At 43.5% G+C, this 121,896-nt stretch overlaps 1 protein-coding gene across 18 annotated transcripts; it reads right to left on the bottom strand.

Moving 5' to 3' along the window:
• Nucleotides 1-523: 523 nt before the first annotated feature.
• On the bottom strand, nt 524-115,049 carry JAKMIP3 (Janus kinase and microtubule interacting protein 3). 18 transcript variants are annotated; one of them, XM_040435485.1, is made up of 21 exons: nt 114,915-115,049; nt 103,508-104,005; nt 92,163-92,378; nt 71,165-71,284; nt 68,225-68,371; nt 67,577-67,708; nt 55,981-56,016; nt 51,180-51,239; nt 46,621-46,737; nt 43,189-43,317; nt 40,911-40,994; nt 38,364-38,426; nt 29,503-29,601; nt 27,182-27,280; nt 27,038-27,097; nt 22,820-22,885; nt 21,555-21,623; nt 21,388-21,465; nt 8,888-9,091; nt 1,843-1,908; nt 524-574 (listed from the first exon to the last, which is right to left on the bottom strand). In XM_040435485.1, exons 1-21 carry the CDS (start codon nt 115,047-115,049, stop codon nt 524-526), a joined length of 2,529 nt encoding a protein of 842 aa, XP_040291419.1. The 18 variants fall into 18 exon arrangements, with proteins under 18 accessions (XP_040291419.1, XP_040291420.1, XP_040291422.1 ...); XM_040435486.1 differs by having other exon boundaries at nt 27,044-27,097; XM_040435488.1 differs by having other exon boundaries at nt 43,195-43,317.
• Nucleotides 115,050-121,896: the final 6,847 nt, after the last annotated feature.

Below are 121,896 nucleotides of genomic sequence, written 5' to 3'. Positions count from 1 at the left end.
ATGCTTCATAAAAAAATTGAACATGTCCTATTCATGTCCGTTTTACAGACAAGTATAGGACAGTTCTATAGGGAGCAGGACATTCTGTTCCGCAAAAAAAAAAGCAGAACACTCACCGTCGGTATCTGTGTTTTGCAGATCTGCAAGTTAAGGACCGCAAAACGGCAACGCCCGTGTGCATGAGCCCTTATATGTAGGAATGAATACAAGTTATAAATGTGTAGATGAAGCAACTTATATGAAAGTGATAAAGTAGATGGAGCTGAGGATAGACACCTCTACTCCACTGAGAACAGCTGACAATCGCACCATGGTTTAAGGCGTCTATGTCAGCATACTAGTAGGGTTGATCATGCTGACATAGGCTCTTTAAACCATGGTGCGCTTGTCATCTGAAATACTTAATCTGTCATACATGGTAATATTTGCACTTCACTTTTATTTTCATACTTTTATGTGTATTCTACTCACTCCAATATTCTAAGTCTTTTAGGACTCTTACCTTGTACAAAGTGCGTAAGATCTAAGACCATAATATAAAAGCTAAAGAAAAAAATAGAAACAAAAATAAAAACTGGAACAAAGGGGAAGAAAGAAAAGAGACACGTTAGTAATATATCTCAAGTAGATAATGAAGTTAGTTATGAGAGAATCAATCTCAATCTAAATGAATCAAATTAGCTATGAGATTCCCCAAAAATTTAGATTCTTGCGAATCTGAAAAATTTGTGATTTATTTCGGAGGAATCTTCAAAAATGGTGGCCACCAATTTACAAGTCAAAAGAAGAAAGCATTTACCACCAAAAAGAGATAATTTTTGGTAAATTCTAAAAACAAAAAAAATTCAACAGTGCAGTGTGTTATTAAAAATTATGTTTGTTACCACCAGCTCTTCTTTTTAGTAATGGGTGGGGGGGGGGGTCTCAACACCTGGAATTCTCTCCGATAATGGACATAAATAAAGCAAAGATGAACGTCAGTGTTCCTGGCAAATCTAGATCTTACTGTGCTTTCATTCAAAACACCAATCTGCCTCAAAGAAGATGAAAAATTGGCTTGAGAAAAGGGGTTGTGCATGAATGGGGGTGTTTTTGGCAAACCCTTCCCCACTTGGCCAGACTTGTTAAGAGAAGATTACTTACGTGCTTCCCGGTGCTGGCTTCCGCTCGTTCTCCTTCAGGCCTGCGATGCTCTGCTGGGCTCCCTCGATGTAACATCTGGCTTGACATCACCGCAGCCAATCACTGGCCACAGTGAAGACCGAATGCCCTTGCATCATGTGACCATTTGTCATGACGTAAAGGGGGCGGTCACCACCGCGGCCAGTGATTGACTGCGGCACTGTCAAACCGGATGTTTACAGCAAGGGAGCTCAGCGGAGGATCGCAGGCTGGGAGGAGTAGGAGCCAGCGCAGGGAAACGGGTACGTAATCTTCCCTTAACAGGTCCAGCCAAGTGGGGGAAGGTTTGCCAAGCCCTCTCCATTCGTGCACAACCCCTTTAAGACTGAAATGTCACATGGTGTTTTGGATGAAGGCACTAAAAATCCAGATTTAAGAAGAATTCTGACGTCCGTCTTTGATTTATTTGTGATGCCCTGGATTGAGCTAATCATATGGGATGGACTGTTGTACGTGATCCTGCTTTTTTTTATTACCTGCTTTTGTTTTATTGTTACAGAACGTCTGACATGTCTAAACTGTTTTTAAAGCAAATATTCTCTCGAACAAATTGGAAATTGTGAATTTTACCAAAAATATTTTATTTAGAATAATATGTGGCCCAATCACTAATTGCTCCATGGGAAATAATGATAGAGAAAGTTTATCTCGCAGCTTTACCTTTTCTTCTAATTCCTTTATTTGTCTCTTCTGAAATTCTAGTCGCTCCTCGAGCTCCTTTATTCTCTGAAAAACACACAGTGCAATAAAGTGAGGATCCTCTTCCGGTGGAAGATCTATTGAACCACACAGGTTGTATGTTAGATCTTCCATTGATTGCTATTATTTTTATAGCCTGAACATCATGCAGACATTTGGTTTGAAGGGCATCTGTCATCAGATTTGTACCTATGACACTGGCTGACCTGTTACTTGTGCGCTTGGCAGCTAAAGGCATCTGTATTGGTCCCATGTTCATATGTGCCCACATTGCTGAGAAAAATGATGTTTTAATTTATGCAAATGAGCCTCCAGGAGCAACGGGGCCGTTGTCATTACTCCTAGAGGCTCTGCTCTCTCTGCAACTGCCGCACCCTCTGCACTTTAATTGACAGGGCCAGGCAGTGTAGCCATCATCACACCTGGTCCATACTGCCTGGCCCTGTCAATCAAAGGGCAGAGGAAGCAGCGAAAGCAGAGCCTCTAGGTGCAATCGTAACACCCCTGTTGCACTTAGAGGCTCATCTGCATATATTAAAACATCATTTTTAATCAGCAATGTGAACACAGGTCAGCCAGTTTAATAGGTACAAATCTGTTGACAGATGCCTTTTTTTTAAAACTGTATCTCCCCGGAGATTCCTTTAAACAGATGTTACAAGATTGATAATAGTGAGATCATTACAATTTAAGGTCATATAATAGAGCAGTTTATTTTATAATTTACACACAAAAAAAGGATCTGCATTCAAATTATTTTTTTAACCTCTTCCACTGTTTTCTAAATTTGAATCTCTCTACTTCTAAGGCAGATAGTGATGCCTCAGAAAAAATATTCATTAATTAACATTACCCATATGTCTACTTTATGTTGGCCTAATTTTGGTAATGTAATTAAATTTTTTTAGGACGTTAGAAGGTTTATAATTTTAGAAGCAATTTTTTAAATTTGTAAGAAAAAATTCCAAAGTCAGCTTTTTAAGGACCAGTTCAGTTCTGAAGTAACTTTGTGGGGCTTACATAATATAACCAACCCATAAATTACCCCATTTTAGAAACGACACCCCTCAAACTATTCAAAACTGGTTTTAGAAATGTTGTTAACCCTTTAGGTATTCCATAGGAATTAAAGCAAAATAGAGGTGAAATTTCACTTTTTTTGCAGATTTTCCATTTTAATAATTTTTTTCCTGGAACACATCAAGGGTTAACAACAAAACAAAACTCAACATTTATTACCCTGATTTTGCAGAAACATCCCATATGTGGTCGTATACCGCTGTATGGGCACACGGCAGGGCACAGAAGGCAAGGAGCGCCATATGGTTTTTGGAGGGCAGATTTTGCCGGAATGGACTTTGGGCACCATGTTGCATTTGAAGAGGCCCTGAGGTATCCCCACAGTGAAAACCCCCAAAAAGTTACACCATTTTGTAAACTACACCACCCAAGGAATTTTTAAGGGGTGTAGTGAGCACTTCACTCAACAGGTATTTCATAGACTTACACTTGGGTGTGAAAATGAAAAATGTGAATTTTTTATTTTTACAAGAAAATGGTGCTTTAGGCCCAAACTTTCTTTTTCACAAAAGATAACAGGAGAATATCCCCCCCCCAATTTGCTACCCGCTTTCTCCTAAATACAGTAACACCCCAATTGTGGTCGTAAACTGTTATTTGGGGATACGCCAGGGCTCAGAAAGTAAGGAGTGGCATCTGGATTTTCTAACATGGAATTTTATGTCATGATTTTTAAGAGTGATAACTTTTTTTTATTTTTTGTTGAATGAGCTGCATGAGGGCTTATTTTGTGCGGGACAAGCTGTAGTTTTTATTGGCACCATTTTGGGGTGCATTTGGCTTTCTTGTTGTTTTTTATCTCATTGAGGTGAAGTCACAAAAAAAGCTGTTTGGTGTCTTTTTTTAAAAAAAATTTACACCGTTCACTTGATGGGGTGAATCATGTGATATTTTTATAGATCCAGTCATTACGGATGCAACGATACCAAATATGTCTCTTTTTTTATACTTTTACACAATAAAAACATTCTTAGAAAAAAAAATCATGTTTTTGTGTTGCCATTTTCTTAGAGCCATTTTTATGTCTATAGTCTTGTGTGGGGGCTTGTTTTTTGCAGGATGAGGTGACGTTTTTATTGCTACCATTTTGGGGTACATACGACTTTTTGATTAATTGATATTATGTTTTTTGTGAGGTGAGGTGACTAAAAAAAGCTGTTTTGGCATAATTTTTATTAGTTTTTTTACAACTTTCACTTTATGGGGTAGATCGTGTGATATTTTTGTAGAGCCAATTGTTACGGATGCAGCAATAGCAAATATGTCTATTTTTTTTTTTTTTTTTTTACATTTTACACAATAAGAGCATTTTTAGAAAAAAATTAATCACGTTTCTGTGTTGCAATTTTCATAGAGCCATATTTTTTTTTATTTTTCTGGCTATGGTCTTTGGGGGCTCATTATTTTCGGGATGAGGTGACGTTTTTATTGCTACCATTTTAGGGTACGTACAACTTTTTGATTGATTTATGTTTTTTGGGAGGTGAGCTCGCTAAAAAAATCTGTTTTTAGTTACATAGTTACATAGTTAATACGGTTGAAAAAGACAAACGTCCATCAAGTTCAACCAAGGGATAGGTAGGGATGTGAATCCCAGAAGGATGTGAGACTCAGATTTCTACACGTTTTCATAAGCATTTATGTTTTTTACTTTTAAGAATCCATCTGTTTTGGTGCAATGTTTATTTTTATTTTTACGGCGTTTACCCGATGGGGTAGATCATATGATATTATTTTAGAGCAGTTATACCAAATATGTCTCTTTTTTTCATATTTTTCTTCTATTTTTAACATTTTTTAAATAACGGATCTGGGGGGGGGGGGTGTAAGAAGGTACAAGCAATCATCGTGGATGATAGGTACGTGTGACCGAGGTTCCTGGCCTCGGTGGAGTAAGAGCCGGTTTTTATGTGTCAGCAGCAGTTGCTGTTTGACACCTTAATACTTAGGCCTCTTTCATACGGGCATAGCGTGTGAGGGCCGGATAGCATTTGGGTGCGTCGCGGGAAAATCATGTGATTTTGCCTGCGACTGGGGAGAGTTTTGTATCCGATTGCGTTGCGTTCTTCAGTTTTTTCAGCGCGAGTGTAATGTATTTTGCACGCGCGTGAGAAAAAACCGGCTTGTCTTCTTTCTTCTTCTTTAAGGACCTGGGAGAAAAGGACCTTTGGTGATGTCACTGAGCTCATCACATGGTCCATCCCCATGGTAATGGACCATGTGACGGACCGTGTGATGAGCACAGTGACGTCACCAAAGGTACTTTTCTCCTAGGTCCTCTAAGAAGAAGAAAGAAGACGAGCCGGGCTGCGCAAGTGGATGAGGTGAGTTTAATATATATATTTTTTATAACCCCTCCATCCCTAATTTACTTAGCATTCTGTATTAAGAATGCTATTATTTTCTCTTATAACCATGTTGTAAGGGAAAATAATAAAGATCGGGTCCCCATCCCGATCGTCACCTAGCAACCATGCATGAAAATCGCACCGCATCCACACTTGCTTTCGGATGCTTGCGATTTTCCCGCAGCCCTATTCACTTCTATGTGACCTGCGTTGTGTGAAAAAGGCACAATATAGAGCTTGCTGCGATTTTCACACAACGCACAAGTGATGCGTGAAAATCACCACTCATGTGCACAGCCCCATTGAAGTAAATGGGTCCAGATTTAGTGCGGGTGCAATGCGCTTACCTCACGCGTGGAGTTCTCGCCCGTGTGAAAGGGGCCTTAGTATAGCTATATAGCTGATCCGGGATGGCTCTTACTGGGAGTAGTCAAAGTGCTGGGTGGGTGACTACTCCCCATGTTCCAGGCCGGGTTTTGCCAGGCCTAAAAACCAGCCAGCACTGCCAGTTGAGGAGGATTACCTCAGTCTGACAGTGGAGCTGAGGAGGTGTGTGTACTGAGATCTGAGGCTTGTGCCGTACTGGAGGGCTGAGACCCATCTGTAAGGGAAACGAGCCCCCTAAAAGCCTGCTATGGACTGCTGAAGGCAGAACTGCCAACAAGGTGATTTTTGCTATGACGTTTTGTTTTTGCTTTTAGTGTGAATAAACACAGAAGTTTGATTTAAGAATTGGTAATTTGCCTCTGTACTGCGTCCGCACACCCTGTCTACCAGAGCAAATACCCACAGATTTGGGGGGAAAAAAATGAATGTGAAACTTTTTTATTTTTATTTTTCAAAACGCTTTATTTTTTATTTTTTATTTTACACTTCTTGTCCCCCCATAAGGTCATACAAGACCTCTAGGGGACATTTAACTTTTTTATTTTAACTATTGATTTCTCCTGTGACTGGGGCTGACATAGTAGCTCCAGTTACAGGGGAAATACACCCGCCCCAGAGAGGCTGTACAGCAAAATACAGCACTGTACATCCTCAGTGCAGGGCTGATTGTGGTCTATGGAAGATCCGACAGCTCCTGGCCACGACGGTCACATGATCACCGGGCCGGGACAGGAAGCGGCAGATCGCTTCCTCAGCTGCATACACAGTGCTGTGTATTCAGCGATCTAGAAGGCAGGGAGACACAGGAATGGTGTCTGCCTTCTCTCTGGGGTGTGCAAAAGGGGCTCTATTTCTGGAAAATTTACAAACAGACTTTTCTATCAGTCATTGGATTTTCTTTGAAACGTTTTAACTTTTGATGGAGCCAGAATTTTTTTTTTCTATCACTGCATTTTGAGAGCCAAAACATTTTACATTTTTTTGTCATCACAGCCATATGTGGTTTTGTTTGCTGTATATTTAAGTAGGGAACATATATTGTATTGTATATGTAATATACTGTATGTTTTACAGTATACAATGGTTTCTTCTGCTACAGTGATATCATCTATGTGTCTTTTTATAATATCTTTATGTTATTTTATTTGAACACTTTGGGGGTTATTTATTAAGACCGGCAATTTGTACTCTGGTTTTAATTCCCCAGTGCTGGCGGCAGATGCGCGTTTAAACTACACCAGCTCACTTGCTGGTGAGCATACAATATGGTAAATGAGATGTGACATCTGGCCCCCCCATGCCACGCCTCTTTTTTCTGCCACCTCGGAAAAGTGGCATGAGCGGGGAAAACGTGCAGATTTTGCCGCCCAAAAAGTAGCGTATTTTTCTTCATAAATAACCCTCTTTGTTGTTTTTTACAAATTTTTTTTTAATTCCCTCTAGAGGACATATAATCATTGATTGCTTTTATAGTACACTGCAATATTTTTTTAGATTTTTTATTTTACTCACTTAGGCCTCTTTCACACTTGCGTTGTCCGGATCCGGCGTGTACTCCACTTGCCGGAATTACACGCCGGATCCGGAAAAACGCAAGTGTACTGAAAGCATTTGAAGACGGAGCCGTCTTCAAAATGCGTTCAGTGTTACTATGGCACCCAGGACGCTATTAAAGTCCTGGTTGCCATAGTAGGAGCGGGGAGCGGGGGAGCGCTGTACTTACAGTCCGTGCGGCTCCCGGGGCGCTCCAGAATGACGTCAGGGCGCCCCATGCGCATGGATGACGTGTCCATGCGATCACGTCATCCATGAGCGTGGGGCGCCCTGACGTCACTCTGGAGCGCCCGGGGAGCCGCACGGACGGTAAGTATGCTGCTCCCCCGCTCCCCGCTACACTTTACCATGGCTGCCAGGACTTTAGCGTCCCGGCAGCCATGGTAACCACTCTGAAAAAGCTAAACGTCTGGTCCGGCAATGCGCCGAAACGACGTTTAGCTTAAGGCCGGATCCGGATCAATGCCTTTCAATGGGCATTAATTCCGGATCCGGCCTTGCGGCAAGTGTTCAGGATTTTTGGCCGGAGCAAAAAGCGCAGCATGCTGCGGTATTTTCTCCGGCCAAAAAACGTTCCGTTCCGGAACTGAAGGCATCCTGATGCATCCTGAACGGATTTCTCTCCATTCAGAATGCATTAGGATAAAACTGATCAGGATTCTTCCGGCATAGAGCCCCGACGACGGAACTCTATGCCGGAAGACAAGAACGCAGGTGTGAAAGAGCCCTTATATAGCACTGACATATTCCGCAGCACTGTACAGACATTATCTCTCGCTGTCCCCAGTGGGGTGCACAATCTAAGTTCCCTATCAATATGTCTTTGGAGTGTGGGAGGAAACCAGAGAACCCGTAGGAAACCCACACAAGCACAGGGAAAACATAGAAACTCTATGCAGATATTGTCCTTGGTCGGATTCGAACCCAAGACCCCAGTGCTGCACGGCACCAGTGCTACCCACTACCCGTTTCCATCTGCAGTATGTAAGAAGTGACACAGCTGGGATAAGTGTTATCTCCAATCCTGGTTGTTGCAGAAGGGTGTCAGCTGTAATGATATGCCCTTACATTTATGGCACTAGAGAATAAAGGGGTATTCCAGAATTTTACTATTGATGTCCTATCCTCAGCATAGGCCATCAATATCTGATCAGTGGTGGTCCGACACCTGTGCAGTATCTCCAGTGACATTAGTCAGCACAGGGCCGTCCGTTGGGTAGTGGTCGGAGCTAGTTACTGCAGCGCTGCTTCCATTGAAGTGAATGGGAGCTGCAGTAACCAGCTCTGACCACTACAATATGGACACAGCTGAGGATAAGCCATCAATAATAAATTCCTGGAATACCCCTTTAAGGACATAGCACTAGCTCTGGAAATGTATGGCACATGGAGATTTAAAGTCTAGGAGCTTTGTTATTGCCTAGCCTTGACTGACTGTACTGATTGCAAATGCACAGCCCTGATAGAAGTTGCTGGCGACTCTCTATTGTTAATTTTTTTGTTTTAGAACATTGGACAGTTTACCAGACTGTAGGGCTTCCATTGAGTAAAATCCCTTGGGTGCCTGCACCTGCTCTTCCTATTGTATGTTAATTCTGCAGCTACTTATCATATGATTATTATGGACAGTGTTGTACCTGCTGTGCATGTTGAATTATCTCCATTCGTTCCCGCAGGATTTGTGCGTCTCTTTCTCGGAGCTCGCTCATGACCTGTCGTTTCCACTGTTCCACTGCAAACTTCAGCTTATCCTGTTCTTCCTCTGAAAGAAGCTGAGACATCTTGGCTCCAGACTCTTGCTGCAAGGCGTCAAATAACATGGCTTCTAGCTCCAAGATGTGCTAAGTAAAGACCAAAACCTTCCTTTAGTTTCCTTGACGGCATACATGAATGATATAATTCACTATTTTAACCCTTAGAGGACCCTGCGATTTTCCATTTTTGCGGTTTGGTTTTTCACTCCCCGCCTTCCCATAGTCCTAACTTTTTTATTTTTCCGTTCACATAGCCTCATGAGGACTTACTTTTTCTGCTGGGCAAGTTGTACTTTCTAATGCTTCCATCTACGATTGCATACCATGTAGTGGGAAGCGTAAAAAAAAATCCAAATGGGGTAGATTTGCGGAAAAAAACACAATTCTGACAAAGTTGTTTTTTTTTTACACTGTACACTATGTGGTGAAATTGACCTCTTATCTTCATTCTCCAGGTCAGTACGGTTACAACGATACCATACTTGTATAATTTTTCTTGCGTTTTACCGTATTTTTCACCCCATAAGACGCCCCTGCGTCTTATGGGGCGAATACTAATGAGCGCTTCCATTATGGAAGCGCTCATTAGTACCGGAGGACCAGGAAACGGAGAAGGCTTTGTACTCACCGCTTCCTGGTCCTGGGCTGTCGGCTGTGAAGGCTGTGCACAGCTTGAGGGCACTCTGTGACCTCACGCTGTGCACGTCAGATCACAGCACAACCGACAGCAGGAGGAAGATGATCGCGGGCGGTGAGGAGCAGCGGCGTCCAGATGGCACTATGATACTGGCACATGGGGGGGTGGGTGGGAAGGAGAGAGGCACTTGATACTGGCACATTTGGAGGGGGGGATATGGCACTATGATACTGGCACATGTGGGGGGGGGAGTTGGCACTATGATACTGGCACATGGGGGGGTGGGTGGGAAGGAGAGAGGCACTTGGTACTGGTACATTGGGGGGGGGGAGATGGCACTATGATACTGGCACATGGTGGGTGGGTGGGAAGGAGAGAGGCACTTGATACTGACACATTTAGAGGGGGGAGATGGCACTATGATACTGGCACATGTGGGGGGGGGGAAGGAGAGAGGCACTTAATACTGGCACATTGGGGGGGAGATGGCACTATGATACTGGCACATTGGGGGGGGGGGAGATGGCACTATGATACTGGGACATGGGGGGGAGGACTGAGGCAGTTGATACTGGCACATGGGGGAATTTGGCACTATGATACTGGCACATGGTGGGTGGGTGGGCGGGAAGGAGAGAGGCACTTGATAATGGCACATTTGGAGGGGGGAGATGGCACTATGATATTGACACATGTGGGGGGGGGGGAAAGGAGAGAGGCACTTAATACTGGCACATGGGGGGGGGGAGATGGCACTATGATACTGGCACATGGAGTGGGTGGGTGGGAAGGAGAGAGGCACTTGATACTGGCACATTGGGGGCGGGGAGATGGCACTATGATACTGGCACATTGGGGGGAGATGGCACTATGATATTGGCACATGTGGGGGGAGGAGAGAGGCACTTAATACTGACACATGGGGGGGAGATGGCACTATGATACTGGCACATGGATCGGGTGGGTGGTAAGGAGAGAGGCACTTGATACTGGCACATTGGGGGGGGAGATGGCACTATGATACTGGCACATTGGGGGGGAGATGGCACTATGATACTGGCACAGGGGGGAGGAAAGAGGCACTTGATACTGGCACTTTTTTTAGGGGGGGGGACGAGATGGCACTATGATACTGGGACATGGGGGGAGGAGAGAGGCACTTGATACTGGCACATGGGGGGGTTTGGTACTTGATACTGGCACATGGGGGGGTTTGGTACTTGATACTGGCACATTGGGGGGAGATGGCACTATGATACTGGGACATGTGGGGGGGCATCTATGGGGACACTTACTGGCACATTATTGGGGGGCATTATGGGGGTCCCTTTTTACTGGCACATTATTGGGGGGCACTATGGGGGCATCTACTAAGGCCACAAATAAGGGATATTTTATATGGGGGGCTCTGTGTGGTACTAGTATTATCAGGGGGTTTATCTGTTTCTGCAGTATTATATTGGGGAGCACAGCGGCACAGTATTGGGGGTAGTAGGATGATTTGTCCAAAAGATGCGAGAATGATGGAAAAGTAGTAAACTAAGATTTTTTTTGTCAAACTGCAGAGACGAAAAATGGCTGAAAATTGATGGTCTGATCTGAAGGTCTGAAAGGAGAAGATGAGGAAAGAGAACATCTACGTCAAAGAGACTTCACTGGATGTAAGAGGTATGTGCGCTGTATTACCCTGTATTTCCAAAATTTGTAAAAAAAAGGACTCTTTATTTTTTCATATTAAAAGAATATTGAGTTTGGATCACTTTGTTTCTTACACCGTTCACACAATTCTTAAGTACAGGATTCGTAGGATTCGAGATTCGAAAGATTCGAGAGATTCGAGAACCTTTTCGGATTCGGATTCTAAAAAAAATTTGATTCATCCCACCTCTACTTTAAAGTACAGTTCTTTGATTATTCTTAGTTCTGACCCAATTTGATGGGATAATGGTCTACTGTAGTGTTTCCCTACCAGGATGCCTCTAGCTGTTGCAAAACTACATTTCCCAGCATACCCTGACAGCCAAACGCTGTCTGGGCATGCTGAGAGTTGTAGTTTTGCAACAGCTGGAGGCATCCTGGTTGGGAAAAGCTGGTCTACTGTGATAATATGAACAATGGGGGTTCTACAAAAGAGCTATCGTGGGGCAAAGTTCATATTCGTGTTTACACACGTGTTTTAAAATGAATGCTTTCCCCTTTTATAAACAAGTAAATAATGACGCAAAGCTGTGGGGCTGGTGTGCAACTTTTTCCAGGGCTGGTTTTTATCCCTAGTCCGGCCCTGGCGTCCAGGAGCAGGAGAGGTAAGTGTTTTTTTATTTTATTAAACATGGGGCTGCTGGAGGCATAATGGGGGCTGCTGGAGGCATAATGGGGGCATAAGGCATAAGGGCTGATTATGGGGGCTGATGAGAGGCATAAGGGCTGAATATGGGGGGTGATGAGAGGCATGGGGCTGTTATCAGAGGTCTGATTGGGAGTCATTTACATTGGGGTTTGAGCTGAGGTCTTATTGGGGGTCTGATTTGAGGTCTTATTGGGGTCTTAACATTGGGGGTCTGATTGGGGCTGTCAGCTGAGGTCTGATTAACATTGGTGGTCTGACCTAAGGTGTAATGAAAAATATTTTTTCCTTATTGTCCTCCTCTAAAACCTAGGTGCGTCTTATAGGGCGAAAAATACGGTAATATTGAAGAGAAAATTAAAACCTTTGAGAAAAAAACATTTTATCACAATATTCTGACTCCTATAAATTTTTTGTATTTATGTGTATGGGGTTGTGTGAGAGCTCATTTTTTGCAGGGCGATCTGTACTTTTCAGTGATACCAATAAGAAGTGTGTGACTTTTTTGATCACTTTTTATAAAAAACAAATATTGGGTAGTTGAAGTGACAAAAAATGGCAAATTGGCTGTTTTTATTTTTTTCTTGTTACGCCATTTGCCGCATGCCATTAACCACCTCCGGACCGCTGTACGCACAGACGCGTCCTGGAGGTGGTTGTTTCATTCCTCCTGGACGCGCATGCGCATCGCGGGCCGGCAAAAGTTAAAGGACTATTGCATCAGCAACCTGCCAGCCAATGATCGTCGCTGGCACGTTGCTGATTTTTAAAAAATCGAATCACAAGCCAGATAACAGATCATATTAGTAAATATGATCTGTTATATGGCTTCTCTGCTTCTCTGCTGGTCCTTTTCGTCGGTTGGATCCAGCAGAGGAGCAGACATCACTGTGAGTACACACAAAACACTACTCTTAGCCCCTGATCACCATCCATCACCCCCATCATCCAAATTAACCCCTTGATCGCCCCCTGTCAATCACTTAGTGAAAGACAAAAAGTGATCAGTGTAAACTGACACTTTTTTTTTTCACTAGTATTGGCTGTTAGGTTTTAGGATAGTTTAGGCCCCTTGGTTAGGTAGTTTAGGGATCAGTTAGCGCCCAGCCCACCGCACCGCAGTCACTTTTATTCGCTGTTTAGCGTATCGCTAATCAGCATTTGTACTTTTATAGTATCTGTAAGTGATCAAAACTGATCACGGTCAGATCTATAATAGTATTAGTGTCACCTTAGCTCGCCCTCCACCCAAAACGCAGTGTTTGCCCGATCAGGCCTGATCGGTCGCCCACACGTGCGTTCACCCACGCCCGCCCCACCGCAGTGACAAAAAAATTTTTTTTTTTGATCACTGCACATTCACTTTACACGCTCTGCGGCGATAAAAAAATCAGTTTTGATATTTTTTATCAACCGCAGCAGCCTCCGGTACTTCGCTAGCCTCCCCTTTGTAAGACAGGCTTGCTTTTTTTCTTGGGTAGTCTCAGGGAATACCCCTAAATTTAGTAGTCCAAAATGTCAAACAGGGGGTATTCTTCTGAAGAGGCCTACAGGATTCTGACCCAGTCGGATGAGGAATGGGAACCCTCATCTGACGAATCTAGCGGGTCAGAATATGAACCTGTAGAAAGCAGTGGCTCTCTGACCCAAAGTTCGGACGAGGAGGTGGAGGTCCCTGGCAGCACCAGGCGTACCCGGCCCCGTGTCGCTAGACCACAGGTTGTGCAGGATCCGTTTCAAGAGCAGCAGAGTGGGGCTGTCGCTGCCGGATCACGTGGTGAGGCATACACCAGCAGCGCAGTCCTCCCTGGACCTAGTACCAGCACTGCCGTACAACATGGTGAAGTAGCGAGCACCAGAAGGGCAGTTGAAGCTGGTACGGTGGCACGTGCACTAGTTACCCCGTCGCAGCCACCGCACAGACAGGCCCGTAGACCCCCTAGAGTCCCTGAGGTGCTGGCAAACCCTGATTGGCAGTCACCAACTTCAGCCGCACCATTAGTTCCCCCCTTTCACCGCCCAGTCTGGAGTTCGGGTTGAGACGGCTCAGATCAGTACGGCCCTGGGATTTTTTGAGCTGTTCTTGACTGCGGAGCTCTTGGACTTAGTCGTGGCAGAGACAAACCGGTATGCCACACAATTTATAACCGCAAACCCGGGAAGCTTTTATGCCCAGCCTTTCCGGTGGAAACCAGTCCAAGTTTCCGAACTTAAAATTTTTCTGGGCCTTCTCCTCAACATGGGTCTAACCAAAAAGCATGAATTGCGGTCATATTGGTCCACGAACCCGATTCATCACATGCCCATGTTCTCTGCTGCTATGTCCAGGGCACGATTTGAGGCCATCCTCCGTTTCCTGCACTTTAGCGACAACACCACCTCCCGTCCCAGAGGCCACCCAGCTTTTGACCGGCTCCACAAAATTCGGCCCCTCATAGACCATTTCAACCAGAAATTTGCAGATTTGTATACCCCTGAGCAAAACATCTGCGTAGACGAGTCCCTAATACATTTTACCGGGCGCCTTGGCTTCAAACAATACATCCCAAGCAAGCGTGCCCGGTATGGGGTCAAATTGTATAAGCTCTGTGAAAGGGCCACAGGCTATACCCACAAATTTCGGATCTATGAGGGAAAAGATCAGACCCTGGAGCCGGTCGGTTGCCCTGACTACCTGGGGAGCAGTGGGAAGACAGTCTGGGACTTGGTGTCACCCTTATTCGGCAAGGGGTACCATCTTTATGTGGACAATTTTTACACAAGTGTGGCCCTCTTTAGGCATTTGTTTATAGAACGGATTTGCGCCTGTGGCACCGCGCGAACTAGTCGCGTGGGCTTCCCCCAACGGCTTGTAACCACCCGTCTTGCAAGGGGGGAGAGGGCTGCCTTGTGTAACGAAGAACTGCTCGCGGTGAAATGGAGAGACAAGCGTGACGTTTACATGCTCTCCTCCATTCACGCAGACACGACAATCCAAATTGAAAGGGCAACCCGTGTCATTGAAAAGCCCCTCTGTGTCCACGACTATAATGCGCTCATGGGAGGGGTGGACTTCAATGACCAGATGCTGGCTCCCTATTTAGTTTCCTGCAGAACCAGACGCTGGTATAAGAAGGTGTCTGTATATTTAATTCAATTGGCGCTGTATAATAGTTTTGTTCTCTACAGTAAGGCTGGGAGAACACGATCCTTCCTCAAATTCCAGGAAGAGATCATCGAGAACCTCCTTTATCCAGGAGGTTCCGTGGCCCCATCCACCAGTGTAGTTAGCCGTCTACACGAGCGACATTTCCCCAGTGTCGTTGCTGGTACCTCAACCCAACCGCCACCCCGAAAAAAATGTCGCGTCTGTAGCAGGAGTGGAATAAGGCGTGACACCCGCTATTTCTGTCCTGACTGTCCGGACCACCCTGCCCTATGCTTAGGAGAGTGTTTCCGGAAGTACCACACACAGGTACACCTAGCATAGGGATCACATCTCACCAGGACAGGCACACAGGGCTATTAGGGCCCTTTCTCTCACAGCTGCTGCAAACCTCTCCTTTCACCCGGGATAAAGTGCAAAACGTACTTCGCCACATCTTTGGGCGATTTGCGCTTTGCACATTGTCCCATGGGGAAGGAGAGGTTTGTTCTATAAAGGTAAAAACAAACAAAAAAAAAAAAAACACCAGTAAGCAAAAAGGTTAATGTTTAGTTCAAAAAGTTAAAGTTAATATGTTCTCTTCCAAAGTTAATAAAATTATTGTGTTGCGGCCTGGTTTTTTCTTTTTTTTTTTTTTACCTTCCAGGTGGACCAACCGATCGACTAGCTGCAGCACTGATGTGCATTCGGACAGAAGCATTGCGCTGCTGTCAGATTACACACAAGTCGGTGTATGCGGCGCTGCAAGACGAGATTTCTCCTCTGCAGTAAAAGATACGTTTGCCGAGGCATATGAGCTGAGGAGGTGGCGGTGTTCCTATGCTTTGGCAAACACTTTGTATATATAAAAAAAAAAAAATCCCGGCAAGGATTTATTCATCCACATCGATTGATGTGAATGGAGAAATCTGGTTTGCCAGGGCATACGAGCTAAGTGGGTATGGATGTTGGGCGGAGCTCCTATGTCCTGGCAGACGCCTTTCCCCTCCTTTTTCTTTTTCTGGCAGAGATTTTTTCATCCACATTGATCGATGCGAATGAAGAAATCTGTGCCGTTCATTTTTTTCTTTCAGCCCAGAGGCTGAACGGAAAAAAAAAATCTCATTACCCGTATGCTCAATATAAGGAGAATAGCAGAAACTCCTAATGCTGACCATACATGTAATGATTGCGGAGACCCTCAAATGCCAGGGCAGTACAAACACCCCACAAATAACACCATTTTGGAAAGAAGACACCCCAAGGTATTCGCTGAGGGGCTTATTGAGTCCATGAAAGATTGAAATTTTTGTCCCAAGTTAGCGGAAAGGGAGACTTTGTGAGAAAAAAAATCAAAAAAATCAATTTCCGCTAACTTGTGCCCAAATTTTATTTTTTCTATGAACTCGCCATGCCCCTCATTGAATACCTTGGGGTGTCTTCTTTCCAAAATAGGGTCACATGTGGGGTATATATACTGCCCTGGCATTTTAGGGGCCCCAAAGCGTGAGAAGAAGTCTGGTATCCAAATGTCTAAAAATGCCTTCCTAAAAGGAATTTGGGCCCCTTTGCCCACCTAGGCTGCAAAAAAGTGTCACACATGTGGTATCTCCGTATTCAGGAGAAGTTGTAGAATGTGTTTTGGGGTGTCATTTTGCATATACCCATGCTGGGTGAGATAAATATCTTGGTCAAATGCCAACTTTGTATAAAAAAATGGGAAAAGTTGTCTTTTGCCAAGATATTTCTCTCACCCAGCATGGGTATATGTAAAATGACACCCCAAAACACATTCCCCAACTTCTCCTGAATACGGCGATACCACATGTGTGACACTTTTTTGCAGCCTAGGTGGGCAAAGGGGCCCATATTCCAAAGAGCACCTTTCGGATTTCACTGGTCAGTTTTTACAGAATTTGATTTCAAACTCCTTACCACACATTTGGGCCCCTAGAATGCCAGGGCAGTATAACTACCCCACAAGTGACCCCATTTTGGAAAGAAGAGACTCCAAGGTATTTCGTGATGGGCATAGTGAGTTCATAAAACTTTTTATTTTTTGTCACAAGTTAGTGGAATATGAGACTTTGTAAGAAAAAAAAAATAAAAAATCATCATTTTCCGCTAACTTGTGACAAAAAATAAAAAGTTCTATGAACTCACTATGCCCATCAGCGAATACCTTAGGGTGTGTACTTTCCGAAATGGGGTCATTTGTGGGGTGTTTGTACTGTCTGGGCATTGTAGAACCTCAGGAAACATGACAGGTGCTCAGAAAGTCAGAGCTGCTTCAAAAAGCGGAAATTCACATTTTTGTACCATAGTTTCTAAACGCTATAACTTTTACCCAAACCATTTTTTTTTTACTCAAACATTTTTTTTTATCAAAGACATGTAGAACAATAAATTTAGAGCAAAATTTATATATGGATCTCGTTTTTTTTTGCAAAATTTTACAACTGAAAGTGAAAAATGTCATTTTTTTGCAAAAAAATCGTTAAATTTCGATTAATAACAAAAAAAGTAAAAATGTCAGCAGCAATGAAATACCACCAAACGAAAGCTCTATTAGTGAGAAGAAAAGGAGGTAAAATTCATTTGGGTGGTAAGTTGCATGACCGAGCAATAAACGGTGAAAGTAGTGTAGGTCAGAAGTGTAAAAAGTGGCCTGGTCTTTCAGGGTGTTTAAGCACTGGGGGCTGAGGTGGTTAATATTGTTATATTTTATTGTATGGGCATTTTTGCACTCAGCGATGCCCATGATGTTTATTATTTTATTGGTTAAGTATTTTTATTTTAAGCAAAGGGGGGTGATTTTAACTTTTATATTTATTTTTTTTATTTGTAAAAACTATTTTTTTTTACTTTTTTAGTCACCGTGGGTGACTATAGCTGACAATGATTAGATTGCCCATTTTGTTCATTGATGGCTATATAGCCATCATTGAACACTTAAATTTCGATATAACAATACAGTGCTGCCACCTAGTGGCCTGTATTGGTATATTCATCTAATAGACTTTGAAGCCTGCTTGAGGCTTCGGTCTATTAGAGCAATGGTAACAGGTTCCCCGAACATAGCTGGGGAACGTTATTACCGGAGAGGAAGTGTGAGGCTTCCGCTTCCGGACTGCTCTGATGCCGTGGTCAAATTTGACTACGGCATCTGTAGGCTGATCGCATACATGTGCACCAGGTGTCTACTATTTTAAATAGCAGAAACCTGGCGGCTATGTCGCCCACTGCACATGCGAGCGGGCACCATGTTTAAAGACCGGACTTCTGCCGTACATGTACGGTGGAGGTCCTGAAGGAGTTAAAGTGTTGGTTGGCTGACCACTTGCCAGTGTTTGAGGCATTTAAATCCTATGTAAAATGTTGTTGTTTTCCACTATGACTGAAAGTTACCTCTCCTCAAAAAGGAAGAAAACTATCCCTATAATGCTACCTATGGGTAATACCTTTAGAGGAGTCTATGGTTTGGCCAAAATGTTCCTAGGCTCAGATCTCACTTACTACCTCCTTACTATCCAGAGTTCCACAATGTCTATCTGCTATATCCTTCTTCTTCTCCTCTTGTTTTCTAAAACTTAACATGGAGGAAATGGAATTTATTATTTTTCCACCATATCTCTCAGCCTCCAACAGACATATCTATCACAGTCAAAGGCTGCATGCTCTTCCTGGTCCCACAAGTTCACTGCTTTGAAGTAACCTTTGTTTGATTCTGCTTGGTCCTTCAAATCACACATCCAAGCCCTTCCACCTTGAACTCAATAATATCCCTCGGATCTGCACATTTCTCAACTGGGAGTCTGCAAAAATGCTTGTACATGCCCTCATCATCTCCCGCCTATATTACTGTAACATCCTTCTCTGCAGCCTTCCCAATAGCAGTCTCTCACCCCTCCAATCTACCTTTAACTCTGCTGCCCACTAATCCACCGCTCCCCCGTTACTCATCTGTCTCTTCTCTCTGCCAGTACCTTCACTGGCTTCCCGTTACCCGGAGAATCCAGCACAAAACACTAACTATGACATACAAGACTGTCCACAACCTGTGCCCTGCATACATCTGTGACCTGATATTCCAGTTCTGTCCCACACATAATCTCTGACGCTTACAAGACCTACTCCTTTATTCTCCTCTTATCTCCTCTTCCCACAATCGCCTCCAAAAATTTTTTCGTGCATCCCCCATGCTCTTGAACTCTCCCCCCAAAAATATTAGACTGTCAACTACTGTGGAAATCTCCAAAAGAAATCTGAAAACCTACCTCTTCAAACAAGTCTACAACCAGTGGCCCTGCTGCTATACCACCTTGACCAGCTTTACCCTCATCTACTGTGTCCTTCCTCTATACCTTGTAGATTGTAAGCCCACGCAGGCAGAGTCCTCTCTCCTTCTGTACTAGTTTGTAACTTGTCTTGTTCATTTTTATTGTATTTGTTTTGCTTTATGTATGCACACCCCTTATCATATGTACAGCACCATGGAATAAATGTTGCTTTAATAATAAATTATAGTAATGGGTTGGTCACTAACTTTAATGGGTCATGCACTGATTTACAGTACCTATAGGTGGCATTTCCTTCTGGAGAAGAGAGAGAGAGGAGAAACGCTTGTGTGAAGGACCATAGGGTTACGTGAAAAGCTGGTAGAGTAGAGGCTTACCTCAACTGGTTGTGCAAAGGCACAACACTGTAATTGGTGGTATGTCACTTCCAGCAGGCTTACTGAATCTTCTGGTTGGGTGCCAGAGGGGCTGACTCGCAGCCAGATACACAGAAGGAAAGAAGAAGAAGGTCCGCGTGCTGCTTCAACAGCGAGCAGTGTGCTGACCATCTTCTTTCCTTCTGTGTGTTTCCTTCTGGAGGGGAGCTAATCTGGAGGGTAGAATTGCCTGTAAGACATCCTTTGCCAGGTGGGATCTCCGCCAGCATGTGACCAGTCATAGAATTACTATGACCAATCACACAATAAACAACCAATTTTTTAGAGGGTCAGTTGTTCAGCGGCACTTTTGAAATTCAAACTAGTCAATACTGGAATAGAAATGACAATATTAGCCAATGTATTGTGGCGAGGTGTACAGTAAAAGTCCTGGAAGGGGTGTATATCTAAGGCTTGGAGCCTGTGACCCCGTGTGTAAACCTGTGCTTAGAGGTGAGTCAGGGAAAACTACTGTGTTAGTTAGAGCCCAGACGGGCAGGTGTTTATTTTCGATATTTATGTGTGTGATGGTGCTGAAGTGCCAAAATAAAGCATCTTTTGGACCTGAACCCCATTGTCAGAGGAGAAGTCTGTGATTACGACCCCCTGAGAGAAAGTGATCCCTTACAGTACATTGATATTTAAAGGTGTTTTCTGGGATTTTATTACTGATGGCCTATTCTCAGGATAGGTCATCAATATCAGATAGGGAGTTGGGGTGTCCAACTGTGAGTGCTGTGGTCTCCGCGTGTGTAGCTTGCCAAGCACAGTGTGGTCCATTAGATAGCGGTGTGCTTGGTACTGAAGCTCAGGCCATTCACCTGAATGAGACTGAGCTGTGCCTAAGCCATGTAACTGATGAACGGTGACATCACTGGCCTAGAAAAAAAGCCTCAGAGGGCACAGAGCAACTGATTGGCGGGGGTGCCGGGATAACCTATCCTGATGATAGGCAATAAATATCAAAATCCGGGATAACCCCTTTAAGGAACAGCTGCCTGCCCCTATGGACTTATGTATTTCAGTAGATACTTGTATTCCCTGTGAATAACAATTCGGAGGCATCTTTTCTTAGAACTCTAGATTGTGTCATTCCTCTGGTATTCCCCAATGAAATGTATCAATACATTTTTACAATTGGGTGTTACCAGTTAGGGGTGTGTCCCTGTACAGGCTCATGCTGTCCAATCAGTGCTGACAGTAGCAGATTGTTTATAGATATGCCGTTTTGATAAGTGGGAATGATAACACCCAGTGTTCAGAACATGCTCACACAATGGAGAGGACTCCAAGAGCGGTCTTCTCTATATATTACATGGCTGGTGTGTGGGTGCACAATGAGGCAACGAGAGTGAGTACGGAGATAAAAATGACTGATCTGAACTCAGCGTCAAGTGTACTATTCATGCAGTACTGTGGTTAATACAGCTGCTTCACGGGTCCCTTTAAATCAAAAAGCCACTAGTTGTGATAGTAATATAAAGTGTTACATGTGTTTAAGCTGTTAACACTAACACAAGCAACATTTCCAGACAAAATTATGATTTAAACATTTAGCAGGTACCTTGTGAGCCTGATCCAATGATTGTTTCCTGAAGTCAAGTTCTTCATCCAAATATCCCTTCTGTCTGGTAAACAGTTCCTATATCATAAAGCAATAATGAAGGACAATTGTAGAAGAAGAACCAGTCTGCACCTTAACATCCGTAATTTCAAAACCACATCTCTTACTTTCTCATGTTCAATGTCCACCATCTTCTGCTGTAAAGCAGACTCTGTCACCTCTATTTGCTGGAGCCACTAAAAGAAGAGAATAAACATTACAGCCAACTCAGAAGATGGGCATGTAATAGAGATGAGAAAATGTCTTGAAATTAATTTCATTTGTAGTTTGCCAAATAATAATAATAAAAAAATTGGATACAAATTGATCCTACCCAAATTAAAAGTACTATTAAAGATCAAGAGAGACAGAGATGCACACAATACTCCATTGGAAAGAGATGTGCAAGTCAGTTCTCCTTCTAAAAGGACAAGAAAATTAAGTTTCTCATGAGAAAATTGCTTTAGTTAACTGAGTGGCCTTTTTTGGGGTCTTGGGGGTGCTCTTTCTTATTAGGGAGACCACCTAGTATGCATGAGTAGCACTGTAGTCTAGCCAATACTGCTCTGCATTTCTGGGAAAAAGATATGCAAATTAGCATAGGTTACCTCTACTGGCATCAGATAGGTTTAGTGTTAAAAGCTAATTTGAACATCTTTCCCAGAAATCGAAAGGTATGCAAAGCCTTTCCTTGAAAAAGCATTAATTGAAAAGTCTGAGGCAACCATCAGGGGAAAATCATATGAAAAAACACAGACTGAACAGATTTAAATGCATCACAAGAAATTGGGGACAAATTCCAAATCAGTAGAATTCATCCGCTCCTCTCTAACATGCAGTATATAGATCTCTTGAAAGAACTGGTGTTATGCTACTTTCACACTAGCGTTTTTGTTTTCTGGTATTGAGTTCCGTCCTCGGGGCTCAATACCGGAAAAAAAATTATCAGTTTTATCCTAATGCATTCTGAATGGAGAGCAATCCATTCAGGATGCATCAGTTCAGTCCCTCTTACGTTTTTTGGCCAGAGAAAATACTGTAGCATGCTGCACTTTTCTCTGTGGCCAAAAATCCTGAACACTTGCCAGAATGCCGGATCCGGCATTAATTTCCATTGAAATGCATTGATGCCGGATCCGGCCCTAAGTGTACCGGCAAAAGATATCCGTTCTTTCCATCTGCGCATGCGCAGACCATTAAATCTGTGAAAAAAATTAATACCGGATCCGTTTTTCCAGATGACAACCGGATCCGGTATTGCGATGCATTTGTGAGACGGATCCACATCCGGATCCGTCTCACAAATGCATCCGATTGCGTCCAGATTGCCTGCCGGAACTGCCTGCAGGAATTCTCTGCCGCAAGTGTGACAGTACCCTAAAAAGTTATTTACCTTTTCAGCCAAGTTTAGGACCGTTCTAGCTTGAATTATAACCACCTGCTCTTCATTGGTCAAGTTCTGCACACAAAGTACATTATAGTGGTTAGAAACATGTTATTTTTTACTGAAGAATCATCCCACCTACAGTATGATTATGAGAAACAATAGTATTCAAGGCTATGGACACCTGTACGTTGATTTGTTGTTCATTTGATTCCTAAATGCAAAATTAAGCAACTTGTTAAATAGTTGTTTTTTTTAAAATTAAAAATCTACAATTTTGCTTCTACATTGAGCGTGTCCTTCACCTAGCTGCTGGTGCTGCTGACATAAATCTGTGACATAAATCTGTCAGAGCACGTCTCCTGTTTCTGATGGCTATCTCTGTTCTCCTACCATTTATCAGTGTTAGAGATAGCAGCAGGTAGGAGGAGGAGGTTGTACAAGGCAGATCAGAGTGTGGAATGGGGTTAAGTGTCCATGGAGGGCAGCACACACTGGCTGTAAATAGTGAGAAAAGCAAACACAAGGCAGTTTGCAAGGGGAAGACAGAAGCATCCTGGACACACAGATCCAATATGCATTACTGTGAATAATGAAGAAGGAAGAGCGCACATAGGGAGTACTTCTGGATGAAGAAAGGTGCTCACCTGTCTAAGTTGTGCTAGAGGAGCAACGCTATGCAAGCATGTAATATGCTCCACTTCAGATGCTGGTCCCTGGCCAGGCAGGATATCCAGATGCCAGGAGAAAAAAGAAGGATAGAGGACACAGGTAAAGTATATTGGAAATTCCAATATAGATACCTGTGTTCTCCATCCACTGAATTAGAAGCGCTCCCTTTTTTTCTCCTTGCATCTCAATATGTATTACTGGGAGGGACATGTCCACATTAGAAAAGTCTGTAACTAGGAGCAGGCTACAAATTACAAATCAGGGGGTCCAAAAATTAATGAAAAGAATAAAGATTATGCACAACAACAGTAGGCCTGGATTGGCCTACAGGGGAACAGGTAAATACCCTGGTGGGCCCTGAGCAAAGATGGGCCAAAAGTCTCCCACCTTCTGCACAAGTGCTACATGATACAGTAAACTGACTTTACTACATATGGATGGGCAGTTTACAGAATCTCAACCAGCTTATGTTCATATAAAAATGGGGTAGATAATTTAACAAACTACCCAGTTTATTATAGATGCACCAGATGGCTGAGATGATGTCTACGTACAGAGGCAGGCCGGCCTGTATCCTCTTTCCCCAAGGACCTGCCTTATTGAAGTAACTGCATGGACCCCATAATCAATCATCTTGAGTGTCTTGCTGATGTCTGCCGCTGTGTGAGCAGGTGATATTTGCATGTAGCTGTACAGTGGGCCCCCACAATGAATTTTACTGGTGGGCCCTAGGCACCCCAGTCCGACCCTGTACAACAGTGCAATTTTCTTTATTACTCAAATTTACATGTAAAAATAATTTTCTCCATGTTAAAGGGGTAGTTTTTAAGTCATCCCCTTTCCACAGTATAGAGGATAACCAGCTGACCACAGGACCCCCACCGATCACAAGAATGGGGGTCCAGTTCCCCTGTTCTGATGGAGCGGCATGCACACTGCAGCTCTATTCATTCTCTATAGGAACGCCGGAGATAGGTGAGGTGCTTGCCACAACCCCTTTAAGGTGTCCATGGCCTCTAAAGCAGCTGTATGGCGCTAGAAAGTTTCATCCATGGTCGGTGTTTGGTATTGCAGCTTCGCCCCATTCAAGTATTTGCCGTACCAGACACAGTCTACAGACAAAAGTTTTTTTCTTTAATCCCGGACAAACCCTTTTGAGTGGAGTTCAATGAAAACTACTTTTTCTGGGTGGAGCATTCTCCAAATATAGCATCAATGATTTCAGGACAGGTTCATACATTGGCCTATGTTAATCATAATAAATATGTTTTCATAAAAAAAATATGTGTTCATATATCTTAAGTATTAAGATGGATCCTAATTTTAAATCACTGAACTCCACTTATAATTAGATTTTTGTTTTATTTTCGGTAAAATGATCCTTTAAGCATAAAACTAAACAACATAAAAGCTATAGAACAAAGCAAAGCATGCTGCATTGCCATACACTGCAAAAACAATGACACCAACTAATTCAATGTAATGCAAGGCCACGGTTTTAGAGAACTTCTGACCAGGATGACATATGGACATTATATAGAACTCGCTCCTGCCTGGACCTCTTTTTATTTTTTTATTTTTTTTGTTAAAGTTAAGGACCACTAAAAGCTGCTAACAAAGAGTATGTACTTATTATACATGGCCGACCATTTAAATAACCAGCGGCTAATACTACTCTGCATGACCAACGTCAGCTTCCCGCTTCCCACATAATCTGTTAGTGCATATGGACATCATACAGGACGTTTTCCTGCTCAGGACCCCTTTTATTAGTGGAAGGACACTAACAAATATAGATATACAGTAGCTCTGGGGTACATGGCCCATCCTTGGATTACATGACTAGCCATTTAGTTAATAGTTCAGCACATAATACTACATACAGTAACAATAATTTCCCCGTGAAGATAACCCCTTTAAAGAGGACCTGTCCCCTCTCCTGACATGTCTGTTCAAGTAACTCCCGATATGATAGGAATGAGCCATTCCTTTGTTATTCAACAAAGGTCCATTGAAATAAAGGTCCATTCGGGTGTTATTATTTGGGGAGTGTCTGACCATGACAGTACTGATTGGATACGGTTAGGATACTTTCACACTAGCGTTTTTTGAGGATCCGTCATGGATCTGCAAAAACGCTTCAGTTACAATAATACAACCGCATGCATCCGTCATGAACGGATCCGGTTGTATTATGTCTTCTATATAGCCATGACGGATCCGTCTTGAACACCATTGAAAGTCAATGGGGGACGGATCCGTTTTCTATTGTGTCAAATTGTGTCAGAGAAAATGGATCTATCCCCATTGAGTTACATTGTTTCCCAGGACTGATCCGTTTGGCTCCGCTTCGTCAGGCAGACAGCATTTTGGTGTCCGCCTCCAGAGCGGAATGGAGACTGATCGGAGGCAAACTGATGCGTTCTGAGTGGATCCTTTTCCATTCAGAATGCATTAGGGCAAAACTGATCCGTTTTGGACCGCTGGTGAGAGCCCTGAACGGATCTCGCTAACGGAAAGCCAAAACGCCAGTGTGAAAGTAGACTTAGGCTGTGAAGGACACACCTCTAACTGGTGACACCCAGACTGTTGGCAATTCATTCACAAACATCTAAAAGTAATAATAGAGGAATGGCATAATATAGAGTCATAAGAATAGATGCTCCAGAATTAATATAACATATGCAATGCAAATAATTACTAAAACAGACATTTCAGGGTAGGTGACAGGGCCTCTTTCAAGGTAATGTACCCCTTTGGGGGCAATTTTTTATTATTGCATTGTACTCATTTTGAGCTAGAAATAGTTTTTAAATGGTCTTTATTACAAATATGGCATCCTTTTTTCTGTACAGAGCTGAGATGCCCTAGTAGCACCCTTTGTATTTTCTGTCTATTCCGTCAGACCAGGAGCAGACGGACTCCTTATCTCTGATCTCTGACCTTATAAACAATCATTACAGCTCGGTTCTTACCTTACTGATAATAATGTGTCTTAAATAAGTGTTTATGACCTCTTAGTAGTAAAGTTTATTAGCGGCACAAAGTGAAAGTATGATTCCCACAGCTAGAAAAACAGTTAACCCTTTGGGACAGAACAGCTCAATATTTTTAATGAAGGTCAATTGAAAAAATGATTTTTAGCCAAAAATAAGTAAAATGCAATCATAAATATAAAATTACCTCCGAAGGTGTCCATAGCCTTTAACATGCAGATTGCTCATTCGGCCAACAGATTTTCCTCCCATCAAATTGTCCCCAAATCAACAAATTACCGAAAACCAAAGTACCGAAGCCATAATAAGTAGTGCAGATTTCGGTGCCGTTTTTATGTGGTTTTGGTGCGGATTTCATGGGGATATTGTGCAGACAAGTCTGCACTGTGCGCGGGTAGCCTTAGGCTGCACACACCAGCACCTTACCTATAGCGATTGTTCTCCTTTTACAATAAATAGCGACATTTATTAGAAGCGCAGCCCGATACTTTGTGGTATGCACATCTGCCATGGAGACAATAGACACAGCTAGGACATGCAGTTTAGAAAGTAGACATACACTTACGGCGTTATCCCCTAGAATGTCCAGCTTCTTCATCAGCTCGCAAACAATGATGTCCTAAGAGGAAGTGGACACAACCTTCATTTTAATGGATACATTTTATGTCCTTCATCCTATAATAACAGAAGAGACTTCATTTACCGTCACCCCTTCAGCTTCACAATAAACCTGGAGGGGGCTCTTCCCTTCCGGAAAGGGGATGAGGTGGAAATTAATGTTGGGGGACCTCCTTTCTCTTTCCTGAAAGTAAAAGATATTTAGTTTACTGTCTAAACAAATTCATGTATATATATCCATTTTAAAGAAGAAGTATTCCGGTGTTAGCAAATGAAACTCGTTTATTCTATAAAGAAATGTTCTGCAAATGTCTAATATATTTTGTGTATCACGGTTATCAAGATCCCTGCTGACAGTGATTGAATAGTTGCCTTCATTGCTCTTTTCCAGAGGATGCAAAATCCATCATGGTTACAGGATGATCTCACAGGAAATCGTGAAATAAGCAGCGCGCGTGCATGATCGGCACAAGACAGGGCCAGGTTTTCAAGCTCAGAATATAAGCAGTGAAGGTTCCTGTTGAGTTACAGCAAGCAGAGATCTTGAAAAATTGTTGAGGAATTGGTACGGAAAGCATATTAGAAAACTGCACAAATTCTTATTATAATACGGATAGGCTTTTTTTTGCTAAAAGGGGAGCACTCCTTTAGTGCTAGGTATGGTTTATACTACATTGGAATGGTAATAATCATCAGGCTCACATTAAAGGGGTATTCCAGTTGTAACTATTAGATCAGTGAGAGTCCTACCACCGGGATCACAAGAACAGGGCTCCCTGGAATAAACGGAGCAGGAGGTTGGGCATGCCCACTGCCACTCCTGCTACTTCATTTATCTCTACGTGAGTCCCACTGATCTAACAGTTATCCCCTATTCTGTGGCTAGGAGATAACTTGTCACAGCCGGAATACCCCTTTAAAGGGAAACTATCAGAGCTATTTGCACCATAGAACTAATTACAATGCCGGGTAAGGGACAGAGATGAGCGAATCCATTTGAAGATTTGGAGATTCGTTCCAAATCTCGGATTTTTTAGGCACCGAATCAAACCCGAATCATTTTAGGTTCGATTTTGACGAATCTTGTAAAACGGCGTCCAGCGCATAAGCAATCATTAGTTTTCTGTCATCACCAGGCAGGAGTTAATTGCAGTCAGTTTGCGATGGAAACCGTAAAAGTAGATACAGCTACACCTGATGCTGTATCATACCGAGGGGGCGGGCGAGGGAAAATGAATTAATTTTTTTTAAGATTTAGAGCTTTTCATTAAAAAAATCTGTGTTTTAGAGGATTAGAGGATGTTATATACCAGTTTCCAGGGCAATTGTAGAAAATTTTGTTCGGAACGAATAGATTCGCTCATCTCTAGTAAGGGACAAACATACCTTTATTAATATGTATCATGGTTTAACTACACATAATTCAAAGTTTTAATCAATATGCAATTAAGACCAATTGGATGGTCCCCATTGCAGCAAATGCTCCAGCTTTCGGACATAATCCCTGTGCCTCCCCCTCAGTCTTAATTAATGGCCCCTTTGCTATCCGACGTTGATGATTCCAGCAGTGAAATCAATGCAAACAGCCAGGAGAGTAATCCTGTTATTGCACGTTGTATGCAGGGGATTTCAGAGATGGAATCAGTGACGTCAGACAGCAAAGGAGCCATCACTCAAGACAGAAAGGGAGGTGCGGGCAGTGGTTATGAGCAAGAGCGTGAGCACTAGCCATAATGGGCACCACTTACTTTGAAGTGGTTGTCTAAAAAAAAAATTGATTTATACCCCATATGCCCGATTAGACCGTAATGACATAACCCAGGAGGGTTCCCCAATCAAGAAGCCCTGTAAGATTCCAGGTTGAAAGCCACTCTGTAAGAACGACTCCCGCAATAGCCTGCCACAGGAGCTGGTCACAGCAAATACAGGAGATGGCTTCAAAAAAGGTTTAGATGACTTTTTAATTCAAAATGACATTGAGGCTTATGACAATGTATAGAAATCTTGTTCTACACACCCTTTCTCTTTGGCCCAACCCCTTTTTAAAAGGAAAATGGACATTGATCCAGGGATTTGCTCCATGGATCGATATAGCAGGATTACAGGTTGGACCTGATGGACTTTAGTTTTTTTTCCAACCTAACAACTATGTAACAAGTGGTTGTTTTCATGAGATGACCCCTTGAAGAAATCTCATTATAAAGCATGGTCACATGATTCTCATTCCTAGACAGATATTTAACGCATCCATGAAAAGTCATTGGGTTAGATATACAGTAAGTCACGAATACAAGTATTGACAATGTCACAATGATTTCTCCAAATATTTCAAACGATCCAAGGTTCAGCATAAATGTAGGAGATTTGGAAACCTCAGTTATAAAGATTACAATGTCTGACACATACTTCCAGCTCTAGGATCCTGAACTCCAGCAGTTCATTTTGGTCTTTCGCATCTTGGACATCGTGTCTGAGCTTGGCTTCGTCGGTCTCCATTTGTTTGATCTGTGATGGAAAATAAAGGGTTGATTGTATTATCTATATAAATTTATAGAATAGAAACATATATGATTGCAGTGTAATACATAAAATCTACTCCCTACTCTGTTTATAAGTCATGTACAAATCATTTTTTCAATTGGTCTTTTTCAGCAATCTTTCCTTTACAGATTTCTGTGTTATCAGCGGCCCATGTGCCGTGTCTCACTATGTGCTATATGTGGGCACTTTAAACTTTTGCTGCTAACTGTCTTATTTAATGTATTTAAATGTATTGTAGTTCTTAATATTAGGCTGGAATTGTCATTACATCTATTCGCCCCTAGGTGGTGCTGGTGCCACATATTATATATAGCCAGGGGTTTGCTAATAAAGTTAGGGGAAGTTGAAGTTAGTTGTGAGAGGAGAAGGAAGTGTATGGAGGAGGAGAGCAGGCTCAGTCCAAGATGTAGCTGCCTTTCTTTCCTCTGGGCACTGATCAAGCCTGGAGAGGACAGACCAAGTAGTCACAGCAGCCGAGCACAGACAAGTGAGTCTATGTCTGAATATAAAGCAAGTCTAGTGAAGATTAGAGCTGAGTCTAGCCAAGGGACTTAACAAGCACCAGTGACCGGGAGGAACTTAAAGGTACCTGGACACAACTGGATGATTAGTGCGCAGAATTATCCTTTTTCACTAAACGCCTTCTGGGACATAGTGAACCTAAATACTTCAGGAGAGCATCCTACATCAAATAATGTAGCAGAGAGTTTGCCGGCCACAAGGAAGAATGCCCTTATTGGATTGCTAAACATAACTAGGAAATCATTATATTCAGTACCTGAGTGCTAGAGATTGGACTTAGTGCAAAACTATTTAACCACCTCAGCCCCCCTAGCTTAAACACCCTGAAAGACCAGGCCACTTTTTACACTTCTGACCTACACTACTTTCACCGTTTATTGCTCGGTCATGCAACTTACCACCTAAATGAACCTCCTTTTCTTCTCACTAATAGAGCTTTCATTTGGTGGTATTTCATTGCTGCTGACATTTTTACTTTTTTTGTTATTAATCGAAATTTAACTATTTTTTTTGCAAAAAAATGACATTTTTTCACTTTCAGTTGTAAAATTTTGCAAAAATAACGAGATCCATATATAAATTTTGCTCTAAATTTATTGTTCTACATGTCTTTGATAAAAAAAAAATGTTTGGGTAAAAAAAAAATGGTTTGGGTAAAAGTTATAGCGTTTACAAACTATGGTACAAAAATGTGAATTTCCGCTTTTTGAAGCAGCTCTGACTTTCTGAGCACCTGTCATGTTTCCTGAGGTTCTACAATGGCCAGACAGTACAAACACCCCACAAATGACCCCATTTCAGAAAGTAGACACCCTAAGGTATTCGCTGATGGGTATAGTGAGTTCATAGAACTTTTTATTTGGGTGAGAGAAATATCTTGGCAAAAGACAACTTTTCCCATTTTTTTATACAAAGTTGGCATTTGACCAAGATATTTATCTCACCCAGCATGGGTATATGTAAAATGACACCCCAAAACACATTCCCCAACTTCTCCTGAATACGGAGATACCACATGTGTGACACTTTTTTGCAGCCTAGGTGGGCAAAGGGGCCCACATTCCAACGAGCACCTTTCGGATTTCACTGGCCATTTTTTACAGAATTTGATTTCAAACTCCTTACCACACATTTGGGCCCCTAGAATGTCAGGGCAGTATAACTACCCCACAAGTGACCCCATTTTGGAAAGAAGACACCCCAAGGTATTCGCTGATGGGCATAGTGAGTTCATGGAAGTTTTTATTTTTTGTCACAAGTTAGTGGAATATGAGACTTTGTAAGAAAAAAAATAAATAAAAAAAATCATCATTTTCCACTAACTTGTGACAAAAAATAAAAAATTCTAGGAACTCGCCATGCCCCTCACGGAATACCTTGGGGTGTCTTCTTTCCAAAATGGGGTCACTTGTGGGGTAGTTATACTGCCCTGGCATTCTAGGGGCCCAAATGTGTGGTAAGGAGTTTGAAATCAAATTCTGTAAAAAATGGCCAGTCAAATCCGAAAGGTGCTCGTTGGAATGTGGGCCCCTTTGCCCACCTAGGCTGCAAAAAAGTGTCACACATGTGGTATCTCCGTATTCAGGAGAAGTTGGGGAATGTGTTTTGGGGTGTCATTTTACATATACCCATGCTGGGTGAGATAAATATCTTGGTCAAATGCCAACTTTGTATAAAAAAATGGGAAAAGTTGTCTTTTGCCAAGATATTTCTCTCACCAGCATGGGTATATGTAAAATGACACCCCAAAACACATTCCCCAACTTCTCCTGAATACGGAGATACCACATGTGTGACACTTTTTTTGCAGCCTAGGTGGGCAAAGGGGCCCATATTCCAAAGAGCACCTTTCGGATTTCACTGATCATTTTTTACAGAATTTGATTTCAAACTCCTTACCACACATTTGGGCCCCTAGAATGCCAGGGCAGTATAACTACCCCACAAGTGACCCCATTTTGGAAAGAAGACACCCCAAGGTATTCGCTGATGGGCATAGTGAGTTCATGGAAGTTTTTATTTTTTGGCACAAGTTAGTGGAATATGAGACTTTGTAAGAAAAAAAAAAAAATCATCATTTTCCACTAACTTGTGACAAAAAATAAAAAATTCTAGGAACTCGCCATGCCCCTCACGGAATACCTTGGGGTGTCTTCTTTCCAAAATGGGGTCACTTGTGGGGTAGTTATACTGCCCTGGCATTTTCCAGGGGCCCTAAAGTGTGGTAAGTAGGTAAATGACCTGTGAAATCCTAAAGGTGCTCTTTGGAATGTGGGCCCCTTTGCCCACCTAGGCTGCAAAAAAGTGTCACACATGTGGTATCGCCGTATTCAGGAGAAGTTGGGCAATGTGTTTTGGGGTGTCTTTTTACATATACTCATGCTGGGTGAGAGAAATATCTTGGCAAAAGACAACTTTTCCCATTTTTTTATACAAAGTTGGCATTTGACCAAGATATTTGTCTCACCCAGCATGGGTATATGTAAAATGACACCCCAAAACACATTCCCCAACTTCTCCTGAATACGGCGATACCACATGTGTGGCACTTTTTTGCAGCCTAGGTGGGCAAAGGGGCCCACATTCCTTTTATGAGGGCATTTTTAGACATTTGGATCCCAGACTTCTTCTCACGCTTTAGGGCCCCTAAAATGCCAGGGCAGTATAAATACCCCACATGTGACCCCATTTTGGAAAGAAGACACCCCAAGGTATTCAATGAGGGGCATGGCGAGTTCATAGAAATTTTTTTTTTTTTGGCACAAGTTAGCGGAAATTGATTTTATTTATTTTTTTCTCACAAAGTCTCCCTTTCCGCTAACTTGGGACAAAAATTTCAATCTTTCATGGACTCAATATGCCCCTCACGGAATACCTGGGGGTGTCTTCTTTCCGAAATGGGGTCACATGTGGGGTATTTATACTGCCCTGGCATTCTAGGGGCCCTAAAGCGTGAGAAGAAGTCTGGAATATAAATGTCAAAAAAATTTTACGCATTTGGATTCCGTGAGGGGTATGGTGAGTTCATGTGAGATTTAATTTTTTGACACAAGTTAGTGGAATATGCGACTTTGTAAGAAAAATAATAATAATTTCCGCTAACTTGGGCCAAAAAAAATGTCTGAATGGAGCCTTACAGGGGGGTGATCAATGACAGGGGGGTGATCAATGACAGGGGGGTGATCAATGACAGGGGGGTGATCAGGGAGTCTATATGGGGTGATCACCCCCCTGTCATTGATCACCCCCCTATAAGGCTCCATTCAGATGTCCATATGTGTTTTGCGGATCCGATCCATGTATCCGTGGATCCGTAAAAATCATACGGACATCTGAATGCAGCCTGACAGGGGGGGGTGATCAATGACAGGGGGGGTTATCAATGACAGGGGGGTGATCAGGGAGTCTATATGGGGTGATCACCCCCCCGGAAGGCTCCAGGGAGACGCCTGTATGTGTTTTGCGGATCCGATCCATCTATCAGTGGATCCGTAAAAATCATGCGGACATCTGAATGGAGCTTTACAGGGGGGTGATCAATGACAGGGGGGTAAACAATGAAGACAGGGGGTGATCAGGGAGTCTATATGGGGTGATCACCACAGTCATTGATCACGCCCCTGTAAGGCTCCATTCAGACATCCGTATGCGTTTTGCGGATCCGATCCATCTATCAGTGGATACGTAAAAATCATGCGGACATCTGAATGGAGCTTTACAGGGGGGTGATCAATGACAGGGGGGTGATCAGGGAGTCTATATGGGGTGATCACCACAGTCATTGATCACGCCCCTGTAAGGCTCCATTCAGACGTCCGTATGCGTTTTGCGGATCCGATCCATCTATCAGTGGATCCGTAAAATCATGCGGACGTCTGAATGGAGCTTTACAGGGGGGTAATCAATGACAGGGGGGTAATCAGTGACAGGGGGGTGATCAGGGAGTCTATATGGGGTGATCACCACAGTCATTGATCACGCCCCTGTAAGGCTCCATTCAGACGTCCGTATGCGTTTTGCGGATCCGATCCATCTATCAGTGGATCCGTAAAAATCATGCAGACATCTGAATGTAGCTTTACAGGGGGGTAATCAATGACAGGGGGGTGATCAGGGAGTCTATATGGGGTGATCACCACAGTCATTGATCACGCCCCTGTAAGGCTCCATTCAGACGTCCGTATGCGTTTTGCGGATCCGATCCATCCATTAGTGGATCCGTAAAAATCATGCGGACATCTGAATGGAGCTTTACAGGGGGGTGAGCAATGACAGGGGGGTGATCAGGGAGTCTATATGGGGTGATCACCACAGTCATTGATCACGCCCCTGTAAGGCTCCATTCAGACGTCCGTATGCGTTTTGCGGATCCGATCCATCTATCAGTGGATCCGTAAAAATCATGCGGACGTCTGAATGGAGCTTTACAGGGGGGTAATCAATGACAGGGGGGTGATCAGGGATTCTATATGGGGTGATCACCACAGTCATTGATCACGCCCCTGTAAGGCTCCATTCAGACGTCCGTATGCGTTTTGCGGATCCGATCCATCTATCAGTGGATCCGTAAAAATCATGCGGACATCTGAATGGAGCTTTACAGGGGGGTGATCAATGACAGGGGGGTAATTAATGACAGGGGGTGATCAGGGAGTCTATATGGGGTGATCAGGGGTGATCAAGGGTGATCAAGGGTGAATAAGGGGTTAATACGTGACAGGGGGGGGGAGTGTAGTGTAGTGGTGCTTGGTGCAACATATTACTGAGCTACCTGTGTCCTCTGGTGGTCGATCCAAACAAAGGGGACCACCAGAGGACCAGGTAGCAGGTATATTAGACGCTGTTATCAAAACAGCGTCTAATATACCTGTTAGGGGTTAAAAAAATCACATCTCCAGCCTGCCAGCGAACGATCGCCGCTGGCAGGCTGGAGATCCACTCTCTTACCTTCCGTTCCTGTGAGCGCGCGCGCCTGTGTGCGCGCGTTCACAGGAAATCTCGGCCAACGCGAGATGACGCTTAAGCAAGAATTGTCATCCTGCCTGTTAAAGCTAAAGTCTTGAGAGAACTCCTCAACTGACAATTGCCAGACCTGTTATAGGAATTCCAGTTAAACCAACATCTGGATTATTGCTTTTGCTATATAAATAAACTGTACCAACTGTCCTGAGACCATTGATTCAGTAAAAGTTCAACTGTGTTTTACTATAACTGACTCCTCATCCTTCCTACCAACTTCATTTCCACCTAACGGTGCTGGCATCACGAACATAGGGGCCCAACCACCAAATACCATCTGGCTGGTGTTGATTGCAATAGAGAGTGCCCCGGAGGATTTAGTGCGGTCCTTCCCTCCACTGCACTGCCGGCCCAGGGAGTCTCTGCTAACCGTGAGTAAATGAACTACTACCCCCATCGGCCCACTGTCACCTCACGTGTTGCCCCTGCGATCTGCTTCGCTGCACATGTCCACCATTGTTCCTCTCTCCCTGATGGGCACGGGCGCCACTTTGCTCACTTGCCTCCTTTGCTCCTGTGCTGCTACAGCCTTCTTCTCCTTCTTCCTGATGGGTCCAGCCACTGGAGCAACCTGGTTGTTCCTTCTAGCAGGCTGCTTCTTACCAGCAGTGCCCATGCTCCCACCTGCTCCTAAAGGAACAGTGTGCACCCAAATCTTCCCCAGCCTACGGCCAGCTTAATGGGGTTGTCTCACCTCCCGATTTCTGCTCTTCTAAGCAGCTACCTAGGCTCACTTTCTGAGCTACAGGGGGCGGTGCTTATTTCTTTGACTGATGACACAGGCAAGCCGCACTGAGATAATGTAATCCCGCTCCTTGCCTGTGTGTGCGCGCTCCTGAGGCTTCACATGCCTTCAGCTAGGTGCCTTTTCTTCCCTTATAGCTGGCTTTTCATTTCGAACTGCTCCCCAGGCTACTGTCATTGCTGATAGCAGCTCTAGACAGCATATACAAGGTGGCTGGAATAGGAGGAAGCTAGTGCGGAAATGTGTGCGCTTGCTCGCGCCATCCCGGCCACCAAACAGGCTGGCATTTTACTACCTAGTGAGCAGATGCTTCCACTGCTGCTGGTTTGCAGTGGTGGCTGTAACCCCTAACAAGGAGCATTATCTAAGGGACTATAAATGACAATTATCCAGGAGAGGAGGCAGTATTGTAACATGAACTAAATTAGCAAGTTCTTCATTATAGTATTATATTCAACATAAGTATCATTGTGCCAAGTACCCTCCCCTGTGGGAGAGTGCCTGAGTAATAGGTTCTAGTACACCAGTCCTGTGAAGATGAGCTGTTCTAGGTTTGTCTGCCTATGTACTGACTTCTGTCTGTTTTCCAGATTTGACCATTCACTGCCTGACCTCTGCTTGATCTTTGATCTTTGTTCTGACCCTGAACTGCCTGCCCAGACCTTGGACTGTTTATCGGATTGCACAACATCTGCCGGCCCTGAACTTGGCTTCTCCCTGACAACTGTTTTCCTGATCCCTTGGTGCTCTGTACTGGTGTCTCTTGACCGCCAAGGGTCAGTCATCACTTGAACAGAGACTATTCCAAGAGGTAGTGACCTGGTGGTTTCCCTGTAGTGAAGTACAGATCCCTGTATATGGGTTAAATGGTGAATACTGGGGGGACGGACACTTAGATAACGCTCTTTGGAGTAGTAGCCCCAAGGCAAGTCTGTTCAAATGGCACAGAAGATCCACATACACTTTCAACTTCAGTGCATCTGCAGACCACTGCTTCCCCATTCTCAGTGAATCCCTCAGAGAGTTGCTTTGACAGCTCAATCCTTTAGACCTTATCTATGAACTCCTTACAGCTTATAAACATTCCTTTCAACTAAATTTGTTATTAAACTGAAAGTAATTTAGCCATAATGAGTGTTTTATGAGCAGTAAAGAAAGTAAGTATAAAGGGCTACAGATTACATATTTACTGAGAAGAAGAAGCAACTGTATTGTAAGGATATTTTTAAGTACTGATTGGTTTTGTCCCTTTAATTCTGTTCCCTTTTATTATTACCATTCTGTGTAATGATGTGCCTTGTAATGTAGTACCCATCCCACATTGTGCTGATAAGACCACATCCCTGAGAGATCTCAGAGACATGTGTGCTGCACACTGGAAAGGGGACTAAAAAGTTTAAAATCTGTGACACACATACACTTGGGGACTGTGTAGGATGTAAGTATTGATTTGCCCTATCTCTTGTACACCCTGGGGGGTCTGTCATGTGTTATAACTTGGTAGACAGCCATGTGTTATAGCATAATCAACAGAGTCTCACTCTATTAAGACTAGTGATGTATTTACTTCTTATTCAGTATGTGATTTGTCTGTGTTATGTTATGTTTAATTACTTGGTAAATATATTTATTCACTTAGCCCACGTAAGCTTATTCATTCTCAAATCTTTTGAATTCACTTAATGTTACAGCAACAGTCTGCAAATGTACTGAAAGTGAAAGCTGTAGAGGAAAAGCTGATGAAAAGTTTTAATAAAAACCAAATGAAAAAATTATTTTAGCCCAAAAATTTGTAGAATGCAATGATTGCATTTGCCCATTTTCCTGCTTCCAACACATCAAGTTCAAGAACTGATTATTCACTTGGTGTTTAATATATATCCCAATACTTGACAGGCACCATTTTCACAAGATAATCAATGTTATTCACTTCACCAGTTTAATGTTTTGAGTGATTGAGTGATAGTGAATGACATGGTGCTAAAAGTTGGAAATTTACTGTAAAGGGGTTTTCCAGGTCTTCTATATTGATGGCCTATCCTCAGGATAGGTCATCAATATCTGATCGGTGTGGGTCTTACTCCTGGCACCCCTGCCGATCAGCTGTGTGATGAGGCTTTGCACTCCACTGAGAGCTGTTGCCTCTTCCTAGTCCTGTGATGTCACGTTCATCGGTCACATGGCATTCAGGTAAATGGGGATGAGCTGCGATACCTAGCTCATTCATCATACAATGGATAGAGCTGTTCTTGGTTGGTTGTGAGAAGGTCGCGAAGCTCACCGGAGCGCCACAGCTTCTTCAAACTGCCGATTGTTGGGGGTTCTGAACCATGCAGAGTGTTGGACCCCCCCTGATCTGATATTGATTACCTATTCTGAGAATAGGCCAACAACACTGAACTTCCATTAAACCCCTCAAGGATAAAATGAGGCATCTTACTTTATCAACGAGTTCCTGGTTTCGTCTGTAAAGTGCCTGCTTCTCCTCTATCCATTTCATGTCCTTGGTAAAAGAAGAAATGCATTAATCGACTTTATTAAAAAAAAAAAAAAAAAAATTGCCGGGGCCACGGAGCACACACAACAAAAGGATTCCTAAGTACTTGCCTAATCCTAGGAGTCCTTTTAAGTCCTTTGTTAGCATTGTTTTATGTCTTTTATGACAAGCATGCAGAAAAACACAAAAGTCGTCTTGGCTGCTAAGGCTGAAAAACCACTATTATTCCTCAATTCTGCCTACTGTGAAGGAAGTGATGCACGTCCTATTTTGTGTCGCTGTTGTTTTTATCCTTTCTTTGTCTATTTATAAAACCTGTTTTCAGAGATTATAGTATGAGCAAGCAATCATCTGTCAGAATTATATTGTGGGTATACTTATGTGTTAAAGTATAGAGAAGAAGACTCTGTTAAAGAGGAGCTGTCACCCCTCCTGATATGTCTGTTTTAGCAACTACTTGCATTCCCCATATAATAACAATTTTGGAGCATCTATTTTTATGACTCTAAGAGGTGCCATTCTTTTATTATTCCTGCTAGAAGTTATGCAATGAAGATCCAGATGGGGGTTACCCGTTGGGTAACCAATAGTACTGTGCTTAACATAAGTCACTAATATCACTAGGATTGTAGTGTGCCAAAAGAGATTCCAGAAAAGAGCTTATTCTGGTGCCCTTCAGAGGTGTAGCCGTAGGGGTGCAGAGATGGCAGGTGCACCTGGGTGTTGGTGTCTCAGAGGGTCCAAAGGTTAGTATTATAAATTGCACAAGGCAGGTTGGAGACACTGTTTGAAATTTTGTATTGCGGCCCGATGTTACACCGCTGAGGCCTCTCTTTATATACACCCGGCCAACCATATGGGACACTGATGATAAAACTGAAACTAATTTTCTATGGGGTGCATTTGCCCGTCCGGTGGCATCAGTTGTGATGCTGACATCTCTGCAGGCTGGCTAGACAAACTTTGCATGCAACATTTTCCTTTCTGGCTATGGACGCCCGAACAGTGTATAAAGTGCACACATTTTTAATCATTTGTGTCCAGCTCAAGCATAAAAGAACAGATGTGAATATTCCTATAAGGCCTCATGCACACGGACATTACTCGGCCGTTCCGTGCATTGGGGACTGCAATTTGCGGTCCCCAATGCATGGGCACTATCCGTTCGGCTGCCGCATTGGATCCAGACCATTCAACCTGGAACAAGTTCTATTCAATTTTTTTGCAGTGCGGAGGCACGGAAGCACTCAGTAGTGTTTCTGTGGTATTCCGTGCCTCTGTTCCGCAAGTGAAAGCTGTTTGCGGGCCACAATATGGGCCACGGCTGGCAACGGCTGTATGCATTGTGCTGATTTAAGCACGCAAGCGTCAGATCGCCTTTGTAGATTTGCAGTTTGATCAACAAAAGCAGAGAATCAGAGTAATGATGTCTGCATAAAAGGAATGGGAAGAACAATGTAATAGCAATTAGGGTATACATTTATTGTAATTTATTATTCTAACATAAAATTACTACATGAAAAAATTGAATGTCTCAAATGTATCTAAGCTTTTCAGGGACCTAATGTAAAAAAAGAGAGACAGACTATATAAAAATTGAATAAATAAATATATGAAAAAATACATAAATAAATATATAAAAAAATACATAACTAAATACAAATAAAAAATAAACATTGATAAATGAACACATTTTGGAGGGATATGGCACAATTACACCCCAATCATACATATGCCAAGCTCCAACTATAATACATATAGACCTCACCTCCCCTGAAGCACATTTCTTCCCTCCCCCTGGGGTTCAATGGGCTCTACAGTATGTACCACTTTAAGCATAGTCTCCTGTAATGAACTTTGCCTATGACCTATACTCAGCACAACTATTTATGTCTATTTCAAATTTTCAATCCACATATTCAGTCCTCTCAGAGACCACCAAACTCTCTCAATGCTTGCTGTTGCTTTTCAGCTTGTGCTGTGTACACTGGGGGCAGGATCAGCAGTCACACCATTATCATCAGAGGGCAAGATTGCAATGAAAGTTACTACCTCTGCTGCAAAGCTAATAGATAGTTACACAGGATTACATCCAGGGCACAAGCAAGGAGGGAAGGGGTGGCTAGCAGGGATTGTGATGCTGATGCCAGGGTGGTGCCAACAAGCCATTCTGCCTTGGCCAGGGTCTTTAGATATAAGGCTAGAGTGGTGGGTGAGGGAGGGCCTAGCTATGACTATGCTCACACAATGGAGATAACCGCTCCTTCTTCCTCCTCCCTCTCACACATGACCCAGAGCATGCCCACAGCACTCTCCCATAAAAGTCACTGAGTGATTTTCTTGATTTAAATCTTTGCAGTCAGGAAAGATGGATGCCCCATAATATAAACAACATTGAATACATCTTGATGACAAAATCTTTAAGGTTTTTGATTGGTTACAAATTCTGGTCTCCATATAGTCTACAGATATATGAAGCATGTGTCTTACCTGACCCTGCTCAGACATTGCTTTCTCCAGATCTTCTATCCTTGTTTGATAGCTGAAGATTTCTGCTTGTAGCTGCTCTCGAGTCTGTGGGATATATGCAAATACACATGTGAAAATAAAAAGTTAAAAGTAAATTACAACCTACTTTAAAGGGGTTTTCCAGGACTTCAATTCTTGGGATAGGCCCATGGGTGCACCACCAATGAGGCCAGGTGAGGCGATTGCCTCAGGCAGCACCAGGTAGGAGCAAGAGGTGGGCAACCGGAGGACCATGGGCAATGAACGATTTCATTGTGGCAAAGAGGTTAGGTTAAGAAATTGGCATGGGTGTGGGGGGGTGCTGTTTTAGTTTTCGCCTCAGGTAGCAGAAAGGCTAGGTGCCCCCCTGGATAGGTCCTCAATATCAGATTGGCGGTCATCCGACTCCCAGCACTCTGCTGATCTGCAGGAGCCACGGTGCGCCTGAACCAGGCACATACACTACCATAAACTGACCATGGCTGGTTCCTGCAGCTCAGTCCCATTCTAGTGAATGGCGGCAAGTGAAGTACAGTAACCAGGCATGACCACTACACAGTGTTCAACGGGACAGCCATGTTTTATAATGACTTCTACCTTCATGAGTGGAAACCTTCTGCCCTGCTCCCTCCAGACCCCTGTCTGAAGTATAGTCGATGACCACACTTTAATTTGCTAACCAACCCACAGTCATCCAAATGCCATCTTTGTAATTTACTCACGTTACATCCACAGCCCCTGTGCCGAGCCCTCACCGGCAATCACACGACTTGAGCAGAACTGCTGTGATAATGTCACATCTATGGGTCACGTGGTGAAGAACCCTGTCAATCCCGGCCCCATTTTCGGAGCAATGTATTGTGGTGTGGGAAACGTGCATGTAAGGATCCGGCAAACAGATACTGGATCCACGCATACATATAGAATGGTATCTGCGAGCAGGGAACAAGGGGTTGAGGAGAGGGAGGAGAATAATACCAATCATATGACAGTGTGAGGCATGCTGGGAAATGTAGTTCAATCATAAAACTGAAACTACTGATGCCCCACAACTGCAGCCTGTCAACAAACGTCAGGGATGCATATAGTGGCAGAAATGTAATTTTTTTCAGGAATAAAATCCATGGTTATGGTATTATCACGTACATCGGTATTTGGCCTCATGCACATGACCCTTCCGTTTTTTTGCGGTCCGCAAATTGCGGATCTGCAAAACACAGAAGCCGCCCGTGTGCCTTCTGCAATCTGCGGAATGGAAGAGGCGGCCCATTGTAGAAATGCCTATTCTTGTCCGCAAAACGGACAAGAACAGGACATGTTATATTTTTTGTTGCGGGGCCACGGAACAGAGCAACGGATGCGGACAGCACAATGCGTTTTGCACTTGCGTGATAAAAAACTGACTGTGGTACCCAGACCCGAACTTCTTCACTGAAGTTCAGGTTTGGGTTAGGTGTTGTGTAGATGTTATTATTTTCCCTTATAACATGGTTATAAGGGAAAATAATAGCATTCTTTAATACAGAATGCTTAGTAGGTGGTCAATTGAGGGTTAAAAAATAAATGATGGACCATGTGATTGGACCATGTGATCTGACGTCACCACAGGTCCTTTAGCCGGCAGCTCATGATTAAAGTAGTAAGAAGAGACCGGCAGCTACGTGATCAAGAGAAGAAGGCGAGTTAATTATTTTTTATTTTTTAACCCTCAATTGACCACCTACTAAGCATTCTGTATTAAAGAATGCTATTATTTCCCTTATAACCATGTTATAAGGTAAAATAATACAGTGAATAGACTGTCATCTTAGCAACCATGCGCGAAAATCGCACCGCATCCGCACTTGATTGCGGATGCTTGCGATTTTCACTCAGCCCCATTCACTTTTATGGGGCCTGCGTTGCGTGATAAACGCACAATATAGAGCATGCTGCGATTTTCACGCATCGCATAAGTGATGCGTGAAAATCACCGCTCATGTGCACAGCCCCGTAGAAGTGAATGGGTACGGATTCAGCACGGGTGCAATGCGCTCACCTCACGCATTGCACCCGCGCGGAAATCTCCCCCGTGTGAACTCAGCCTTAGGATACTCGACTGTGTGTTTACTGAGACAGGTTATGATGTCATTGGATTGACAGTCTGACATCACTTGGAGCAGAAGATGGTGTGACACTGCAAAATGTCTGCAATTGTGTACGTTTTTTTTGTCCTTGCACTTAGGCTTTCATTTAGAAGGGACAGAACAGAAAACAATACCTTAACTTCTCGTTCTGCATCAAGAGTCCCACCAACTTGTTCCTGTAGAAGAGCATACGCTCGCTGCAGAGCCTGGTATTCCATGGTCAGCTGACGGAATCTCAACTCTGTCTCTTCCTTAGCCATGCCCTATAATGTGCAAGCACTGCTTTAGTAAATGGCAGCAATAGGTTTGTTTTCTGCTCTGTTTATAAATTATTATTTTGTATCTATTTTCAGTTCCTTATACCATAAGAAAATGTAATGGTGGCTCATGAGCTTTGTTTGCATCATCACCCACTGGATGTTGGCTCGTGGTAATGGTCAGGATAGGAGTATTCCAATGTGTTGCAGGGGTTGTCCGAGTGCTTAATACCGAGGATGACCTATCATCACTATTTGATTGGTGGGGGTCAGATGCCTGGCACCCCTGCCAATAAACTTTTTAAAAATGGTGTGGCACTTCAGTGAGCGCTGTGGTCTCCTTGCAGATTGCCAAGCACAGCGCCCTCCATTGGAAAGCAGCTGTGCAGCTCAACGTTTCTGTCCAACCTGGACCTTGTTCACGTCCGTGGCGTCCTGATACAGATTTGATGGAGGATGGCGTGCTGCTAAGGTTACTGCGCAGGCCCAACTCTTGTGTGGTAACCTCGGCAGCACGCCATCCTCCATCAAATCTGTATCAGGACGCCACGGCCGTGAACAAGGTCCGGGTTGGACTGAAACGTTGGTCATCGTCTGTATATTTATTTGGATGGATATAATAAATCACTAATAAGCAATAGTGTTGGGCACGAATATTCCAATTGCGAATTTTAATTGTGAATATTGACACTTCAAGAATTCACGAAGATTTAGAATATAGTGCCATATATTCGTATTCGGGAATATTCTAGATTTTTTTTTCATCTGAACCCATGATCCCTCGCTGCTTCTTGCTTGTGGGCCAATGAGAAGGCTGCAATGTCTTTGTCAGAGCTTAGCAACATCCCTAGCAGCCAATAGGAAAGTTGCCTACCCCTTACTATATAAGAACCTCCGCAGCAGACACTTTCTTCTGTTTTTTGCAGTTCTGAGAGAGACAGCAGTGTCATTGCTGTGCTCTGTGAGGCGCCCACCACCACAGATTAGATACTGAGGACCCGCTCATCAGTATTTAACACTTGGGCAACCTTTAATATCTAAAAAGTCATCAGTTAATTTGAGCCAAGTTTATCAAATGCTGCACAATGTTTGAAAAATGTGGCCGTTAAACATAACACTGCAGTGTAGAATCACAAAATGTGTTGCATAAATGGTGCGCTCCAAAATTTGTGACTTTTTACTTCCAGAATTGTGGCTGTGTAATTCCCCCAACACAAATTTTGTACTACTAATCCATAATGTGGTACCACAGAATAATTTTTAAAAGGATCTGTCTGCTTTTCTACAATGTCATCATTTTACTATACCTAATTAGGGATGAGCGAATCGACTTCGGATGAAAACTTTGTTAGAATACTGTACGGAGCGAGCGCTCTCCGTACAGTATTAAAATGTATTTGCTCTGATGAGCCGAAGCTATTACTTCGCGAAGTCTTGCGAGACTTCGGGTAATAACTTTAGAAATTAATTTCTGCTATTAAAAACCTTTTACCGAACTTGGTTTTGACTAGTGGGTGTTATTGTTATCAGGGGGGGGGTAGGTCTCTGTACAGTCTGATACTGTTCAGTCAGTGCTGGCTGTGAAGTGCCACGCCCATTTCACACAGGAAATGTTGACACCCAGTTTTCAATTTAGGCCTCTAGGCGGTCCACAAAAAACTGATCCGCAAAAAATACAGACGACGTCCGTGTGCATTCTGTTTTTTGAAAAACGTTCGTGTGAAAGAGCCTTATTTATACATTTCTAGGAAGAGTAACAGGGGAGCATCACAAAGTAGTAATGTTATAGTATGGGGAATAAAATGATTTACTGAAACAGATTCAAACTACAATTTTCCATTTAACATGATATTTATACAACGTGGTGAATGGTGCAAGATGAAAAAACAATGGAGCAAGTGCTTTAAAAAAAAAAAAATCTCTTAAATAATTCATTATAGTTAAATGCTTCTTAAAACGGGGATTAAAGACTATGTATACCTTCTGTGGGCATTTTTTTAAATAATGATATTTTAGTCATTTTGGGCTAAAAATGATTCTTTCAATTTGTCTGTTGAGCTGTTTCTGAGTTATAAGGGTTAAAAATCAGTCTATTTGCAAGCTGTCACTTTCTGTTTCCTTTGACTCCTGTCATCTGACTGCTCATATTTAGCTCTTATCTCCTTATCCTCTGTTCTTCTGATCTTATTTAAGCCATATTCAGATGACAGGATTCAAAGAAAACAAAAAGTGATAATTTGCAAATAGACTGGTCTTTAAAGGGCTTCTGTCACCCCACTAAACAGTTTTTTTTTTTGTGTACTTATAATCCCTATCCTGCAATATTGCTATACCTTATGTTATTAATAATTTTCGTTCAGTAGATTTTGAAAAAAACGTACTTTTATGATATGCTAATTACCTTTCTACCAGCAAGTAGGGCGTCTACTTGCTGGTAGCAGCCGCAGAAAACCGCCCCCTCCTCTTGTTGATTGACAGGGCCAGCCGCGATCTCCTCCTCCGGCCAGCCCTTTCAGCATTTAAAAAATCGCGCGCCTGTGTTGATTCGGCGCAGGCGCTCTGAGATAAGGAGGCTCGGCTCCTCAGCACTCCCTCAGTGCGCCTGCGCCGATGACGTCACCGAAAGAGGGGACGTCATCGGCGCTGGCGCACTGAGGGAGTGCTGAGGAGGCGAGCCTCCTTATCTCAGAGCGCCTGCGCCGAATCAACACAGGCGCGCGATTTTTGAAATGCTGAAAGGGCTGGCCGGAGGAGGAGATCGTGGCTGGCCCTGTCAATCAACAGAAGGAGGGGGCGGTTTTCTGCGGCTGCTACCAGCAAGTAGACGCCCTACTTGCTGGTAGAAAGGTAATTAGCATATTATAAAAGTAAGTTTTTTGCAAAATCTACTGAACGAAAATTATTAATAACATAAGGTATAGCAATATCGCATGATAGGGATTATAAGTACACAAAAAAAAAAAACAGTTTAGTGGGGTGACAGAAGCCCTTTAATCCTTGTATCTGAACATTTTTAATAAAGTCCAAGTGAAAAAATGATTTTTTAACCCAAGATGTGTAAAATGTAATCATAAAAAATACCCCTGAAGGTGTCCACATAGCCTTTAAAAAAGACACAACTTGTCCTAAATAAAAACAAGCCCTCATGCAGCTACATGAATAAAGTACAATAAAGTTATGTCGGGTGGACTGCAATAAGAAAAAAATGAAAAACAAATCCCTAAAAAATGAAAAGTCCTAAATGATAAAATTGGCTATGCACGTAATGGATTAATTCTATGAATTATATAATAAACAAAATCGGATCACCTCTTCCACATCCTCATCCGGGGTACAAGGAGTGCGGTCTGTTTGGTAGGAGATTGAGGAACCATCAGAATCCAGAGATGCTTCTTCATCATAACCAAAAAATGTTTCCACCACCGGCTGGAAGTTAGAAATGGAAAGTCCATTATATGATGGGTTTGACTGGCCAAGAGCACCTGCCTGGGAATACTGCCCCCTATGGAGTATGTGACTTTAAGGAGTTCTTGCTGTCCAGGGTAGTAAAAACTAATAGGAAAGGCCTAGGAGTGGGATAAAAAAAAAAGTGAAAAAAGTTATACTCACCAGTGCTCCCGTTACGATGCTTAGGAGGTTCCTGGTGGTCTCTGGTGGTCAGGAAATGGCTTTAGTTGCCTGATCAACCAATCACTGGCTGAGGCGGGTCACCAATGTGGACAGTAATTGGTTGAGTCACCATCTCCAGGCATTTCCTCTGTCTTGAGACGGAATCAGGAAGAAGTAGAGACCAGCAAGGACCTGGTAAGTGTCAGAACGGGATTTTCCATATTTCATATTTAACTGATTCATGTCTTCGAGACCAGAACCTATTTGGCTGTTTTTAGTACACATTACTTTAATACTTTTTTTGGGCTATTGAGGCTATTTTAGAAGTTTTATCTATGACCGTATAAGGGTACTTTCACACTTGCGGCAGGACGGATCAGACAGGCTGTTCAGCCTGTCGTATCCGTCCTTCCGCTATTTCGCCGTGCCGCCGGACCGGCGCTCCATCCCCATTGACTATAATGGGGACGGGGCGGAGCTCCGGCGCAGTACGGCAGTTCACGGTGAAAGGCCGCCGGACTAAAAAGTCGGACTAAAAAGTCATATAGTCAATGGGGACGGAGCGGCGGTCCGGCGGCACGGCAAAATAGCGAAAGGACGGATCCGACAGGGTGAACAGCCTGTCGGATCCATCCTGCCGCAAGTGTGAAAGTAGCCTTATACGGTCATAGATAAAACTTCTAACTTATAGGGGAGTTAGTCAGCCTTGCAATAGTTGTAACGGCTCTGCTGGGGTACACCTGACTGCTCCTGTCCATCATCCTGGTGATCACTGGAACCAATAGATGTAGCAGGGCACTGAGCATTCAGTAGGCACTGGGGCACATTTATCAATCTTGTGTATTTTTAGGCTTTCAATTAGACAGGCATATGTTCTTCACCTATCTGTATTTTGCAGACTATTTATCAATCACTTTATGAATTAGACTAGGCATAATGACATTAGTCTGACCTCTAGTGGTTCTTTATTTGTACGACAGATTTATATTCACTAAGACTGGTTTAATTAGTATGCACATGAAAATGTGGCGCAAGTGAGCTGAAAATAGGCGCCTGTCTCCAAAATACTTCTGAATTAGTCCAAAAAAATCTAAATAGGCAAACAGGGAGCAAATGCCTCCAAAACAGGCACATTTTTTAAGTTTCAGAGAGAAGTGATGTAAAACATTCCTGCAGTGGTCACTCCTGAATGTAGATGCCCACTGGCATAGAAACAGGTAATAAATAGAATAGGTTCCTGCCTGACTGAAATCACCTTGAGGCTGGTAGGTAGGCACAGATGTGTTTTGTTCAAAATATATTGGCTAAGAATCTCAGACTTTAGCATGTCAGAACAAGGTTTTAGTCTACATATAATTTTTGCATCTATTATGTGAGTGCAATTATTTAAATATAGCTATGTACATCTGCATATTTATCATATCATGCAGGATGTTTTTATCTTTTTCGGTGATTTTTTTCGTTTGTAGTATATACTTGAAGGTGTAGCTACCTCCAAGTCTGAATGTACTCCTGTTATCCCATCTAAGAAGCGGGTGTCTTCAGTGCACTTTTACCTTGCCTATTCCAGAGGCTGCTTTGATTAGGTGGTACATATAGCGGTGCGTGCTCTTCCTCTCATTGGATGCTTGGTACACACAGAGGTAACAAGTAGCAGCACATTGTGTGCAAGGTCTGCTCTCCTGAATGTAGATAACCACTGGCATAGAGACAGGTATTAAATAGAGTAGGTTCCAGCCTGACTGAGACCACCTTGGCGCTGGTAGGCAGGGCACAGATGCGTTTTGATCAAAATATATTGGCTAAGAATCTCAGATTTTATTATATCAGTCTAGTCTACATATAATTTTTGCATCTGTTAAATGAGTGCTATTATTTTCAGTAATTTCTCTTCTTTAAAAATATCCTTGCCTTTTAAATCAGCGTCCAGCGTTGAGTAGCTAGACAAATGGCTCAAGAACCACCGATTTAATAAAGTCCATCCTCCTGTTCAAGGAAATAGTCAAGGAAATAAAATCACATTTAGTGGGGAACCCTTAACTGATGACCTCCTTTTCTTTTTAACTGCAGATCTACCGATTCCCCGTCTCTTCTTCTTCCATCCAACATGGCCGCATAGCTTCTCAGACTACTTGATGCATACTGACACTTCATGTTAGCAGTGCTGTCAATCCAAGAGCAGGGCTGGACAAGTAGGAAGTGTCTAGGACTACCAAATGCATGGTATGCATCTGAGAATCAGTGCGACTATCTTAGATGACAGAAGAGGAGTCCTGGAATCTCCGAATCTGCTGCTGAAAAGATGAAAAGTCAATGGGGGGCTGATCCATTTTCTATTGTGTAAGATAGTGTCAGAAAAAACGGATCCGTCCCAATTGACTTGCATTGTGGATCATGACAGATCCATCTTGCTCTGCATCCCAGGACGGAAAGCAAACCGCAGCATGCTGCGGTTTGCTCTCCAGTATGAGAACGGAACGGAATGCATTTTGGAGCGCTCCGTTCTATTCAGTTACGTTTTGTCCCCATTGACAATGAATGGGAACAAAACAGAAGCGTTTATTTTTCCGGTATTGAGACCCTATGACAAATCTCAATACCAGAAAATATTAACACTACTATGAAAGTAGCCCAAGAATCTTGTTTATTTTTTTCCTTGGTTGCTACATTTCGATTTCATTTTCACAGAATAAAAGCTGAATCTTTTAACGTCAGGAGCAAAACAGTAAGGAAAGTTACCAGCAGGCGCCTTATTTTATCGGGATTCCTGCTGCCGTTACTTAGTAACTGTGTAAATGTTTGATGATTCTGGAGCTGAGTAAATGATGATTTTATACAAACTGTGGAACATCTTATTATAGCTGTACCCCGTAACCTGAGACTGATCCAAAATCTGGTTAAAAAAAAGAACTATTCTAATAAGTGCTCAGAACCTACAACAATGTCTCATACTCTGCAATATACCACCTCGCTTGCATATACCATCACTTCCTCATCAATGGGATCCTGGTAGCTGAGACTCTCAAAATGAAGGATCTGTTTTTTTTATCAAAACACATCTGTGTCTGCCTACCACAGCAAGGTCATCTCAGTAAGGCAGAAACCTCCTCTTCATTCTCAACAACAAGGACATTCCTAGCAGTAAGACCCCCATACTCAGGCTATTATGGCATAGTCTAGCAATACTTTGCAGGTCCCTGTTGTTCAGGAGTAATGATCGGCAAAGTATTTGAAAATTCAATTCGGCTTCTTCGCCAAATTTAGCAAAAAAAATTAGCTTTGTGACGAATTACTTCGTCACGTGCACTTCTTTGTAAGTAGTGGGTGCAATGACGGAGCGGCGATTGTGCCTCCCCCTATTATTGAACCCTTTAGATGCTTCAATCATGTATCATCTGATATACATAGCACAGTGGTGATTTCATACAGTGCTGAGAAAGATTGTTAAGGTGCAGCACTAAACCAGAACTTAGGTCCCTTTATTCTCAGGAACAAGGGGGGTTCCCAGCAGTCAAACCCCACCTGCTCAGAAATGATGGCTTATTCTAGCAATTTGCCATCACCTTCCGGGAATAGAAAGCCCCTTTAATAGGCAATTTGACCATCAGAGAACCAAAACAATGTGTCATATTCCACAATATTCCATAATGCTTGGATATGCCATCACTTCCTCAATGGGATCTTGAAAGTGGAGACCCCAATAGATTTTGAGAATGAAGGAGCTGCAATTTTGGCTGCTACCTGTTCAAAGTTTTGGCCACTGGCTGTGCGGGGAAACGCATCATAACCACCTTCACTTGAACTGAGATACTTTGCAGGTCCCTGGGGGTCAGGGGCTCTACAGTGCTATGAAAGACCGTTAAGGTGCTACAGCACTAAATCAGAACTTAGGTCCCTTTATTCTCAAGAACAAGGGGGTTCTCAGCACTCAGATCCCCATACTCAGGAAGTGATAGCATATTCTAGCTATATGCAATCACCTTCCGAGAATAGAAAGGCCCTTTAATAGGCAATTTGACCTTGAGCGAGCCACCGGCCAAGCAAATTCACACCATTTCCCACAAAGCCCGTTCTAATATTTACAGAGGCCAAAGGGTTTACTCTTCAAAGATCTAAAAGAAATTGAGAGACATGGAGTGTGACACTTAGAAAGAACGCACTCTGCAGGCACTGCTGCCTTTCTCCTCTTAGAGACGGAACGGTTTGTCCTAAATCATTTGTTCTGCACAGAAATCTTTATAAATGGAGAAGTATTTTACCTTAGGGAGTTTAGTCATTTTTTTCCGTTGCTTCCTAAATCTTAAAAGCTTTTCTCGGTCCTGTAGATAAAAATTAATTGCACAGTTATAAGTAGTTTTTCAGTCTGTGACTGGCATGAGAAACTGAAGAGGTAAATCTCGCTTGGTTGGTTTGGGGGCTGCTGATTACTACCTGGCATGGAGAGACCCCTGGGAATTAAAGCTCCCCACAGCTTCTCTATCAGGTGGTATAGGATGTTTTAGGTCTGACAGCGTAAATTGTACCATTGGCCAAATGCTAATGGACAGATCGAGATAATTTTTAGTTTAAAGGGGGACTCTGGTAACTACATGTTATCCCCTATTTGCTAAATAGGGGATAACTATATGATCAGTGGGGGTCCAACTGATGGGACCCCCACCGATCCCAAGAATAGGGTTCCTAAACCTCCCATCCTAATGGGGCAGCAGGTAGAACATGCACCTCACAGCTCCATTCATTCTCTATGGGACTGCTGGAGAAAGCAGGGTACGGCGCTCAGCTATCACATAGAGAACGAATGGAGTGGTAGGGTACATTCTTGACCTCCCGCTCTACTGGGGGCGAGGCTATGAGACCCTTTCTTGGTATCGGTGGAGATTCCAGTGGTCATACCCCCACCCAGCAGTTAGTTATCCTGTATCCAGTAGATGGGACATAAGCTGAATTTACGGTAATACCCCTATAACTCCCCAACTTACCTGTACAACAAGAAGAACCTACTCTTTAAAGGACATGTCCACCACTGACCATTTTTATATTGCATTATACAGCTGTTCAGAGAATGTTACAGTTTTTCTGTTTTTTTTTAGAACCAGACAAAAAGCTTGATGTCAGACACATCTTGTTCTACTACTAAGGTCTAAAGCACATGGCCAGAATTTCATCCATTTTTGCTCATAGCATGCTGACCCATTCATTTCTATGGGGCTATGCACACATACAGATTTTCCGGATCCATCTGGCTGTTCAACAAATGATAGAACATGTCCTATTCTGGTCCGCATTGCAAAAACAGTCATTTCTATTGATGGGAGTGAGAAAACCGCGCACAAGGAAGGTATCTTTATTTTGTGGAACTGTGGTTTACAGACCAAAATATGGACACGGCCATGTGCATGAAGCTGGAGTTATAGTCTGTCTTACAGCCCAGAGCTGCATTCACAATTCTGCTTGCTGTTACTGGAAACAGTCAAAAAGCTTGCTGTCACTTTTAAGAGCTTAGACTTGGTTTACATCTATGCCAGAGGTTTGTCTTCCATGATGGAAACTCAACCGACTCCTTTACAAGTCAATGGGGTCCATTGGGTAGGATTGGTATCCATTATTTGACAGATCCATCACAGCTTGAATTCTGTTTCTCGGCTCCTATGATGGATCAGAAAAAACTAATTCCTTCCTGCAGATGTGAACCTTGCCTTAGCTGTGCTCCTCTAAACCAGAAGGACAGTAAAAGGGGTATTCCAGTTAAATGAAGTTATCCCCTAACCATGAGACAGGAAATAACTATTAGATCAGTGCGGGTCAGACTACTGAGGACCCCAGCAATCACAAAAATGAGGGCCCCATACTCCTAAAATGAATAAAGCAGCCGGTCACTGCATTGCTGCTTCATTCATTCTTTATCGGGAGGTAGCTGTGTACAAGCGCTCGCCTAGTTCTGGCAGTCCAATAGAGATGAATAGAGTGGCAATGTTGCCTGTATAACCTGCCACTCTATTCTTTTCGGGGGTCTAGGGTCCTCATTCTCATGATTGGTGGGAGTCCCAGTGATCAGACTTACTCCAGGCTAAGGCTACTTTCACCATCCGCGTTTGAACAGATGCAGACGGTTGTATTATCCTAACAGAAGCATTTTTGATGATCCCTGCAGGAATCCAGTAAAAATGCTGATGTGAAAGTAGCCTAATAGTTAGCCTCTACCATGTGGATACAGGAGAACTTCATCTAACCAGAACACCACTTTACATTGGCCATACACATTCAGTTCAGAAACATGTGCATGTGTTTTCAATTAAGCGTATCGGGCATGTTGACCAAGTATTTCATACTTGGTTGGCTGGTTCCACCAATCTCAACGCGTTCAGCTGACATATGTCTAATGTGTAGTCAGTTTTATTGGTTTCCTCCATCAGTTTGCTGGAAAATGCCTGGTGTAAAGAATAACACCCACTATGATGCACTTCAGGCCATCATTCAATATTTCATCTGTATTTTTTATGCATTTTTTAGGCTACTTTCACACTAGCGTTCGGGGTTCCGCTTGTGAGCTCCATTTGAAGGGTCTCACAAGCGGCCCCGAACGCATCCGTCCAGCCCCAATGCATTCTGAGTGGATGCGGATCCGCTCAGAATGCATCAGTCTGGCAGTGTTCAGCCTCCGCTCCGCTCAGCAAGCGGACACCCGAACGCTGCTTGCAGCGTTCGGGTGTCCGCCTGGCCGTGCGGAGGCAAACGGATCCGTCCAGACTTACAATGTAAGTCAATGGGGACGGATCCGTTTGAAGATGACACTATATGGCTCAATTTTCAAACGGATCCGTCCCCCATTGACTTTCAATGTAAAGTCTGGACGGATCCGTCTGAACAACTTTCAGACTTAGAATTTTTTCTAAACTATAATGCAGACGGATCAGTTCTGAACGGATCCAAACGTCTGCATTATAGGAGAGGATCCGTCTGGGCAGACACCAGACGGATCCTCTGTGAACGCTAGTGTGAAAGTAGCCTTAAAGCCAAGATCAGAAGTGGAGTCAAGAAAGAGAAAATAATTTGCCATTTCTTGTAAATGCTTCTTTTAGGTTAAAAACAAACTAAATAAATAAATTAATAAAAATATTGATTAAATGCTAAATTGGGGAAAGGCCTTGCTAGAACAAGCCCTGTGCAGATACTGAGTGATATGGTAGGATTATTTTAAACAAAATTAAATCTTGAATATACCAGGGTTAGGCTACTTTCACACTAGCGTTTCTATTTTCCGGTATTGAGATCCGTCATAGGATCTCAATACCGGAAAAAAATACTTCTGTTTTGTCCCCATTCATTTTCAATGGGGACAAATCGTAACTGAACAGAATGGAGTGCACCAGAATGCATTCCGTTCCGTTCTCATACCGGAAAGTAAACCGCAGCATGCTGCGGTTTGCTTTCCGTCCTGGGATGCGGAGCAAGAAGGATCCGTCATGACCCACAATGCAAGTCAATGGGAACGGATCCCATGACACAATCTAACACAATAGAAAACAGATCCGTCCCCCGTTGACTTTCAATGGAGTTCATGACGGATCCGTCTTGGCTATGTTAAAGATAATACAACCAGATCCGTTCATGACGGTTGCAGATGGTTGTATTATCAGTAACGGAAGCGTTTTGCTGAACCGTGCCGGATCCAGAAAAAACACTGGTGTGAAAGTAGCCTTAAAATATTTGGTATAAAAGCTAGATGGCTACAGAGGGGAGGTCATTTATCCAGACAAGGAGTTCCTCTGCTGGTTTTCCTGCCTGCAGTATCCTAATTGCGTCCAGATGCATGCTGTGAGGATGTATACGTCACTATGAGGAGACATATGTCACTCTTTGCTAAACCACATGTCACATTCCTATTGGCTCATTTGTATTTTTAGGTTGTACGGTGACACCCAGGGCTGGGCTAACGAAGTGAAGGGCCTTCTGCCATTTGGAGTTGGAAGAGGTAGAAGAAGACTCAAATACCACCATGAGCCTTGTCTCATCATTCTTTTACCCCTAGAGCAAATTTTAATATTTGGAGCATTGCAGACAACATGGCTAGATCCCTTGTTTAGGGATCATACAAAAATTCTACCATGACATGAGCCAGCAGGGATAGCTGGGAGATTTTAGCTCTAGTATATGAAGAATTGTGAATGCAGCTCTGGAGTATAATACAAGCTTTAACTCAGAACTCATACAAGATAAATGATGTGATGTGTTTACAAAGTTATTCATTCTTCTGTACAATAGTATCAAAAAAGTATTACAGAATAAAGGGCCTGTCCAGGATAAGAACATCGGGGGACATTTACTAAGACCGGTGATTTAGACGCCAGTCTTAGTGCATGTCCGCTGCCGCTTGATGCGCCTATGTAGAGGGGCCGGCCTCTACATAACTTAGGCGCTTTACCGGCAGCCGTGCAAATTGCTTAAACCTATGCCAGCTCACCAAAAACAGACGTAGAAAATGATGAATCAGACGGGTCTGCCAGCCCACCCCCTTCCATCCACTTTTTCCACCAAATTCCCTTTGTGTCCAAATCTGTGACAAAAGTACGCTAAAAAGTGTCGTACTTCCCATAATAAATGACCCCCATCATGTCTACTTTCTTCCAGAAACAGCACTACACCTTTCTATAGGTTGTATTTTGTATGGCAGCTGTATTAAAGTGAATGTGCATAAGCTGCAATACCACCTATAACCTGTGAACAGGTGTGGCGCTAAAAGAAAGCAGCCATGCTTTGCATAATGAATTGTTATGCAACTTTACGATATACTTGTGCACGGCTCCTTACAATGACAGTACGGTTTTCTCTTTGCAGTGAGCCGTGCACTTATGGGTCCATCACATGGACAGCACAGAGTTTTATCCCCTGGAAGTAAGCAATGAAAGTCCCAGCTGAATGACAGCAAGCAGAGATCTTGCAGTAACCTTTATTTGCTGGAACTTCAATACCCATTTAAAGGTGGGCATGATATAATGGATAATTCTTGCATTTCTGTATGCACTAGCATAAAGTGAGTACACACTCATCTCTAATACTTACAATGACACTCTTCACGTAGCCTGCAGTTTCCAGCGTCTAGGAAAAAAAATGGAAATATCATTATAAAATTAGGTTTGCAATAGCCATATGGTCGCTGCTACATTGTCTATTATACATTTATAGTGTGGGTTCGGCATGCATGAGGAGCCTGCATCCCCTGAATGTAATGGAGGCCATTTTGGCACCATAAGAGGCATAATATAATATGGGCTCGGCATGCATGTGGAACCTGCATTCCCTGAATGTAATGGAGGCTAGTATGGCACCAGTTAATGTGGTATTTAGTGTTAGGTTCCCGTCTTACTGAGATTACCTTGACGTTTGGCAGACGGGCCCAAATAATTTTGTACAAAATTATTTGCCAAGCATCTCAAATTTATTAGCGTAGCATTTGCACCAGAATACTTTCTATTATTTTGGCATTATTGTACTTTATTTGGTTTGCAGAGTGCTGTTGCATTGCATATTTTTTTGCCTTTGTGCTTTCAGCCATGGCAACGCGCACCTGCGCACTGGATGTGCTGACTGACCCCCAATTTTTCTCTGCTACATTGTCTAATCCAATATGATAGGATGAGGTAAAATGGATTAATGGAATATTTGCATGTGAAGTATTAGCTACTGATGGAACAGGGTTGTGTGCGTCAAACTATACTATAGTATATTTTTTTCTTTTGCCCCTGAAAGTACAAAAATACACAAATAGGGAATCTATTTTTTATTTGAAGCCCTTGTCAGACTGCATATTCACTTCAAAGACAGTATTATGTCAGATTATCTTTATTTCTCTATGGCAATATGTTTTAGCCTGCAGGGGGCCCAGAATATGGACAGTCTGGGCAGCCATTTTCATTTTTAATATCTGACATTGAATAAGCCTATAGTTTAAAGTCTATGGACACCTCTGGAGCCATTTTTTATTGAGTCACATGTACTGTAGGCTACAAAGATTCCACATTTTTGTAATAGGTTTTTATTAAAAATGTTGCTTTCTTTGGCTTATGCAGCTTCTATGTTTCACTGTGCATAGTAAACTGCAGAATGCTAGTCACAGTGAACTTCTGATCCTGAGTTAAACCTTGACATAAATCAGTTTAGATTTTTCTGGAGAGGAGAGAGAGTGTCTGAAGACAGAACTTTTAGGCACCCAGTCTGCATAAAAATGCTTTTGTCCAAAATCCATGTAAGGCTTCTTTCGCATTAGCCTTAGGACGCTGCGGTTTTTGTCCGGTCTCCTGATGGCATGTTTGCCGTGCTGCGGCCGCATCTCCGACCCGTCCCCATTATAGTGAATGGGGCCGGAGCGGGCTTCCGGCAGCACACATGTGCAAGCGTTAGTACAGAGTTCAGTAGGCACAGCGCAGCCATATCCACTTCCATAACAGGCAATGGACACCTTTTGAGCATTTTTTATTACCGATTTAGGCTTTTTTCACATTAGCGTTAGGATTGTCCTGCAGGCTGTTCCGACATGGCTAATGTGAAAAAAGCCTAAATCGGTAATAAAAAATGCTCAAAAGGTAGCCATTGCCTGTTATGGAAGTGGATATGGCTCCGCTGTGCCTACTGAACTCATTTGGATTGGGGCTCCACAGATGTTATCTTGGCAGCCCCTGGCCTTCACTTTTCAATTCCTATACAAGGGTTTGGACTCTGTTGCAGTGAACCACTCGGCCACTACCCCCTGGAGAAGTCCCTTTTCAGAGGCTGCAGACCCACAGAAGTCAAGAGACACTGGCGTGAAGCACGGAGTCAAGTAAAACTGTTGTTAGGGACAGGCTGAGGTCAGGGCATTTAGAGTTCATGCAATCCATAATCAGTCCAAGGGTCAGGGCAGGCAGCTCAGGGTCAGTACAAGGAACAGGCAGAGGTCAGGTCAGGAAAAGAAGGGTCAGGCAGAGAAGGGGCAAATCCAGAGAGAGAAAGAGGTCAGTACACAGATAGGCAAAGACAATGGCACAGCTTAGCAGGACACTAGAATCTATTGCTCAGGCAAAATACCCTAAGGTGGCTAGCCATTGGCCAGGGAAGACTAAGGTGTGCCTTCAAAAGCTGGAGGAGGCAGTCATGCCCTACACACATCAGAGGAGAGACAGGAAACTAATCAGCACTACTCCAGCAGTCATGCCAGCCTGGAGACAGCCCTCTGTGATGCTGGTAGCATGTCCGTCATTTTGTGCTTGTACTGGGGGTCTAAGTACGTTGCCACCCAGTACAGGTCCTTGACCTTTAAGCTTTTTTATACCGGGGTCCCTCTTCAAGCACTGGAGCATGAAGGCCCCCATTTGCACTAAATTGGAAGCGGTGGAGCGCCCTGGCTCCTGCTCATTGCCTAGGAGAATGTCATCCTCTGTCTCCTCCCCCCAGCCACAGACAACACCAGGGATCCCCGAAAAGTTTATTTAAAGCCTGCTCTTCTTGCTCCTCCTCCTCCTCCTCCCCCCAGCCACCATCCTCCTCTGACTCCTCTTCAGACTCCTGCTGACTTGTCTCAGATAGAGTAGCCCCCCTGAGAATTCATTCAGCATTGCGACTTCCTCATCTTCCAGCTCTTGCTCCTCAACGACTTGATCAATGACAAGATTCAATGCACGCTCCAGAAAGAAGGCGTAAGGTACGATGTCACTGATGGCACCCTGGCTGCGACTAACCAGTTTGGTGATCTCATCAAATGGTCGCAGAAGTCTGCATGCATCATGCATGAGCAGTTACTGGCGCGGCGAAAAAAAAAACAACTCCCCAGAACCTGTCCTGCCGCAGAGTTCATACAGGTAGTCGTTAACGGCACATTTCTGCTGGAGCAGCCTATCAAGCATATACAAGGTGGAGTTCCAGCGCGTCGGGCAGTCACAAATCAGACTTCTGACGGGCAAGTGGTGTCACCGCTGAACATCAGCATGGCCATTTAAGATCTTCTAAACTGGCCAGAAATTTTCCTGGCCTGCCGCAAGACGTTCTGGACCCCTGGGTATTTGGCAACGAATCGCTGCATGACTAAGTTCAGGACGTGTGCCATGCACGGCACGTGTGTCATTTTGCCCTGTTTCAGCACGCTCAGCAGTTTGGCACCATTGTCACACACCCCTTTACCAACTGTCAAATTGAGTGGGGTTAGCCACTGATTGGCCTGTGACCGCAGAGCTGAAAGGAGTGCAGGACCGGTGTGGCTCTTGGCTTCCAGGCACAACAGCCGCAGCACAGCGTCTCACATGGCACGTCGAATAGGTTCTGGGGAGCTTGGGGGGTGCAGCGGAAGATGCGGTAGCAGTGGAAAATGAGGAGTCAGCCGAGGAGGAGACGGAGGATGGAGTATGAGGAGAAGAGGCAGGCCTGCATGCAATCCGTGGCGGTAACACCAAATCCACACGGGTGCAACGGGTTACATGCTTCACTGCCATCAGAAGGTTCACCTAGTGGGCAGTAAAAGTTATGTATCTTCCCTGCCCGTGTTTGCTAGACCACGTGTCTGTGGTCAGATATATTTTGGCACCGACACTGTGCCAGATATATATTAGCTTGCCGCTGAACGAGGCCATATAGTTGTCACGGTCCCTCAGGTGACTGGTGTCAGGAGATCAGAGAGACTGGCTGAGCGTGGAGGAATCTAACTGCCTCCTTGATTTCCCTTTTCTCAGCTGTTGCTCAGTGGTCTTCACTTCTACCCTTTATAGTCTGACCCCACCTTTCTGACTATGCGGTAGATAGCTTCATTTGGGTTTGGCTGAGCTGCTGTGTGGTCGTCTCTGGTTTTCCTGATCTTCCATCTCTACAGAAGTTAAGTGTCACATTTGTATTTGTTATATTCTTTGTTGTTGTATCTGGGCCTGAGACAGAGACTTCCATTCGTCCATCTGGGGAGGAATGGGTTGTCTCTGGTCCTAAACTTATTCCAGGGCATTATAGGGAAATCAGAGCCTAGGTATCCTGCATATGAATATTCCTACCTTCAAGGTCTATTCATATTGACAGGTAGTCAGGTCCTGGATTAGGGTTGTCTAGGAGGTGACCTGTTTCTTCCCCAGTTTCCAGGCCCAGTTACTGTTCCCCTTTCCTCCTGTGTTCAGTGTGGGAGTTTCCCCCCCACACTGATCGTGACATTACCTACCGCCATAAAAACCGCCATTTCGTTCAGGTCAGTGCAGCTATGGATCCTATGTCTGCACTGGTCGAACAGCTGCAGGGATGGACTGTCATTGGAGGCAGCTGACTTCCGTGCGACAGTCTTATGGATTCAGAGACCACAGACGGCTGGTTCCGATGGTGGGTAACAGGCCTGCCCTGAACCTAAGTTTTCCCTCCCGGACAGATTTTCTGGGAGTAGTGACAATTTTTTTCAGTTCAGGGATTCGTGTAAGTTGTACTTTAAGCTGCGTCCATGCTCTTCTGGGGATGAGTGTAAACGTGTGGGTATGATCATTTCTTTGCTCAAGGATGATGCAGTCTTGGGATTTTTCTCTGCCGACCGGATCTCTGTCCCTCCAGTCGGTAGATTAATTTTTTAGAGCCTTGGGTCTTATTTATGATGACCTGGATCGGATCTCTTAGGCTGAGACCAAATTACTTGGTTTACGGCAGGGGGAACGCTCTGCGGAAATTTACTGCCCTGAATTTAGGAGATGGGCTAAGGATACGGAGTGGAATGATCCTGCTCTCCGTAGCCAGTTCTGTCAGGGTCTATTTGCAGGACGTGTTGGCCTTTCATGAAAAACCTGAGTCATTGGAAGCAGCTATGTCCCATGCTGTACGTCTGGATAGACGCCTGAGGGGAAGATCTAAGGGTCCTCACCCTCAGGACGCACTGTCAAATAAGGTGGCGGCTTCCTTTGACACTTATGGTAAAGAGACACCTGTGGTTACGCCTTGTGAGGAGCCTATGCAGATGGGGGGAGCTCCTGGGACTGCTGGTAAGAGCTCTGGTCATATGAAGAGAGTCTGTTTTTGTTGTGGAAAAAAGGGACATTTCGTGAATATTTGTCCGTACATTCAGCTTCAAGGTGCAAACAAAAGAAAAACCCCCAAATTAGTATTGGTGGTGTGGGTGGGGAGCAATAAAACTTACTTTTGTCATTTACTGGTAGTACCCGATTTCTCCTGTCTGCCGAGGTGGCGCTAGAGTCCAAAACTGTGGAAATCAAGGTATTTGTCGACAGTGGGGCTGGGGTTAACCTGATTGATGGACAGTTTGTTCGTATTCATGGGTTGACTACTAGTGCACTAGAGAAAAGCATTTCTGTCTTTGCTAGTGATTCTGCACCTCTTACCCAAAAATGCCTGTCGCAGGTGGCAAATGACATCCATTTAAGAGTGGGTGATTTCCATCAGGAATCTCTCTCATGTTATTTGTTGGAGGGTCTGCCTGCTCCGATGGTTTTGGGTTTGCCATGGTTAAGCAAACATAACCCTATCATCGACTGGCAAGCGAGACAGATACTCGATTGGAATGATTTTTGGATGGACAACTGTCTCAATGCAATGTCTTTCTCTGTGGTCACCACTAAAACTGTACCCTCGTTCATTTCCGAATGTTTTCTGAGAGTGGTAACCAGGAGTTACCCCCGCATCGGGAGTATGATTTGTCCCTTCAATCTTATTTCTGGAGCTAAACTGCCCAAATCTGAGTTGTATAGTCTTTTGGAGCCCGAAAGAAAGGCTATACGAGAGTATATCACCGAGAGCTTGGTGAAGGGTCATATCAGACCATCCAAATCCCCAGCGGTGGCTGGATTTTTCTTTGTAGAAAAAATAAATTGTAACTTTAGGCTGGGTTCACATGGGCATTGCGGGAAAATGTGCGGGTGCGTTGCGGGAACACCCGCGTTTTTTCCGTGCGAGTGCAAAACATTGTAATGCGTTTTGCACTCGCGTGAGAAAAATTGCGCATGTTTGGTACCCAAACCCGAACTTCTTCACAGAAGTTCAGGCTTGGGATTGGTGTTCTGTAGATTGTATTATTTGGGTCTCCATCGCGATCGTCTCCTAGCAATCGTGCGTGAAAATCGCACCGCATCCGCACTTGCTTGCGGATGCTTGCGATTTTCACGCAACCCCATTCACTTCTATGGGGCCTGCGTTGCGTGAAAAATGCAGAATATAGAGCATGCTGCGATTTTCACGGAACGCACAAGTGATGCGTAAAAATCACCGCTCATCTGAACAGCCCCATTGAAATGAATGGGTCGGGATTCAGTGCGGGTGCAATACGTTCACCTACCGCATTGCACCCACGCGGAAATCTCGCCCGTGTGAATGCAGCCTTAGACCATATCTAGACTTTCATGAGCTCAACTGTATTTCCGTCCGTGATCCGTACCCCCTTCCTTTGATTCCGGATTTGTTTGATCAAATTGTCGGTGCCAAGGTGTTCTCTAAATTGGATCTGAGGGGGGCATATAATCTGGTAAGGATCAGGGAGGGGGATGAGTGGAAGACCGCATTTAATACCCCTGAGGGTCATTTTGAGAATCTGGTCATGCCTTTTGGGTTAACCAATGCTCCAGCGGTTTTTCAACACTTTATCAAAACATCTTTCATCATCTGGTGGGGAGATTTGTTGTTGTATATCTGGATGACATACTAATTTATTCTCCAGACATGGAGACTCATCAGGATCATGTGAGACAGGTGTTACAGATCCTAAGAGAGACAAAATTGTATGCGAAGATGGAAAAATATGTTTTTGCTGTTCAGGAATTGCAATTCCTGGGTTAGCTGCTCTCATCCTCAGGTTTTCGTATGGATCCCGAGAAAGTCTTTGCGGCGTTGGACGGGGTGCACCCGAAAATCTGAAAGCACTTATGTGGTTTTTGGGATTCACCAACTACTACCGTAAATTCATCTTTAACTATTCAACTGTGGTTAAACCTTTAACAGACATGACTAGGAAGGGGGTCAATTTCTCTGTTTGGTCTGAGACGGCATTGCAAGCCTTTTCTTCTGTGAAGGAATGTTTTGCTTCAGCCCCTATTCTGGTGCAACCGGACATGTGTCAACCATTCATTGTAGAGGTTGACGCATCTGAGGTAGGGGTGGGTGCAGTTTTGTCACCTAGTAAATGGCGCTCATGTGCTTTTTTCTCTAAAAAACTCTCAACTGCTGAAAGAAATTATGACGTGAGTAATAGGGAATTGCTGCCCATTAAGTTGGCTTTTGAAGAATGGCGCCATTGGTTGGAAGGAGCAATTCATCCTTTTACAGTAATTACTGATCACAAAAATCGGGCTTACCTTGAATCGGCTAAACGACTGAATCCAAGGCAGGCCCGATGGTCGCTGTTTTTCACCAGATTTAAATTCATTGTCACCTACCGCCCTGGAGTTAAGAACGTCATGGCAGATGTCGTGAAGCTTTGTTGTGAAGCTTTCCTGGGGGGGGGGGGGGGGGGGGTGATTCTAAAGATCCTAGTCCTATTTTGTGAAGGGGTAGTCATATCTGCCCTATATCCTCCTGATCTTTAGGCTAAGGTGTTGGAGGCCCAAGAGGATGCACCGGACTCTTGTTCTCCAGGGAAATTGTTTGTTCCTTCAGACTTACATCACAAGTTTTTTGAGGAACATCACTGTACTGTCTTGGCTGGACACCCTGGGAGTAGATCCACTGTTGATCTCATCTCGCACAGATTTTGGTGGCCGGGGCTGCGTAAGTGTGTTGAGGACTATGTGTCAGCCTGTTGTACCTGTGCTCGTATTAAGGTGACACATACTCGGCCTTATGGATCTCTTCTTCCGTTAGCCATCCCGTCCAGACCTTGGACGCATTTGTCCATGGACTTTATCATGGATTTACCGAATTCTTCAGGAAAAAACGTGATCCTGGTGGTAGTTGATCTGTTTAGTAAAATGGCGCATTTTATAGCATTGCCTGCTCTACCTAATGCTAAAACTCTTCCACAGGTGTTTGTCGATGACATCGTGAAACTACATGGCATTCCCTCTGATGTAGTGTCTGATTGGGGGACTCAGTTTGTTTCCAGATTCTGGAAAGCGTTCTGTACTCGACTGGGGGTACAATTGTCCTTTTCTTCAGCTTTTCATCCTCAGTCAAACAGACAGACTGAGTGCACCAATCAGAATCTAGAGACTTACTTGAGATGCTTTGTTTCGGAGAATCAGGAGGAGTGGTCTTCATTCTTGTCGTTAGCTGAGTTTGCTATTAATAACCGTAGACAGGAGTCCACTGATAAGTTGCCGTTTTTTGGGGAATATGTATTCCATCCACATTTTGGCACATTTTCTGGTTCTCAAACTTCCAGTATTCCTGAGGAGGAACGATTTTCCTCTTCTTTGTCTTCGATTTGGCGGAAAATTCAAAATAACCTGAAAAAGATGGGCAACAGGTATAAGTGTGTGGCTGACAGGAAACGTATGAATGGTCCGGACCTGAGAGTGGGTGATTTTGTGTGGCTGTCCACAATAAACATTAAGCTTAAGGTACCTTCTTGGAAGTTGGGCCCAAGATTTTGTGGTCCATATAAGATCACTGCCATTGTTAACCCTGTAGCCTTCCGTCTTAAACTTCCTCAGGATTTGAAAATTCATAACGTATTTCATAAGTCGTTGTTGAAGAAATATGTCAAACCTGTTGAGCCGTCCTCCTTGCCTCCCTCTCCTGTCATGGTGGATGTTAATTGAGAATTTCAAATCAGCAGGATTGTGGACTTCCGAGTTCTCCGTAGATCACTCCAGTATCTCGTCCACTGGAAGGGTTACGGACCAGAGGAGAGGATGTGGGTTCCAGCGGCCGTTGTTAATGTGAATCGTCTGGTGAAGGCCTTTCACAGAGCCCATCCTGACAAGGTAGGTCCTGGGTGCCCGGAGGTCACCTGTAGAACGGGGGGTACTGTCACGGTCCCTCAGGTGACTGGTGTCAGGAGATCGGAGAGACTGGCTGAGCGTGGAGGAATCTAACAGCCTCCTTGTCCATGACAATAGTTTATGATGCACTTCTGGGAGAAATATTTCCTTCCGGGGACCTTCCATTGCGGTGTGCCAATGGCCACAAATTTTCTAAAGGCCTCCAAGTCCACTAATTTATATGGCAGTAGTTGGCAGGCTAGCAGTTCCGACAAGCCAGCGGTGAGCCATTGGACAAGAGGATTATCCAGCATCATATTTTTTACGCTCGAACATTTGGGCACGGAATCCTGCCTTGTGCCAGATGAAAGCGATGACGGCACGGTGAAAGGTGGAGTGAAGAACAAATGGGAGGAGAGAGGAGAAGGAGAAGAGGCAGGACGTGGAGCGCCGGGATAGTGGCTTTGTGGGTTCTGACAGCGTTGCTCCCACTGGGCTCGGTGATGGGAGGCCAGGTGCCTTCTTAAGGCGGTCGTCCCTAGGTGAGTATTGGGCTTAACGCAACTTATGCGTTGACAGCACAGGCTGCAGATGGCAACACTATTATCGGCAGCTGACACGTTAAAAAAAGCAGACACTGCGGAGCCATGTGCCGGCGTCCTGGGAGCGCAAGATGTGACTGTGCATGGTGGATGGCTCGCTCAAGATACATTTGCAGTCTGCTTTTTGCCTCCTGTGCACTGCGAGTTCTGCCTGCTTCTCCTGCTTCTCCTCCTTCTCCTCCCTATCTGCTGCTCTGTCTCTCCCTCTGAACTCCCCTCCTCTTTCTCTCTTGTGGGCACCCATGTGACGTCCACTGACACGTCAATATCGTCACCTTCACCACCACTGAGATTAGAGATGTCGGAGTAGGCAGCAACAGTGGGGACCACCTGAAGGTATATAGCACCCCTCAATCAGTATTTGGCGGAAACAGGTATATGGCACCCCTCAATCAGTATTTTGTGGAAGCAGGTGTATCACAGCCCTCAATCAGTATTTGGTGGAAGAAGGTATATAGCAAGAGCACCCCTCAATCAGTATTTTGTGGAAGCAGGTGTATTTCAGCCCTCAATCAGTATTTGGTGGAAGAAGGTATATGGCACCCCTCAATCAGTATTTGGCGGAAACAGCTATATAGCACTCCTCAATCAGCATTTGGCGGAAACAGGTATATAGCACCCCTCAATCAGGATTTTGTGGAAGAAGGTATATTGCAGCCCTCAAGCAGTTTTTTGGGGGCAACAGGTATATCACACCTGTTGCAAATAGTAACTCCAATAGCGTTTGTCCCTCTATCTAGCTGCGGTATCGCAGCAGAACCGCACACAACTGCTGCACAATACAAATACGCTATAATATAATTTCTATGTTAGAAAGTATATTATAAGTACAGTACAGACCAAAAGTTTGGACACACCTTCTCATTCAAAGAGTTTTCTTTATTTTCATGACTATGAAGGCATCAAAACTATGAATTAACACATGTGGAATTATATACATAACAAACAAGTGTGAAACAACTGAAAATATGTCATATTCTAGGTTCTTCAAAGTATCCACCTTTTGCTTTGATTACTGCTTTGCACACTCTTGGCATTCTCTTGATGAGCTTCAAGAGGTAGTCCCCTGAAATGGTCTTCCAACAGTCTTGAAGGAGTTCCCAGAGATGCTTAGCACTTGTTGGCCCTTTTGCCTTCACTCTGCGGTCCAGCTCACCCCAAACCATCTCGATTGGGTTCAGGTCCGGTGACTGTGGAGGCCAGGTCATCTGGCGCAGCACCCCATCACTCTCCTTCATGGTCAAATAGCCCTTACTTTCAAAGTTTTCCCAATTTTTCGGCTGACTGACTGACCTTCATTTCTTAAAGTAATGATGGCCACTCGTTTTTCTTTACTTAGCTGCTTTTTTCTTGCCATAATACAAATTCTAACAGTCTATTCAGTAGGACTATCAGCTGTGTATCCACCTGACTTCTCCTCAACGCAATTGATGGTCCCAACCCCATTTATAAGGCAAGAAATCCCACTTATTAAACCTGACAGGGCACACCTGTGAAGTGAAAACCATTTCAGGGGACTACCTCTTGAAGCTCATCAAGAGAATGCCAAGAGTGTGCAAAGCAGTAATCAAAGCAAAAGGTGGCTACTTTGAAGAACCTAGAATATGACATATTTTCAGTTGTTTCACACTTGTTTGTTATGTATATAATTCCACATGTGTTAATTCATAGTTTTGATGCCTTCAGTGTGAATCTACAATTTTCATAGTCATGAAAATAAAGAAAACTCTTTGAATGAGAAGGTGTGTCCAAACTTTTGGTCTGTACTGTATATCACACCCCTCTATATCACACCCATTGATAGCACACCTATACCAGTCCTTAAAAGGACTTTTGTGGCCGTATTAGCTAGCGTTTGGTGTCCCTAACTGTCCCTGCTCCAAAATGCAACCTCTCCCTACACTGGCAAAACACATAATGTAAAATGGCTGCCAGATCGGTTTCTGTTATAGGGTTGGGGGTGTGTCAATATGCTGAAACGTCTCAATTGGCTGTCCTGTCCCACCTGATGGATGTGTCATGGGTCAAAGTTCAGCGCTATGCAAAAAAATATGGCGCATGCAAATATTGCCATATGTTCGCATGTTCGTCGAATCGCGAACGAGCAAAGTCCGCCGCAAAACGACCGCCGGGCGAACCGCAAGGCCATCTCCAATGAAGATCTTTTGTGATAACAAATGCAGCATGGTCACCGCCATATTTTACCTTAGAAAGTTCATCAATAATAATTTGCTGTTCATTAAGGTGTAGCCTTAGAAAGTCGATTTCCCTCTCTTCTCGGCTTTGGTCAAGATCATTCAAAGAGCTTGGTCTTCTTATAGTACGAACCTTTTGTCTCTAGACAATAAGATACATATTAAAATACATAAAATATAAAAAAAATGGACATTAAGGAAAGAATACTGTAGCCTAACCTGACATTAAAGGGCATGCACCTAATTGCAACCAAATTATTTCTATTGAAAATAGTCTTGATTAAAAATGCCCTTCCATATGCTGACTGATCTCCATTGGTAGACTTCAAGTAATATGCTTTCCTAGACTTCACGCCTCTTTTCTGTAAGCTGCGCCCCTTTTCTCATCACAATTAATAGCATAGAACACATAATAAATTTGGAGCACAGCATATATGCCAGTGTTTGGATACAAATTCAGCCAGAATTCTGGCAGATTTAACTATTAAAGTTCTCCCAAAATATACCTTACTGTCCTGGACCCCTTCAGTACAGCATGTGGGTGACGAGATATTAGGGATATCTTGATTCCATACCTGAATTTCCAGGTTCTGAGCAGGGTTAAGCAAGGCTACTAGATAGTTTTAGACATGAATGTTTGGGTATGAACATTACTCACCATTTCTATGTTTTCTTGTGTTAAAAACTTTAATTTGTTTTCCATACGTCGCAGTGAATTAGACATTTCCTCATTTTTCCGGCTAAGGCGTTTATTTTTGTCTAGGATAGGTTTATATTGACTTTCTGCTTCTCTGAGGCGTTTAAGCTGGAATATAAAAGTATGGATGAAGTAAATGCTGCAACCAACCACACACAAAATTTCATACTAATGTGGTTCCTACACAATACATTAATATTTAATAAATATTTCTATTGCCTGAGATTAGAACCCTTTTTTCTGATAACTTAGACTTAGGCTACTTTCACACTAGTGGCACGGACCTCCGGCAGGCTGTTCCGTCGGGTGAACAGCCTGTCGGATCCGTCCTGCCGCTAGTGAACGTGTGCCCTCGGACTGCCGCTCCGTCCCCATTGACTAAAATGAGAACGGGGCAGAGTTCCGGCGGAGGCACAGCAGTGCACAGCGAGAGGCTGCCGGAATAAATGTCGGACATGTCGTAGTTTTATTCCGGCAGCCTCTCGCCGCGCGCTGCCGTGCCTCTGCCAGAACTCCGCCCCGCCCCCATTATAGTCAATGAAGAAGGAGGGGCACATGGTCACTAGCGGCAGGACGGATCCAACAGGCTGTTCACCCGACTGAACAGCCTGCCGGAGGTCCGTGCCTCTAGTGTGAAAGTAACCTTAGGTGGCTAAATCATATTTTTACTGGGCTTTAAAGAGACACTGTACTTTCACACAATTCCATTTCATTTAATATAGAATGGTGTAATTAGCACATTTCTAAATCACTTCATTTAAAAAATCTGCCTGCATCCACCTGAAAAAAGCTGTAAAGTCATGGCCACTAGGGGTCTTACTTCCACCTAAGTTGCAATCTATTGCCTGTTGTCAGGTAAGATCTGGTAACAAAGACTCAGAAGACAGATGAGAGGAAGTGGGGGTATGTCAGAGCTAGCTGAGATCCTGAACCTGATAAAACAACAGCTTTGACTCTCTGCTTCTGAGCATTACAGGAGCCTCCTACTTTTCTGTAAGTCTGATTTATTCATCGTTATCAGCTTTCTGAGCTTCTTAGAAGAAAAAATATATAGTTGGAAGTAAGGGATGTGAGATCACTGCATACAATACTGGCACCGCCTGCTTCTGAGAGAAATGCATCTAGCTGTGCATCCGAAACAGGGAATATTATTATTTGTTTTGTTTTTTTAAAGAGAGTTTAGGGAAGGCCAAACATAACTGTTCCTTCACCATTATGATTGAACAAAGAAGCACAGCCATTTCTTTATGAAATACGAGACATATGGACACAGGATTCCCATAGACCTCTACGGGTGTTTGTACAGGGTCATAATATAGCTATGTGCATGAAGCTATAGATTAATATTAATGGTCAGAAATCTGTGTATGTGTGTATAAAGGAAGCTTAACAAGGACCTGACACCTCACCTGACATATCTGTTTAGTAACTACTTGCATTCCCCATGTAATACCAATTCCGGATAATCTATCGTTATGACTCTTATGTTGTGCCATTCCTTTAATATTCCTGCTAGAAGTTATGAATGAATTACTAGCAGTCTGCAGTGATGGTCCATCTGGGTGCTACCAGTTGGGAGTGTGTCCTTGCACAATCTTACACTGGCAGCACTGATTGGATAGTGTCAGACTGTGCAGGGACACATCCTCAGCTGGTAACACCCATCTGGACCTTTATTGCAAACTGCTAGTGCTAGCAATTGGTTCACAATTTCTAAATAGAATAATAAAGGAATGGCACAATATAGTCATAAGAATAGATGCTCCAGAATTGGTATTACATGGGGAATGCAAGTAGTTAGTAAAAAAGACATGTCAGGAGAGGGGACAGCTCCTTTTTAATTTGTTCTTGAAAAAAATGTTTTAGGATTTTCCCTAACCCATTATGTTACGATTGACAATTTTTTTACTATGTAATTCAGGTCATAAAAAAAGATCTACTACAAGTGTTAAAAGAGCCTATATTATACCTATCATGCCCAGCCTTTACTGGATTATGGGTTTTATTTTTAGGTGTTTTGACACTAGATTGTTACATTGTTTACAGGCTGTAGATAGACCAGAGAGGACCCCATAATAAAATAGCACCCATGCCTGTTATTGGTTCATGGCTATGCATCCCACTGCTTTATGGTTCTTATTTGCACCCCTGCTTAAAGAGGACCTTTCACCGATTATTACACTATGAACTAACTATACAGACATGTAGAGCGGCGCCAGGGGATCTCCCTGCACTTACTATTATCCCCGGGCGCCGCTCCGTTCTCCCGCTATGTCCTCCGGTATCTCCGTTCACTAAGTTATGGTAGGCGGAGTCTGCCCTTGTTCTTCTGTAGTGCTGGCCAATCGCATTGCAGAGCTCACAGCCTGGGAGAAAATAACCTCCCAGGCTGTGAGCTCTGCGCTGCGATTGGCCAGCGCTAGAGCAGAACAAGGGCAGACTCCGCCTACCATAACTTAGTGACTGGAATCTCCGCCTACTATAACTTAGTGAGCGGAGATACCGGAGGGCATAACGGGAGAACGGAGCGGCGCCCGGGGATAATAGTAAGTGCAGTGAGATCCCCGGGCGCCGCTCCACATGTCTGTATAGTTAGTTCATAGTGTAATAATCGGTGAAAGGTCCTCTTTAAGTATTCAGGGGGCTACCACACGTTCCCATTTTCTTTATGCAGTTTCTGAAGCCAAAATCAGAATTATAAAAGAAGAGAAACTATAAAGAACAGATACAACTTCTTCTTCTTCTTCTTCTTCTCTTACTTTAATCCACTTCTACTTTTGGCTTCAAAAACTGCATAAAAAAAACCAACTATGTGGTAGCACCCTTACTTCTAAACTTCAGTATCATCTATTCACGACATGAATCATGTGTAGTGTATATATAAAAACCTGATACACATACCAGTTCATTCCTCTCCTCTGAGAGCAAAGCATTGCGGTCTTCTAATTTACGGATAATCGCACTTAATTCTGCAATTTTCAGTTGAAAGCGGCGAGCATCCTTTTCATCCAACTGCTGTTCCTGAAACAAAGATCCACTGCAAATAACTGGAAATTGATTGGAAAGTGAGGACAACGACCACCAAAAGTCACTGAGATCCCACAAAGATCAGACCGTTATACAAAAAAGATGGCACATACGAAGCATGTCTGAGTGAAAGAGAAATGTAAGTCTATGGAGGCACAAAAAAGCCACAGACGCCACATAAAATAAAGTAGCATTCCTGACAGTGTAGCGTATAGTCCAGGCCTCTGTACACATACAGTATGTGTTACGTTTCTGCACGTTACTCACCCAAAGGCTTCTCTGTTCTGCAACAGCAAAATGATTATCCCCCGACCCACCCTCTCCAATTCACTATAAGAATGTGAAACCAGACACGGACTCTGGTTCTACAGTCACCTGTATATCCCATAAGAAGTTCAAAACTGGCAGTTCGGCTTTAAGACTGGAACCATTCCATCATACAACTGGTGCAGGAGAGAGCTTGGGTCAACAACCCTAAAAGTCAGGTTGTTTAGCTACGAAAAGCAAAAATTAAGATGAGAATTGATGACTCTAAAGTTTTATGGGCAACTTAAAAGTAACGTCATCAGAAAATTAACAATTGTTTAAATCATGTTTTTATGTTAAGCATATTTTTTAGAATTTTAGTGAGTTTTTAAAAAAAAAATCCTATTATCACTATCTATATATTTTTTTTTATGCATATAATCCTGCAATTTTCACACTGGCCACTAGTCTTTTCAGAGCAGCTACATGGGCCATAGACACAATGGACAGGAGCTGACCCATTGACTTCTATGGGAGAGTTTTCTAGGCATGCTCTGGGACCTGTGCAGAGATCAGGAGGGAACAGATAAGCTGTGATATCACCTTTTGTGAATGGTAGATCCTGTGTTATCTATATAGAGGTGTTACTGGTCATTGCAATTCTGCCTCTGGTGCTAATAAGATAGCTACTGAAAAGTTACCTGCACAGAACAGGAAATCATGACCTGTTATAAGGCCTAGTGGACAATGTGAAAATTGCAGGATAGTATACACAGTGTCATCCTGAAGTCCCTTGGCCCACCAGAGGAATTTATTCTGAGGGCCCACCCTCTGTGTATATAGGCCCTTAAGGGTCCTGTTTTATTAGGGGTCCATTATTGTCAGAGCTTGGGCCCAACGGAGAAACCACTGGTACTCTGGTGGGCCAGTCCAACCCTGAGTATACATTGTTTTAATACAGTGGCATTGAAAAATGATTTTAAAAAACTCACCCAAAATTATAAAGAAAAATGTTTTGTTTAGCATAAAAATGTGATTTGAACAATATGTCATTTTCTGATGACACATTTCCTTTAAAGAAGAAAAAAATAATCCAAGAGATACTGATTGATATTATAAGCATATAAAGGAATAAAGCGCACAATACTGAAGCATAGAGATTGAGGATTGGCAGGATCGGGAAGATATGGTAATATGATAATGACAGATTCTACTTCAAGGATGTGCTTTAAGAAAGAGGAGGAAAAAAAGAATACCATAGCCATGCAAAACGACAAAAAATCTGCCATAAATAGCCTACTAAACTAGCCATGTTGGGAAAAGCCTCATTTTGGGTGACTTAGCTGATCAGGGATGTTAACAGAAGGGAAAGAAAAAGCCATATTTTGGCTTCTGTTAATATAGGATGTGTTTGTATTGGGACAACCCCTTTAAGGTCATTTACATATATTTATATGTAACAAATTAGTTCATGGAAATAGGTGAAAATGCTTGCTGCACACCCATTTTTCTCCATAAACATATAACAGTTGGCCCCATGTACAATATATAATGTTTGCAATCAGAGATAAGTGAATTGATTCTAAAAGAATCGGATTCAATACAAATTTCACATAAAATCATGTGCCAAAACAAATCCAAAGTTTTTTAGTTTGATTCATGGCGCCCTGTGCCATTTTACTGTGAAAATTGGCAGGAAAAACAGGAGTAAAAAAAGAAGATGAGGGATCACATGACACAGGAAGGAAGTGGGGGGAAGAGCTTTCCCTGATTGGCTCAGAGGCTGACAAGATACTGTTCAGTGTTACAGCAAAGGCATTTTATTGCAATAACGCAATTATTCCACCTATGTTAGTGAAAATGTTGTATACTACTGCAAGATAACTTGTAGTTACCGCAAATAAATTTTACTGCAAAAACTGCATTTTTACTATTGTAAATTGTCAATACCAGTGTACATTGTATTTGTAGAAGGGGACAGACATTTAGTTGCACCTGTATTTAAATTACAGAATAAACACATGCAATTTTGCTAGCGCCGTTTAATAATCTGTGTACAAAACTTGCGATCTTTCATGTATAGGCCTCATAATAAAATGTATGGTAAATGGAAGAGTGCAAAACAAAATCCTCATCATCCAAGATTCAGTCACAGCAGGATTTTGTGGATGTCACCTTTGATACTGTGCTTTGGAGTCAGATACTGTGGTTTGGCCCCAGAGGAGCCTTTCAGTTTCAGTTGCATCCTCTGTGTATTCACCACCCCCTCCCAGTGGGATGCTTTCATTTTTCCTAAGAAGAGGTGACAAAACCCCATGTGCTATGAAAGGTTCTCAAGGTTCTGTTGATGATTTGTGCGAGAACAATCAGCGATTGGACTGCCATGAGGAGCAGGTTCAGACAGAGGTTGGGGACCCTATGCATAGCAGTAGTGTTTGTGGTAGTAGTAGTAGCAGTAGTGGCACTTGTAGCCATTGTGGTGGAGGTAGGGGCAGTGGTAATAACAGTGGTACTCAGGGCAAATACCGAGAAGGGAATTAGGAGAGGGACCAGGAAGCCCACAATGACCTATCACAGTCTGATAAAAGTTGCGGGGAGGATGAGGACTATGATGATGCTTCTGTGTTAGACAGGACCTGGAGGCTGGATCTGGGTGCTGAGGTGAAGGAAAAGACATCAGAGGAGAAGGGTGGTGGCCGCAGCTGTAATAAAGGGTGGATGCAACGTACAGCCAAATCCTCCAAAAGAACTGCCAGGGCCAGATCTGCTTCTATGGTGGTCAGCTGGAGAAATGGTGATGCCAATGATACTGTGGGCGCAGGCTCAAAACATGCCAGATCTAAGCCAACCTTTGCTGCCGCTAGCTCTGTTCGAGTATCTCCGGTATGGCAGTTTTTCTCCATAAGGCTGGCTCACAAAACCACAGATGTGTGCAACATCTGCAGGGTTAAAATAAGCTATGGAAGTTCAAGCACAAACATAGGTACCAGGGCTCTATTGTAGCACATGAGGCGGCATCACCAGATCATATGGGAAAATAGAACTGGCCAGCGTTCCAAATCAGAACAGGTCTGTCCTTCTCCTGGTATCCTTTGTGGCAGCAGGCCTGCATCCACAACCAGTAGAGTGTCCTTGTCATCATCATCCTCAATTACTTGTTCTCCTTCTCCGCTCTGTCATCAGTCATCGATAATAGAATGTGTAGGCAGAAAACAACTTTACGTGCTCAGCAATCAGGTTTTGAGAAACTCACACCTGGCCAAGTTGTTGGCAGTTCAGTTGCTGCTGTAACACCTAATTGTGGTAATTAACCCCGTAAGGACTCAGCCCTATTTCACCTTAAGAACTTGGCCATTTTTTGCAAATCTGGCTAGTGTCACTTTAAGTGCTGATAACTTTAAAACGCTTTGACTTATCCAGGCCATTCTGAGATTGTTTTTTCGTCACATATTGTACTTCATGACACTGGTAAAATGAAGTCCAAAAAATTCATTTTTATTTATAAAAAAATACCAAATTGACCAAATTTTTTTAAAGAATTTCAAATTTCCAAGTTTCAATTTCTCTACTTCTATAATACATAGTAATACCTCCAAAAATAGTTATTACTTTACATTCCCCATATGTCTACTTCATGTTTGGATCATTTTGGGAATTATATTTTATTTTTTGGGGATGTTACAAGGCTTAGAAGTTTAGAAGCAAATCTTGAAATTTTTCAGAAATTTTCAAAAACCCAATTTTTAGGGACCAGTTCAGGTCTGAAGTCACTTTGCGAGGCTTACATAATGACCCCATTCTATAAACTACACCCCTCAAGGTATTCAAAACAGATTTTACAAACGTCGTTAACCCTTTAGGTGTTCCACAAGAGTTATTGGCAAATGGAGATGAAATTTCAGAATTTCAATTTTTTGGCAAATTTTCCATTTTAAGCAATTTTTCCCAGTAACAAAACAAGGATTAACAGCCAAACAAAACTCAATATTTATGGCCCTGATCCTGTAGTTTACAGAAACACCCCATAGGTGGTCGTAAACAGCTGTACGGGCACACGGCAGGGCGCAGAAGGAAAGGAATGCCATACGGTTTTTGGAAGGCAGATTTTGCTGGACTGGATTTTTTGACACCATGTCCCATTTGAAGCCCCCCTGATGCACCCCTAGAGTAGAAACTCCAAAAAAGTGGCCCCATTTTAGAAACTACGGGATAGGGTGGCAGTATTGTTGGTACTAGTTTAGGGTGATTTTTGGTTGCTCTATATTACACTTATTGTGAGGCAAGATAAAAAGAAATTGCTGTTTTGGCACCATTTTTATTTTTTGTTATTTACAACATTCATCTGACAGGTTAGATCATGTGATATTTTTATAGACCAGGTTGTCACGGATGCGGCGATACCTAATATGTACACTTTTTTTTATTTATGTAAGTTTTACACAATTATTTCTTTTTTGAAGCAAAAAAAATCATGTTTTAGTGTTTCCATAGTCTGAGAGCCAAAATTTTTTCAGTTTTTGGGCGATTACCTTGGGTAGGGTATGATTTTTGCGGGATGAGATGACGGTTTTATTGGCACTATTTTGGGGTGCGTGTGACTTTTTGATCGCTTGCTATTACACTTTTTGTGATGTAAGGTGACAAAAAATGGTTTATTTAGCACAATTTTTATTTGAAATTATTTACGGTGTTCATCTGAGGGGTTAAATCATGTGAAATTTTTATAGAGGCGGTCGATCGGGACGCGGCGATACCTAATATGTATACTTTTTTTAATTTATGTAAGTTTTACACAATGATTTCTTTTTTGAAGCAAAAAAAATCATGTTTTAGTGTTTCCATAGTCTGAGAGCCATAATTTTTTCAGTTTTTGGGCGATTACCTTGGCTAGGGTATGATTTTTGCGGGATGAGATGACGGTTTGATTGGCACTATTTTGGGGTGCGTGTGACTTTTTGATCGCTTGCTATTACACTTTTTGTGATGTAAGGTGACAAAAAATTGTTTATTTAGCACAGTTTTTATTTAATTTTTTTTACGATGTTCATCTGAGGGGTTAGGTCATGTGATATTTTTATAGAGCCGATCGATACGGACGCGGCAATACCTAATATGTATACTTTTTTTTATTTATGTAAGTTTTACACAATAACAGCTTTTTTAAAACAAAAAAAATGATGTTTTAGTGTCTCCATATTCTGAGCCATAGTTTTTTTATTTTTTGGGCGATTGTCTCAGGTAGGGGCTCATTTTTTGCGGGATGAGGTGACGGTTAGATTGGTACTATTTTGGTGGGCAAACGCCTTTTTGATCGTTGCTGTTGTACTTTTTGTGATGTAAGGTGACAAAATAATTGTTTATTTAGCGCAGTTTTTATTTTTTATTTTTTACGGTGTTCATCTGAGGGGTTAGGTCATGGGATAGGTTTATAGAGCTGGTCGATACGGATGCGGCGATACCTAATATGTATACTTTTTTTTCCCCTATTTTTTACCAATTTTTTTTTACTTTATTTGGGGAAAATGACGTTTTTGTTTATTTTTACTTGAAACTTTTAATTTCTTTTGGGGAAAACTTTATTTTTTAAACTTTTTTTTTCAGTTTATTTTTTGTCCCACTTTGGGACTTGAACTTTTGGGGGTCTAATCCTTTACAATGCATTCCAATACTTCTGTATTGGAATGCATTGGCTGTATGAGTAATACTGTGTGTATTACTCATACAGCTTCCGGCCTGTGAGATCCATGCCATCGGGTCCCCCCCACAGCCCCATGGGGACCCGATGGCACCGCCGACCACTGCCGCCGCACCAGGTAAAAGCCGCAAACCGCAGGTCACAGGACCCCCCCGCGCATTTAGCCCAGGTGCCTGCTCAATGATTTGAGCAGGCACCTTGTTACGATCACCACCCACCGGGCGGCGGTGATCGGAACAACACATGACGTACCGGTATGTCATGGGTCCTTAAGGACTCGGGAACCATGCCGTACCGATACGTCATGGGTCCCTAAGGGGTTAAGGAACAGTTCTGCCCGTTCACCAAAATGTAATTTTTCTTTAAAATTTAATTATTCTTAATGCCATCAGCCGCAGTTTTTGCCACACTCCATCTGTCGGACTTTTGGCCAGGTGTCTACAGTGGCTTCTTCCGTAAAATGTAATTCTTTTCAAAAACTGAATTCTTCTGTATGCCATCAGTTGGAATTTTTTCCAGGCAGGCGACCATAAATATTGTTTCATCATTATGAAAATATGACGCAGTTCTGCACTTTCACCAAAATGTAATTCTGCTGTATGATATTAGTACATTGGCCTAGCTGTCCATATTTTTTTTATTGTTTAAAAATGTCTAATTTTCTAAATGAATGTGGCCTTTCCCTGGCACATACTGTGTTCCCTGACTTTATGTACTGCTGGGTAGATTGGAACAGTGGATTGAACTGGCCCAGTTTGCTCTCACTGTACTGTCTTGTCCAGCCCTGAGTGTCATCTTAGAGAGTTTTTGGCGTGGCAGGCAGTGTTGTCATCCCCAAACGGACAAACTTGTCCTTCTCCAGTGTACAAAACATCACTTCTGTCAAAATGAGTCAAGCATGGATCTGTGAAGATTTTCCTCTGGCTAAGGCCTATGAATAGATCTGCCATTGCTAATGGTGGATGTTGCTCACCGGCCCCATCATGCCACTGCTGCTGTTTGCCTGCCTACCATCATGTTCTGTACCTTATGGTTGCTGCAGCCACTGACACAGCTGTTACTCTCTGCTGCTAATCCCCCTACTCCTACTACATTACCCCTATACAGCTGCCACTAGGTATAAAAAAATCAACAAGATGAATAAAAGGTGATCAAAAAGTCATGCACACTTCACCATACTATCAATAAAAACTACAGATTGCCCTGCAAAAAAATGAACCCCCACTCAGCTCTGTAGACTTATTGTCGTGGTAGGTGAGGGAAGGGAAGCAAACCAAATATAACAAAAGCAACTAAACACCAGGCTAGGCCCCAAAGCTAGAAAACAGGGAAAGTTCACCACCTGACAATCCCTGAGCCTTTCCCTGACTGCTGACAACATGAGCAAATCCTTAGGGTGGAAGTGCTCATGCGCTGGAACCTAAGCCTAGCTGAAACTGAAACAAACCCTCAGCTAGGGAGCTGGATATAAGACAACCGGTTCTTAGCGCAAGGTGCAGGAACCAGCGTCTTTCTGAGGCCTAGCCAGAACACATAACAAAAGGGAAGGAGTAGGACTTAGTTTAAGACGGACGGGGAGCACAAGATCCACCAAACACAAGCTGAGAACTCCAGAAGCAAATATAAACCGCAAGGCCTATCGTGAGAGGCGGGTATAAATAGCACCACTAAGTAGCTAATGAGCAGAACCTGTGGGGAGGTGGGATCCTGCCCAAAACCACAACAAAGAGAAACAAAGCAATCTGTCAGATAGACTCACGTGTAGCAAGTCTGTCAGATCTTCTCAGCCCTCTCTAGGGGCAGGGCGTGACACTTATCTTTAAAAAATGTAGGGGGGTCACAATATAGCGATGCAAATAAAATTATTTTGCCAAAGTTTTTATTTTTTAAGTATTAAAACGCATGCAAAAGTATATTAATGTGATATTGATGTAAGTGTATTGACCCGGAGAATGAAGGTTACAGGTCAGTTTTACCACATAGAAAATGGCATAAAAATAAAACCCATAAAACTATAATGTAATTGTGTTTTTTTTCTAACTACACCTCATTTAGAATTTTTTTTACAACTTCCCACTACAGTGTATGAAATATTAAATGGCTTGTCCAGCAATAAACAAGCCCTCATACGGCTATGTGAATGTAACAATAAAAAGGTTATGGCTCCAGAAAGGCAGAGAATAAAAAAACAAAAACAGGAAAATTGAATATTGCCCGGGGATGAAAAGGTTAATGACAAAAACCTGGTGACTCTTATTGATTTACCTAAATATTCAGGCCAGTTGAAGCAGAATAGATTTGGACACAAATCCCAAAAATTTTTAAAAGACAAATTAAACATGAAATTACCGGTAATTTGAAATAGTTTGCTCATCTCTGTTTGCAATGTATTGCTGCATTTTACAACCATGTGCTATACTGTCTTTGATGATACTGATAAAAAATCCCAAGCAACATTCACAATATCATTGTATACTCTGGCCAATAAAAGGATAAAATCTACAATGCATTTGGAAAGTCTTCAGACCCTTTCATTTTCTTCATATTTTATATTTTAGCCAAAGAAAAATAAAAACTTTTCTAATCAATAAATCTGTAATGAGAATGTTAAAACAGGATTTTATAAATCTTTGCAAACGTATTAAAAAGGAAAAAGGAAAAAGTAAACTTTTGCAAGGACATAAGTATTCAGGCCATTTGCGATAACACTTAAAATTTTGCTCTGGAGGCCTCCGATTTCTTGATCATCTATGAGATGTTTTCATACCTTGATTGGAGTCCATCTGTGTAAATTCAGTTGATTGGACAGATGATATGGACAGACACATTCCTGTCTATATAAGGTGACATAACTGACTGCATATCAGAGCCAAAACCAAGCCATGAGGAGCAAAGAACTGCCTGTAGAGCTCAGAGAACGGATCGTGTGGAGGCACAGATCTGGAGAAGGGTAAAAAATGTCTGCTGGACTGAAAGTTCCCGAGAGCAGGGTGGCCTCCATAATTATATGGAAAAAGATTGGAACAACCAGTACTCTTCCTAGAGCTGGCCACCCCACCAAACTAAACTTCAAAAAGGTCAACCATCACTGCAGCATTCCACCAATCTGGACTTTATGGTAGAGTGGCCAGAAATAATCTTCTTATCAGTAAACAACACATGAAACCTGTCTGGAGTCTGCAAAAAAAGCACCTGAAGGACTCTCGGACTGTGAGAAACAACATTCTCTGGTCTGATGAAAGCAAAATTGAAGTTTTTGGCCTCAATTCTAAAAGGGAAGTTTTTCAAACCAGATACAGCATGTCAGATTTTTTGGGTAAAAATGTCGCACAACATGGCAATTGCGACATTTCTATGACATTTAGGAGACAAGCCACTTTTCACACAATGCTCCGTTTTGTGTAGGATGCCTTCGTGGTGCATGTGGACCGCGCCGGCATCCTCCATTGTACGCATTTTTTGCTGGGGATGGTCGTTTGCTGCGGTCCACATGCGGTGGGACTGCTCCCCCAATGAGAAACACGCTACAGTGTTTGGGGTTTGAGCAGTTCCCCCATATTAGCCACTATATTTCTGTGATTTTGTTTCCACTTTTCAAAGTGGTCTATGTTTAAGGCAGAAAAGTGAGATTACACCTACATTATGGCGTGGAGTCTTTACTATCTGCGACACTTGAAATGCTGCAGAAAAGTTGCATCCCATGCAACCCCCTTGTGTAGTCATACAACACAATGCAGATACACCAAATACATGAAAACTGTGCACCATTTCATAAATTTGGTGCAACCACACAATGCAAGACCAGACCAAAAAATTTACATGAAAGCAATCTCAAATGAGTGTCTTGTATGGAGTAAACTGCTCATCACCTGCCCAATACCATCACTACAGAGAAGCATGGTGGTGGCAGCATCATGCTGTGGGGTGTTTTAGCGGCTGGATGTCAAACTGGGCTGAAGGTTCATCTTCCAACAAGAAAATACCTGTAAACACACTGCTAAGACAACACAGGAGAGGCTTAGGGACAACTCTGTGAATGTCCTTGAGTGGCCCAGCCAGAGCCCTGACTTGAACACAATAGAGAATCTCTGAAGGGACCTGAAGATGGCTGTCCACCGACGGTCCCCATCCAACCTGGCAGAGGTTCTGCGGAGATGAATGGCAGAAAATCCCCAAATCCAGGTGTGCAAACCTAGTGGCATCATACCCAAGAAGACTGGAGGCTCTGATAACTTATGTAAATAGAAGATTTTAGTTTTTCCTTTCCAACAAATTAGCAAAGATTTCTAACATTCTGTTATCACTTTCTCATTATAGGGTATTGAGTGCAGAATGACGGGGGAAAACATAATTTTTTTAATTTTAGCACAAGGTCGAAACATAACAAAATGTAAAAAAGTGGAAGGGTCTGAAGACATTCCAAATGAATAAACTGAATTAAAAATAAATTGAAAATGTACTATTTGAAGGGGTTCTCTACTATTGACAATCTCTAGTTGGTAAAAGGATCCTGTGACAATAAAATTATCACACAGTGCCCCACTTGGAGCCCATGGATCAGCTGTAATCTGTAAGTGTTCAATGTCTCTGTAGCGCCACCACAGGGGAAATCAGGCATTGCACTTTTCCTATTTGTATCAGTAGGCTGTCTGTGTAATGCAGGACAAATTCAACAGAGCAAGTGACTCTAGGAGATGAGCAAGTGGCCAGGAGATGAAGATCCTGAACCCCATCTATGGGTACAAAATGGGTTTTCGAAACCAAACAACCCCTTTAATTTTGGTAAAAACTGTTGTAGAGTACAAGAGACTTTCCTTGGAAACTGCTTAGAGCAAGCAAAATGTAGTTTATTGTCTTGGGCAGGCATAGTAGAAAAAGAAAAGTCAGGAAACACTTATCCCCTACATGCCTGAACAGAGTATACGGATGTGAATTATTTATCACGCCTGCATAGACAATGTACAGGAAGTGTACTTTTCCATTTTAAAGATTTTTCCTGTAGAACAAATCTAGGCTTGTGCTAAATGCGCTGAGATATATCATTTATATAATATTAGTCATCTCTATGGGTTGCTCTCGTGGAAGGTGCTTTGTTGGTTACTTAGCTTCGCCTGTACATTTATCAAGTTTACTGGTGCCATAAAAAATTATCAGAGGCTTGTTAAACTAACGCTACGCTCACATTGCGTTGGGCCAGGGGTATATAAACTATAGGGGCTGAACATGTGGCTTCTACAGTTTGGTGCCCTTGCGAGTAGGGGCGAGCCCTGTTGGGTTCCATACTCTTTGTTACTGAATGAGAAGAATTTGTGCAGGGCTCCCCTCTCAATGGTCTGGAGTACTGGTTTAAGAGTCATAGAAGGGCATGGGTGGCGAGACATGGTACCGTAATGAGAGGCCCATTATTGATTTTTGCTATGGTACATAGTTATATATTCTATAGTTTTACATTAAAGGGGTGTTCCACCTTTTATATATTGATGACCTATCAGTTGGATAGGTCATCCATATTAGATCAGTGGGAGTCCGACACCCGAAACCCCCACCAATCGACTGCTTGCAGTAGCCAAGTGGAAGATGCCAGAAGCAGAAGGCTTAGTCCACTGGGTAATGGTTGTGCGAAGCAACTGAGGCTCAGTTCCTATTCATTCACTTAAAAAGGTGGAACATCCCTATAAATGTTATGGAAACCTTTAACTTAAAATGATTTTACATATGTTAGTTGTTTCCTTGAATTTAACCCTTTAGTGACCACCCATATGAATTTTTGTGGCGGTCACTAAGAGGCCTTAGGCTGGTCCGCCACCGATTCACGGCAGCCCAGTCTCAGCGCTGCTTGGGTCTCCCATGCAGCGGAGAGCAGGGGCTCGGCTCTCACATGAGAGCTGTGCTCCTGCTTTAACAGCCTGGACTGGCAGGAGCGCCGATCCGGGCTGTTTAACCCCTTACTATGAGCAATGGCGCCCACTGCATGTAAGTGGTTACAGAAGGAGCGGACTAACTCTGTATCCCATCAGCACCACGCAAATGAGATTGCGAGGGTGCCGATGTTTGAATAGCAGGCCGAGACATAGTATAGGCCCCAATCATGCCTTGAGTGTTCCCCAGCAGGCTGCGCCTCTCTATAGCCTGTTATAGTCCCTTTGTGAGACTATTAAATGGTTAAAAAAAAGTTTTTAAAAAATTATTAAATTAAAACATTCCAACTAAAAAAAAATGCTTTTCAATGGAAAAAATGGCAAAAAAAAAAAATCTCCACATGTTTGGTATCGTCGCATCCTTAACCCTCACTACACAAATATTATGTAAATGATTCCGTACAATGAACGTTGTAAAAAAAATAACTAAAAAAATACCAGGATTGCTGCTTAATTGCCACCAAAATAAGGTAATAAAAAGTGATCAAAAAGTGTTATGTACAGAACTCCAAAGTGACACCAATGAAAACTAAAAGTTGGGACAGACAAACATCATTCCCTTACATACCGTATTTTTCGCCCCATAAGACGCACTTTCCCCCCCCCAAAAAATGGGGGAAAATGCCCCTGCGTCTTATGGGGCGAATGCTGACATTTTTACATCGCAGGCTGCGATGTATGAGCGAGCGGGGAGGGACTGGAAGGGGGAGCTGGGGACCGGCAATTGCGGCGGGGCCGGTGCAGTCACTGTATTCCGGCCCCGCCGCTCCAGTGCTGCACTATACAAATATAAAATGTCTCATTCAATTAAAAGTGATTAAACATGCCCCCCCCCACTTTTAATATTACCGTACACCCTAGCAGCTTCTGTAGAATGCAGGCAGGCAGGCTGGGCGGGCGGCAGCGTAACTCCCTGATGTCACGTGCCTGCGCCGCCTACTTTATGAATGAAGCAGGCGGCGCAGGCACGTGACGTCAGTGGGTGATGCGCCGCCCGGCCTGCCTGCGTTGTACAGAAGCTGTTAGGGTGTACGGTAATATTAGGAGTGAGGGGGCATGTTTAATCACTTTTAATTGAATGAGACATTTTATATTTGTATACTGCAGCACTGGAGCGGTGGGGGGGGGGGAATCTGTGGATGACAGTTTTATGGGGGACATCTGTGGATGGCACTGTTAAAGGGTGGGGGGTCTGTGGATGGCACTGTTATGGGCCTGGGGGGTCTGTGGATGGCACTGTTAAGGGGTGGGGGGGTCTGTGAATCCACATATAACAGTGCCATCCACAGATCCCCCACAACAGTGCCATCCACAGATCCCCCACAACAGTGCCATCCACAGATCCCCCACAACAGTGCCATCCACAGATCCCCTATAACAGTGCCATCCAAAGATCCCCCTTAACAGTGCCATCCACATATCCCCCATAACAGTGCCATCCACAGATCCCCCATAACAGTGTCAGCCACAGATCCCCCCTGTAAGAGTATCCTTCACAGATCCCGCCCCCATAACAGTGTCCGTCACAGATCCCCCATAACAGTGCGTCATCCACAGATCCCCCCATAACAGTGCGTCAGCCACAGATCCCCCCATAACAGTGCGTCAGCCACAGATCCCCCCATAACAGTGCGTCAGCCACAGATCCCCCATAACAGTGCCATCCCCAGATCCCCCCATAACAGTGTCCTTCACAGATCCCCCCATAACAGTGTCCTTCACAGATCCCCCATAATAGTGCCATCCACAGATCCCCAGTATTAGTGCCATCCACAGACCACTATTAGTTCCAAACCCACCAAAAGCACACCTTTTGGTTAAAAATATTTTTTTTCTTATTTTCCTCCCTAAAAACCTAGGTGCGTCTTATGGGCCGGTGCGTCTTATAGGGCGAAAAATACGGTAGCTCTGTAGAAATAAAAATTTAAAAAAGCTATCTGTCTTGGAATGTGGTAATGCAAAAAGATTTTCTTCTTTTTAAAAGCAGGGTTTTTATTGCGCAAAAGTTAATAAAAGTTAATCAGTAAGGCCTCTTGCACACAAACTTTGTGCATTCGTTCTGTGCATTGGGGACCGCAATTTGCATTCCTCAATGCACAGGCAACATCCATGCGGATGGGTCCGTGATCCGTCCACACCGCAAATATTACCATCCGTCCGCACCGCTCATATATTGCACCAGTTTAGCTCCCAGGTGCAATATACTGTATGAGCCACATTACGGACACTAATTTAGCTCAAATAAACTAACAGCCAACCGAGCTATTTTACAAACTAACAGCTCACTTATCTGTTTACAACAAATCTATGCAATATTGTTTGCAGTCTATAAAAGAGGGGATCGGCCTATGGCGGCTATTGTGCACTAAGCTACTACGCAGATCTTGCCACTACCTGGTCTCTCTCTATACTGTATATAGACGTCAGTGTCAGTACCATCTATGCCAACGCAATGGTCTTTATATTACAATTGATACAATAGTCTACATTATATATATGGTTTTTAGATACGTATTTTAAAGGGAACTATCAGTGTTTTTAAACAATTTTTGTGGTGCACTATAGTTTTAATAAATTAGATTTACTATAGTTTCAATAAATTGCTATTACAGCCTGTCTCCGTGTGTAGCCGAATGTAGGTGTGCCCTACTACTATTTATCAATATTACTTCTCATACGAAGATTGTGTGAATCTTTCCAGTAGGTGCACCCTTTCCATATACTGGTGAATAGGTGAGCCATCTCTGATCTACAAACGCTATGAAAAATAAAAATGTTATAGTTCTGTTATAAAAAACAAAACAAAAAAAAAACTCTTGGTCACTAAGGCCTCTTGCACACGAACGTTGTACACTCCGCATCATGGATGCGTACCCATTCACTTCTGCGGAGATGCAGAACGGAAGCACAGATCGAAACCCCACGGAAGCACGACGGAGTGCTTCCGTGGTGTTTCTGTCTGTGCCTCCGCACCGTAACAAAATAGAACTTGTTCAATTTTTTTGCGGTGCGGACGGATCACGGACCCATTCAAGTTGCAAAGCGGACAGGAGTACTCCTCTGTGTAACTTCGATGTCAGCCAGTGGCAGCTCACGTGTGACACCTGCCGTTTGCTAAGGCCCTTTGAGGAGGCCACGTTATTTGTCAGTCGCCAGGACTACGGGATGAACAACGTCATTCCACTGCTTCATGTCCTGGAACAGATGCTGGTAAATCTGGCTGATCAGGGGCAGTGGCGTTGCAAGGGGGGTGCGGGGGGTGCGGGCCGCACCGGGTGACACCAGTCTGATGGGGTGTCACCCGGCCGCCTGAGGCCCGGACTGACTTACTGCCGAAGTGCAATTTCAATGTGTTACATCATTTCATTAATCACCTTGGTAGGTCTGGCTGCCATGGGTGTCAAACATGCGGCCCGCAATGAATATCTTTGCGGCCCGGCAGTCTAGTATCTCTGAACATGAGCGCGCTACTATCGGCGCGCTCATGTTCTCTCAGCAGCACGTGGAGAAGGAAGCTGTCCTCCCTCCCCCTGTGCTGCTGCCGCTGCCGCTGCCACCAATGAGAAGAGAGGGGGGGGGGAGGGGCGGGCGCACTGAGCCACCAATGATAGGACTATTCCCATTTCCCACACAGAGCGGCGCCCAGCGATGTCTCAGCACTCACCATTAGTCCTGGGCGCCGCTCCGTTAGCCTGCAGTGCTCCATTACTGTCTCCTCTCCTGCTCCACATGCTGCTGATTACTATCGGAGCGATGGGAGGAGACATCAGCTTCACTAGTGGGCGTTCCTTCTCCCTGCGCTGCGATTGGACAGCGCTACAGCCAGGAAGAAGGAACGCCCACTAGTGAAGCTGATGTCTCCTCCCATCGCTCCGATAGTAATCAGCAGCATGTGGAGCAGGAGAGGAGACAGTAATGGAGCACTGAAGGCGAACGGAGCGGCGCCCAGGACTAATGGTGAGTGCTGAGACATCGCTGGGCACCGCTCTGTGTGGCCTGATAGTGAAAGTCAGTCTTTAACACAATACAGGAGGCGGGTGCCGGCAGCAGAATCGCATTGCCGGCACCCTTCCGCTGACAGGGAGCTGCGATCAGAGGCAGTTAACCCCTTAGGTGCCGCACCTGAGGGGTTAACTGCTGATCTGCCAGTACCAGCCTCCTGTATAAAGGGGTAATTTATCATTGGTGGTGCAGTGTGCCCCCCCCCTCAACCCCCCATCCCATTAAAATCATTGGTGGCACAGTGCGCCAGCCCCTCTCAACCCCCCCCCCCAGTATTAAAATCATTGGTGGCAGTGGCCACAGGGACCTCTCCCCTCCCCCTCATTGGTGGTGCAGTGGCAGCTTCTGATCGGAGCCCCAGCTGTGTAAGCCTGGGGCTCCGATCAGTTACCATGGCAGCCAGGACGCTACAGAAGCCCTGGTTGCCATGGTAACATCCCTGATGCTGTGTGCACAAGGCACAGAGCAGCAGGGACAGTGTGAAGTCCTATTCACCCTGATAGAGCTGAATAGGACAAGGGATGAAAGATCCCAGGTTCTCGCCCCTAAGGCTACTTTCACACTTGCGTTCAAAGCGGATCCGTCTGAGACGGATCCGCTCATATAATGCAGACGGTGGATCCGTTCAGAACGGATCCGTCTGCATTATATTGTAAAAAAAAATTTTTTTTTTTTTTATGCGGCCCACATAAACTAAAATTTTGTTTTTTTGGCCCATGTTAGCCTTTGAGTTTGACATGCTTGTGTAAACACATTGAAATTGCACTTCGGCAGTAAGTCCGGGGGCCTTACATACTATTTAAATTTTACTTACAGTGCGGGCAGCGGCAGCGGGCCTGCGGCTATCCTGCCTACATGTGTGCCGGCTCAGGCCAAAGGAGGCGTCACTGACTGTCAGTGGGGCCGCGGCGGAGGGAGGAGAGGAGGCGGAGCTGCTCTGCCTCTGTCTGCTGTGGCCTGTAAAAGCTGCCCCTCCAGGCTGGCAGCAGAAGAACACAGTGGCACGACTGTTGGAGAAGACACCTTAAGGCAGAGCCAGCTGAGATTGGAGCCAGGACCAGACTGACCCCACTCCAGCCAGACCCCAGTGATATATCAGGTACTGACACTGTAAATGTATTGTAATTGTAACAGAGAGGGGGAGATGGGGGACAAAATGTACAAACATGTCTGTGCCATGGAGCCTGGAGGGGAAGAGAAGAAATGTCTGTGCCACCGACTCCAACATTGTCCCTCATCATGTCACCCCCCCTGATGGTGCAGACTCCAACATTGTCCCCCATTAGGGAGCATAATGGATGGGGGCTGACGGCTGTCATGGGGGGCATGATGGCTGACATGGGGGGCTGATGGCTGACATGGGAGTAATGATGGATGGGTGCTGACGGCTGACATGGGCATGATGGATGGGGTGCTGACATGGGGGGCTGATGGCTGACTGCTGACATGGGGTGCTGACGGCTGACATAAGGTCATGATGGCTGACATGGGGGGCATGATGGATGGTGGCTGACGGCTGACATGGGCATGATGGATGGGGGGCATGATGGCTGACATGGGGGGCATGATGGCTGACATGGGGGGCATGATGGCTGACATGGGGGGCTGATGGCTGACATGGGGGGTAATGATGGATGGGGGCTGACATGGGCATGATGGGGTGCTGACGGCTGACATGGGCATGATGGATGGGGTGCTGACGGCTGATATGGGGGTCTGACCTGAGGTATAATGGAAAATATTGTTTCTTATTATACTCCTCTAAAACCTATGTGCATCTTATAGGGCGAAAAGTACAGTCCTCAAACCAGATTGAAGCAGAGAGAAGATATCAGGACCACACAGAGGAGAAGACAGCTGCTGCAGACAGAACCAGGACCAGGTGAGCTGCGGTTGGCAGGTTGGGGTGACACCAGGTGAGCTGCGGGGCAGGTTGGGGTGACACCATTTTCTACCGCACCGGGTGACACCAGCCCTAGCAACGCCACTGATCAGGGGACTGGAGACGTGGCGCCTAGATCTCACGGCCACATGAGCCCTGTGGGGGCTGAACTGGAGGAGGAGGAGGAGGAAAAGGACATTGGAGCACAAGCAGTGTGTAGCGAAATGGGTGGTTTTTACACACAGGTGACAGGAGAGGAGGAGCAGCCAGAGGAGCTACAGGGCGATGAGGAAGACGAAGCAGAGGACCCAGACACACTGTGGCAGTATGCAGTGGAGATGGAGGCAGGGAGTCCCTCCGAGTCACTTGCACAAATGGCCCGATGCATGCTCACTTGCTTGCGTAGTGACAGCCGAATTGTAACCATACCAGTCCAAAATGGGGGCCTTTTTTACACCCGCTGAGAGGGAGGACAAACTTAACTACTATAGAGACATCCTACGTAGTGAGTTGGCCGCTGCCTATCTGCGCCATCGTCCATCCTCTCGCAGGTATGGTCCGGGGGGGCCCTCTGCACTCACGTTCCTCTGCCACGGCTGCTGTGGCAGGGTGGGGGGTAGGAGCAGTTCCAGCTCCATCAGCAGCAACTTGAGTCTAGAGTCGCTGATAAGCAGCTTTCTTCACACGCCTAGTGAAGAAACTACTCACTAGCAGCAGCAGCTAGACCTGGAGCAGGACCTGAACCAGCAGGTGGGGGCATACTTGGACAGTACCCTGCAACCTGTACTGCCCGGGCAGTAGTGTGGCATCAGAGCGGGTGTTTAGTGCGGCGGGGGCCATAGTTGCCCCAAGAAGAACTCGCCTGTCCACCCAAAATGTGGAGAGACTGACCTTTGTCAAGATGAATCACTCTGTCACCAGGTCACTCTGTGGTCTCCTGATGCTGCTGCTACCTCCTCACTATGTCACCTTGCCACTCTGTGGTCTCCTGATGCTGCTGCCGCCTCCCTACTGTGTCACCGGGTCACTCTGTGGTCTCCTGATGCTGCTGTCACCTCCACACTATGTCACCTTGCCACTCTGTGGTCTCCTGATGCTGCTGCCACTTCCCCACTCTGTTACCAGGTCACTCTGTGGTCTCCTGATGCTGCTGCCACCTCCACACTATGTCACCTTGCCACTCTGTGGTCTTCTCATGCTGTTGTCACCTCCACACTATGTCACCTTGCCACTATGTTGTCTCCTAATGCTGCTGCTGCCACCTCCACACTGTCATTGTGCAACTTTGTGGCCTCCTGATGCTGCCGCCACCTGTACACTCTGTCATTGTGCCACTGTGTGGCCTCCCGATGCTGCTGCCACCTCATCACTGTGTCATAGGGCTACTCTGTGGACTTCTCATGCTGTTCCCACCCTCCCCACTTCATGACTGGGCCACTATTTTGCCTTTTGGCCTGGCTGACATCATCATTTATTTGACCCTTCTTCTGATCTGTCAGAAAGAAGGAAAAATAAGACGCACAACGGATCCTGTCTGTGTAGCAGCTGTAAGGCCTGTATGGTCCCATCAGAATTGGCTTGTGATTTGGTAGCCAAAAGCAAGACTGGGTACAAAACACAGAAGACATGCAAATATTCCATTCACGTGTCATCTCTGTTTTTCATCCACTGCAGTTTTTTTGGGCATTAGCAATACTGATGGATTACTGACCAAATGCTGACCGAGTGAAGGCGGATGCTCAACAGACAGGATCTATTGTTTTGGGGGTTATTGTTCTGACGGATCAGAGGAAGGGCAAAATAATCAGCGACGTCAACACAAACTTACTGCTAACACTCTCTCCACTCTGTCGGGTGGGCTTTAGTTGTATAAGCGTTAAATAGAACAGGTTCTGTAGACATCTATGTGGAATCAGCTGACGACGGTGTAATAGAAGTGTGCTTCTTCTTGGCACCAACATCGACCTGTAAGGCTGAGTTCATACTTGTTATTTGGTCAGTTTTGGCCCCGTGACTGCCCTAATAAGTGAAGTGTGCAGTGATTCTAAGAGTGATGCCTGTTATCTGCATGTAATACTGACTCACAGTATTATTTAACCACACAGCAGACTCCCTATGTGCAAGGCACAGTGTTCTACACCATTATAAAGGCTCTCTGCAGCCAGGAAATAGCCCTTTTTTTTAACTCGATTCACCGCAAATAAATTCATATTGAACCAAATTTTTTCAAAAAATTCAGCAAACTGTCCGAATCAATTTTTTTAAATAAATTTGCTCATCTCTATTTGTGTGCAAGAGGCCTAAGGCCCGAAACAGGCTGTTCATTAAGAGGTTAAAAAAATTTGCACTGTCTTAGTCTACAAATCCTCATTTACTTTCAGACATCCTGATATTCAGTTTGCAGTTGATTTCTGGATTTAGACTTTCCTCACGTGGACTCTCCTAGCATTACATACTGTATCTGTGTGTCCAGGATGCTGCTGTCTTTACTGGCTCTCATATACAGCTTCATTCTTGGACTGATATCCCCCTCTATGGCTCATGAGGGATCTGAATAGGGCGGAGAGCTGTAATTGCACTGCTCACCGCAGCTGATTGGCTAGGGTGTCGGGAGTTGGTCCCCTGCAGATCTGTTATTGATTACCTATCCTGAAGATAGGTCATCAATATAGGGAACCAGACAACCCCTTTAAAGGGACTAATTGCAAGATCAGACTACATTCAAGTTTTGTTTGTAGTCTGTAACCATAGAAAACATAGATCTGCATATAGCCTGTGGAAACAAAACAATGGGAAATTTTAAATTAAGACATATTGCAAAGTTGCTACATTTTTCCTTTTAAATAAACTAGGACATTAAATGATTGTGAAAGGGAACCTAAACATTAAAACTTTCTCAATGAGAAAGACACACTGGCCCTATAAGCAACTGCTAGATTTTCTGGCAATTCTTTCAAATTTCTAATTTCTTCTGTTCACTAAAAAAATAGCACAAAAAATAAATAGAGCAATCACAAAATGGGAAATTTGAAGACAAAATGGAATTAAAAATAAAGAGCAAGCTAGCAAGAAGTCTATGAGACGGAAGCAGGATGGATTCTTAGCCAGCAACACATAAACTGTTCTTACAGGGCTTCCGGAATGATCAGAAGCTTCTCCTGCACCACTTGCACAAGGAAGTTCTCTCTTTGGGCTACTTAGATGACGGTCAGACTCTTTGAACTGGACAAGTTGTTCATCTAAAGCCTCCTTTTGGAGCTGCAGTCTTTGAGCATGCCCGGATTGAACACCTAACTCTTTTTCCAACAAGCAGACTGATCTGTCTTTCAATTTAATTGCATCCATCTATAATGAGAACAGAAGAAATATCACTTGTATGCAGCTGTACTGGGTGATACGTTCACCAGACACCGCCCTAAAGGGGTCTTCCAGAATTTTACCATTACACGGCCTATCCTCAGAATAGGCCATCAATATCTGATTGGCAGGGAGGGGTCCAAAACCCGTTGATCTACTGTTCTTGAGTCGCTACGGAATTGGAGGTCTGAGGCAGGACTACATAGCTCTATCCGTGGTGTAGTGGATGGAAATGGCTACTGCAGGGCTGCTCCCATTCACTTCAGTGCTGCAGTAACCAGTCCCTGCACTACACCATGGATGGAGCTGTTTAGTTTTGGCGCTGATTGGCATAAGGTGCAGGGTTTCAGACCCTCACCAATCAGATAGTGATGGTCTATCATGAGATCAGGATAGGCCATCATTAGTAAATTGCTGGAGTACCCTCAAAGAGAAGCTTTCAGCTCTCCTGACCTGTCTGTTGAAAGGGGTTTTCCAGGATTTTAAAACTGGCGACCTATCAGATTGGTCCGACACCCTGCACCACCACCGATCAGCTGGTTGAAGCAGTGGTGAGCAGGTATAATTACAAGCCATCCCATTCACTTCTATAGGACGGCTCTGTAATATACACTTGAATAGGAAGGAGCCGTCCCATAGAAGTGATTACACCTGCTCACCGCTCCAATGTCAATGGCAAGCTGGTAAACAATGAAGGGGAGGTGCGCTGGCATGGATTTTTACTGATCGGTGGAGGTGGTGGGTGTCATCATCGATATAAAAATTCTGGAAAACCCCTTTAGGCAAATATTTGTATTCCTCATGGTAAAACAATTTTCGTTCATCTGTTATTACAACTTTACATAGTGTTGTGTTGTTCCTTCAGGAAATGTATCAAGAAATTGACAACCGGTGTTATCACTAACCTTGTCAATGAGACTTGTCGCTTAAAGGTTTGACACTGTCCAGTCAGTGCTAAAAGTGTTAAACTGTGCATAGACACACAGTATAGACAAGGAGGACGTAATACTCAGTTATCAACTTATTTCTACATTTCTAGGAGGAAACAAAGCAATAGCATGACAAGGATGGGGAAAGCAAGTATTTACTAAAACACACGACATACTGTATGTGTCTTCTACCGTTAAGATGACCAATAGATATTGATTAAGAAGATACATTTGTAACAAAGAAGGGTTTCTATCAAATGGAATGGCTGTAGTATTTTGTTTGAAATTTCCTTTGAGTTATATATCTTAACCTTATCCTACCTGATTCTGCAATTAATGATTTCTGTTGTGGTATTCTGATTATACTGCAATAAAAACTATTTTTTGTTCATTTTACTTTCAAATATTCAGTGTAGATTTAATTTTCCATCTTTAAAAAGGGCACAGCATTTTTGTAACTTGGCCTATGTTCACTAAAACCTAGAACAGTCCACAAAGTAACGATAGAAATCTTAAAGTCCCACCCTCACGTCAAAGAGTGTCTGACACTGGCAAAAGAAAAAATACTAATTATCTTAGGCATATTTCACACAAGTGATACTAATTGTGTCAGGAGGATCTGTTTAGGCAAAAAAAAAAAAAATTGATTTGCAGGCAATTTGAATCAGTTTTGCTTTCAGTGTGTGGATTTTTTCCGTCCAGATTGTATCTGGATTGCATGCGTTTTTCACGCAAACTGAAGAACAACAATCTACATCTCCCTGCAACCATAAGTGAAAAATGCATTGCATGGGGTTGCCTTATGATATTCAAGCAAGCCCTATTCACTTCTAAGGACCTAGGGCTGCGTGAAAAAAGCACAATATAGAACAGGCTGTGATTTTTCCTGAACGCAAAGAGGATGCATGAAAAACATCACTCATGTACACAAACCCATTGAAATGAATAGGTCAGGATTCAGTCCAGATACTATGCATTCACAACACATATCTTATCTGAATGGAAAACTATCTTGTTTGAAAGAGCCCTTATAAATAAATGGATTCCTGCATAACAGAAACCGGACGGATCCATTATGCTGACCATAGACTTCTATCATGACGGAATGCTTAATGGAATGCCTCTAATGGTCTGTGGTAACGGAATCCAGAACGCAAGTCAGCATCCCTACTGCACAGGTCACATAGCATACCTAGAAAACTCTCCCTTAGAAGTCAATGTGTTCAGCTCCAGACCATTGTGTCTATGGCTATGGTTTTAACTGGCAGAAAAAAAAAATTGCGACACATTTCCTTCAAGCTTAAAGGGGTTGCCCACCTTTTACCTACTGATGACCTATCCTTCGGATATGTCAATATCAGATTGATGGGGGCCCATCACAATGGAACTGAATGACAGTACACTCGCATGGCCATTAAACAGAGGGCCAAGGCTTCCGCTTCCCGATCCTGGATGTTATGTTATGCTTCCGCCCCCTGGTGGCTTTATTAAACAGCTGATTGGTGTTAGTGCCGGGTGGAACCCTGTATTGATGTCCTACTTTATCCTTTATCAATATCAAAGTCCCGGAAAACCCCTTTAAGGCTAGACTACTACAGTATATAGCTGAAGTGTGGGAGGAATCCTATACAAAACTGGAGAGAACATTTAGGGGGTGATTTATGAAGCTGAAATATGCCTATATTAGGGGTATTTCAGGCGCAGATTCAGTTCCCTGCTCACGCCAGGTCTGAAGAAGTGGGCATGGCGTGGGTGGGGAAGGGGATATGCCAGTAGGTTCCATCTCATTTACCATTTTCTACGCCTGTTTCAGGCATAGAAAAAGGTCTAAATGTAACACAGCTCGGAAACTGTCTGTCTAACAGCCTGTGCCTCTTCATAACTCCAGCGGATCCACCTCCAGCTGGCGGCTAAAAGCATCACCATTTCCATACATTTTAGGAACACCAACACATTTCTCAATTTTTTTTTTTTTTTTCACATATCCTTGGGGAACATGAAATCTGGGTAAAATGTCTTTATCTAGACATGAAGACCCATTGCATGTGAGGGACACATACTGACTACATTGATAAGAAATGCGCTGTTAATACAGTAAAAATCAATGTAATCACAGAGACACCAAGTTAAGCAAGGCTTAACAGAATACACACAATGCATCTTAGCTCTGCTTAGCACAATCCGGTTTCGGGCATGTTAAATACGTCTGGGGTCGTACAGAGATCATTGTTAAGTTACAGCACTAAGCAGCTTAACTCTGCAAAATGGAATAAAAATACGTTGGATTGGTACAGCGTGCTTGTGTAATATAAAATCATCGACTGTAGTATAGTATGCAGACTTCAGGAACATGGAGAAGCCAAGAGCACAGAATGTGTAGAAGACATAGCCAAAAGCATCCAACAAAGTAGGTGAAGAAATTAGACAATGTCCATCTAGGAAATGAAGGGTGGGATATCAAATATCAAGAGATCAATATGATTGCTTATGCAGTGTGCAACAGTGACCAATGATAGACAATGAAGTAAAGGAACGTTCCACTTTTCAACAAAATTTCCTAACCCATTTTTTCCTATATGATCCATTTAGTGCAAATTTCTATTTGCATACCATAAGCTCCTACAAGTTTTTTTATTTAGCAGTGACGGAGAAACTCATATAAAGTCCACTATAATCAGAATGTTCAAGAATGAGACAGTCAGTAAGGTATATCTTAGGCTTGTAATTGTAAGCACTTGCCAGCAGGATCAACCTTATAAAACCAGAAATACTGCCAGACAGGGCTGTCCCTGCTGATTAAAATGATACCTGTCTGGTAAAAATCGGTTGCATCGTTCCCAAGAAAAACAGACTTCTATTCTTCACCCAGCAGAGACCCTCAGCTCCTCAGGTCTCCAGTGCTGGCCACACCTCTCAGTGCACTGAAGCCCTCATCGACATAGAGAATAAAAATTGTTTTTTCTCAGGAGCACGACAACCAATTTTCACAAGTCAGGTATCATTTTAATCAACAGGATCAACCCTGTCAGGCGGTATATCTGGTTAAATAGAATTAAACATGCACACTTTAAGTATCACAGTTAGTATATGTAAATTTCCCAGGACACAAAGCCATCTTGAAGAAGACCCAATCTTTCAATATTTGCAAAATGAGTCATAGGATTGTAACGTCCATATAGAAATAATTTCATTCATTGGTCACCACCAGTGTGTGGTTTCAGCATTTTTGGACAGCCTTAGTAATGGGATACCATGTGGTAATGTCTCCATCATTACTTCTAATACTCCTCCCATCCTCCCATTCCAGTAATACATTAGTTTGGAAAACTCTTTTGCTGTAGCTTGACTGCCATTTATTGTAGAATTTAGATGGTAGATGTCAATGTCATAAATAGAATGACTCAATGAGAATGGAGATTGCTGCTGAACTCAACGTCAGGTTAAAATCTCAGGAAATATGGAAAGTCCTTTCACAGGGTTCAGCTCAAGACAAAGTCAGAACAACTCACTTTAGCATTTCTGGGCATTTTGAAAAAGTAATAACAATGCTTGTCTGAGATGGTGCTTGTGTAGAGACAATGGTGGTTGGCTTATCATAGATGTTTTTCTAGTAGAGGCACTGTAGATTGGCTAGTCTGAGATGGTGGTCTTGTAGATTCACTGCATATTGGCTTATCTGAAATGGTACTCTTCACCATGAGTCAACTCATCGAAGTTTGGCTTTTCTAAGAAAATGCTTTGCTTCATCTGTAATAGTACTCTTGCGGAGATATTACAAGTTGCCTTATCTGAGATGGTGCCCTTTTACAGACTTCTAAGATAGAACTCATTTAAAGACACTGTGGGTTGCCTGATCAAAGGTAGTGCTCTTGTACATAAACTGTGGGTTGCTTCATCTGAGGTATTCTTGTAGAGACACAGAGGTGTTTCTAGTCTGAGATGGTGTTCTTCCTAGAGACACTCCAGATTGACTTATCTGAGATGGTTCTCTTGTAGAGACAATGGGGGTTAGCTAATCTGTTTTCTTGTAGAAACACTGCAGATTAGCTTATCTGTGATGGTGCTTTTATAGACACACGTCAAGTTGTCTTAAATGAGATGATAATCATCTAGTTACAGCACAAGTTTTCTTGTCTGAGATGGTGCTCTTGTAGAGGCACTGCAGGTTGGCTCATCTGAAATGGTGCTCTTGTAGAGACACAGATGTCTGATTTGAGATGGTGCTAGTGTCAATAACACAAGGAGAACAATACTGAACTTGACATTTTATTTTTGCATGATTTGTTACACAACACATTACTACATTTTCATGTCATTCATAGTAAGTTATACTCTTTAGGGGCAAGTGCTGTACGCTAGACCCAAATATTCCTCCATCTATCCCACTGTAAACCTATTTATTTATTTTAATTTTACTCGACCCCACTGGAACTCACAAGCTGAGTTCCTTATCAGTATGTCTTTGGAGTGTGGGAAGAAACCGGAGTACACGGAGGAACCGTGTGCAAACATGGGGAGAACATACAAGCTCCATGCAGATGTTGTCCTTTGTCGGATTGAAACCTAGGCACCAGTGCTAACCACTGAGCCACCATGCAATTTTCTATTTCTCATAAACTATGGTGTACCTACACAGGCAAACTTTACTGCACTGACATAATAAGACTTTGCAGGAGATAAACGACTTTTGAAGAATTCAGAATGATCTAAAAACACTGTTTAAAAGTTGACACGGTGTGGTGTCATGTCGAATTACTAGGACAAAAAAGCTTTGACTTCCATTCTTTATGGCTCTCCAAGATGTTTCCTGGTTTCCATGTTGGGCAGTGGCTTAAAGTGTATGTGTAATGTGCTATATGGGATTAGAAAAACATGATGGCTTTTCTCCAGTAACAGCATCACTCTTGTCAAATGAGTGGGTCTGATGTGCAATACCATACTTAAGTCCATGGGCAAGAAAGCTGAAAGTCTCCATGCTCTTCTAATTTCATACAGTCCTTTTACATACTCATTTTGAGCTCCAGTTGACTTCAAGGGGTCTGTGATCCCTATTTTGCAGCCAAATATAGGACATGTTCTATCTTTTTGCAGAACAGATATACATGCAAAATGCAGACCATGGAACCATTGAAGTCAATGGGTCCACAACAAAAAAATGCGGACAGCACACGGATCGCATCTGTAATTTGTGGATCCGTGATTTGCGAACTACAAAATGGATATGGTCGTGTGCATGAGGCCTCTCATTCACTTGATTAGGACTAAGTTGCAAAAATGTCATGTGAACAAAGAGCTTGATGTCACAGACCAGAAGAAGAGGCCGCAACTGTCGAATGAGTGAGTTACCCCTTCAAACAACTAATAGGCGGTGGTGCTGTGAGTTCGATCTCCACCATTATGACATTGATGCCCTTTTCTAAGGATGTCGTTAATATTTCAGTTCTTGAAAACCCGTTTAATCACAGGTTTTCCAACAGGTAAGAAAACACCCTATAACTTACCCTCCACCATTAATAACATTGCTGATTGTGTTTGTACTCTTTTATATGGGTAGACCTTTAGGGGGACATTTACTAAGACCGGCGATTTAGACACCGGTCTTAGTCCATGTCTGCTGCTGCGTGCCTAAGTTATGTAGAGGTGCTTTACAGCTGGCCGTGCGACTTGCTTAAATCTACGCCAGCTCCCTTGCTACAGGCGTAGAAAATGACGAATCGGACGGGCCTGCCTGTCCGCTCCTTTCTCCCTTTTCCTGCCACCTTGGAAAAAGTGGCATGAGCGGAGAAAAATCTCAGACTCGGCCACAAATCCCATTTGCGACCAAACTGTAGCAAAAGTACGCCAAAAAGTGGTGTACTTCCCATAATAAGTGACCCCCTTAATGTTCACGCTGCATGGTCTATGTGATTCCACATTTATCTTTTTACAAATTTTGTGTTGATGCTTCTTGGAGGTTTATTAAGATCAAAGATAAAAATAATATAAAAGAAACAACGCAAAATTTATAGAAAACCAACCGCAGTACAGTGAATGTTTGTAGCTCTGTGATCTATTGATTGGTTAGCTATTCCTAACAAGAACTAAATGAAATTCTCAAGGGTTTGAAAGAAGCAGATAATGAGGTAAGATGTGATTCTGTACCTCTTGATGGCAGAATCAACGTTACTGATTTATTTCACAAGCCTAGAGCTACCATTTGTTCGCTGCCTGGGGGGCTGTCCCTGCTGTGTGATTGGAAGGCTTATAGGGAATGTTAGCTGGCTAAATTTGTTATCTCAGCACCTTGAAGTCTTGAGATGAAGCATAAAATATAGCTTTGTGGCTACAGAATCAACCTGGAGGATTTCTAGGAAAAGCAATAAACATAAATTCTACCGCCACCCCATGAACCGGCTTCAATATAGCACAATTATCCGGTACTGCAGTACGAAATGGTTTTCTTTTGCTTGCACTTTATTTTAGTTGGAATTTACGTTGTTATTTTCAAGCATCGTACTTCAGTCTTCAGTCCTCCACCTATCCTGATATAGTGCAGGTCGCTGTCCAATTTCTGTCGTGGAGGTGAACGCATATCTGTTTTGTTTGTAAAACTGGAAAAGAGTTACAGAAACAAACGGGGGTGTCCAGATCACGTCTCAGAAGCTATAGTTCAGAAGATCTTAGATGCTGGAGAGTCCAAGTTTTAAGGCGCAGGAGAGGCGGATTACTGTGCCCTATGCAGCAGCATGCATGTCACAGAGATAAGAGCTAGAGAAGAAAGCCTGCTGAAAATTCATTGTCAACAGAAGAATACATACGTTTAGGAAAATTCGCGATGGTCAACCAGCACTCTGTGTCGGCCCGGCCCTGGTTGTAACTAGAAAAGGCAGAGCCCCATAGCAATCTTTTAAATGTGCTCCCCCTCACCATCGTGTGCTATAAATAATGTGTTATTTTCTGTATCGGAATAATTACAGCAATACCAAAAATTCATTTTTTCCATTTTACTACTTTTGTACAACAATAGTATGTCTCGTGGAAACAAAAGAAAAGCATAGGAGTGGTGTAAAATGTAAACTTTATTAATGTCTGTGTGAGGTGCACATGTTTAGTGCAACCTATTTTATGCCGTGATATGAACGCTAATAAATGTCTGGGTCATGGTGTCAATAAAATACCTAATACAGTAGTCACAGGGAGGCGATTAGATGGGCATACACACATCTTTGCATTCCTTCAGAGAGCCACTATGCTCTGTGATGTAAAGGGATAGGAAGGGGATAACATGCACAGAAGTCCATGTTACACATTCCCTTTGGGCTCTCTACAGTACTTATAGAGAGATAAGATGAGCTATGTCTCTCTCCTCTCCCTGCAGCCTGTCAGAACATCCCCCACTGGCACCCCTCTCCTTCTCCACACAGACTGAAAGCATAGTTTGCTGAAGATAAGAAAGGTGGCCCTATTAACCTGCTCTATATTTATCTTCCTCTCTCTCAGGCTGTTAATCTCAGCTTTAAAACAAGACAGGGATTTTGGTGTTAACCAGTAGATCCTCAAGAAAGCAGGTCATAAATTAGATCTGATTGTTAGCTTTAAAACAAGACCTGGCTCTTATCTCTAGCTGCTATAGATCCTGAGATAGAGCAGGTTACAACAGACCCTTACTTTAGCTGGCTATGGTGTCAGCTACTGACTGGGCCTCCTTGATATTGCGGACCCTTTAGCAGCCGCTATGGCTGCTACAGCAGTAGTTCCGTCCTGAACAGTATATCCTTGCAACTGCCTCAAATTTTATAATTTATAAAACAGCAAAAGACAGCAGGGGCAATGAACATTATGATTAAAGGTATCTGTCAGGATATTGCAATTAGTAGTTACATTTCTAGACCTGAGATTATATAGAACAGTATGTATAGCATATGACATCAATTTGCAAACTTTTGTTATTTTCAATAAATTATCTTCATTTCTTTTTGATCCACTGAAATGTTCTGTAATGAGGAAAATCAGTCTCACCCTTCGGCCTTGATTTGTCTTTTTTTGCAATTTCTTATTTTCTGATATCTGGAAAACAATAAAACAAAAACTTTAAATATTTTACCAATCTTCCAGTTGTCTTTATATCAATGTCCATACACAAGGACGCTTACGAGTACTTAACTGGGTCAAGGTCGCAGGGCACATTCTTATCCACGCTATCCATTCCGCTTCTGGGTTTGTATACAAAAAGGGAGGATTTTACCAAGATGTACAAAGCAGTACAAGAGGGACAAATTCCAACACCTCTAATTACATTGAATTCATCAAAGGAGCTTATGGAGAGGTCATGGATGAGAATGAAAGATGGAGTTGCATTCAACTGATGTTCTCAGCTCAAGGGTTGGCATAATGCAGCTAATAATGATGAATGGATGTGACATATAAGGAAGCTTGCCCCTTATATAATGGTGTCCTATATAAAATATGAACTTGGATAGAGGAGGCACCATTTTTGGTGCAATTTTACTTACCTCATTAAATATCCAGCGCTGTGATCTTGCTAAAAATGTTAACCAAGTTCTGCCATTTTTCCTGCACAGGTACAATAAATTAATTATTTTGTTGACTTATTTTATATGAATCCATGAATATACACAGTTGAGTCCAATTATTCTGACCAACAGCTAATATTCAGAGTAACCACTGTGTGCAACACTGACAGTAGCTAGAAGGGCTGGGAGTGACTTAATAAGGTACTGGTAGGTTGTCACAGGTATCTAGAGCTATGCTGACTGAAGAACATCCCACAGCTGCTGGAGGGGGCCTGGGGGGGAATCTATAGAACACGACCATTGAGGTTGTCCCACAGATGTTCCATCGGGTTCAAGTCGGGGGAATTAGGGGACCAGGGTAGTACTTGAAAGTCTTGGTCATGGTCCTCCAACCAATGTCAGACATTTCTAGCAATATGACATGTCTCATTGTCTTGCTGGAACATCCCATCCACCCCAGGGAAGACAATCAGCCTGTATAGGTGTACGTGTTCTGCAAGGATGGATTCATAACCAATTTGGTTGAGAGTGCCTTCGACATGGATGAGTGGCCCCAGAGAATGCCACAAAAACATTCCCCAGAGTATAATGCTGCCACCACCAGCTTGTGCTCTTCCAGCAATGGTTGCAGGGGGTTTGTTCTTTGATGTTTCTCGCCTGACACGCCAACATCCATCCGTTCTATGAAGCAGAAAAGAGATGTGTTAGACACACATCTGGTAGCCCCTGGTTCATTTTGGTGGTGAGATTCTCTACTGTGGCGTGTCAGTCCACCCTTGTGCACCTTCATAGCCAATGTTAAACTCTCATGTCAATGGCAGGTAGTGCTCCACAGTTTCCACGTTGCTTATTCACAATGGTGCCATTTGTCCACTCACAATACACTTTCACCACAGCAGCACTATAACAGTTCACCAACTGCGCAGTTTCAGAAATACCGCCACTTTTGGCCTGAAAGCCAATAATCATTCCTTTTGCAACTCTGAAAATACCCCTTTTACCCATGATAGCAACAAGGGGTATGTGTGCAGACAGCCTATCACATACCTTATATACCCACCGAGCCAGCTCACCACACGTGACTTGCTTCATGAGCTACACGCTGCCGACGTCGAAAGTAGGAAGTGGTCATAATAATGTGACTCAACCATGTATATAATTTGCACAGTGTGTACTGTAAAATGAGGAAATAATTTTTCATGTCTGCATATTATATAATCGTGGCCTTCAGAGGCTTGTTTGCTGTAGGACATCCCATTTTGGTACTTGAGGACCACTAATGGGTTGTAAGGTACCAAAACGGTCTATCTAATGGCAGCTATGAAAGATATTGCTTGCAATACCATGACTATCCACATGGTGTGCTGTTAAGGTGATCACTGTACAGAAACACATTAAGGATACAGCCCTTTCATTCAAGAGGTTGTAGTGCAGTTTTCCATAGCACCACCTAGTGGTTAGGATGCCTATTGCAGAAACTTATATTTTTATTACATATTGGTGCATCTTCTAGAATAATATCTGGATTTCTATTTTACCAAATGACACATTTATACATTAACCTTAAATAGTGCAAAATTGAGTCAACAGTGCAGCAAGAGACATTTCTATAAATGTGAGATCATGTGAGATCATCGCATAGTTTGTACTTTATAAACTTTATTTCGCTACATACCAATCTCCGGATTTCTTTCTCGCATTCCTTTTTGATTTTGGAGATCTCCTCTTGATGTAAATGATACACACTCCTAATTTCCGCAGCCTTCATTTTATCAGCTTGAATAACCACAGTCAATGCCTCCTCCACTTGTTTTTTGGCTCCTTTGAGCTCAAAAATCTCTTGTTGCATTTTGATTTTCTCAAACTCAAAAGTTTTTTTGACTTCTTCCTTTGCCTCGTTATAAAGAACGGTCTTCACTTTGTCCGGGGCCGCATCTCTCAGAGCATTCACCACAGCTTGCAGCCTCTGATTTTCATTATCTTTAATTTTAATAACCCGGATCAGTTCCGACTCATGTTGCCTCAATAGGGCTTCCCGGACGGCTTGGAGCTCCTTCATTTTCTCCTCATGAAGTTTGGCCTTTAGCTCTGTCACAAGAACAATGTTTTTATGTTGTTCGTGTTCTCGAATTTGGCGGATTTCCTGATTTTTCTCTCGTTCAAGCTTGCTTACCTAAAAATGACCCAAAAATATATATTTCATGAATATCTATATCTATAGAAATACAACATATATAAATCAATCTATGACATAGAGATTATATGGAAGCTTCCAAGACCGAGCAATTATTGGGGTACTCTAAAATACAACGTGAAGAGTATCAGCAGCTACTTCAAATAAAATATTAGGAGACAGTATAAATAACAGCTCCCAATTATATTTCAGTTTACTTTTGCACTCTGCATTTCATCTGAATACAGTGGAGAAGAAAATGTAATAAATTTGCTTTCTCCTCTTCACCCTCTACATCTCTTCCCTCATCACTCTTTGTTGGAACTTGCATCAACTCTATGCTTTCTGTCCAATTTACAGATATAAATAGATCCCTGGCATGTTGCATCTTGCTTGTGGGATCCCAGGGAAATTGTAGGGAAAAAAATGAAAATAAAATATATAACACCACCAGACACTAGATGGAGCTATTCATACGCCAAGATAGAGGCCTTCCCTAAAAAAATTGAGGTAGCATATAGAAAGATAGGGATTATATAGTGCCGCAACTACTGGGGTATAACAATATTGTACATGATTTCTCTTACTGACCAACTACTTCTATTGCAGAAGGTAGGTGGTTGCCTAGGATAGCACATATTATAAATGGCTTTTGAACAGAAATAATCTCCTGTGCAGTAGTCAATCACAAATTGCATTCATTTATTATATTTATTTATGATCATAGGTAACCGCTGCTTCCATTCACAAAGCCATAAATGCTACAAATTCTTCCTGCCTTCCACTAGATGGTGCTTATAGACAAAGGGGCACATTTATTAAAGTATAACTGCCATTTCACTATCAAAAATTGAAATTCCTAACATGTGTGATGAAGGATAGATATTCATGAAGCTTTATTTTTCTGTTAATATTACCTTTCTGATGTCTGTATTCAGCCCTTAGCAACCCTATTTCTCTGTGCCTCTATTTCAGCATCTTCCTAAGATGGCCTCTGCTGTCCTTGAGGCAATCTCTGTATTTCCCTCACTTCCCATAACCCTTTGCTCCCCTTACATGAACTAGCAGGACCAATCAGAATGCAGATAACCTCCCCCACCACCCCAGAGCAGTGTGTATCCTCTCACATACAGCTAACCAGAGCCAGACAAGACCAATCAGAATGCAGATAACCTCCCCCACCACCCCAGAGCAGTGTGTATCCTCTCACATACAGCTAACCAGACAGACAAGACCAATCAGAATGCAGATAACTCCTCCCCACTACCCCAGAGCGGTGTGTATCCTCTCACATACAACTAACCAGAGCCAGACAAGACCAATCAGAATGCAGATAACTTCCCCACTACCCCCGAGCAATGTGTATCTTCTCACATACAGCTAACCAGAGACAGACAAGACCAAGCAGAATGCAGATAACCTCCCCCACTACCCCAGAGCAGTGTGTATCCTCTCACATACAGCTAACTTGAGACAGACAAGACCAATCAGAAAGCAGATAACCTTCCCCACTACCCCAGAGCAGTGTGTATCCTCTCACATACAGCTAACCAGAGACAGACAAGCCCTGCATTACATGAAATCAGTAAGAACATTTCTATATATTTTTCCTATTTTTTTCTCTCCTCCTGTCAGCTCTGCAGCTGCTCCCTCATTCTCCTCCACACTAACATGGAGGGGGGATGCTTTAGCTGCTCATATCTCTGGTTTGCTATTGTTTGAAAGCTGACATTCAAAGCTTTTAGACAATACCAGAATGACAGCAATATGTTTAGAACAGGGAAAGATATCACTAATAGAAATTGGGATGCAGTGAATACAGCTGAAAGTGAAAGTAAAAGCAGGTTTTACTAGCCATTATTCCCGACTCGATTTCTAACAGTGATTTCTCCTCTGTTGCTTGGAGTTTAGCTGTCATTCTGGTCTTGTCATCCTGGAATGTCAGCTTTCAAACAAGACCAGTTGCATGTTTCTAGCTGCTACTATTCAGGAGAAAGCAGCATCTACAGCAGCCCTCCCCCTCCACTTTGTGCCTGAGCCCAGGCACTCAGGGCTGTGCTCCTCCTCCCAGTGCTCTCCCCAGGCACTCAGGGCTGTGGTCCTCCTCCCAGTGCTCTCCCCAGTACTCAGGGCTGTGGTCCTCCTCCCAGTGCTCTCCCCTCTCTTGTTTATAATACAGAGGAGACTGCTGCACATGACAACCCTGTGAGCAGAGGCCTGCTCAATGTGAAAGTGATACACATTTCTGGGTGTTATTATGAGGTGAAACTGAAACAGTTTAAATGATAAAGCACAAAAGCACTTATACAGCAGGGTGTACTATACCATTAGGGTAAAAAAAATGAAATGGCAGTTACACTTTAAGACTGGAATTTTAGACGCTGGTCTTTATAAGCCCCTGCGCTGCCGGTGGATCGCCGAAGTTATGTAGAGGCGCCGGGCTTTACATAATTTCGGCGTATCCACCGTTGATTCTAAATGTAAGACAGCTTCCGAGCTGTCTTACATTTAGACCATTTTCTGCTCCTAAATCCCCTTCCCCTCCCCTCGAACACTATGCCTACTTTTTTAGACCTGGCGTGAGTGGGGAAGAAGTTGCAGATTCTGCTGCAACATGGCGTGCAACAGAGTCTGCGCCAGATATAGTGGCATATATCTGTTCGTAAATGACCCCCAAAATATTTATACAGCTGGCTTTGAAGACAAATAGAGATGAGCGAATTACTTTTACACAAATTGAATTTGTTACAAATTTTCCAAATTAGTCTAATTTTGGCAAGTCTAAAACCTTTGTGATTCATTCTGCACGAATCGCCGGCCGCCACTTTAAAGATCTGAAGACAGAGAAGAAGGCATCTGCCACCAAAAAGGGATAATTTTTGGACCATTTTATTAATAAAAAAAAAATCTGACAGTGCAGTGTGTTATAAACAGGGTGTTATCACTGGCTCCTATCCGTTTACCCATAGCCGTATATGTTGATAATGCTGTCTTGGCATTAAAGGGAACCTGTCACCGGTTTTTAACCATAGGAATCATCGGCATCCTGAGATAGTTATCCCCCACCCTAATCATCCTAGGTTTTTTTTTTTTTAAACACCTCCAAGTACTTCTTTTACAGTCCACTTTCGCTTTTTTAAAGTTATGTAAATTAAATGCTTACCTCATCACTTCCTATTCCTAACCCCACCTGCCGCTATAAGAGTGACAGAATCTAAAGATCCTACTCTCCTCCCGAACTCCCGTCCCAAATCCTGCGCATGTGCAGAACCAGTCACCTCACTCCCTGCTGAAAAAAAATCTAGAATATTCGCGATTACGAAGTGACGATCTTCGCGATAGAAATTCGCGATTAGAATATTCGCGATAAACACTACTACTGATCATATAATGTATACTGCTCAGCTGCGAGACTTGGAAGAGAAGGGGTGAAGATGAGCAATCGTAGAGGGTGTGTCTTATTCGTTTATGGGCGTGGCTGCACTCTAAGAGTCAGAGAACGCTGGACTCATCTAAGGTGCATTTACATATATGGCGGAAACATTTATTTTAGGTTTTTCTCTGAACTGATAGTTCGTTCAGAATTGATTTTAATATCATTATTAATGTATTAAAAAGTATTTATAGAAAAGTGAGTGGATAAATAGGCTTAGAAAGTGATGACAGGTTTCCTTTAAAGAGCTTGAAGGAGGTAGAATTCAGTCCTATGAGAGCCCGACCCCCAAAAAAGTCATACAAGATTTTTCAGGGCAGTTAAAGCACTTTCAATTCAGACCAATTGTATCTGTTCCAAATTCAATCTGATGACTGATTCCACCAAATCTAATTTGACACTAACTGTAGGAGAATCACTCATCTCTAAAGTCAATAAAGAATCCATCCTCAGAAAGCTCCACCTAGTGGTGACTAGTGGCAGACAGAATTTTATAATTGATCTGGTTTATGGCTGTGTCAAATATATGTAGAACTCTTAACTCAGAACTCAGAATCATTATAAAGTTACATTAAGGAATTAATCAGTGCAGAATTTTGGATCTGTTTAGATAAAAGTTCATAGAGGTTTAAAGATCGAATAGGAAATACTAATTCAAAGTCTCATTTTAAATATAAGAACAGAATATGCTTGTATATCAGTGATGGTGAACCCATGGCATAGGTGTCAGAGGGGGCACTCAGAGCCCTCTCTGTGGACACCCATGCCCTGGAAAATGTCTATGGTGTACCTATACGCAGTGGCGTAAATACCGGGGAAACAGGGGAAGCGGCTGCATGTCAGTCAACTCAACTTAGCTGCCTTTAAGTTAGTTTTTCAGGCCAGGCCCCTTCACAGTGCGGTGTCGGTGACATTGGGGGCCTGGCCTGTGACCTGTCCATCATCATCCAATCCCTCCCGCCCCCCCCCCTTCCGTGACAGGATTCTGGCACGCCCACCGTCAGTCCTGACTCCTAACCAGAGGAAGCAGCAGGCGGGCGGGAGAAAATCTCAGCCAATTAGGCAAGAGGAGCAACACACAGGAGCGGCACAGCAGCGCAGAGCGCACATCAGTGACTGACTCACTGGGCCTTTCAGGTATGTGTGCCTGCTGCCTGTCTGCCCCCCTTGCCCATGTGTGCCCCCTGCCCGCTGCCTTTGTGCCCCCCTTGCCCAAGTTGCCCTGCCAGGCCCCTGTGACTGTGCCTCCCTAGGCTCCCTGGTTGGCTCTTTCAGTAGAGCAGTGGCTGAGGCTGACCATTATGTGTGCCCAGGCCCTGTGGGCCTCTTTTGTCTGTGCCAGCCCTGGCCTGAGGCCCCTGTGCCCGCTGCCTGTGTGCCCCCCTTGCCCAAGTTGCCATTCCTGGTCCCTGTGACTGTGCCTACCTGGTTGGCTCTTTCAGGAGAGCAGTGGCTGACCATTATGTGTGCCCCTGTGGCCTTTGTCTGTGCCCAGCCTAGCCTGTGGCCCCCAGGCCATGGGCTGTGCCTTCCTGGCTCCTGTCTGCACCCCTTGCCCTTATCTGTGTCCCATCCCTGGCCCTTGTCTGTGCCCCTGGCCCTTATCTGCGCCCCCTGGCCCTGACCTGTGCCCCCCCGGTCTCTGTCTGAGCCCCTGGACCCTGCCCCTTATCTGTGCCCCCCTGGCCCTTGTCTGCGGCCCTAGCCCTTATCTGTGCCCCTTCCCTGGCCATTGTCTGCCCCCCCAGGCCCTTGTCTCCGCACCCCCCTCCCCAGGCAGGCCCTTGTCCGCGCACCCCCCCGGCCCTTGTCTGGGGGGGGGGGGGGCCCATACAAAAATTTGCTGTGGGGCCCAGTCACTTCTAGTTACGCCCCTGCCTATATGCCTTAGACTTTTCCTGCCCTTCATCAGTGGAGGGCGCACTATGAACAGCACAGGCCGCGCACTGAATGTAGGCCGGCTATTATAGCTAAATAATAAACTACATGGAAGATATACTATATTGGACTATAGTATTCAGGTTAAATTGCCGTGTTGGCACTTTACGATAAATAAGTGGGTTTTGGGTTACAGTTTGGGCTCTCAGTCTCTAAAAGGTTCGTCATCACTGTCCTATAACATACAAATATAAAGAGGAAATAGAGTAGGATGAACGTGAAATCTCTGTGTCCAGGGTTGTTGTGCCTGCAAGAATCAGGTCTGCTCAGGACAAAACCTAGAGATGTGTTGACCCTGCAATATCCTAATGACAGCTAGAGACGGACGCTTCCTTCTATGCACTGAGTCTGCATAAAAATGGATCAGGTATGATTTTTTACATTTATTTTTTTAATTTTATACTCTGGTATTTATATCAGATGCTGCAATCATGTATAAACGTGGCATCTGAGGGGTACAATGACGGAAAGGGGGGTCTGTGGTGCAATCGCCGCTCCCTGTCATTTCACCCACTACTTACAAATAAATGCGCTTCATGACGAAGTAATTCGTTAATAAGCTAATTTTTTTGTAAAATTCGTTGAAGCAGCCAAATCAAATTCTACAATAATTCGCTAATCTCTAAATATAATATTAGACAATGGAACCTGAACCATACAGAAGGAAAGTATTTTTTTTTTTTCCATGAGATACATGTAATACCAGTTTGACTTTCTCCACCTGTCCCATAGACTTTTAATGGAGTGGTAGCTTGACTGCTTTGGCGGAGGAAGGGTCCCAGCAATCATAGATTTACTGCCCATCGTATGGAATGTGATTATTGAAGTTTATGGAAAAACCCTTAAAGGGGTATTCCCATTAGCGGTTTTCATACTTACCTGGGGCGAGTGCGACGTCCACTTCCTGGATTCGGCTGGGCTTGATTGACGTTTTTTCCCGGCCGGGCCGCGCTTGCGCAGAAGCCTGAAGATTTTCTCCTGGCCGGCCCGCGCAATTTCCTGAACGCGCAATGTCCTGAACGCGCACGCCATTGTTTTTCTTGTGAAATTCCCAATAAGATTGATGTGTCACATGACCCTCTTCCTATTGAAAAAACAAAAGTTGGATTCAAAATGGCCAACTTCAAAATGGCCACCATGGTCACCACCCATCTTGAAAAGTTTCCCCCCTCACATATACTAATGTGCCACAAACAGGAAGTTAATATCACCAACCATTCCCATTTTATAAAGGTGTATCCATATAAATGGCCCACCCTGTACTTGTCTACTCAGCACAAGGTACGGACAAGTCCTGTGGGATCCATGCCTGGTTCATTTTAATGAACGTGAGCTTGTCCACGTTGGCTGTGGACAGGCGGCTGCGCTTGTCTGTGATGACGCCCCCTGCCGTGCTAAACACGTTAGTTCGGACAATACACTGGCAGCAGGGCAGGCGCATCTTCCGATCACGCTCCAGTGATGGAATTAAGGACTGCACGTTGTCCTTGTAGCAGGGATCCAGCAGGGTGGCCGCACAGTAATTAGCACAAGTTAGAATGTGGGCAACTCACCGGTCGTTGCGCAGGCACTGCAGCATGTAGTCGCTCATGTGTGCCAGGCTGCCCAGAGGCAATGACAAGCTGTCCTCTATGGGAGATGTATCGTCTGTGTCCTCTGTATCCCCCCAGCCACGCTCCAGTGATGCTCATGAGCTGCCTTGGGTGCCACCCTGCTGTGAACACGTTCCTTCTCCTCCTCATCCTCCAGAACTGTGCCCTGGCTGGACAGTTGTGTACCTGGCCTCTGTTGGTGCAGGAACCCACCCTCCGAGCCACTTGTGAATGACTGGCCTGATAACCTTTGAAATGATCCCTCTTCATCCTCCTCTTCCTCCTGTGCCACATCCTCCTCCATCATCGCCCGAAGTGTTTTTTTAAAGAGACACAGAAGTGGGATAGTAATGCTGAGGACGGCATCATTGGCACGTCCCGCATGAAGGCCCACTCATTGGTGTTGAAGTGGTGCTGTTCAGCAGAGCGACTCACCCGTGCGTGCTGCAGCTGAAACTCCACTATCGCCTGCTGCTGGCACAGTCTGGCCAGCATGTGCAAGGTGGAGTTCCACCTTGTGGGCACGTCGCATATGAGGCGGTGAGTGGGAAGGCCGAAGTTACACTGCAGCGAGACAGGCGAGCAGCAGCAGGGTGAGAACGCCGAAAGCACTCACAAATGGCCCACACTTTCTGCAGCAGCTCTGACATATCGGGTCATTTTTAAGGAACCTCTGCACCACTAAATTCAGCACATGCACCAGGCAAGGGATGTGCATCAAACCCGCTAGGCCCTGAGCTGCTACAAGATTTCGCCCGTTATCGCACACCACCAGGCCAGGCTTGAGGCTCACTCATCGGTCTGTTGTTTCATGCCTGTCCACAGCTCCTGCGCGGTGTGGGTTTTTTCCCCCAAACAGATGAGTTTCAAAACATCCTGCTGTCATTTACCCCTGTCTGTGCTGAAGTTGGTGGTGGAGGTGTTATGCTGACTGGATGAGGAGGTGGTAGAGGAGGAAGCGGAGTAGGAGGAGGAGGCAACAGGAGGCAAAGAGAAACGTCCTGCAATCCTCGGTGGCGGAAGGACATGCGCCAAACTGCTATCCGCCTCAGGATCAGCCGCCACTGCATTTAACCAGTGTGCAGTTAGGGAGATATAACGTCCCTGCCCGTGCTTACTGGTCCACATCGGTGGTTATGTGGACCTTTCCACAGATGGCGTTGCACAGTGCACACTTAATTTTGTCTGCCACTTGGTTGTGCAGGGCATGGATGGCTCGCCTGGAAAAGTAGTGGCGGCTGGGAACCACATACTGTGGGACAGCCACCGCCATAAGGTTTTTAAAAGTCTCTGTCTCCACCAGACGGAATGACAGCATTTCAAACGCCAGGAATTTTGAAATGCTGGCATTCAGGGCCAGGGATCGCGGGTGGGTAGGGGGGTACTTCCTCTTTCTCTCCAGTGTTTGGGAGATGGACAGCTGAACGCTTCCATGGGACAGTGTGGAGATGCTTGGTGATGGTGATGGAGGTGGTGGCGTTGCTGCCACATCCTCTTTTTGCGGGGTTGCAGGTGCCACTGTCACTCCAGAGGGGGAGGAAGAGGCCGAGACTGCAGCAGAAGAGGGAGCAGGAGGAGCCTGAGATCTTTAGTGGTTTTTGAGGTGTTTATTCCACTACAGCTCGTACTTTGCACTTAGATGCCTGGCCATGCAGGTGGTACTCAGGTTTAGAACATTTATGCCTCGCTTCAGGCTCTGATTGCACAGCGTCCAAACCACTCGCGTCTTGTCGACAGCGCATTGTCTGAAGAACTGCCACGCCAGGGAACTCTTGGAGCTGGCTTTGGTGTGCTTAGTCCCTGAGTGCGGTGGGCAGTAGCAGGCATACTGGCTAGGGGACGGCCACTCTGCTTTTGCACCCTGCTCCCTCTTTTGCTGTGCGGCTGGCGCTGTGTGACCACCACCTCTTCCTCCGAACTGCCTTCGTCACTCGCATGACCTTGATTCCATGTGGGGTCTAGAACCGCATCATCCTCCACATCATCTTCCACCCACTCTTCACCCCTGCCCTACTTGCCGGTCTGCACACTGCAGAAAACCGCAGCAGTTGACACCTGTGTTTTGTCATCATCAGAGACGTGCTTTGGTGGTCCTCCCATGTCCACATACTGAAACATAAGTGGTTAGGCATCAGTGCACTCAATCTCTTCCACTTCTGGGGCAGGGCTATGTGGATGGCCCACGGAAACCCTGCCAGCAGAGTCATCAAAAAACAGAAGAGACTGCTGCATGACTTGGGGCTCAGACTGCTTGGCTGATTTGCAAGGGGGTGAGGTGAAAGACAGATGCCCATGGGCAGCAGGTGCCAACTCTGCGCTTTCAGCAGGGGACCTGGTGGGAGACAATGTGAAGGAACTGGAGGCACTGTCAGCCACCCAATCTACTATCGCCTCTATTTGTTCTGGCCTCACCATTGGTATTCGGGCCTACAAAATAATGCTGAACGTTCTGTCGCCTACGTGCACCTGAGGAAGGTGTTTCATTTGGGCGTGTAGCTGGCACAGATCGACCACGTCCTCTCCCTGCAACAGGAGCTCCACCAACACCAGTAGCACCACGACCAGGGCCACATCCCTTATTTGATGCTCTCTCATTCTTTGAGTTCACCCACCGAACTAACAGACGGATTAACTATATTTATTTCCCTGTCACGTATGCAGTGCAGGTGTACCTCTCACAAAAAATGGGAATATGTCACCCTTCGAACTAACAGAAAGATTAATTATTATATTTTTGTGTCAGGAGTACAAAGATGGTGGATTGCATCCACAAAAACATCGCTATAGGTCACCCACAGAATTAACAGCCAGAATAATTATTATATTTCTGTGTCAGGGGTGCAAAGCTGGTGTATTGCACCCAAAAAAAATCATTATACTGTAGGTCACCCACAAAACAAATAGCCAGATTCCTAACACTCTCCCTCACTTCAGCTGCCAGCTTCCTGTCCCTGCACTACTCAGAGCTGATGGGCGGTGCTACACGTGATCCAGCTTATATAGAGGCTGGGTCACATGATACACCGGCCAATCACAGCCATGCTATTAGTAGGCATGGCTGTGATGGCTTCTAAGTGACTACTGCTTAAAAGCTTGTTGATTGGCTGCCCTGCAGGCTTTCAACAAGCTTTATTAAATGCCCGAACACCGAACTCGGTTCGGGTCTGGGTTAACTCAACACTAGTCCTTAGTTCAATAGGGTAATTTAAACTAAAGGCTTGCTTAATATACAGTACATCAGGCCCGGCATCTATTGATTTAAAAGATGGTCATTGGCAATGGCAATTTAAATGGATTCAATTCAACCAAATACATTTTGGGAAAATGTGATGACATTTTAAACAGGTCTGATTCAACCAAATCGAAACCCAAAATTAATTTTGGGAAAGTCGCTCATCTCTAAAGTCAATGAAGAATCCATCTTCAGAAAGATCCACCTAGTGGCGACTGTAGGCAGTCAGAATTTTTCATTTATCTGGCTTAATGGCAGTGTTTAGAATGTGTAATGGTGATGACATTTTTATGGGTGTTACTGCTTGGAAATACAACTAAAGCTACCATACCCTTTTGTGTACGCAGCTCTAATACAGAGCTATGTGTTTCCATGCAAACAAAACCTACATAGTCTTATCCTGTACTTATGTTACTCTAGCCATCCATCTGCCTCTTGTAGGTTAGCAAGAAGAGGTGGCAGAAGAATGAAGTAACAAAGAACTGTGGGATCAGACTACACAGAGTGTTTTTTTGTAGTCTGTAACCATGGAGACACATAGGTCTGACTTGGAACTGTAGACATAAAATGGCAGAACATGTTTAATCAAGAACATTTGCAAAGTTGCTTAATTTTGTATTTTAGATGCAATAAACTGATGAAGTAATATAAAAGCAAAGCATAGTCGTCCTAAAGACATTGCTTATAGATTCACATAGATCCTCAGTTGCTCACCTTACTCTTTTCCTGCTGGAGCTCTATCTGAATATCCGTGAGTTTGGCCCTCAGGTCTTCATTCGCAGCCTGTAAGGAAGCTGGTGTATCAGGTCTCTCTCCCTTAACTCTGCTGCTGGTGCCCTTCTTTGACATTGTGAGGTGGAGTGACTAGAAAAGGGCGCAGACCGGATCAGAGAGGGAACCTCTCTGCTTCACAGAGCCAAGTACCCTTTTATTGATTTTCTACATTTTTCTGGTTATCTGTAAAAAAATAAAATAAAAAATTAATTACATTAATGCACATTAGATGGTCAATATTAATTCAGCCATGTCCTTTTTATTCACATTATTAGAGGGCTTGTCCTGTCTATATGACCCATTCTCTAGACGAGGACCCAATGGCATCAGCATCTGAAATAAAAGCAGTGGGCAGTCATGCTATACTCCTGCAGCGTCCACTGCTGGAGAGATGTGTTATTACATGGCACCCAGTCATCCTGAGTCCTCCGGAGCAGGAATTGCTCTTGGCTTATATAGAGGGGTCTCCTACTTAAGTACAATAGTTCTATTTAATTAATTAGGCTTGTAGCAGCAATTGTGCTTTCCAATTTCTATACTCTCATAGAAACATTGTTTGATAAACTTAAGGTTGAAGAGGTATAACAATCTGGACATTTATGACAAATGGATATTTTTGGAAGCCCCATATGAGTAAATGGAGAGAGCCATACATTACTGGCCACCTCTCCATTCACTGCATGGCATGAAGGCATTCCATTCTTGAGATAGAAGTAGGTCTTAGAGGTGGGACCCACGGCTATCGGAAGAACATCCTGTGGATCTGCTAAATAAAAAATGCCCAGATGGGACAACCCCTTTGAATGGGGTTTCCAGGACTGCCATATCAATAACCTTTCTTTAGGATAATCATCAGTATGAAATATGTGGGAGTCCAACTCCTGGGACCCTCACCGATCAGCTGCTTGAAGGGGCTGCTGTGCTCTGGAACGGCACGGCTCCATAAACTGTGTAGTGCCATTAGTGGTACTGCAACTCTGCTCCCATTCACTGAGCTGTTCTGGTGCTTGTTTTGGTGTAGAGCAGTCAATTCAAATAGCTGACTGTTTATAGCAGTCAATTCAAATAGCAGTCAATTCAAATAGCCCCCCCCCCCCACTTGATCTGATACTGATGACCTATCCTAAAGATAGGTCCACAAAAAAAACAAATACATAACATAAAGGGTAAGTGCAACAATAGAAAAGAGGATGAGCTAATGTAACAATTTTGCATATCTTCTGTAACTAATGGTTTTCATTTCAACCCAGATTCATAGAATATCTGTTAATGCGATGTATATGGGTATATTCACATAAGGCAGATTTATTGCATACATTTCTACGACTGTCTAAATTTATTCATATAGGGCTTCCAGCAAATCAAGCACATGCAGATGAGGTACATCAAAGACATTTCTGAAAATAATGATTTTTTTCTTAAAAGGGGTTATACCATGATAAATGTAAAAAAAAAATAATAATCTGATATCCTAAAGTACATGACAATCTCTTTCTAACAAACTTAGTACCAGCCCTGTACCTCATATTGATTTATTTCAAGCTGGCAGCTTAGGGTACATGCACTTTCTCAGGAGTGTGTCCTTTCTACTGCAGCCAGTGGCAGTTGAAGGATAGAAATGAGCATGTGCTTCCATCTCAGTGAGGCGGACAGAAAAATTATAAAATTAGCAAACAGCAGGTGGTGCTATACAGATAGATTTCAGTGAATAATTCAGTGAAAGTATTCCGATCCAGGTGCTGGTTTGAAAAATGTAGAATATACGATGCCCAAATCCAAGATGGCCGATTAACCCCTGTTTTGCCACAGTGCTGCAAGTGATGCAGATTCACACTCTCCAGCAGTAAGTAAAAAAGTCTCCTTTTCCGGGGTTTAGTGATTACTGTAGGCCTATAGCAGCAATAAGGCACAAAAGTACATCCTGTTCATGACGCCAAATATTGCAACGTGCCGCCCCCAGAGCCTTGTTGCGTCCCAGGTTTAGTGGAATGTCGAGTGGTGTGGTGCGCCTATACGTTTCTTTATGTGTCACGGTGCTACTACCTGGATACAGTGGGACCCCAGGCTTTGGCTTTGTAGCATTGAAAAGGGGAATAATTGAGGGATGAAGGAAAATAACTTGAGTCCAGACCTTCTTGTGAAGTTCAGCGGCAGCTTTACTTGAATAAACCCTCATGCAAACGATTGGCAGGCTTTGTCTTGGTTCCAGCAGGCTTTAGCATAAACTGGCAGGCAAACTTAATAACTCTGCTTTCTCTCTTTCTCTGCTGTACTGACAGGCTTGCTTAAATACTTCACTTTCTTACTCTGTGCTGCACTAAATAGGGATGAGCGAATCGACTTTGGATAAAACTTCCGAAGTCGATTCGCATAAAACTTTGTTTCAATACTGTACGGAGTGAGTGCTCCGTACAGTATTAAAATGTAATGGCTCCGATGAGCGAGACCACTTAATAACTTCATAAATTGATTTCTACTGTAAAAAAACATTTCCCGAACTTGGGAACCTTGGAACCAAACCCGAGTTCGGGAAATGGTTTTTACAGTAGAAATCTATTCATAAAGTTATTACGCAAAGTCTCACAAGACTTCGCAAAGTAATAACTTCGGCTCATCGGAGCCAATGCATTCTAATAGTGTACGGAGCACTCTCTCTGTTCAGTATTGAAACAAAGTTTTATTTGAATCGTTTTTATATGTTTCATCCGAAGCCGATTCGCTCATCTCTAGCACTAAACTCTGCTTAAGTCTGGTTTCTGTACTTTAGGTCTGTTCTGGTATCCTTGGATATGGTGCCTGTTATTCCCCTCCTGACAATAAGCAAATAAGTTATTTTCAGCCGCAGAACAATTTCCTCTGACTGCTACTTCTTTCAGTTCTTCTCGGCTCCAACATGGAGTCTAAAACTGGAATAATCTAGAACCGTCACCCCTCAATTTGGTAGCAAGCAGGACTGGCCCACTTCTGCCCAAAGGGGGGAGAATGGAATGGTGAGTTCCATTCTCTCTAACTTTAGCTCTGCCATTTACACTGCCACTACCAGGCACATTACATGTAATAAACAGTTGCATAATAATCATATATTGTGCACAATGTAAAGGACCTGCAAAGAAATACATAAGATGGCATTTATGTTAGCCCATTAAACACAGTAGCAGGGTGTAGGAATGGTAACACCACTCCAGGGTGTTACACATATCGCTAGGATAATGTCAGATAGGACTAGGTATTATCCAATACTCTGTGCACAGAATCATTCTTCAAAAATCCACTTAGCTGTGGTCTTAGCAAACTGGCTTCTAAGAACGTTATATTAGATTATGCAACATGCCTTGCTTATCTAGTACATTAGATTACAGTCCACCTGGTATAACCAGTCACAGTGTAATACATAATATATCATGCACAGCCTGGTAACGCTGGTCAGTCGTAGTATTCTCATGACTTGTATTTTACATATTGAACGTTATTTAGAACAATCCACCCTGATAAATCTGCTGAAGACCATCCACAGGATTAACAAACTGTAGGCCAGAAATGAGCAGGAAGTCTGTGACCTGGATTCAGGCATCAGCTGGAAGCATTTTGCGAGTAAAGACCAGTTCTTTTCTCCAAGACATAAATAAAGTCAATGGATGTTTCATGAACAGCTTTCTATACAAGATTCTAATTTCTGTCTACGAACACATGCCCTCAGCTCTTCATATTACAGTATAAAATCTTTAGAATCAGGTTAGGTCAGTCTTTCAGTTCTTGCACATGGCAAAGCTCTTTTTCATGGACCCTATATGGCTGCATGTGGAAACCTTGTCCCTATCATGGACCTCTAGGCACCTGATATGCCACCATATGCCATAATAATTGTTTTTTCATTAGGTGGCAGAGGTACAGCATGGGCCCATAAAAGAGTAGAAGGGTCTGCAATAAAACAGGATATTTAGTACTTTCTCTGACATTGATTTCAAACTGGATAAAGACACTGAGCTCAAAAGTGATACTACAGGGGAAGGTTACCTGCAATTTTCTTCCTCAGATCTTTCACTTTGACTGTTTTTGGCTCAGCTCAATTAGGGCAGAGCTGTGATCTGTGACTACTGTTCAGGTACAGTACCTACACAGTGTCTGAGGTAGTCTGAGACACACCCCCTGCCTCATCATTGGTTCAGGCTGCTGCTCTCTCCCTTTTCCTTTTACCTTTGATTCCTCTGATTGGCTGCTGTTTATAAACATACAGGTGAAACTCGAAAAATTAGAATATCGTGCAAAAGTCCATTTATTTCAGTAATGCAAATGAAAAGGAATTGCATTAATGCGGCTTAAAATGAGAATTTTGTGAAAAGGTTCAATATTCTAGGCTCAAAGTGTCAGACTCTAGTCAGCTAATTCATATCCCCTGAACAAAGGGGACCTCAAAATTGTGACTTTGGGGTTTTCATCAGCTGTAAGCCATAATCATCCAAATTATAACAAATAAAGGCTTGAAATATCTCGTTTTGCATGTAATGAGTCTCATGTGTTAGTTTCACCTTTTAGGTTGCATTACTGAAATAAATGAACTTTGCTCGATATTCTAATTTTTCGAGTTTCACCTGTATATCTATGATAGGCTCGCCAAGAAGACAGCTGATTGCCAGTAGAGTAAAAAACAAACTATTAAACCACCAATAAGAAAAAGAGGGGGTTATCCCATGACTAATGCAAAGAAAATGAAAATCAGACATCATACAGTAAGCTGCATAGGCAATATTCGTTTTCACAATATTTCGCGAATTTTTGGCCTAATATTCGCCATAAATTCGCAAATTCTAGAATTCGTGATCTCCAGTCATTATTTTATTGATTGCGAATATCAGCAATGTAATATGTGCGTATTGCGCTCACAATACAGGCGTGGGTCACTTTTGCTACATTTTTCAAGCTGCCAGAAATTTCCTGAGACTGGAGAAAATGGTTGACAGCAACTATCCTATCACACTGCCTAACCCCCTGCACTGGAACCAGCTCCACTATATCACGATCTAACCTACACTGACTATCTCCCACTAACTATCTGTATTATATATATGAACTAACTAACTAACTATCTAATGTAATGTAATTGAATAAGGATCCAAAGACTCAGCAAAGCACAGAGCACAGCAATGTCACTGCTCTCTCTCTCAGAACTGCAAAAAACAGCAGGAAAAAAAATGGCTGCTGGGGATTTTCTTATATAGTAAGGGGTAGGCAACTTTCCTATTGGCTGCTAGGGATGTTGCTAAGCTCTGACAAAGATATTGCAGCCTTCTCATTGGCCCACAAGCAAGAAGCAGTGAGAGTACTGATGAAAAAAAATCTAGAATATTGGCGATTACGAAGATATAGTACCATATTCTAAATCTTTGTGAATTCTCAAAGTGCCGATATTCGCTATAAAAATTTGCGATCAACACTATACAAACACATGACAATCTATTTTTAACAAAGCTAGAACCGACCCTGTACCTCACATGGGTCCAGAGATCTCCATATTCACTACTCTAATTGATCTGCTAGATTTATATCAAGCTGGCAGCTCAGGGGGAGTGTCCTTTCTGCTACAGTTCAGTGGGGCATATCCTGTCTGCTGCAGCTCTCTCCCTATCACAGCTGAAGGATGGAACTGAGCATGTGTGTCCATCTCAGCAAGGTGGACAGAGAAATAAGAAAAAGAGCAAACAGCAGGTGGCTCTATACAGATATTTTTATTAAATAACTCACTGGCTATGCTAAATGTTTAATTACATGTAATTACAAAAATATTCAGATCCAGGTGCTGGTTTGAAAACTGCAGAATATTTTTGTGGGGCAACCTCTTTAAGGTAATTGCCACACATACAGGTGAAACTCGAAAAATTTGAATATCGTGCAAAAAGTTCATTTATTTCAGTAATGCAACCTAAAATTAGAATATTGTAAATAGAATCAATATTCTAGGCTCAAAGTGTCACACTCTACTCATTAATCCATACCCCGTGAGCAAAGGGTACCTGAGATTGTGACTTTGGGGTTTTCATAAGCTGTAAGCCATAATCATCCAAATTATGACAAATAAAGGCTTGAAATATCTCGCTTTGCATGTAATGAGTCTCATGTGTTAGTTTCACCTTTTAAGTTGCATTACTGAAATAAATGAACTGTGACCGATAATAAATATATATATATATATATATATATATATATATATATATATATATATATATAGTGCCTTGCAAAAGTATTCACCCTCCTTGACTTTTTTTGTATTTTGTTACATTACAGCCTTAAGTTCAATGTTTTGTTAGGCCTCATGCACACGACCGTTTTTTTTTTTTTGCGGTCCGCAAAAAGGGGGTCCGTAGGTCCGTGATCCGTGTCCGTTTTTTCTTCCGTGGGTCTTCCTTGATTTTTGGAGGATCCACGGACATGAAGAAAAAAGTCGTTTTGGTGTCCGCCTGGCCGTGCGGAGCCAAACGGATCCGTCCTGACTTGACAATGCAAGTCAATGGGGACGGATCCGTTTGACATTGACACAATATGGTGAAATTGCAAACGGATCCGTCCCCCATTGACTTTCAATGTAAAGTCAGGAGTCCCTATTATATCATCGGATCAGAGTTTTCTCCAATCCGATGGTATATTTTAACTTGAAGCGTCCCCATCACCATGGGAACGCCTCTATGTTAGAATATACCATCGGATTTTAGTTAGATCGTGAAACTCAGATCCAACAGTATATTCTAACACAGAGGCGTTCCCATAGTGATGGGGACGCTTCAAGTTAGAATATCCTACGAACTGTGTACATGACTGCCCCCTGCTGCCTGGCAGCACCCGATCTCTTACAGGGGACTGTGATCCGCACAATTAACCCCTCAGGTGCCGCACCTGAGGGGTTAATTGTGCGTATCTTAGCCCCCTGTAA

The sequence above is a fragment of the Bufo bufo genome, chromosome 6 (assembly GCF_905171765.1).
Source record: "Bufo bufo chromosome 6, aBufBuf1.1, whole genome shotgun sequence".
NCBI classification, from domain to species: Eukaryota; Metazoa; Chordata; class Amphibia; order Anura; family Bufonidae; genus Bufo; species Bufo bufo.
Note: the sequence above shows the minus strand (reverse complement) of the source record. Positions and strands in the feature narration are given on the sequence as shown.

Bases quoted from the DNA above. Each gene is read 5' to 3' on its own strand.
- JAKMIP3 (XM_040435485.1), bottom strand. From the start codon at position 115,049: ATGTCAAAGAAGGGCACCAGCAGCAGAGTTAAGGGAGAGAGACCTGAT. The intron at 46,738-51,179 runs GTAAAATACTTC...TCTAACTTCCAG, and splicing joins AAATGACTAAACTCCCTAAG to CCGGTGGTGGAAACATTTTT. The intron at 21,624-22,819 runs GTAAATAACTTT...CTCTTCTTTTAG, and splicing joins TCCTAAACTTGGCTGAAAAG to TGGCTCCAGCAAATAGAGGT.